The 129,067-nt window shown below is 42.4% G+C and overlaps 2 protein-coding genes and 2 pseudogenes across 5 annotated transcripts; 2 read left to right on the forward strand and 2 right to left on the reverse strand.

The window, feature by feature from the left end:
* Positions 1-243: 243 nt before the first annotated feature.
* On the reverse strand, positions 244-22,502 carry LOC114103260 (refilin-B pseudogene; annotated as a pseudogene).
* LOC114103249 (zinc finger protein 519-like) lies at positions 18,490-42,635 on the reverse strand. 3 transcript variants are annotated; one of them, XR_011704414.1, is made up of 4 exons: positions 42,537-42,635; positions 28,015-28,141; positions 22,482-24,525; positions 18,490-22,312 (listed from the first exon to the last, which is right to left on the reverse strand). XR_011704414.1 is itself a non-coding variant. In XM_027948879.2 (3 exons), the coding sequence occupies exons 1-3, from the start codon at positions 42,537-42,539 to the stop codon at positions 22,904-22,906; spliced, it is 1,752 nt and encodes a 583-aa protein (XP_027804680.1). In that variant the 5' UTR covers positions 42,540-42,635; the 3' UTR covers positions 18,490-22,903. The 3 variants fall into 3 exon arrangements, 1 of the variants encoding a protein (XP_027804680.1); XR_011704413.1 differs by having other exon boundaries at positions 18,490-22,363; XM_027948879.2 differs by having other exon boundaries at positions 18,490-24,525.
* Positions 42,636-57,589: 14,954 nt separating this feature from the next.
* Positions 57,590-96,236, forward strand: LOC114103259 (zinc finger protein 678-like). Of its 2 annotated transcripts, XM_071601807.1 has the most exons (4): positions 57,590-57,678; positions 60,681-60,740; positions 86,796-86,922; positions 92,986-96,236. In XM_071601807.1, the coding sequence occupies exons 1-4, from the start codon at positions 57,676-57,678 to the stop codon at positions 95,280-95,282; spliced, it is 2,487 nt and encodes an 828-aa protein (XP_071457908.1). In that variant the 5' UTR covers positions 57,590-57,675; the 3' UTR covers positions 95,283-96,236. The 2 variants fall into 2 exon arrangements, with proteins under 2 accessions (XP_071457908.1, XP_071457909.1); XM_071601808.1 differs by lacking the exons at positions 57,590-57,678; positions 86,796-86,922 and having other exon boundaries at positions 60,692-60,740.
* Positions 87,292-89,441, forward strand: LOC114103233 (ribosome maturation protein SBDS-like; annotated as a pseudogene).
* Positions 96,237-129,067: the final 32,831 nt, after the last annotated feature.

Raw genomic sequence — 129,067 nt, forward strand, 5'->3', positions numbered from 1 at the left:
AAACTCTGGAAGTGTATTCCTTTTAATGATAATTTGAAAATTAAAAAAACAAAACCAAGTATCTCAGTAATCGCAAGATGCAGTAATTCTTTTTTCTTCTTCCCCAGGCTGAGCTTAGAGGTATCTCCAGGTCAGACTCTGGGCTGGAATGAAGCCAAGGGCAACATGGCCCAACTTGCCCAGGGAGGTCTGGGGACCAGCACAGTGGAAGAGCTGGCTCAACCCCAAGCCATCACGTTCCAGTCAGCATTCATCCAAGAGGCTGTCACTGCCCGGGAACTCTGGCCTCAGTGCCACACTGGACAATAAACTCCTCAGGTTCTTGTGGCACTTGTAATCCAGAGTGGTGGTGTGGATGGTCTTGGGGTCCTTGGGGTAGAGGATGGTGGTGCTGAAGAAGGGTGTGGGCTTGTGGCAGGGCTCAACGTGCACCTTAGTTGTGCCATGTTCAGTTGGGGCTGCCGGTGATTATCTGGCTACAAGAGGCCATGGCCAGGCCCAGTGGCAGCTGACGTCATCAATGAAGTGTCCCTAACAGTTATACTTGATGGAAGAAGTGTCCCTTACTTCCATTGGTAAGGGGTCAAATTCCACTTCTTCACCAAAGAACAGTGGGCACAGCCTTGGTGAGCAGCTGACAGCAAGGTGTTGGGAAAGGTGTTGGGTTCAGGGCCACTGGGGTCATCATGCATCCAGCTCCAGCATTCCAGAGGCTACTCAGTCCCACTCCTGTGCCACCCCCAGCCTCTATCAGCCCCCAGCCACTGGGGCTGGGGTTGGGGGCAGCTCCAAGACTGGGCTGTCCAGGACGCCATCACCCTTCTTCTTTGTGTCCTTCAGGCTCAGCTACCCACCATGACTGTGTGTACGGTGGGCCCGGGAGCACCCAGTGCAGGGGTCACTGATGAGAGAGGGCCGAGGGGAGCCCAGGCCAGCAGGGGCAACTGCCCTCACGGCTGTCTTCCCTACATGGCTGTCCGCATGCTGTCCAGGTGTTTACTTTTATCTCTTCTTCCACTCAATTTAGTCCACTATCATCGATAGTTAATATTTCATTCTACCCTGTTATTAGGGTTTGGATGTGGTGTCCCCTAAGAGCTGTGTGTAAGGCCATGCAGGAACATTCAGAGGTGAAATGGTTAGATTATGAGAGGTACGACCTGATCAGAGATTTAATCCAGTGGTGCAGATTCACTTGGCAGGAACTACAGGCAGGTGGGCTGGGACTGAAAGAAGGAGCTGGCTGGGGGAGGCCTTTGGGGTTTATATTTTTTCCTGGGTGAGAAGATCTCTCTCTCTCTCTCTCTCTCTCCTTCCTGGTGGCCATGTCCTGAGCTGTTTTCCCTTGAGGTCCTTCTACCACAGTGCTCTGCCTCACCTCTGGCCCAGAGCTATGGAGGTGGCCAACTGTGGACCGAACCTCTGAAACAGTGAGCCAAGATAACCCTTTTCCTCTCTAACTTGTACTTGTCAGGTATATTGGTCACAGCAATGCAAAAGTTGGCTAAAATAGAAATCAGTTCCAAAAGTGGGGTCATTGCTGGGACTAACCTGACCATGTGTTTCAGAAGCCTTTGGACCTGGTTTTTTGGGGGGAGAAATTTTGAAACATTTAAAGACGCAAGCTGGAAAGCTTTAGAAAGCTGTGAGTAGAGCTTAGTGGGCAATTCCAGTGAGAGCTCAGAAGACCAGATGCCCATAGGATTGTGGACACTCAAGGCTGTATTCACCAGGTTTCAGAGGAGGACTCATGTTCTGGCAAAGAAGTTGTCTATATTTTGTCCATGCCTCGAGACTTTTTGTGAGGCTAAATTTAAAGGTGATATACCACCTAATCTAGGAGAGAAAATTTCAAGGTAGCACAACATTCAGCAGATTTCATGGTTATTGCTGGAGGCTTTTAGCCAAGATTACTATGAGGGTCAAAAAATCAGAGAAGAATGATTTGAAAGACTTACAAAATTGCAAGAAAACCTGAGACTAAAGAATGTTTGATTATTGAATATTAAACCCAGTAAAGAGATGCAAAGCACTTTGAAGGGACAATAGGAAAGATAGCTTAAGGATATCTCAGAAACTGTGAAGACAACATGCATCTCAAGCTCAAGAGCGTAAAGAAAAAAAATTCCTAATAAGTGGTCAGGGGCTGGGTGTGGTGTCACATGTCTGTAATCCCAGTGGCTCCCGAGGCTCAGGCAGTAGGATTGTGAGTTCAAAGCCAGCTTCAGCAAAAGTGAGGCCTAAGCAACTCAGTGGGATCCTGTCTCTAAACAAAATACAAAATAGGGCTGGGGATGGGGCTCAGTGGTCAAGTGCTCTGAGTTTAATCTCTGGTACCCATCCACCTCTCAAAAAAAGAGGTCTTGGGGGGCACCCTGCTTTCACAGGAGTTACTATAATTTTTTTTTAAAAAAATTTTATACCAATCAGCCACACAGTCACTCAGAGGTTGCTTCATTCATGATCCCAGGAGGCTTGGCTACCAGTCAAGATGGTGGGGACTTTGCTGGTTATGCAGGAATGCAGGATGCTAGGTTAGGGGGTCATTGAGTCTTCCACAGAGATTTCAAAGGAAGGCCTGGGAGGCCAGTATTGCAAAGCTGGAGTCCCTGAAGTCTTCCCCGAGAGGGTGATGTATGAAGAGGTGAAAAGAAAGCCCAAGCCATGGAGGAAACCCCTGGTACTTAAGATGCCAGTAAGTTTGGACGTCTTATGAAGAAAGCTGCAGGAGTCTAGAAAAACAAGGTGAGAGAGAGGTGTGTGGGCTCCAGCCAGCCAGGTCATGGGCGCAGAGCCCTACAAGCCCTTTGGAGCGATATCACCATGCCACGTGCCCAGGGGCCAGACATGGAGCTACAGAACTTGGTTTCCCAGCCCATGGATTTTGGCCTCACTTTGGTACTATTCCTTCTTTTCATGCCCTATTTCTCCCTCGTAAGGAGAAGTGGAGATGTTTACTCTGTGCCATTGTGTACTGAATGTATGTAATTTGTTTTTGACATTTACTGGGGAAAAGAGCTTAGAATTTGCCTTGAAACTCAGAAGAGATTTTGGACTCGGACTTTTGGGTAATACTGGGACTCTTAAGGCTGTGGGGACTCTTGGAAATGGACTAAATGTATTTTTCTTTGTCAGATGAACATAGCTTTGGGGGGCCAGAAGCAGAATATTATGGTTTGAATATATAGCATCCTCCAAAACTCATACATGTGACAATGCAAGAACATTCAGAAACAAAATAATTAGATTGTCAAAGGTGTAACATAATAATTGGATTAATGCACTCGAATAGTTTAACAGAGTGGCAACTCTAGGCAGACTGTAGCTGGAAAAAGTAGATCACCAGGGTTGTGCTTTTGAGGCTTATATTAACAAGACTCTTAACAAAAATCTGAGCAACTTAGTGAGACCCTGTCTTAAAATAAAAAAATAAAAATGGACTGGGGATGTGGCTCAGTGGTTAAGCACCTCTGGGTTTAGTCCTCAGTGCAAAAACAAAACAACCCCCCTGCCCAAAACTTTAATAGTTGTCTTTGGTGACTCCATTTTACAAATGAACAGACAAATATTAGGAAGCTGCTCAGCCTCGATGCCCAGCAACCTAGCATGTCTGCACAGGTGGAGCTTGGCCAGCCTGTCTCCCAGGCCTGGAGGAACCCAAGCGTCCTCTGCTGCAGGGATGCTGAACAGCCTGATGGCAGTTACCTCCCAGGCTTGTGTCCCCGCCCAGCATTCCTCTGCTCCTCTGCCTCTGTGGACAGCAGCCCTCTGCAGCTTTCCTTCCTCGGGACTGTGGTCTGCAGCACCGTGAGCCCGACCTGAGGCTTGGCTGCACTCGCAGGTTATCTCCTGCAGGCAGACTGACCGGCTGCTAGGCCATCTGTTGTCTGGTTCTCAGCTCACATCATTCTGCAGGACGAGGACGCCATGCTTAATGTTTGCTGCTGTGACCTGCACGGCCATTAATTCAGGTCCTAGACAAGGCAATGAGGGATGGAGAAAAGACAAACAGACTTACAAATAGAGAAAAGCTGGAGTCTCTGAAGTCTTCCCTGAGAGGGTAATGTATGAAGAGGTGGGGTTGTCCATCCCCTATGACAGATGGCCACCCACAGCCAGCTCAGCCTGTTCGATATTCAGGTTTTAACATCAAAGGGATTTGTTGTGAGGAAGTTTCTTCAAAGCAAGCAATCAAGGTCATGAGGAAGAGCAGCTCGATTATGATTATCAGCTGGTGAGACAGGGATCACCGCAGCATCTGGGCCATCTTAATCAGCACCTTTGCACTGCAAGTTCCTAGGAGGGACATCACCTCTGCTGCAGGACAGTGCACAGACCACATTTAGTCACTGCTCCAGAGAGCTCGCTCCTTTTGTGTCCCGTCTACTTGACAACCTGTCTGAATCCATTAGCTGGACAACTCCTCAGCCCACCTTGTGGAGTGCGACTGACCAGTGGCTGCTGCTAGGTGCTGCACATGACCCCACAGGCCACCAGACACCTGCTATGGGCACACTTAACAGGATATGTGGAGAGAAGTCTATGTTCACTGCTTCCTCCACTGGGGAAGCCAGGTCCTGTGGCAGGTGACCTGGCTCAAGTAGGACAAAGCAAGATCTGTCTGGCAGGTTATCTGGTAACACAGTAACTTAAAGTGAAGGCCATTCCAGAAAATAAGATGTTTGTTCTAGTGCTCGCTTTGACCCCTTCCAAAGGTCTGCCTCACCTTCACTACAACAGATTCTGAGCAAAGAACCCATAAGTGTCTTGCAGGCATGAAGACAGTGGTTCTGGGGGAACTTCTGGGTCATTCTCTCAGAGAAGCCACCCCAAGACCTCAGAAGCTCTGGAGAAGAACACCTGCTAATGTCTTTGCAAGTTTGGAAATCCAGCTGGTGGTCTTCAGACTGTACTGGAACACTGTCTCCAAGAGGGCCACCTGTTTTCAAGGCAGGAAACCTTCCTCCATGAGGGACACTGGAACTGTGGCAGCCCACTCTGCATTCCCCTGCCACCCTGACCCTGCAACACCTCCTCTGTCCTCAAGGTGACAAGCTGACTCCTTCTGGGAATGAGAGGCAGCAGACCCTGAGAAACCTTCACTTGCGTTTGTGGTGGAAGACATGCTCAGCAGTGGTGGGGTGTGCAGGGAGAGGTGTGCAGGGAGAGAGTGTGCAGGGTGGGGGGGTGAAGTAAGGGGTGTGCAGGGGGTGCAGGGAGGGGGTGTGCAGGGTGGCTGGGGTGCAGTGGAGGTGTGCAGGGAGGAGTCTCGCTCTCTTCCTTGTTTTGTGAGATGGGATCAGCACCGTGAAGCAGCTCCATGCTGATAAGAGGCTGCTCTGGTGACACAGGACCAGGCATGTCAATCTCCAGACCTGGGAAAAAATCCCAGAGCATGCCCAGTCCTCCACCTGAGGTTGGCCCAGCTCAACTGGGAGCCTTGCTCCTGCCCCGTGAGTGCCAGCTAGCTGTCAATGAGCAGGGATATGTCCAGAAGGGCACCTGTCAGCTTCACATGTGGTAGAATCCAGCCCCTGTCCAGGCAGGAGGGGTCTGGAAAACACGCACTCCCGTGCTTCCACCCTGAGGAACTCCCTCTGCCCTCCCAGCTTTAGTGGCAGCAGAGCCTTGTCAGGTGAGGGGTGTCCCTCCTAAGTGGTCTTGAGTCTGAGCAGGGAGCACCCGAGGCCAGGCCCCTCTCATCAAAGCAAAACCTGCCCTTCCGTTCTCATGCCATCTGGGTCAAATCGTGTGCCGAGCATGACTCCAGAAGCTTGAAAGGAAAGCGACCTCATGCTGGGCACCCTTCTGGATATCTGCACCTGCCTTTGGCTCACTCATTATGGTGAAGGTAAGGTCAAGGTCAGGATTCCTCCTTCTATAGTTGTGGCCTCTTGAATCAGGTTCTGGGTTTGAAACTGACTCTTAGGAACTGGGCAAGGACCAGGTTGGGGTATGGGGTGGGCACTTTCCCAGGGTGTGAGCCATGGATGGGATTCAACTCAGCACCTTACATCAGCAAGTGAAAGAGGATTCGGGGGCGTGGTCAAATCTTCTCAGCAAAAGAAACCATCTGTGAGGTGAAGAGAGAGCCTACATCTTGGGAGCAAATCTTTACCCCTCACACATCGGATAGAGCACTAATATCTAGGATATATAAAGAACTCAAAAAAGCTAAGCACCAAAAAAACAAATAATCCAATCAATAAATGAGCCAAGGACCCAAACAGACACTTCTCAGAAGATGATGTACAATCAGTCAACAAACACATGAAAAAATGTTCATCATCACTAGCAATCAGAGAAATGCAAATCAAAACCACTCTAAGATATCATCTCACTCCAGTCAGAATGGCAGCTATTATGAAGACAAACAACAGTAAGTGTTGGTGAGGATGTGGGGGGAAAGGTACACTCATACACTGCTGGTGGGACTGCAAATTGGTGCAGCCAATATGGAAAGCAGTATGGATATTTCTTGGAAAACTGGGAATGGAACCACCATTTGACCCAGCTATCCCTCTCCTCGGTCTATACCCAAAGGACTTTAAAACAGCATACTACAGGGACATGGCCACATCAATGTTTATAGCAGCACAATTCACAATAGCTAAACTGTGGAGCCAAACTAGGTGCCCTTCAGTGGAAGTATGGATAAAAAAATGTTTTATACACACACACACACACACACACACACACTGGAATATTACTCAGCGATAAAAGAGAATAAAATCATGGCATTTACAGGTAAATGAATGGAGTTAGAGAAGATAATGCTAAGTGAAGTTAGCCAATCCCCTAAAAACAAATGCCAAATGTTTTCTTTGATATAAGGAGGCTGATTCATAGTGGGATAGGGAGGGGGAGCACAGAAGAAATAGACGAACTCTAGATAGGGCAGAGGGGTAGGAGGAGAAGGGAGGGGACATGGGGTAATTAATGATGGAGGAATGTGATGATCATTATTATCCAAAGTACATGTATGAGGGAGGACATGAATTGGTGTGAGTACACTATGTATACAACCAGAGATATGAAAAGTTGAGCTCCACGTGTAATAAGAATGGTAATGCATTCCGCTGTCATGTATAAATAAAACAAGAAAGAAAGAAAGCCAGAGTTGCAGCAGAGACCCCCCCAAGATTTATGAGATGCTAGTAAAGTTGATCATCTGCTGAAGAAAGCTGCAAAATTAAGGCAAAAACCAGGCAAGAGAGAGGCCATGTGGCTTCAGCCAGCCAGGTCACAGGCCAGAGCCCTGAAGGCCCCTTAGAGAGAACTACCCAATGCCACGCTCCCAGGGCCAGACACAGAGCTACAGAACTTGGCTTCCCAGCTGGACTTTGGTCTTCCTTTGGTCCTTCTCCTTCTTTAATAAACTTTTCCTCCTCTGAGTTGTTCTTGTCAGGCATTTTGGTCACAGCAATGAAAATCTGACTAAAACACCTATGTTATTTCTCAACCACTTTCCTTCTTGGATAATAGAGCTGTAGAGATCATTAGCAATAACTTTTTTAGTATACATTGAGACATAGTTTGCTCCTAAATTACCACGGTTACTAGTTCTTACTCCCTCTTCTCAATGTGATACTTTGATTATGCTGATCCTGTATTGAAGCTAAGATACATCTCCAGCCCTGGGTTTGTTATAAAAACAAATAACAAATAACTAAAGGCCTTCACATATCCCCTTGTTTGGGGATCAGCACCATGAAGCAGCTCCGTGCTGTTAAGAGGCTGCTCTGGTGACACAGGACTAGGCCTGGCAATCTCCAGACCTGGGAACAAATCCCAGAGCAAGCCAGTCCTCTGCTGAGGTTGGCCCAGCTCACCTGGGAGCCTTGCTCCTGCCCCGTGAGTGCCAGCTGGCTGTCAATGAGCAGACATGTCCGTGACGGCTCCTGGCAGCCTCACTTCAGGTAGTGCCAGCCCCTGTCCAGGCAGGAGGGGTCTGGGGAACACACTCCCATGCCCCCACCCTGAGGAACTCCCTCTGCCCTCCCAGCTTTAGTGGCAGCAGAGCCTAGTCAGGTGAGGGACGTCCCTTCTGAGTGGTCTTGAGCCTGAGTAGGGAACATGCAGGGCCAGGCCCCTCTCCTCTCAGCAATGCCTGCCCTTCTGCCCTCATGCCATCTGGGCTAAGGGGGTGCAGAACATGGCTCAAGAAGCTTGGAAGGGCTGTGGCCTGGTGCTGGGCACCGTTCCTGGCATCTGCAGCTGCCTTTGACTCACTCATTATGGCAAAGGTAAGGGGACAACAATGCCACTTGCTTCAGACAGAAAAGGTCTGAGATGGACAGCACCAGAGCTAACATTTACAGGTCCTTAGTTCAATCAGGAAAGGTAGATGGGCTGGGTGTGGTGGCACGGGCCAGTCATCCCAGTGACTCTGGAGGCTGAAGCAGAAGGATCTCAAGTTTGAGGCCAGCCTCAGAAACTTAGCAAGGCCCAAAGCAACTTAGGGAGACCCTGTCTCCAGGGCTGGGAATGTAGCTCAGTGGTTAAGCTTCCCTGGGTTCAATCCATCCCCAGGACCACACACACACACACAAAGGTAAGTAGTTTAGATGTATTATTTAATCTTACATTTCAATTCACCTGGCGTCATCTTGTTTTTGAACGAATGCAGGTGAGGCCCGCGATGACAAGGATCCAGTCCCAGCTCACGGATTGCTATCCCAGGTGGGCAGGTGCAGCTTTTCCTTCAGAATGAGGGCTTCACAGTTCGGCAGCAAACAAGGATGAAGTTCAGGGAGTGGCCACTTGGGGGCAGTGGAGTCCCACAAAACAAAAAGCATCTCTCAGCATAGCCCAGCTTTGGAAGGCCCTTCAGGTCCGGTTCACCGTCTATTCTATGGATTTCCCAGGCGGCCATGGGAACTAGGTAAAAGCCTCTCTGGGACCAGGGGTCCGGTTCTGAAGTCATCTCTCTCATTCTCTGGCTGTGAGATCTGAGGGAAGTGCGCACCACTCCTGCTCCCTCCATGACCTCTCCTCTCCTCTGTGAAGGGACGCAGCCAGGAGTGGGCCAGGGTCCTAAGTGGCCAAGGCTGTGACAGCACCTAACTGCAGAGCCAGGGGTGGGATGATCCCAGTGAGCGAGGCTGAGGAGCAGCTCGCAGGCCAGGAGGAAAGAGTGGTGGAGATGGCTGGTAGGACCTGGACTTCGAGGGGCGCACCAGCTGGTGGCCAGCAAGGGCCTGCAGGATCTGAACCAGCCAAAGGGCCCTGGGCGGCTTTGGCCACGCCCACGCGAAGCCACGCCCCCTGCCCCTTGCCCCTTGCCCCAGCTGGTTGCGGAGATGCTGGAGATTGAACCCAGGGCTCGCACAAGCTGGGCTAGTGCGCCACCAACACCTCAGCTCAGTCCTTGCCCAGTTCCTAAGAGTCAGTTTCAAACCCAGAACCTGATTGAAGAGACCTCAACAGCAGAAGGAATCCTGACTGTGACCCCAGGGCTGCAGAAGCCCCAGGGTCTTGTGAGCTTGGAGGACTAGACGCAGAGGCTCTGGACTCTTTATTACTCAGCATTCCTCCACTGCGGTGAGCTTGGACAAAGTGCAGGGCCCCCAGCGCACTTGAGCGGGAACACTCAGAACAGGGTGTGTGCCCGCTGCACAGGGGCAGCTTTCCTGATGTTAGAGGAGGCCCCTTACTGCACAACCTAGGGCGCTACTTGATCCCCGCCCAGGCCTGGAGGCAAGGCAGTGGCCAGCTCCCCTCTCCTTGCCTCCTGGTTCTGTGCTTTGAGGTCCTCCTTATCTCGCCCCCAGGAACAGCGGTTTTCTAGGCGCTGACATGATCCCACACTAAGACCACCTGTGTCCCTCCCATCTCTCCCCAGGAAGCTCTGCTCACTCCCTTGGGTAACTGGGCTCTGAGAAAATGAAAATACCCAAATACATTGAGCCTGGGTGGACACCGACTCCTACTGACACTGATAACCTGAGACCAAAGATTCTCATTGTCCCTGCTTCTCTAGAGCATCCAGGAGCCCTGAAGAAAGAGACTGGGCTTGGGCTGGAGCAGGTCTGCTGAGCCTGGTGCCTACTCAGGGCCCTTCCCCAGTTCCCAGATGCACTTCAGAGTAGAGACCCTTGAAAGTGTTTTATTATAGCCATTTGAATCAGTATGTGGTGGTATCTCAAGGTGTTTTCAGTTTGCTTTTCCAAATTGACCAGTGAGGTGGATCCTCTTTCATATGCTTAATTGGCATTTATACATCTTCTTTAAAGCTGAAATGTCTATTTTGTCCATATAGTAAATGGGTCATTCTTGATTCTTGCCTTATGACTGAGTTGATTTTTTTTTCTTTTGCTAGTAGTCATTGTACCCAAGGATGCTCTACCACTGATCTACAGCCCCAGCTCTTTTCATTTTTTATTTTGGGACAGGGTCTCACTAAGTTGCAGAGGCTGGCTTTGAATTTGTGATTCTCCTGTCTCAGCCTCCCCAGTTTCTAGGACTACGGGTGTGTCCACTGTGCCCAGTGTGAATTTTTTAATGTATTTTGGATATGAGTACTTATTACACTGTGTTGCCCAAGCAATTTCTCCGCATCTGCGGCTTTTCACTTTTCTTAATCATATCTTTCATAGAAAAGAGATTTTTAATTTTGATGAAGTTCAATTTTTTATAATCTTTAATTTTTAAAATCATTCTTTTGGTATCCTAAGAATTCTTGCCTAATCCCAGGTCTTGAAAAGATTTTCTTTTATGTTTTCTTCTAAATATCTTATAGTTTGACTTTATACATTTGTAACTATAATCAAATTTGCTTTACCACTAAATTCTATTACATTATTCAAGAATTATGCAATTGTATTTTTAAATTGCATTTAAATTCATTCATCAGCTGGATGTGGTGGCTATGCCTGTAATTCCAGTGGATCAGGAGGCTGAGGCAGAAGGTTGCAAGTTCAAATCCAGCAGCATCAACTTTGGGAGGCCCTAAGCAACTTAGTAAGGCCCTGTATCAAAATGAAAAATAGAAAGTGCTGGGGATGTGGCTCAGTGGTTGAGCACCTCTGGTTTCAATCCCTGATACCAAAAAAAAAAAAAAAATCATGCAATGTACACTTAGCCATTTTGAAGTGAACTATTTTATTTTGTGGTGTTTGGTGCACTCACCTGTGTCCAGATGTTTTTGTCACTCTGTACCAGTCAAACTATGTCCCTCCTTCCCTGAGCCACGCCAGCCAGCAGCTTGGTTCGTGTGTGGATTTACCTTGCCAAATGCTGCACACCCACAGAATCATGCAGGCACACCCTGTGTCCCTCCACCCTGAGTGTGTCCCAGGATCTTACACACTGCAGCCTGCATCCAGATTTTCTTCCTTTTTAGGGCTGAGTGTCCCATTGTACATGGGATGTAGATAATTATAATTGCTTACCAATGCTTTGAACTTCAAGCCTGACTGCTTGAAGAAACTTTCTCACAGAAAACCCCTCTGATGATGAAACCTATATAACAAACATGCTGAGTTACTTCTGGGTCATGTCCTCCATCAAGGGATGCTGCCTCACAGGGTCCCAGCTTTCTCTCTATAAGTATTTGTTGTCTTTCTTAATGACCCATCCTCCCTCACTGATTTTCAAGGGTCAGCTGTGCAGGCTGTGGCAGCAAAATATAAGCAAATAAATAGATAAAACAAACATAAAAGGCCTGCTGCTGAAGCTCAGTGGTAGAAGGCTCGTCTGGCCTGGGTATGGCCCTGGCTGTGCCCCAGCCCCATACACAAGTATCTATCATGGGTGCAAATGCAGGTCACACATGTAAGCCACTGCCTGCCACAGCCTGTCCTACCCACTCAGAACACCCAACCTCACATAGCAGTGTTAAGTGTCTTCTGTTTCTGTGCTGGGGATGGAACCCAGAGCCTGGTGCATGCTAAGTGCACTGGACTACTGAGGGTCTCCCCAGCCCTCAAAGTGCTGAATATCTCATGCAGGGTGCTGAACCCTATCCTGAAAGCAAGCACTCCAGTGGTTGTGTGGGAACACTTTGCAAGGTCACAATCCCAGAAAACAAAAGTCAGGGACCAGCTGCCTGGTGACCTTTTTGAGAGTTTCGGGCTGTTGGGGATTAACCCAGGGGCTCTCAACACTGAGCACATGCTCTGCACACAGCCTGGGTTGAGGTCTTTCTAGGCCGGATGTTTCTGATGGTGCACAGAAGTCACTTCCTGACTTCAACACAGTGTGCCACCTAGAGACCGAGGGCTCCAAAGAGAGCTCTCCACATCAGGACATCCTGCCTCCCACCTTTTATACTAGGGCTTGAGTACAGAGGCATTTAACCACATCCCCATCCTTAAATTTTTTTTTTTTTAATTTAGAGACAGGGTCTTGCTAGGTTGCTTAGAGCCTCAGTAAGCTGCTGAGGCTGGTTTGAAGTCATGGTCTTCCTGCAGCAGCCTCCAGAGCCCCTGGGATCACAGGTGGGTGCACCACACCCAGCTCATGTAAAAACAAACAAAATAAAACAACAACAACAACAACAAAAAACCCAGAAAAAGTCCTCCCTTTAGTTCACCTTTATCCCCTTGTATGTTACTCCAAACAGCAGCAGGAACCTCAGACACCCCTTCCCTCTACCTGCCACTACCCACCCGCCCTCCTCCCTCCAGCCCCTAGCAGCCACTCCCCTGCTCTGGTCTCTACAGTTCTTTGTGTTGGGAGCTCTTTCTGTCAATGACATCGGGCCCTGGCTGTCTTCCTTACTGACTTCTTTCCCTTGGCAAAATGTGTTTGCAGTTCACCCTGCAGCAGTGCTGGATGTCCTTGCCCAATAATTCTCCATTGCAAGGACCTACAATGTCTCGTCTGCCCAGTCTTCTGCTGATGGGGACTTGACCTATGCTACTCTTTGTGGATTCCATGACTTCCAAGGACCAAAACTGGCCTCCCATTTTGGACTTCCACTTGGTCATAGTCCATTTCTGACTGTCCATCCCTAACATGGTGTGTCTCTGTGTGTGTAAGCTATAACCTCATGATGTACTTCTCAGCTCACCTTTTCCTGCATGCTGTGCTGTGAGATTCCTCTAAAATTCATGTTTTGAAATTTAATACCTTATGGTGGGATTGGAAGTGGGACCTCTGGGAAGTAGAGCAACATGAGTGGATTAGTGCCCTAATTCATTAGGAAATTAGGGAGGTGGCACAGACCCCTTCCCTGTGCCCTGTCACCCCTCTGACATGTGGGGATAGTATTCACATTCCCTGGGAGAATGTCCCTCAGAGGCAGAGAACAACCCTCAATAGATCCTGGCCGAGCCAGCACCTTGAACTTGGACGCTGCATCCTCCAGAACTGTGAGAAAAGCTATGCACTGCTGTTTTAAATTACCCAGTCTCCGGTGTTTTCTTCAAGCTGCACAAAAGAATCTAGTCAAGTCATCAGTGATGCTGGGCACAGTGAGCACATCTCTAATCCCAGCAGCTCATACAAACAAGGCAGGAAGATTCCAAGTTGAAGGGCAGCGTCAGCAACTTATCAGGACCCTAAGCAACTAAGCCAGCCCCTGTCTCAAAAAACAAAAAGAGCTGGAAATTTGGCTCAGTGGTTAAGTGCCCCTAGGTTCAAAAACAACAAAAAACAAAAAAGCAAAACAAACAAACCCCCAAAATGCCCAGCGAGAATGCCTCCCTCTTGCCACAGGTTTCCAAGTCACAACCCCTCTGTAAAGGCCACCAACCCTTCCCCTCCCCGAGCCTTGGCCAGACTCTTTCAGGTGACTTTGTGTAGCCACCTGGGCCTTCTGCCTCCTTCTGTTGGCACCTGTGAGGGCAATACGCATTTTAATTGCATATGCTTCTCCAAGTGTGATTTTGTTTTTTCACAATTTTCTTAGCACTGTACTTAATATTAAATTGTGATGAGACAGAAGTCTTGACTCTAGTGACTCCACTTTGTGAAATAGCCATGCCAACTAGAAAGGTTACAACTGGGGTAAGTTGTTTTCCCTTTGTTGTGGAGACCCTCAGGAACATGAGGTGTCTACCTGAACTGTTTTTGGAACTGGGCTTTTCTGATTGGCTAAGCTTCCCTTCACCTGACTGCAATCTCCTGCTTCTGTGACTTGGCTTGCTTGCATTGGCCAAACCCCCTAATGTCCCTTTTGTGGGGATTGCCACTCTGACCATCTTGCTTTTAGAGAGTAGAGTGTCAGCTGGTGGTCAGCAATGAAGGCTTAATTGGAATGGCAATGTGTGTTCTGAGAGTTATTTGAGAGTCGGTATAACATTAACATTAAGGAGCAAACTACATTTAAGGGAGAATAGCTCTGCATTTTAGGAATTATTTGAGAAGGATATGGTATGGATAAATGAAACAAGTCTCATAAGGAAGAAGCCAAGAAACCAGGGTGATCTTAAACATGTATTACTTCATATTAAATGATAACAGTGTTGTTCACATTATTCAGAAGGTTTTCCTTTTTTCCCATTTATTTATTTGGTACCAGGGATTGAACTCAGGGGCACTTGACCATTGAGCCACACCCCTAGCCCCATTTTGTATCTTACTCAGAGACAGGGTCTCACGGAGTTGCTTAGTGCCTTGCTTTTTCTTGAAGTGGCACCCCCTTCTCCACAGAAAAGTCTTAACTGGGCTTCTCCAGAAATCTTCACCATGGCTGATTTAAAGACTGTCAGCAAGAGTCTCTGCAAAAGAGTTCAATATAGATAATCTTTCTATTTTCGTGTTGCCCTGTTTTACTTGGCCACTGGCGGGGAAGATACCAGCACTCCAGGTGCTGGACACCCCCTTACTAGTTTTTCATAAACATGTATCCAGTATAGTAGTTTGTAGAAATGTGCAAACAAGGCCTCTGGCCTTGAGCTGGGCTTCACAGAGATGTCTACATTTTTAAGATAAATTACCAACTGGGCTCCATGGTAACAGCTGGCAGGGGGAGGAAAGAAAGGGGAGAAGAAGCTCTCCCCTTTTCAGGTGTTGTCCTTGAAGAGTTCACTTGCCCAGGACAGTGAAAGAAAAAGCTGCTTTATGTGTACTTCTGCAGACTGTGAACTTCTGAGCCTCTCCCCTTACATGCTGGGTATAAAACTCTGAAACTACCTGAACTTGGGGTTCAGGGGATTGATTGATTACAGCAAAAGCTGTGCCCTCTGAACCAGGCTGCAGCCAAATAAAACTGTTTCCTGCTATCTTTGGTGCCTTGCCTCATCTGTCCCTACAACAATCTGAGGCTGGCTTTGTACTCAAAATCCTCCTGCCTCAGCCTCCCCAAACCGCTGGGATTACAGGCATGCACCACCATGCCCAGTTTTTTTGTTTGTTCTTAATCAAAGTAACATATGCATATAATTTTTAAACTCTGAGGATGGCTAAAAGTGCATAATACAATCACTGATCTGCTTCTTTTCTTTCCTGTTTCCTCCCCTCCTCTACTCCCCAGAGGTAGTCACAAGAGTCATTTTATCTTAATTTACCTGCATCTCTGTGTTCTCAAATGCCCACATTCTGCCCCCTCCTCACAGCAGGTCTTATTGCTGTTCATTCATTAGTCACTGGCGCCCCATGGCAGGAGAGGGTCTGGCAATCTTCCTGCTGCCCCCTCCAGCGCAGTGACCCCGGGGCCTCATCTCTGAGGTGCTCCCCAGCCCTGTTTGGCTCCGAGAGCACCAGCTGGGTTGCAGGGCTGGCCTGACCCAGCTGCCCATGCCCGGGCCTCGGTGGAACCTCTTGAACCCACTGTCCCGCCCACGCCCACCCCTGCAGCGGGCCACCTTCTTGGTGAAATTCCCCCTCCGTCTCCGTGACCGTGCAGGGACACTGCTAGCCTGGGGCAGGTGGGCGTCTGGAAGGACACTTGCCCTGCTTCCCTGCTCTCCTGTCTTCCTTGGGGTCTCTGCCACGACACCCCGGGTCCAGAGCCGCACCAGCGCCCCTCCAGCTTTTCTGCAGCAGGAAGCCTCCTGCCCTGGCTCCCCATGACGTCACCGGCAGCTCCTGGGCCTGCCTTCCCAGTGGCTGGTCTCTGGCGGTAGCCCCGGTAGCTGGGAAAGGACAAGAACTCTTGTTTGCTGATTTCTTAGTCTTACTGTTCAAGTCCAAGTCCATATCCTGTTCCCTGTGGCTTCATGATGGCCCTGAGAGGTGAGGGACAAGCTCCTGATTGAACAGCAGGGTCCCTGGCTAGTGCAGCTCGCTGTGGGCGCCTGCCAAGCATAGCTGGGCGGGTCAGGCCCCCAGTGCATGGGCGGGGTCCTCACTCAGAAGTCGGCCAGCCATCTCCATTGCCCCCGCCCTTTCCCATTGCTGTCACTTTTCATTATTAAATATCACCCTAATCCAGCCTGGTAAGCACAGCACCTCATCTCTCTGCTCATATAAATTACAACTCCCCCGAGGATTTCTTCTGCTCCGCCACCCGGAATTTGGCCATCCTCTCTCCTGATTAAAATTACTGTTAAAGTGGTCTATGCTGCGGCTCTGCGGCCTCAGGGCACACAGTGGAGCCACTTGATGATCCTCAAATGAGCTGATGCGCAGGCTATGGAGGATATTTTCAGCAGCCGAGCGGCTACTTCCACTGAGACCCACCTCTGGGCCTCCCAGGAATTAATCAGGGATGGTCTTCCTTTATTCAGACTCCAAGTCACCTCACCCTTATGGGCTGCAGTTGTCTGCTCTGCACAGCAGAGATAAAACCTACTCACCTTCCCAGTCCCATACTGTGCTTGCTAGTTCCTGGGGAGTCCTGCCAGCCTCCCACAGAGGGATTACAGGTGACAGTGCCATGTCACAGACTTCCCCATGCAGAGAGGGTTAAGTTTGCTAATGGCCTCACTAAGTTGCTGAGGTTGGCTTTGAACCCATGACCCTCCCCTCTGCATGGGGAGGTCTGTGACATGGCACTGTCACCTGTAATCCCTCTGTGGGAGGCCTGGGAGGCTGGCATACATATGTGACTCTCTAACTAAAAACTTTTCAAAAAGTGATTTGCCTGCAGTCTTGCCCAGTTTAAGTAAGACACATCACGTTCCTCAGCTGCAACATGTTATCTCTGGAAGAAACGCAGGACCACAAGGCTCCTATCTGCCATAAGAACACAAGTGACCTGGGGATGGGAGTGACACTTTCACAGACCAGATTCCAGAACCTGAGGAGACAGGTTAATTCCCCCTAACTATAAGATCTATAAGAACAAGTTCCAGTTAGAACCAATCAGTGTGGGCCAAAATGACCTGGGATCACTTTGGGTCTTTAGTGCAACTATAAGAAAAAAAAAAAAAAATTCCATTGGAACTTGAAAGTGTGATGCAATCCCGATGTCAGTCAGAAATCAAGAGGTGGAGCTGGGTAGGACTCTATCACCTGAGTGCGAGGTAGATGAACTTGAAGAGATAAGTCTATGAAGTAGACATACTATGCTGTGTCCCCCCAAACATGCTTCCTTTAGAGATACCCAAGACACTCTGACACTGCTGTCTAAACTCATTAGGATGCTACATTCCTGCACAGTGGGCCTGTTATGTTATAGCAAGTCTCTCATGGCCAAGGAATGCACCTCCACAGACTTCTTACCATCAATAAGAACACTTTACCTTGAAAGGGGACTTTGCCACCTAGGTAATGACCAAAGAGTTGAAGATAAGTTAACAAGATAATTAAAAGAAAAGCCCACTGACCACAAAATCTGTCAAAACAATTAGTTGTAATTAGAACTGGTCTGCTCGGGCCAACATGACCAAGCATTGCATCAGATCTTTAGCAGATCATTTTAATTTTTTCATAAGTTTTTGTTACAGTAAAATCTGACTCCCCAGATGGATTTTGCCTGAGTACCTCTGGACAAGACCATGTGCAGAAGGAACTTGCAACCCTCATGTAATCCTACTGTAAGCTAAGACTTAGGCGGGACTGTGGGAATCCCCATGAGAACTCAGGAAGCCTGGGGGGCCAAGGCGGGTGAGAGTGATGTCTCCCTTCCCCTCCCCGCCTCCTGATACTGACTGGCTTTCTAATGAATTTTGCCACACTTCACCTACATTTTACAACTCATCTGAAATACTCTTCTTCAAGATTACAACAGCCTGCCACAACACAACCCCAAACCCCAGGACCACAACCAGCAACAATGCCAGCCCTGTTTTTAAATTTTGAGGTAGTGTCTTGCTAAGATGTTGAGACTGGCCTCAAGGGTTTCTTCTTAGTCAGCCTCCTACATACTTGGGCTTAGAGGCATGTGCCACCAAACCTGGTCCCTTGTCTTTTTAAAAATTTAATCCAAGTTGCTGGTTATCGACCCCCAGAATATAAAAAACACATAATTCCAGTGTAAAACATGAATCTTGCTAAATGAGGTAACATAATGGGATACTTGAGAAAGGGAGGGACGAAGAAAGACAGACTCTTGAGACCACTTCCTGGGACCCACATGTAGCACAGAGAAAGAAGCATCAATTCAGAAGACATGGGGACCTGGTATGCAAGGCAGAACAGAATTTGAGCACTTATCAATCAGAGACATGGGCAGATTTATTTAGGAATGTAGATACATAGTCACAGAATGCAGGACACCTCCAAGGGAGATACAGCAAACCACTGGGTAGTGTTATTTATAGAGGGACATTAGGTGAGGGCTGGACTAGAGGTGGAATCAGAATTGTGATTTCACACGTTTTTCTAGGCTTGCTCATTGTCCAGGTATCATGTTAGTATTTTGGGAGCACAGATAGTGGCATCAAAAGAATCCTGGTTTTCTTAGAAGTTGCTTGTTTTTAATGTCAAAACTTCATGGGCATTTCCTGTATTCTAGTGGTTTATGGACCTTGTACTTTTGAGACTTAGTTAATCTTCTTTGTGTCCCAAATTCCTATCTCAGCCAGACACAGCACACAGTTTCTCATGGGCCCCAAGAGTTGCTAGAATAATCATCAAATTATCACTTGGTTAGTAAAGCAGGCCAGGTGAGAACTAGGCTTCCATTTCCCATGGGTTTCCTGTGGACCGCAACTGCCAGCTGTCCCCGAGCTGATCACTGGCAGGCACTTGCAAACTTACCTTCCTATATCCTCCCTTGAGACCACTTCCTACAATACTCACCCAGCAGCCACCCCAGGCACATGGACTCTGAGGTCGGGTCCTACAGCCCCTGTGCCCACTTGTGTAAATGGATGCTCCCCCTCCCTAGCATAGGGGCAGACTCCAGGATTCAGGCCCTTCTGTGAGAGGTAGGTGGCGCTGCTGTTGGACTAGACCAGCCTCTGCTGCCCGTATGGGCATTAACCATACACATCCTGGGTTGCTCCCTTTGCTGCAGCCCAGCAGGGGCACAGGGATTGAAGTGATTCAGTGTCACCCAGAGTGGTGGCAGAGGTGAAGGGGGTCCTTTATATTTTTATTTTTTTCCTACATGCAAAGGCTGTTTCAAGCCATTTGTAGAAGCAGCTGCCCCAACCTTAGCACCTTCTTTCTGGCCTGTCCCCAGGGGTTATTAATCCCCCTGTTTCCACCTTCACTGAGAGAAAACATGGCTTTCAGAATGTGACTTCTTTATGGGGGCATAATTGCCTACTCCTCTGGCCCTAGATGTCCCATTGGATGGATAGCTGATAAGAACTCAGCCAAGGGGAAGGGGTGATGTTAGCATTGGTTAAATGGGCATCTGCAGACAGAAGTTATGTATGCTGAAGGGATTTTTGCAGCTGAGAAAACAGCAGTGGTTTTTACTTTTGCAATGTTGGCAGATGGGAGTGGCTGTCCCTGCAAACATTTGGCATGTGACCACCCTCGGCTGGCTTCCTACTTACTCAGGTGGAAGGCAAGCATCAGGGGTGGCTGTGCTGTAAGAAGAATACTTATGGCAACAGAGGGAGGCATTTTTGGAGGTTCCCTTCCATGACCCTAGTATGTTCTCCCTTGAGAGACCTCCAGGCAAGACGTGGCACTTACTAAAACAATAGCAAAGTTTATGAAAAGGGATAGAAAAATCAGGACCAGTGGCACACATTTTGATCCCAGTTGCTTGGGAGGATGAGGCAGAGGGATCACAAGTTCAAAGTGAGCCTCAGCAACACAGGAAGGCCTGAAGCAACTCAGCAAGACTTTGTCCCAAAACACAATATAAAATAGGGTGGGCCTGTAGCTCAGTGGGGAAGCACCATAGGGATCAATACCTAGAACCAAAATGAATAAATAAAGATATGAAAAAGGGCAAAGAGGACACTCTCAAGCAAGGTAGTAGGTCCTCTCAGGATCGTGCACCACACTGCCTTGTAGTTTAATTGTGAGTCCCAGTGAAATCTACGAAAAGTCCTATTTTTAACTGCTCATTTGGGGTTACTCATGAAAATCAACCTATCTAGAAAACCTAGTTACCATTTTAAGTCATCTTTTTCCTACCAAAGAAAAACTTTAAAAGTGATGGACACTGCTTTTAAAAACATCTGTGCATGGAAGTAAAATTCTTGCCTTCGTGTCAGGACCCCCACTATTTCCAGCACTTATGGCAGGGACCAGCCAATTGGGGGCTTTGCCCCAGCCCAGCACCACACCATAAGGTGTCCGTAGAGCAATGGCAGTGCAATGGTCTATGGGACTCAGCTGGACTGGTCAGTGAACCAAGCACTGGTGCCCAACAGGGCTTTTCCTTCCTTGAAGGACGATGGCTGTCTGCTCACATGTATCAGCAGGGTGTGCTGTTTGCTCAGGTGCACACTGCATCTGCCCTAGGATCTTTTGGTGCACACTGCACCTGCTCTAGGATCTTTTGGAGCACACTGCACCTGCCCTAGGATCTTTTGGTGCACACTGCACCTGCCCTAGGATCTTTTGGAGCTCATGGGATAAGGGACCAGTGCACAAAGCACTCCTTTGTCCCAAATATGCCCCCACTTTGGTGGGGTGAGTGTCTGAGTTACTTTCATCCAATTCATGCACCATGGGAACTGCTGCATGCAAAGAAGGCACCATTGCATTCACCCTACAGAGCAGTTATTTTCCAAGTGCCATCAGGCTTCTTTACCACCTGGGACTGTTATGCTACCAATCACTGTCTCAGGGAGGGACGGGAGTGATAAAGGATATATATACTCCTTCTCCCCTGGACTACATACTGTTAGCATCACTGCAGCCATCTTCCTTTTCCCCACCGCCACTTTATGAGTACTGTTCTTATTCCCAAGAAATAGAAAGTAGCCTGAGATAAAACCTACCAGCTTGGAGACATGCTGGTCTCTCCCTGAGGGATAGGAGACAACTTACCTGCCCCTCAGATAGGGACGTACCGGTTTCCCTGTTCTCTCCTTGAGAAGATAAAGGGACGTACCAGTTTCCCTGTTCCCGCTTTGCTATGTCAGTCAAGACTAAACTTGCCCCTAGCACATGGCCACGATTCTAGCCTATAAAAAGGTAGCATCCAAGGGGGAGTTGTGGCTGCTGTCCCTCTCTGTGGGACTTCTTATCTCATGTGTGTGTGTGATTGGTCCTGCACCACTTTTCTTTCTCAAACAACGAGGTGCACCCCAGGTTGCCATGGACTTAAAGCTCATGCTCCCAGGGAGTGATTTCTCTTTCCTCTTGAGTTCCTTCTGGGATCTGCTAAAGACCACATCTGCAAATCAGTGGGGACAGAAAGCTCCTCGGAGCCCTTTGCAGAAGGCTAAGGCTAAGAGTTGGGCCTGGTGGGGAATCTGTTTTAGTTCTACAGGTGAACCAAGAAAACACAGCCCTCTGTGTTCAGTTTTCATGTGTTTAGTTCAGTGCCAGCTTAGGTCTGACACTATGCCAAGTATTTTCTAGTCTCCTCCTCCTCCTCCTTTTTGTCCTTTGAGGCTAGAGAAAGGTGTTTAAATTTTTTGTTTTCTAATGCCAGACTTTAGAACCTGAGCTGCAGCCCAGCCCTCCTCATGTTTTTTTTTTCCCCTCCTGGCCTTGGAACTCACAATCCTCTTTACCTATGCCTTCCAAGTTGCTGGGATTACAGGCATGTGCCACCATGTCTGGCTTGTCATGTGCTTTTATTGGCTCAGAGAGAACCACTATCCACATTTCAATTATCCAGCTTCAATATTAGGCTTGGGAAGGTTCTATACCTACTGGAAATCTGACAGAGAATGGTAGTATCTTGTCCTAAAGGAAATTATTCTGCAGGGTTTAAGGCCAAAAGAATTCTTTTCTTTGGCAAATAACCAGCATCAGTAGTAGAAGTAAAAACTGTGAATGTAAGCTAAAACTGTTCTCTTCTTGGTGACTGTAGTGTCGTGTTCTTTTTTTCCTGTGTTGATGAAGATTTCCAAGTCTCAGCTGGGGTTGCATCGGGTCCCACAGTTCACAAGTTTTCCTGAACACAAGGAAGGCATAGCTGCAGAAAGTTCCTCAGGTAGAAAAGAAACTGCATAAAAATAAGAGTTTCCTTGTACTGTGGACAATTCCAGCTCTTGTTCTGTTTAATCCAGAGATGGTGAGACTGGGTCTGGCCACAAAAAAAAGTATAAACAGGAAATACTTACCAGACTCTTGAAGCCCGCCATTTTTCCTACTTCATTAGGGAAGCAGTAGATATAGGTGAACTCTCAACCTGGCGTATCAATTTGTTGTGGACGATAAATGAGCAGGGAGGTGACAGGAACACACTCTTCAAGGGCACACAGAATCATGCAGGATGGCTAGGGAGATGCATAATTTTCTGCCTTCATCAAAAGGACATAAATTTCCAAAGAAGAAAAATATACAGACACTGGAAAAGGGAAAGAGATGGAAAGGAGTTAAAAAGGTAAAAAAAGAGACTAAGAAAACCTGACAAAAAGAAAGTTAGATGGACAGGAAGAAAGAAATTTAAAAAAAGACAAAAAAAAAAAAATCTCTCCTCAGTTCCAGTCAGTATTCCTACAAAGCTGCACAACATTGGAAGGTGGTCGAGTGGGGTTAGCTGCTATGGAAGCGTATTGCAATCCAGTTCTCTAGGTCCTCGTAGCATGTTCAGGAAAGACAGCAGGTGTTCTGGGATGCTATCACTGGGACTTTCTTTCTCTCCAGAGTGAATTCTCTTGTGTCGAGTAAGGTGTGCCTTTCGAGTAAAACCTTTGCCACATTCTTCACATTTGTAGGGCTTCTCTCCTGTATGAATTCTCTGGTGTTCAGTAAGGTACCCTCTTTGGGTAAAATGTTTGCCACATTCGTGACATTTATACGGTTTCTCTCCAGTATGAAGCCTCAGGTGCTGAGTAAGGTGTGATCTTCGATTAAACCCTTTGCCACACTCTTCACATTTGTAGGGCTTTTCTCCAGTATGAATTCTCTGGTGTTTATTAAGATTTGAGCTTTGATTAAAATCTTTTCCACATTCTTCACATTTATAGGGCTTCTCTCCAGTATGAATTCTCTGGTGTTGAGTAAGGTATGCTTTTCGATTTAGACTTTTGCCACATTCTTCACATTTGTGGGACTTCTCTCCTGTATGAATTCTTTTGTGTTGTGTAAGGGTTGAAAAATTCTTAAAAACTTTGTCACATTCTTTACATTTGTAGGTTTCCTTACTGCTATGCAATCTCAGGTGTTTAGAAAAGTTTGAGCATTTTTTAAAGGATTTGCCACATTCTTCACATTTGTAGGGTTTCTCTCCACTATGAGTTCTGTGGTGCTTAACAGGGGGAGGTCCTCGATTAAAAGTTTTGCCACATTCTTTGAATTTGTAGTGTTGATCACTGCTATGGTACCTATGGTGTTTAGAAAGGGGTGAGCAACTCCATGCTTGGACACATTCCTTAAATTTAGGGGGCTCCCTTCCAGGATGAGCTCCACTGTATTGAGGAAGGCTAGCAGCTGGGTTAGAAGCTCTCTCACATTCCTCACATTTGCAAGGCGCCTCTTGGCCCTGAGTACTTGAATGGGTCATCAGCTTTGAGCACTGAGGAAAGACGTTCCCACATTCGTCATCTCTGTAAAGGTTCTGTGCACAATGAGCACACTGATGTTCTCTTATATTGCAACCAGAGCTAGAGTTCTCCTGTGTTTTGCTACATTCGTAATTGTTTTCTCCAACATAAGTATGCTGGTTGCTTAGGGTAGAGACCTGGCTGAAGGTGTTGCTTGTTTCATTACATGTGTTACACACTTTCCAGTAATCTATATTTGAATTTTCATTAAGCAGTATGGAGTACATAGGGGCTTTCCCACAATCATTAAAAGTGTATGTTTGGGAACAAGAAAGAATTCTTTGTTCATCACAGAATAATGGATAATTTGTAAAGAAACTTTCAAAATGATCACTTTTAGAAACTTGTCCTTCAGTTATGCATTGAATACTTTTCTGAGGCACTAAATGTTCTTCAGGTGTGTTGACAGTAAAATTTTCATTAGGTGCAGTCACTACAAATTGGTCTTGTCCATCATAATATGATTTCTGACCTTCACTCTCAACTGCAATGTCCTGTACTTTCTTTTGTTGTAAAAAGCCAAGGTCACAATTTCCATATATTCTGTTTATCACTTTTATAAATAAATGTTCTATGCCAGGCTCTGGTGAAATTTCCTGGGTATGATGAGAAGTCATGGCTGAAATAAATAAAATTTTTACATATTAGACTGAAAATATACTTTGCAAATATAACATAAAATTATTGCAGTCAGAATATCAGCAGGGTGGCAGAATAGTACATCAAAGACCATCATTACTCCATAAATATATGAGCTAAATAACAATGGACAGACGAAATTACTTTCTGAGAATTAGCCAAACCATCTGAGAGTTCACAATATTCAAGATGAGTACATCATTAGGAGAGTAATATACTCTACAAGTCATCCTCCTTGAGAATACACCGTTGTACAATTAGGAAAATCCACCCACTTAAACTATCTTCTATGTACCATGACAGAGACCTGGATGTAACAGATTTTGCATGACAATAACACAGATATTCAACATGCAGATTTAATATCCTCTGGATAACCATTTAAAGCTTGCATTTCTGGATCATGCATTGTATTTTTAATTTTTTTGTGTAATGCTTAAGATCAAACCCAAGGGTGTTGTACCACTGAGTTAAACACAAGCCACTTCAAAATTAAATTGTTTGAGATATCATGGGACATGCCTCAAACATAAAATCCTCTTGCACATCCTTCCTATTACCTGGGTTAAAAGTATGTAGCACTGTGCTTCCCTATTCTTCAATTCTTTACTAACTTCTATATTGTTTTCTAAAATTACTACTATTGGCTGGTTTTTAAATGGGTGAATAAAAAGTAATACAGTACAAAAAGAAAAACGGACACTTGGTTTAATAAAAGGAACAAAACACTAGAAAATTCACAATTAGGAAAATAAGAGTTACAAATTACCCAAAGAACCTAAAAAAACATTTGAAATAAGTTAACTAATCCAGAACACAGAAAATTGAATAAAATTCAGACAAAATCATTAGTTGAAACATACAAAAGTTGTGTAATTGAAGAATTTCTTCAAAAATACTGTCTGAGAGAGTCAGGGATGTTTGTGCACAGCTGTAATCTTAGTAATGTGGGAGGCTGAGTAAGGAGGATCACAGTTTGAAGCCGTGCAGCAATTTAGTAAGATACCATTAAAAAAAATAAATAAATAAAATAAAAGGCCTGAAGAAAAGGGCAGTGGAAAAGCAACTGAGTTTAATCTCTAGTATCAATAAAAATAATCTGATAATAGTATAAATAGGAGCAAAAACCCATATCTAAACAAGATCAAGAAGCTCAATTACCTTCTAAGTAGGAAAAACACTAAAGACTCGAAGCACATTTTACTCAATTTTTCAATATTCACAAAGAATCTTGACAGCATCAAGAGTAAAAGATGTGCCAATGAGAAAGGTACTTGAGTGTGATAATTAATCAATTTCTTAGTAGAAGCCTGAAATTCAGAAAGGAGCTAGGGAACACTGTGAAAGGGGTGAATGGACAGAATGATGGAAATAACTGTGCCATCAATAACCATTTTCAAAGGATATATAAATATGCTGAATTTTATTATGAAACTCAAGTTAATTTGTTGCCAGATTAAAATGTAGTGTAAGATTAAAATGATTCTTATAAAAATCCCAAAGTAAATGACAAAACAAATACACACAAAATAAAGGAAAGTGAAAGAGGAATCAAAGAATGTTACTATAGCAGTTAATGAATCACAAGTTAAAGCAATAGGAAAGAAAAAGAATAACAAGAAGCAAAGGAAACATAAAAAAATACAGTTTCATGTAGTCTACTGGAGACTCTAAATCTAAGGACGTAATGTGGAGGCAAAAGTATATAAGAATAGTACACACAAAACTGACTGGAACTGGTGTGGCAATAACCATCACATGGAAAACATACTTTAAGACAAAAACTTACGAGATATATTTTATATCAAATGTAATTTTATTGGCAATAGAAACAAAGACAAAAAATAAAATTGAGCCTGGGGTTGTAGCTCAGTGAACACTTGAGAATGCTTAGAGCGCTTGCCTATAATGCGAGAGCACTTGCCTAGAACGCGAGGCCCTGGGTTCAATCCTTAGCACCACTAAAGATAAATAAATGAAATAAAGGTATTGCATCCATCTATAAGTTCAAAAAAAGTATTAAAAAATAAAATTAAAGAAATATCAAATATAATTTTATTGGCAGTGGAAAAAAGGGTCAGGAGTGTCTTAATTTCATTTTACATTGTGCTAATTGTGAAATATTAGAAATTGCAATTGAATCATAAAATGTAGGAAAAAACAAAAACACCATTAACTCATGTGAGGAAATCTACACTACAACATTAAATCTACCCTATAAAATGAAACAGAGAAAAGGCAAATGAAAATGGAAATTTAAACAACAAAATTCTGAATAACCATGGATGTACTATTTTACAAATCCTTTTATATAACTGTAATGTTCACCTATGACCATATATACCCAAAATGAGCATTCACTGTGAATCACTGACATTCATATGATAGAAAAATTCCACAGAAAATCCAGTATTTTCTTCCTTCCTTCCCTCCTGCCCTCTCTTTGAACTTGGAGGCACTTTACCACTGAGCCACATCCCCAGTCCTATTATGTATTTTAATTAGAGTCAGAGTCTCACTGAGTTGCTTAGTTCCTCACCATGGCTGAGGCTGGCTTTGAACTCGCGATACACCTATCTCAGCCTCCTGAGTGTGTGCCACTGTACCCAGCAGAGAATTTCAATGAATAAACATATAAGTGACATTAGAGAAACTTCTTTATGATACTACAAAGACTTCACCCAGAGCTTTCCAGAAATGTGCATAGGTTTCCAAGAAATGCCCCAAATAATGGAAATGCTGTCAGATCACGATGACCCTCACAAGCAAAGGGGAGTGTTTGAGCTGTTAATCTTAAAACATTGTGACATCAGTACAGTAGAAGCAGGAGACTGAAGAGGTTGAAAGCATGCTAAACACAGGGCAGTACCTGTCCTTGTAGGATAGAAAGAGAACAAATCTAAGCTCCTGGAAAACCATTTCTGTGGCATGATAACCTCTCCATCAACATTTGGAAGTTTGGATTCCTCCTTGAGCTTTGGACCTCTCAACTGTGTCCTCTGCTTCATGAATTTCTACCTACCTGGGTACATGGCTCAGGACTCTTTCCTTTGCTTCAGAGGAAGGTGCCCAAACACAGCTTAGAGACCATGTGCTTATTGGAAAATGAAATGACTATTTCTTGAGGTTATCACTGTGACCACTGATACTTTTATTCTGGTACTATAAAGGAAAGAAATTGAACTTTGATGTGTAGGTCCTGTCATTCTGTATCACTGAATTACAGCACCATTAATCTAAAGTGAAGGGCATATATCACTTCAAGAAAGGGAAAGATTAAGAACTAAAAAAATGACAGTAACATTTTCTTCTCTTTAACAAAAACTGCCCATGACATTTTCTTGAAAGCAAAACATCTGAAACTCATTCATGCAGTGTAGAAATTCCCAAAAGAAATTCTGCACAGGAAGAAAATTATACTATTAGGAATTCTGATTAATTAGGAACTCTGAAGGGAAGCTCTGCTCACCCAAGAAGACCAGGTTTTTGTAGGTCTCTAGCATCACATCTCTGTATAAATTCCGCTGAGCAGGCTCCAGGCATTCCCATTCCTCTTCAGAGAAATCAATGGCCACATCCCTGAATGTCAACAGTTCCTGAAACAACAATAGGTAAATTAATAGCACATAGACCATTTGATCATCTACAGAGTGTTTCAGTTGACTGAAGTTGAAATGAGAGTTAGCAGACCTGGCTGTCAAATAGGGGACTGACTTTAATTATTTAGGAAAATACTTTTTAACATAGTGATATTTTCTATTATCTGACTCTGAGGAAAGTATCATGTCCAAAAAAAAGTATATAAACTCCACTTTTATGAAATGTGAAATTAAGGCATTAACACAAGAATATACATTTTAATCGCAATTTTATATTTTATAAGATAAATTGTCTACTTCTCAGATGAGGTATTTCTTATGGTAAGAAGGGTGATTCTTAAATTTTAAATGCAAAGCCATGAATTACAGATTTACTAAAATGCAGACTCTGATCCACTAGTTCTGAGATGGGTCCTGGTTTCTTCAATATGCAGGAGTGATTCCAATCTAGTAGTGCCAGGGCTCCAAGAGAAACTTCTGAAGAGCAATGAGGTAGACCACTGTAGGAAAAATCACTGCTACATCTGAGTTCAAATATTTTAATGAATTTATGTACTTTTATTAAAATAGCAACTATCAACAACAATCCTTTTCAACCACTTCAAATATATACTTTTCACTATGTAAGAGTTTTTCATGTCTTAACGCATAAAACTAAAAGAATGTGATAGCAATAACAGTGTTCATCTTTTAAGACATTTGGTGAAACAACTAGTAAATGTTAGAGCCTTATTTTCACCCAAGTTTATTTGACTTGTAATTCAGAAGAAAATGCAGTATTAAAGTCAATTTAAAGTGTGAATGTTAGAAGAATGTTTCCAGAGAAGGGCAGTGATTAAAAATGAGAAGACTAGGGGCTGCTGTTGTAGCTCAGTGGTAGAGCACTTGCCTAGCACGTGTGAGGCCCTGGGTTCGAACCCAGCACTACGTAAAACTAGATAAACAAAATAAAGATATTGTGTCCATTGGGGCTGGGGTTATGGCTCAGTGGTAGAGCGCTCACCTAGCATGTGCAAGGCCCTGGGTTCGATCCTCAATACCAAATAAAAATTTTAAAAAAAGGTATTGTGTCCAAATACAACATATATATATATATATATATATATATATATATATATATATATATATATATATTTTAAAGATATTGTGTCCATCTACAACTAAAAATATTTTTAAAAATGCAAAGAAACAAGATCAAATTGATTAAATGATATTTGTGTTTCACCTATACACACTATAAGTGTCAACTTTATATACTGAAACAACAATTTCTCATGCAAATGAAAATAAGTCCTATATTCCGTCTTATAAAATTTATAAATCAATTTGGGATGAATGCTACTTTAAAAGACACTGTTGTGATACACACACTTGAGTAGAGAGTAAGGGCTACAGTGACTGAGTCTTTGACACTCTTCACTTTTCCTGTTATTCCAAACTTATTTTGAGGTACACTATAAATTTTCAGACCTTTGGAAACATACGAGTTTTGTTTCTTTCATGGGAAATGCAAGGAGGTTATGAGGTTATGTCTGTGAGCTGCAGGTGGGATGAACTGAAACCTCCAGTTGGTCAGCTTCAGCAGCTCCAGGAATAAAGGAACGTCTGTGGCAGACCTAAGGCAGAGTTGCATTCCCCAAAGCGAGACACAAAGAAAAACACTAACATTAAATATGATGGTTTATGTAGATTATTTAGAAAAATTCTACCAAGATGCCTATAAGAGAAAGAGAAAAACTAACTTTATAGGGAAAACCTGGCAGGCAGCATTCCTACCAAGCCAATAAGGATAAAACAGCTGTAACAGAACAAATTGGTACAACATGTCAACTGACATAAAAAGACACATCACTGCTGTGGTATAAATCAAAACAACATAATATAATAGGTAACTTCAGAAGACTTTCCATGGCATTCTAGAGACTAATCATCATCTCTTCTAATCATTCTCTTCTTCTAGGACTTAATAAGTTCTTAGGGGCAACAAATGTACATTTTATTGACTCTTATGTATTTATCAATGTTGGACCATCCAGATGGAAAATAAAGAAAGCATGATTCACTTCTTCAGAAATATCTAATGACCCAAAAACATCCCCAGTGGAAATCTAGGATATCAAGACTTTCCGATGTTCATTTGTCAAAAAGAAAACCTTTTGAATTCTGTGTGTCATGTACGCCTGGCCTGGCTTAGGTGACGTGTGAGAATAGAAGGCCCCTGGTATAGGGGGTATATCTGGGCATACATATTTTATAGTTAAAGCTGACTATTCTGAGAGGAAAAGGAAGCAAAGTGGCAACCAATCACATCTTCCTCTTTCTTCTCTAGACTTCCTTCTCAGGAATGACTTCCTACAATTCAAACCCATATCTGGAAAATATGGGTCTCAAGAAACAAAACACATGGGTCCCAAAGACCTCAAGATTAAATTAACTAGAAGTCTCACTGAGCTCAGACCCCTCTGCTTCCCAATTTTATTCATTTAGTTTTAAATGAGAAAGGACCTACTATTTAATTGGTAAAATTACTCACATTCAGTGGGATTTTGTTATGTAGTAAGGATTGAATCCAGGGTGTATTTGCAGATTTACTACTAGCAACACCCATAGCCTTTTTCATTTTTTATTTTGGGACATTATCTCCCTAAGCTGCCAAGGCTGATCTCAAATGTACAATGCTCCTTCATTAGCCTCCTCAGTAGCTGGCATCCCAGGCATGCACCGCCCACTTGACTGGCCAAACTCAGTGTTTATGTCCACAGGAGGCAATAAATGTGCAAAACACTGACATACATACCTCAAGAGGAAAAGCAAGAGCATGTATCTTTTTCAGAGAATAAATGTACTATTTGGTTGCTATCTATGCAATAACAAATCATTTATTAAAACATAAATCATGTGAATGATTCTAGGATTTGTCTAACATTATCTCATATGATTTACTATTAAACTCCAATATCCAGGGGTGGGGCTGGGGCTCAGCGGTAGAGCGCTTACTTAGCACATGTGAGGCCCTGGATTTGATCCTCAGCATCACATAAAAATAAATAAATAAAATAAAGGTATTGTGTCCAACTACAACTAAAACATAAATATTTAAAAAATCCAATATCCAGATGATAAGATGTATGACTTATTGACTATCACAGGCCTTTAATGGGCGAGGAGCTGATGGATGACTTGGTAAATCTGAAATTTACCTATGCAGCTACCACTCAATTTTGAAAAACTGCACTCATTTTTCCTTAGCTGTAATGAAAGAGATTTTCCCTATTTATTATTTCTGGTAGAATTTCCAAAGCTAATCCCTGAAATTTCAATTGAAATCACTTCCTAAAATACAAAGCACCTGGTGGGGGATGTAGCCCAGTGGATAGAGGGTTTGCCTTGCAAGCACAAGGCTCTGGGTTCCATCCTCTCAAAAAAACAAAAACAAAAACAAACAAACAAACAATAACAACAACAACAACAAAACCATAGCACATGAGAAACTCACAAAGAACACTCTAGACAAAAAGATAGGCGAATAAAACATTTAAACAAAGTAATGTAAGGCTGACTTCCTTTTCTAAAATCCAACTCTGTCCTGTAGCTTCGGCTGAAGTTTCTTATGTTTGAAGCTCTACTAATAAAATACATTTTACAGTTAGGGAATAGTTGAAGCTGAAGTAAGTAAAGAAACGTTTTCGAGGTGATGAGCTCGGGAAGAACAGAGATGACTGAAAAACAGGTCAGACCCAAGGTTAAAGTCAAGACATCCTGACACCTTGGACCTTCTCCCACCCCTATTCTTCCTCGCTGAAGTACACAGGAGACTCTTGTACACCTGAGGGGTGTGGGTTTTCCTTGAACATTCGGATTCTCTCCTCGCATTTACTACTTGGAGTAAATGCAGAGAGAATGAATTCTGTACTCACCCCTCAACACCATGATCCAATTTGTAGGCCACAAAAATCTCCATGAAATGGAGGTTATGGGGAAATATTCACATCCCAATGGGTTACACTTGTAGATGTTATGGAGAAAAGGAGATGCCCCACAGCCCTAGGACAACCAGTCTTCCCCCAAGCCTCTACTCCAAGATGTCATTTTACTTATTTTTTTTAGTACCAGGGATTGAACTCATACACTCAGTTACTGAGTTGCATAGCACCTCACTTTTGCTGAGGCTGGCTTTGAACTCGTGATCTTCCTGCCTCGCTTCCTGAGCTGCTGGTACTTAAAAAAAAAAAAAGTAAAATGACATCAAAAAAGGAAGGGTAAATCTTCATAAGGAACAAACACACATGCATGAATGCCCAGGTGGCTGACACATCTCACTGACATTTACTAGTAAATCTGAATTTATGCTGTTTTTTTACTATTTTTTTTCCCAATGTGTAAAATATTCATGAAACATCAATGTCTGGAAACAAATAAAAATGACACTGTCAACATCATCAAAAGACAAACTTTAACAATTCTATTTCCATACAGCAGAACAATGAGTGAATCAATGCCCAGAGAGTGGCACGGCAGCATGTGCTCAGCACACAGAGGCAGAGAGACGGTTCAAAAAGAAAAGGAACCTTTAAAATCATCTTAATGGAATACTAATGATAAAAATAAGTTATGGAAAACTCAAAAGTCATACAACTAAGCAAAAAGATTTTTAAGAAATACATGGTAAAATTGTGAGCAGTAATAAGAGACAAGGACTGTCATCGTGCCTGTGGCATAAGGAGATCAGTGGGACACAATGGAACTGCCAGCACCCATGTTTACCTAATGGGGACCCACGGGTGTTTAGATTCTCATTATTTATAAACAGCATTGCTTTATGGAAAGAATTACCTTGGCTTCTTCAGAGAATTTCACCCCATTCCCTCATATTTTCAAAACATAATTAAAAATATTAAACTCAAATCATAAAATAAAAATTTTAAATACGAGGGCAAACTGGAATATATGGCCCCAAGGTTTTATGAAAGCGACAACAGAAAAAGAAGTCAGGTCAGCAACCTGTCGTCCTCGCAGTCCACATTAGAATAAAGGCACCCCACACCTGGGAGCACCCACTGTACAGCTGCACCCTGCAGGGGTCTTTCCTGAGGAGGGGTGAGGACATCCTGAGCAATTGAGGAGAAGTTCCTCTGAGGTCAAGGCCCCGCTAATGGCTCCCAGCACCAGGCCCCTTTCCACAGTGTGGAAATGCTCCGTCTCCCAGGGTCATGATTCTCACCAGTGAACAACACATAGCTAGCGTCAGGTTAAAGTCCTGACCTATGATGTTGGTTTTCTGCAACCACTTCTACCAAAAAGAGTGTGAATTCACAGAACATCAACAGATTTCCTAACAACTAGTTATCCAATAATTCAATTTGGACCCTTGTTGGTAGAGATACCACAACTTTGGGGCTCATACCTGCAGTATTTCACCTAACTGGGAACCCAGTTACAGCCCAAGATATCATCTATACCTCTTATCCACTGCCTATAAATTAGGGGACTGTACCACTACCTAACATGTTGAATAATTTGATATAATTATTCAGAATAAAGGAAAACACTTTACTTACTATATGTACCAACTTCAAATAACTCTGGAAGTTATCACAGAAAAGATACACAGAGCAGATGGAAAGTGGCAGAAGATGTGGCCGGTAGGTAATCCTAGGAAAGAGCCAATTGAAAATACTCTCCTATCCTTTGTGTTCTTCTACATCAGCTTACTAGAGAGTCACCCTTCCTGAGCCAGGAGGATCACAAATTCAAATCCAGGCTCACCAATTTAGAGAGGCTCCAAAGAGCTCAGTGAGACCGTTTCTAAATAAAACATAAAAAAGGACTGGGGATGTGTCTCAGTGATTAAGTGTTCCTGGGTTTAATCCCTGTTACCCAAAGGAAAACAAAAAGTTACACTTCCCATTATGACTTTGATGGTCTTCCCTATCTTAATTATAACAATCCAAATATTCATAATCAATTAACTGAAGAGTTTGCTTTTAGTTGCCAGAACAAAATATTTGTTACCTAAAATTGGCTTAAATTCCCCTCCTGCCTATAGCCCCATGGAGTCTGACATACCTCAACTTCATCCAACACACACTTTCCGTGTCCCCTCCTAAGTACATGCTGCCTTCATGGAACAAGATTCTTTGATCTTACCCTCCGAATTTTTTTTTTTATAGTACTGGGGACTGAATCTAGGGGTACTTCACAACTGAGTTACATCACTAGCCCTTTTTATTGTTTTGATCTTTAATGTTTTCACTAAGTTCCCCAGGCTATCCTTGAACTGTGACCTTCTTCCTCTATTTCTGAGTCCCTTACATTACTAGCATACATCACAATGCCCAGGTGAGTCTGAATTTTCTATTTATCATCAGCCCCACCCACTCTCACCTGCCAGGTGTTCTATTTGCTTCTCCCTAGGAATGCAACAGGGTCCACTCCATGCAGCAATCCCACCCCCAAGAAATCTTTAGTTCAAAAAGTATGTACAGCTGGCACATTGGTGCCCACCTCTAATCCCAATGGCTCAGGAGGCTAAAACAGGAGAGTCGCGAGTTCAAAAAGCCAGCCTCAGCAACAGTAAGGTGCTTAACAGCTCAGGGAGACCCTGTCTCTAAATAAAATACAAAATAGGGCTGGGGATGTGACTCAGTGGCCAAGTGCCCCTGAGTTCAATCCCTAGTACCATAAAAAAAAAAAAAAAAAAAGTACGTACAACAATCTGACAGAAACTGATGTGCAAAAGTATCCGTATCCTTATTCTACATCACCACCAAGGCTGGAACGGCCTCAGTCCTTTCTAGTAAAACTCCAAAAGAAAAAATTACAAAAACAGGCAACAACCTTTCATTCTAGGAGCCCCTTTATCACCCAGTTTGCGCAGGAAGCAGCTTAGAGATGTAGTCACCCATTTTTCCATAAAAATTGACTATGAGGAAAATGAACATAACTCTTGCTGCTCTACACACTGTGATTCATTTTAAAATTACTCTTTCCCCTGTCTTTTCTCCCTCTCCCCCTTCCTAACCACGGGAGGAGTGAGATTAACTTCTTCCTGCCTGTGGCTGATTGTCTCTCCTTCAGCTCCTGCACCACAGGATGAAAAAAACCAAGACTTCAAGCCCCACAGCAGCAGATCCAAGAAACGGCTCTCTCTCAAGGATCAATAATAACTCCTAACAGGGCATAGCCAGAGGGCAGCCTCACCACTAAGGTCCCACTGGTCCCCAGGGCAGTTAAAATCCCAGCCTCTGGGACAGGAGTCCCCTCTTCTCCTTCACCAGCACAGCAAGAAAACTTATTTTTTCCTTTTCTCAAATCCTTGTCTTCATTATTGAATGAGCAATGGGGACAAAACCAGAAAACAAGTGCTTCTCTACTTGACCTAGAGATGCTTGCTTTCCTAGGATGAAGATGCATCTTTAAAATAAACTTGTCGACCAAATCTGAGTTTGGCACGTATACAAACAGCCTCACTAAAAATTGTGCTCCCAGAAAGGTCACTAAATTTTCCATTTCATCAAAACTGCGAACACACCTGTCACTGAACCCCGTGTTCCATGCCGTGTAGCTCTCAGTGTAAAGGATGGGAGCGGAAGGACCTGACAGCAGCAGGGAAGGCCCCGTAGAAAGCACTGGCCCCGACAACACCACTTCATGGTCCCAAACACTGGCCTCACTTTGTAACTTTTTAAATTTTTTTATTTTAGCTGAAATCCAACTGTATCTTTCCTCTTAGGAAATATTTTTTATGTCTTTCAAATACCATTGATGAAATACATGGCTTAGATGGGCAAGGCGGGGCCTGCCTACAATCCCAGTGGCCCGGGAGGCGGAGGCAGGTGGATCTCAAGTTCCAGGCCAGCTTCCAACTTAGTGAGGCTCTAAGCCACCCAGCAAGACCCTGTCTCTAAATAAATACAGAAAATGGCTGGGGCTGGGGCTCAGGGGTTAATCGGTCCCAATCAAAACAAAACAAAACTAATAAAATCCCTCGTAGCTTATGAAAAACCGAACATGACGTTACTGAACTTCTTTTTTTTATCTTTCAAATTGACAAACTCAGGGAGGGGGCACTTTTCAGCTGAACACAAACATGCCTGACTCCGGGGTCAAGTCAGGTCATCTGCCCAGTGGGAAACTCTTCCACAATATCCTGCTCATTTAAGAACTGAAAGATCATCCCACCATGAGGCACTGTTGTGCCCTCTTATCTGCATGAAGGGAGCTTGGCCCTAGAAATACCTGTAGAATTTACTGAGATGATCTTCCTAGTTCTTTGGAATAGTCTAATCTCCTTTTACAACTCTGAGGACCCAAAGAACAAGGATCATCTTTGTCTTTTCTCTCACCGGCAGGAGCTAACCTGCTGAGCAAAAATGTGTCTGCAGGGAATTGAAGCAAGGGTTAGGGTTAGGGCCAAATCCATGACCCTCATAGATGAAACCTATGCCAGGATTCTCCTGCATTTTTTAGGGTATCCAACTGATCCCACAAGATCCTCCATCCCCCAAACCCAAGCTACTCTGCAGGAGAAGAGGAGAACACAGAGGCTGTTATTCCCTAGGAACTCTAAGAGAGAAAGCACCTATGGGTAACTGTGTCATGCAGATTCTAATTGCAAATGAGGAAAATATATTGCAGTGACTGAAGACATATCATCCTGTTAATTTTCCCAAGGGGAGACACAACAAAAAGACATTCTAATATGGCAACTGTGCCTACGGAGGATAAATGGAGAAAAGGTACAAAGATGTTTAACATCTAAGGGTGATTATTCTCTGCTGTCCTGTCTTATAAATGTTCATTTTAAAAATGCAAAGAATAACTCAGAAAAATAAATTACAATTCTTTGTTATTTGAAACGTAGCACGAATAAACATTTAATAAATAGTGAACTGGGAAAAGGAATACAGCATTTAGAAAAAAACATGCTTTCCACAGATTTGGAAAGCATGACCTCAGGGTACAAGAGTGATAAGGAATGCCCAAATTTGAATCCCTTTCATGGGTCAGGATTCCCCCTGCTGACCCTGCCTGCCTTCATCACCCACTCTGGGTCAGTGTGAGGTATGGGGAAGGAGCTGCACAGAGAGGACTCAGATTACTCAATGGTAACCAATAGGGCACAGGACAAAACCACCAGAGCCCTGGCTGCCAGGCCAGCCTCACTATGAGGAGTCAAAGGACAAAATACTAAGCTGTCCTAGCACTGAAATGGAATTCAGATTTAATCCTTGACCTCAGAAAAGCCCAGGTCCCCAGAGCCAGGTATGGCTGCTTCCAACCAACCCTAATCCCCTGTAGACTTAACCATTTCCTGGCTTCTAGTATTTCAAGGCAATCTCTCTACAAATCCTCCAGCACCTGAAGGTCAGAGTGACAAAGCCACCCACATATCAGAGAACATGAAGATGGACTCAGAGCTTGGCTGGAGCCAGAGACAAAACCTTCCACATGTGAAGTCCACCTCCTGTTACCTGTCTGTGCCTCTGATTGGTAACTGTCATCCCATCCACCCTGAGTGGTCAAAGCTTCAGACTTGGGGTCCTCTAGCCCTGAGTGGCAGGTGAAGAACAGTGGCTGCAGAACACAAGACTGACAGATTCCTGGCTACAACCCTTTTTAAACACAGCTTCTTACCTTGAAGAATAGCTGACCTTGTAAAAGGGACATTGAAGTTCACCTGGAATGTAAGGTGACATCAACTTACCAATACAATAATAATATCGATAATAATATATATTCACAAATGTAAAGAATGCAGTGAGAACTAATTTTAATTTTCACATTTTATAATCTTCATGTTCTAGTTCTGTGTGTGTGTGTGTGTGTGTGTGTGAGAGAGAGAGAGAGAGAGAGAGAGAAAGGATTATCTCTAAAAACTGGAACAAGCCAGGGATGCCTTCTTTTACCACTTCCATTGAACATAATTCTTGAAATCCTAGCCAGAAGCAATTAGACAAAAGAAAGAAAGTAAAAAGTATGAATATGAAAAGAAGAGCTCAAACTATCCCTATTGGCCAAAGACATAATTCTATACTTAGAAGCCCCAAAACACTCCAGAAAACTTCTAGAACTCAGAAATGAATTCAGCAAAGTAGACTGAAGGAGAAATTAGGACAACTATCCCATTCACAATAACCTCAAAAAAGATAAAATACTTGGGAATCAATCTAACAAAAGAGGTGAAAGACCTCTACCATAAAAGCTACAGAACCCTGAAGAAAGAAACTGAAGAAGATCTTAGAAGATGGAAAGATCTTCCATGTTCCTGGATAGGCAGAATTAATGTTGTCACTATGACCATAAAGTTGGGCTGGGGTTGTGGCTTAGTGGTAGAGTGCTTGCCTAGCCTATGTGAGGCACTGGGTTTAATTCTCAGCACCACATATAAATAAATGAATAAAGTAAAGGTCCATTAACATCTAAAATAATATTTTAAAAAATGACCATAAAGTGTTAAACAGATCTAATGCAATTTCTATTAAAATCCCAAGGACGTTTTTTATAGAACTAGAAAAAGTAATCATGAAATTCATTTGGAGGGCTGGAGTTTGTAGCTCAGTTTTAGAGCCCTTGCCTAGCACTTGTAAGGTACTGGGTTTGAACTTCAGCATCAAATAAATAAATGAAATAAAGATATTGTTTATCTAGAATTAAAAATATAAAATAAAATAAATTCATTTGGAGAAATAAAGAGACCCAGAATAGCCAAAGCAATCCTTAGCAAGAAGAGTGAAGCAGGAAGCATCACAATACCAGACCTTAAACTATACTACAGAGCCATAGTAACAAAAACGTCATGGTACTGGTACCAAAATAAACACTGTAGACCAATGCTACAGAATTAGACGACGCAGAGACAAACCCACACAAATATAGTTATCTCATACTAGACAAAGGTGCCAAAAGCATTCCTTCAGAAAAGATAGCCTCTCCAACAAATGGTGCTGGGGAAACTGGAAATCCATATATAGGAAAATGAAATTAAACCCCTATCTCTCAACCTGCACAAAACTCAACTCAAAGTAGATCAAGGACCTAGGAATTAGACAAGAGATAAGAGAAGAAAAAGTAGGTCCAAATCTTCATCATGCTGGCTTAGGACCTGATTTCATTAACAAGGCTCCTAAAGTGCAAGGCATAAAATCAAGAATCAATAAATGAGGGCTGAGGATATAGCTCATTGGCAGAGTGCTTGCCTCCCATGCACAAGGTTCAATCCGCAGCACCACACACACACAAGAATCAATAAATGGGATGGATTCAAACTAAAAAGCTTCTTCTCAGCAAAGGAAACAATCAATAACACAAAGAGAGAGCCTACAGATTGGAGAAAATCTTTACCACATGCACTTCAGATAGAGCACTAATCTCTAGAATATAGGAACTCAAAAAACTTAACACCAAAAAGCCAAATAACTCAATCAGTAAATGGGCTAAGGAACTGAATAGACAGTTTCCAGAAGAAATACAACCAATCAACAATTATATGGAAAAATGTTCAACATCTCTAGAAATTAGAGAAATGCAAATCAAAACTACTCTATGATATCACCTAACTTTAGTCAGAATGGCAATCATCAAGAATACAAGCAACAGTAAGTGTTGGTGGGGATGTGGGGGGAAAGGAATGCTCAGACATTGTTGGTGGGAATGCAAATTAGTGCAACACTATGGAAAGCAGTATGGAGATTCCTTAGAAAAGTTGGAATGGAACCATTGCTTGATCCAGCTATCCTACCCTTGGTTTAAAACAAAAGGACTTAAAATGAGGATATCACAGTGACATGACCATGTCAATGTTTATAGTAGCTCAAATCACAATAGCTAAACTACGGAACCAACCTAGATGCCCTTCAATAGATGAATGGATAAAGAAACTGTGCTATATACATATACAATGGAATATTACTCAGTCTTAAAGAAGAATAAAATTATGGCATTTGCAGGTAAATGGATGGAGCTAGAGAATATCATGCTAAGTGAAATAATCCAAACCCCAAAAACCAAAGGCCAAATGTTTTCTCTGATGTACAGATGCTGATCCATAATGGGGGTGGCGTACTATGGAAAGAAGAACTTGGGAGTGGGCAGGGGGAGTGAGAGGAGGGGATGGAGGTGGAGTGGGAAGGATTGTGGAGTTAGAGTGACATTATTACCCTATGTACATTATTACCCATGATGCAGGAATGGTGTAACTGTGCATCATGTACAACCAGAGAAATGAGACGTTGTACCCATTTGTGTACAATGAGTTGAAATGCATTCTGCTGTCATGTATAAATATTTAGAACAAATAAAAAAATTCCTCCTAAATTAGAAAAAGAGAAGTAGCTATCATTACCTGACACTAATGTATAAAACTAATATTGCATTAATAATAAGAATTCATAACACAAACAAAATACATAGCTAAATTCATGTGTATGTAAATTTTCTATTGCCAAGAGCAACAGAAAGGCAATATGAATCCAAACATGAAGAATTACATTAGATTTCAATGCATGGTCAGCCCAATCTAAAGGTAGGTGCAGGAACTGGCAGCATAGTTCACTGGTAGAGTGTGCATGCAGAATGTGTAAGGTCTGGGTTCAAACTCTAGCACCACAATAAAAGGCAGGTATTAATGGAGGATAATGTTGGAAAGTCAGCAGAATAGGAGGCTCCTGACTCTCCCTCCATCTATGGATACACTGAATAAATATCTACTCATGTTTCAAGTCCTTAGACAAAGTCATGTCATAAGTAAATTGAGAGACCTAGGAGAGGAAGATTGGGACTCTACATATCCTACCTCTAAAGTTTTCTGTGGTTTGCATCCTAATTTGTCTAGGGCTGAGAGAGGAGGGGACTACAAACACACAAGTATCAAGACCACAGGAAAAAGTGATTTTTTATGGACATGCAAGTACTTCCATGGGCTTCATCACCTGGGACCAGGGAAGACAATGGGTTACATCTCAAAGGTGTCAGTTTATCCCTAGAAGGGCTCTGGGTCTACCAGTTCACTCTGCCAACTGCTGCTGCAGATGACTGAGCTCCTATCTAGCCAGAATCAACTTCAACACCTTTTCTTCCTGGGTCTCCATCCCAACCACCTGAGTTCTACAAACAAAGGTAACTGAGCATGTGCAAATCTCCACAGATCACAAACAAGTGGTTTTACACTGGTGGGCAAGTACTTCCTTGGGCACAATCCCCACCAGGAGTGAAGAAAAGAGGATAAAAAGCACACACATACACACAAAGTCACAACACACTCTTCCAGTGGCAATTTGACAGGCTGGATTCTAACTTTCATCAGGGACTTAATGCACAAATAGTAGACTTCCTGCAGCCTGAACAGTGCAATTAAAGTGGCCACTGTCAAAACTTGCCAAATAATTCTAGGTACATATCTAAAGGGATTGGAATAAGTATGTCAAAAAAATGACTGTGCTCTTCTTTTCATTATAGTGCTATTCACAGTAGCTAATAAAAGAAACAACTGAAATGCCTTTTAGGTGGAGGGCGGGGATCTGGCAGAACATTCAGCTACTCCCCTAAGAGGCTTCACCCTCGCACCTCCAACTACTCTCTGGGAGCACAAGACACTCCAAGAGGATTTAGACATGGAGTTGTGACAACCTGTGTCAGGCAGTTCTGAAACCCAGGGCCAGGAAAAGATGGGGGGGGGGGGTCGGGTGAGTACATCTCAAACACTGACATCTGCAGAGGGGAATCCCAACTCAAAAATCGTGATAAGTTTTTGTGCCAAGGAAATATAAAGGGAAAAGCACACACAATTTTCTCCCCAATGGTCAAAAAATTCTCTGCTTTCCTCTCATGAAAAATGCTCAAAACGAAAAACCAGATCTTTAAAAAGTACCATTCAGTACTTGGAAAAAAATTAGACAAATACTGTGTCCATGAAGCATGAGAAACAAATAGTTCACAACCTGGATAAATCTATAAACGTAGACATGTATAAAGAGCCAGGCTGCAGGACAGGCTCCTCTGGGTTGGACGTGCTGCTTCCCGCACATTCTGGAGGCCCAAGAGGAGACCCCAGCCATCCTCCCGCAGGAACACCACGCACAGAGGTGGATCCTTCCTGAGGATGGTCCCTAGTCTCACAGCACAGCTGGGGCGAGGCCGGGCTGCTGGCAGGCTGCTGCCCAGACAGGGCGGAGGCGACCACGCAGTGACCCGAAAGGGGGCTGGGTCCCCGCCGCGGCGGACCTGCGCTCCGCTAGGACGGCCAGGGCGGCTGAGGGCGGCGCTGCCCCAGGAGGACTCGGGGCTGCAGACTGGAGAGGATCGGGTGTCCCACCCACCGTTTCAGGTTCCCGCAGCGCCAGTCCTGTCAGTTCCACGCAGCTGGCCCGGGCTCCAGACGCCCCCGCTCACTCACCATTTTCCGGCGGTCGGGAGCGCAGCGCTCTCCGGTGGGTCCCCAGCGCCTCCGTGGTAGAGCGACGTGGACGGCAGGACACAGGACAGTGAAGCTGCAGGTGGATCGGAAGAATGGCGGACTCCAAAGACCAGAGCAGCTCAGGAGGCAGACGCCCGCCCCCTCTTCACAGGCTCTGCGCTGGATTGGACAGATTTCATTCACGTGCCCCTGATTGGACAGGACTTCAGGGCCCGCCCTCTGGAACGGAGCCCATTGAGCTAATGCACTGAATGACAGTAGATTGCACCCAACCAAGGAATGAATGAGAACAGAAAGACAGGTTGTTGGGTACCGTTTTGTTTTCTTTTGTCTTTCTCCTTCAGTGCTAAGGATTTAACCCAAGGTCACTGAGAACATCCCCAGTTAATTTTTTTTATTTTAATTTAGAGACAGGTCTTTCTCAATTGCTCAGGCTGGCCTCTAACTGTTATGGTCTGAATTGATCAATATAATTAATAAATTATAGATTAAAAATATAGATTAATAAAATAGTAAGTATAGCCATAGTGACTCCATCTTTATGGCTCCCATGTGAAACTGTTATATAGCTTGTTTTTAAAAAGTATTTAAAAAATTGTTTTTCTGTGCTTCATACATCTGCAAATGTGCTTGAACCCAGGATGTACAACCACAACTGTGCGCGACCCCAAGACGTGGTTGTCTGACTCTGCTCTGCTCACTGCTTTTTTCAGCCCTTGGACCCTGTGCTTGCAATTTGCAGATTCCATAGGATATGGTTTTCTTCCTTAAATACTGGAACCACAGACAGCCTGGCGCGCTTCTATCAAAATGCCGTTTGGACATGACAGAAGCGTCCCTGACCAGGAAAACATAAATAAAATAAAATTCTTTGATTTGTTTCAAATTCGGACTTAGTGTGTTTTCTGAGTGGTCACCCCAGAACTCAACTTGAAATCATGGGGATTTCAGTTATGCCCCACCATGCTTCTTTTCTTTTTTTAATGGTTCTGGACATTGAACCCAGAACTTCAGACTTGAACTACTTTAAGGCATGACCCATGCTAAGTTGTGGAATCTAGCCTATCCAGGAAGATATTTGCATTTAACCTTGTCTCCTATTCACCTTGATCATATCAATTTATTAATTGTATGTGCCTGATTATTCATGAAGGTAAATGATATAATATCAATTACTTTAAAATTTTATTTAATTTTTCTGCTCTCTGGTCTTATCAAGAGGAATCTTGAGCTTTGAACTGTGAAACAATACCGAAAGCAGCAAGGTCCAACCCAAACAAAATGTGAGTCACAATTGTAATGGAAGATTTTTCTAACATTCAAATTAAAAATTAAAAGCTGGGTGCAGTTCACACCTGTAATCCCAGTGACTTTGGAGGCTGAATCAGGAAGATCACAGGTTCAAAACCAGCCTAAACAACAGAGTGAGGCTTAAGCAATATATGCAGAATAATATCATTTGTGACCAATATAAAATTATTAATGAAGTGTATACATTTTTGAAGATATATCTTCAAAACTCACTCTGTTTTAAGCCCCCAACAGATCTCAATTCACAGTAGTCAAATTCCAGCTTGCAGAGGTCTGGCTCCCCTGACTTCAGAGAGTAGACCCTGACCTCCTCCTTTTCATGCCACAGGGAAAGAATTCACTCCCTCAGTAATACCTCTCCTCAGAAACAAAGCCCAGGAGAGACACTATCTTCAAAAAGAGTAAGGCATTCTGACAAGAAGTATCCAGAGTAAGCCATTATTTCTCCCACTACTTTTCACCTGATGCAAGGGCAAAAAGGCATTTCCCTTTCAGATACCACACAGCAAAAAAAAGGAAGATGGGTGTCCTAGCAGGTGGGGGTCACATGCATTTAGATCTCTGAACAGTTAGGCTCTATTTCGAGATTAAAGAAAATCTTATTTTGCAAATTGGACTTCATGGCCAGGCTGTGGTGTCAGTGTCCTCCTGTGGTATGGGCACTGTGGGAGCTATTACAAGAAGGAATAAACCTCAAACCATAATAATTTCTATGAAATCCTGCTGATATTTAATTTTTTCCAGTGGTTGATGGACCTTTATTTATTTATATGTGGTACTGAGAATTGAACCCAGTGCCTCACACATGCCAGGTAAGCGCTGTACCACTGAGCTTCAACCCCAGCCCCTGCTGACATTTTTTGTAAAAATCTTGTTGACAAGGAGAGAACCTATTACGATTTTGATTGGGGGATTTTTTTTTTGGGGGGGGGGGCTATATCATATCCCTATTCTCATTAAATTTTAAGAATTTGTTTTTTGTACTAGAGATTGAACCCAGAGGCGCTTAACTACAGAGCCACATCCCCAGCACTAAGATATTTTATGTTTAGTCAGAGTCTTGCTAAATTGCTTAGGGCCTCACTAAATCGCTGAGGCTGACTTTGAACTTATGATCCTCCTGGCTCAGCCTCCCCAGCTTCTGGGATGACAAGAGTGTTTCAGCAGGCTCCGCGATGCTAAGAACTTTTAAAATTTCTTCCCTGTTTTCCTCTCTTACCCGTTAACCCTTTAAAGTGCTCTGTTCAATCTCCACTCTTAACATAGTGTCTGTGGCTGGGCGCCCACAGATCGCCACAGGGCTGGATTTTAAATCTGAAGCTGCTGGTATTTGACACGAGCACCCTCACCCCCAGGCACTCCTCCAAGCAGGGGCTGCGGGACCTGACCAAGTCCCCTGAAGCCCCCTCTATTCTCTGACGCGTCCGGGTGGCGAACCCCAAGGCCTCCTGGGAGCGGCCGGGCGCAGCGGCGGTGCTCAGCGGCAGTGGCGCAGGCCGGTGGCATCATCAGGGGGTGCAGGTCTGCCAGCACCTGGCGGGTGGTGATGGCACCTCTTAAACTCCTCCCGTGGGAGCGGCTGCGGGGATCCGCGTCCACTGCGGACCGCGCTTTGGTGCTGGGCTCGCGTCAATTGCAAGGCGAGAGCCCGTTGCGTCCTGCGCAGGTTGGAGAAGGTCAGGAACACTCCGGACCACCCTGCTCTCCGTGACCTCTTGCCCTTAGCAGGCTGTGCTGGGTTGAGCTTGGTCACTGACCCCAGAGCTGCTGCACTTGCACTCCTGTGTGGTGGAGCGGGCTGGGACTTCACGTTCCCAGCCCCAGTGGGGCCTGAGAGGGACAGCCTGGATCTTCCCGGGGTGAGGGGCGCTGGGAACAGCGGTTTGTGCAGTTTGGAGATATTCCTTCCCGGGTGCATTTGGGAACGCATAGGGTGATCACTCAGTCGCAGCTGGTTTGGCTGTTCTCTTTCTCCGTCTGCGTTTCTCCTCTGACACCCCGCCCCCCCCGTCCCCTCCCAAGGCACCGCCTCCCCCACCCCCGCACCTCGCCTCCCCCCCCCCAGTCCCCCCCAGCACCGCGTCCCCGCCCCCGTAGCTTCCTGTGAGCCCTGGAGCAACACTGAACCACTGGCCTCCTCAGAAATCCGATTCCAAAGTTCTGCCGATTGCACAAAGTCCAAGTGATCAATGAGGCTGTGAAGGTACTTTTGGCAGAGATGGGTTGGGCTTCTGTGTAGTCAGTGAAGGAACCGTCCTTGTCCAGAGAGGCTGGGTGATGGACTCATTTGTCTGTTTTTCTTTTTCTTTTTTTACTTTCGAGACCATTTTGAGGACAGGGTTGTGATAGAGATGGGGATTCCTTTAAGTGGAGTGGCACGTTGCAGCTCTTAATGGGGGACCTAGCAGCTGACCACCAATTTCTTTCTGAGTTCTTTTCTGATGAATTTGAAGAATGATGAAATCCATGGATAACAATGGAAGGCAAGTGTGAAAGGAGTAAGTGAGAAGAAAAGAGAGAGAAGTCTTGCAAGGCAAAAGGGAACCTGGTAGTAGTTTTTTACTTACATGTACTAGTCTAGGGGTTATGTCTCTTCTGGGTAGGGACAGTGATCAGAAACTGTGCTAAACAGGTATTGTAAAATTACCAAGGCAGTTGGTTAAAATCTGTGTGAAATAATCATTGGAAAATTATTGAGGCTATTAGCTGTGCCTTTTTAGCCCTTGAGTTTGAACTTACCTGTAACCTCCATTTGAGTCAGCCCCTACTTCCATTTTCCCATGCTCTGGGATAGAGGCTTGGCTGGAATGTTTGTAATGTTTCTACAGGCTGACTTCATGGAGTAGCCTTTGCATTAGGAAGAAAGAAAGAAAGAAAAAAAAAAACCCTTAAATTTGGGCTCATTATCCTGACAGCCTGACCATTTTACTCTCTATCTAATTCCATGGAGCCCGAGAGAATAGATTTTGGGGCCCATTGCTACAGAAGAGGAATCAGGTGGCTGATGATATGTATAAAGCCTGGGAGGAAGGCTAAGGATTGCTCTGAAAGCCTCTTCTTGGGGCACTTGGTGAGAGGTGCCAGGAGAAGAGGCAGGGCTCCTGACCTGCCAGATTGTGACCCATCATTGTTCAGCAACTGTTTTCCCACATAGTTTATTGAGGCAGAATTGATATATAATAAATTGCACACCTTTAGGTTGTGCCCTAAGGCACCTTCAGTACAACGAGGATAATAAATGTATGCATTCTCCTCAGCAGTTTCCTGCTCTCTCTTTTTTACCTTCTTGCTTACAAGGAACTACTGCTTTTCTCACTATAAATAAATTTTAACATATTACATAATCATACACTCTCTATGTTCTCATCCATCTTCTAGCAGTTTTTTTTTGCAGTGTCACCCTTTGTGTATATCAGTTCCTTTTCAGTGATGAGTATTTCTTTGCATTTATTAAAGTTGTCTACCCATTCACTTGGTCCCACTTGATGTACATGCAGAATTCAGCTCTCATCAGCACAGTAGCTGCCAACGTTTCCCCATAGTCTTTGTGTAGAACTGTACTTGCATTTCTCTTCCTGATGCCAGGAGTGGAATGTGTGGACCATGAGGTGGCGGTGCACTTAAAGAACCTGCCAAGCTGTTTGCCAAAGTGGAACCCTTTACATTCCTGCCACAGTGTAGACCGTCCCTGCTGCTCCACATCTGCTTTCAGAGCAATCCTTAGCCTTCCTCCCAGGCTTTATACATATCATCAGCCACCTGATTCCTCTTCTGTAGCAATGGGCCCCAAAATCTATTCTCTCGGGCTCCATGGAATTAGATAGAGAGTAAAATGGTCAGGCTGTCAGGATAATGAGCCCAAATTTAAGGTTTGTAAGTGTCTTTTCCTTGTATTGGGACGTGAGCCCAGGGCCTCATGCATGTTGGGACATGCTGTGCCACTGTACCACATCCAACCCCCTTTTTCTTGAGCCCAGTGGGGAAATATGTTAAAATCACCATCTCTGTGGTTCCTGGGCTGGATTTCAAGCTTGTAGTACATGGTGGTAGGACCAGGACCCTCTGCCAGAGGATACTGGGTGTGGGTAAGGCTGCCTTCCTCTAGGACCTTCACCTTGGCTCTTGAATCTCTCACATGGTCCCTCTAGATACCAGTGGATGCTACCCACCCAGACTTCAGTGCAGAACAAGCCCTTGCAGAGGTTGTGACTAGCCACCATTCTCTTACTCATATGTCAAACTCTATTTTTTTTTTTTTTGTACCAGAGATTGAACACAGGGGCACTTTACCACTGAGTCACATCCCAGCCCTTTTTAAAAATTTGTTTAGAGCTGAGTTGCTTAGGAACTGGCTAGGTTGCTGAAGGTGGCTTTGAACATGTGATCCTCCTGCCTTAGCCTCCCGAGCCCTTGGGATTGCAGGTATGCACCACCACACCCAGCGCAGGCTGCACTGTTCATGAGCCGAGGCCTCTGGATCTCTTCCTACCGATGCTGGCCTTCTGGGTTCTCAGTAAGCAGCAGGGGGCGTGGCTGCCATGCTCTAGGCAGTGAGCAGAGCTGTCGCACTTCCACCTGCACTGAGCGTCCCCACACTGTGTGCTGCCGACCCATGTCACCTCCACAAGGAAGACACGGGCACAGATAGCAGGGGACACAGTCTCGAGTAGGGCTTACTTCTAGCTCAGGGGAAGAGAGGCATCAAGCCTGGGTTTCAGAGGATGGCTTAAAGGAACAGGCAGGAGGAGACTCAAGGGAAGGGAATATGAGACAGCACCCCTGCTCGTGAGGGCCAAGTGGACTGGGTCTGCAGTATGGCTGTGGAGGGAACGGCAGGGTGGGGCAGCAAGAGCCCTGGATGGCTCTCCCCCACACCCCGCAACATCAGGTTCCACTTACTTCTCATAAAAGTAAGCAGGCCTCCTTCTCCTCCAGAGGGCCAGATGGAATCCCCAGTCAATAGCCCAGCAGGCTGCCAGGGTCAAGGGGACCGATACATCCAAGTTGAGGTTCTGCTAGTCACTTGTACTTGGTGCTGGAAGGGCCCAGGCAACCTAGGAGAGGCAGACCACAGTTAGTTATAGCCCAGCCCAACTCCTCACATCAAGGCAATGTGATGTGAGGAGTTGGGCTGGGCTATAACTAACTGTGGCTTTACCATTTGCTTTTGTTTTTCTAACTATAAAATAAAGTCATGTTGCCATTTAAAAGACATAAAAATGCAGAAGGTTACAAAGAACACAAAAGTTCTTCCATCCTACCAAAGTATTTCTTTGTACATTCTTTCACTTTTTCTAGACATACAAACTCATAGATGTTGTTAATCCTTAAAGATACATTCACACTAAGTGATTTAATACAAATACATCATACCAGATGTAGATCTTTATAGGGTCCAGTTGTGCACTATCCTGTGGACTTAACAAGACTTCTCCACCTCAGCACTGTGAACCTTGGGATAGGCCATTCCTGCCATGGGGGGCGTTCTGTACACTGCAAGATCGTTAGCAGCTCTGAGGCCTCTATCCACTTAAGGCTGAGAGCAAACCTCCTGCAACTGTTTTGACACTCAAAAATGTCTCCAGAAATTGTGAAATGTTCCCACAAAGGGCAAAATCACCCCTATTAGGAATTACAGCTCTAGAGATATGAGAGGAAAACAAGTTCACTGATCTTAGGTGTCTTGCATCTAACCATCAGTTTCCAGGAGTGGCTGGAGGGACTTACATCCATTTTATAGATGATAAATTGGGGCTAAGTTCACGATGCCAACAAATAGAATAGGTCCTGAACTCAGCCTCCCTGCAGGGACACAATTCACAAACACACCAAGGGAAGGGGTCCCTGCAGGTGTGCAAAGGTCTGAGCCTGCTCTCTGTGCAGTCTCTTGGGCTTCAGACTCAGCACTCATCTCGTTCTTCTCCTCTGTGCCAACCCAATCACTTTTGCTCTTACTCCTTTTGTAGGCTGAGGGAGCCAGTTATGCCTACAAAAATAAACACATAAGCAAATAAATAAATAAATAAATAAATAAATAAATAAATAAATAAAATTCTTCCTTCTCCCAGAAAGTCTCCCTAAAGTCATGGGAGAGACAACAATCACACTGAGACAGAAGAAAGGCTTAGGGTTCTGTTGGTGGTAGGGGACTGAGAAGGCAGGAGAAGTCATGTGTGGCAGGCTGTGACAGGCAAGCAAGGAAACTAAGAGAGGAAATCCAGGCTCTGTTAGCAGAAAGACTTCCACTGTTCAGCATAGTGATTTCCAACCATGCTTTAGAATTCTCCCAGATAGAAAAATTTCAACAAAACTTCTTGGAAATGAACATAAGGTTGCTATTGCCTTCATTTCCCAAGAAAGCATTTTTTAAAAAATGCCCCATACATAATCATTATTATCTTATGAAAGAGGCTTTTCAAATTGGAATAGAAATCCAATGTTTAAAAATGAAGTAGGCAGTGAACAAATGTGCAATTACATTTCACCATACAATCGCACAAGCTGGCATATAAGGAACGCAACTGTAAAACTCTCACAAGTTCGCACAGACTGCCCTGGGAAGAAAACTGCAATCGGGGCCTGGTGCCACCTAGTGGTCAGAAGCGGTTTTGCTTTCATACAGTCCACAGAGCCTGGGAAATACTTGGCTGTTCCACCCGACTCTTTGATTTATTTAACACTCACAAACACTATGGGCATGAGTGAATAATCACTTGTCATGGTTTGTAATTATACTCTTTTACATACATAGGTAAGTACTACCATTTTGAATGGGTAACAAGTTACAATTTATAAACTGTTAAAATCATAATTTACACTAGTGAGTTTTTGGTATGCATTTATCACTAAACAGAATTTTGGATTTGTAACAAGTCCACTTCATGGTGTGAACATAACCCTTTATGCTCTGCCACTGTGGCTTATTTTAAATCTGACGTGGTTTGTTCCCTTTTCTCTTCTTTCCTGCCCATCACTAACCTTCGGGAAGGCAAGGTCAGCCTTCTTCCCATCCTAGGCAGTTCTCTCTCCTTGAGCTCATACTCAACAGGAATCTAGAAATTCAGACTTCAGGAACAGCACCAAAAGACCTAAGAAACAGCTATCTCGAAATTTATAAGTGAATTATAACCCCTGATAAGGCACCCTGCAATGGAGCCTTTGTAAAGCCCTCTGTTCCCTCCAATGGGCAGAATCACAGTCTCTGGGACAGGAATCCCCTGAGTTTCTCCTTTGCTAACAGGTCAATAAAACTTTTTCCCTTTTTTCAAAATCATGTCCTCATTATTCGATTGGCTTTGGGGGCAAGGACTGAGCTTGGATCACAGATCCCTCTGCAGGGCTGCACCACGTGCAACATGACAGCCTTCCTCAAGGGAGAGCAATGGTGTGTAAAGGAAAGAGGTTCTACAGGAGGTAACGAAGACCACTGGTCACAGGACTACAGGGGTAATCATAAAATCACTGTTTCTTATTCTTAAAATTATTTTAACAATAATGCAACAATAGTGTAAATAATGGCATCATTAGGAATTTCTGGAAATGAAAGATACAAGTGGCCGCACAACATTGTAAGTGAACCTAATGTCATAGAATTATGCACTTGAGAGTTATAATGGCAAATTTTATGTTATACTGTGTGTTAATAGAAACACACAGTATGGAGCAGATGTGGAGCAGCAGGGACAGTCTACATTGTGGCAGGAATGTAAAGGGTTCCACTTTGGCAAACAGCTTGGCAGGTTCTTTAAGTGCACCCCCACCTCATGGTCCACACATTCCATTCCTGGGCAATAGGAAGAGAAATGCAAGTACAGTTCTACACAAAGACTATGGGGAAACGTTGGCAGCTGCTGTGCTGATGAGAGCTGAATTCTGCATGTACATCCAAAGGGAACAAGTGAATGGGTAAACAACTTTAATATATACAAAAAATTTTCAGCACTAAAAAGAGAAGAACTGAGACACATAAAGTATACAATTTCAAAAAATTCTAGAAGATGGACAAGAACATATAGAATGTATAATTATGTCATGTATTATAAATTTATTTATAGTGAGAAAAGCAGTAGTTTCTTTTTTTGTTTGTTTTTGTTGTAGATGAACACAATACCTTTATTTTATTTTTTTATTTTTATGTGGTGCTGAGGATTGAACCCAATGTCTCACACGTGCAGGCAAGTGCTCTAACACTGAGCTACAACCTCAGCCCAAGCAGTAGTTTCTTGCATACAAGAAAGTAATAAAGGAGTGGAAGAAAACTACTGTTGAGAATGGATACACTTATTATCCTGGTTTTTCTGAAGGTTCCATTGGGTGCAACCTAAATGTGTGCAATATATTATAAATCAATTATACCTCAACAAATTATGTGGGAATAACCCTGATAAATTATATAATACAAGTTCAAACAAACAAAACAAAACAAAACAAGAAACCAAGGAACTAAAATAAGATTTGAGTAGAAAGATATCAAGGACAAAATAAATATTTCTTTTTTTAAAAAATATTTGTTTTTAGTTGTAAATGAACACAATATCTTTATTTTATTTGTTTATTTTTAGGTGGTGCTGGGGATCGAACCCAGGGCCTTACACATGCTAGGCAAGAATTCTACTGCTGAGCCACAACTGCAATCCAAAATAAATATTTCTAAACAGAGAAAGATATTTATGTACAAACAAGCCACTGTGAGTACCAGAACATGGTAAAATGTAATGAACACAGAAGCTGGGGCAACAGAGTTTCCGCTAGGGGTCAAGGCTATTTTATTGTAATAGCAAAATACTTCTGCCCTTTTCATTCTAATTCTCTCAAAAGTATACAGTTGACTTTGCCCCAGGCTACAGGAAACAAGGTGAACATACAATGTAGAAAGGGGAATCTAGGTGCCTTCTAATTAGCCAAACAGCAAGATTTGCAGAACTGTAAAATAATGCCAGTCTTTCCATTGGTATTTTTTGTTATCAAAACATATTTTACTAAAAATACTATGTGGGGTAACCTGTAACAGTTTAAAATATTTTAGGTATATCTAGTATTTTTTAAGTTCTCAGTTTTAATTCTAAACAGGGAAAATATTGAAAGATACCACAATATAAAGTAAAGCTCTGATATGTTTTATCACTATTTTTTTATTCTAAAATTTTTTAGAGTTTCTTCTCTGTTTTCTTCTACTATCCATGCATCACCAAAACTGTATTGTTCAATTCTATTCAATATTAAGATTGTACCTCATGATCAAGTTGGTTTCAATCCAGAGATGCAAAGATGGTTTAATGTACACAAACCAATAAATGCAATTCACCACATTAAGAGCAAAAAACAGGGGCTGGGGCTGGGGTTCAGCGGTAGAGCGCTCGCCTAGCACATGCGAGGCCCTGGGCTCGATCCTCAGCACCACATAAAAATAAATAAATAAAATAAAGATATTGTGTCCAACTACAGCCAAAAAATAAATATTAAAAAAAAGAACAAAAAGCACATAGTCATCTCAATAGATGTAGAAAAAGCATCCGGCTAAGTGCAGTGCCTGTTCATGTTTAAAATACTAGAGGAAAATAAGGATGGAAGGAACTTATGTCCACATGATAAAGGCTATCTATGAAAATCCCAAGGCCATCATTATACTGAACAGGGAAAAACAGGAAAAAAGGAAGCATTTTCTTTAAAATCTGCAACATGACAAGTTCATTCATTCTTAGCACTCCTATTTAATATAGCATTAGAAATTCTAGCCAGAGCAGTTAGACAAGAGAAGAAAATAAAAAGGATAAAAATAGGAATGGAAGAGGTCAAATTATCACTTGTTCATGATATGATTGCATACTTAGAAGGTTCAAAAGGCTCCAGCAGAGCACTGCTAAGCTAACAAGTTCAGCAACGTTGCAGGTTGCAAAAAAAAAAAAAAAAAAAAAAATATATATATATATATATATATATATATATATATATATATATATATCATTGGTTTTCCAGAAGGGGCACAGAGTCTCAAGCACCAGTTCTTTGGGGGATAAATCTTGGCTTTGGAAGTAAATAGATGGCACCCAGTTTTCATCTCTACCACTGACCATCATGGCGATTGGAATGAACTGACTCACTCTGATGTGCGGACAAACAAGGCAAGGCACCAAAGGTAGCAGGAAACAGTTTTATTTGGCTGCAGCTAGGTTCAGAGGGCACAGCTTTTGCTGTAATCAATCAATCCCCTGAACCCCGAGTTCAGAGAGTTTCAGAGTTTTATACCCAGCATATAAAGGGAGGGGCTCAGAAGTTCACATAAAAGCAGCTTTTTCTTTCACTGTTCTGGGCATGTTAACCCTTCAAGGACAACACCTGAGAAGGGGAGAGCTTCTTCTCCCCTTTCTTTCCTCCCCCTGCCAGCTGTTACCATGGAGCCCATTTGTAACTTATCTTAAAAATGTAGACATCTTTGTGAAGCCCCAGTTCAAGGCCAGAGGCCTTATTTGCACATTTCTTCAAAATACTATACTGGATATGTTTGTGAAAAACTAGTAAGGGGTGTCCAGCACCTGGAGTGCTGGTATCTTCTCGGCCAGTGGCCAAGTAAACAGGGCGATGCGAAAATAGAAGTTTATCTACATTGAACTCTTTTGCAAGGACTCTTTTGCTGACAGTCCTAAAATTAATCTGGGTGAAGATCTGGAAAGGCCCAGTTAAGACTTTTTGGTGGAGAAAAGGTTGCCACTTCAATTCCTATGTTACTTCATGCCTCATGGTTATGAATTGTTTTTTTTTCTATTAAAATACCCTTGTCATTTTTTAACCTTTCTCTATCTGTAATTCATGCATACTACTAGCTTCTGTCAGCATTTATTTTATTCAAATTTATACATGTATATGTGTGTGTTACCATTATTTTTTATTCTTTTTGATGTTTTCATTATAGCTCATATTTGGAGATAATTCCCTACAAGTGTATTTAGATTAATTCCTTGCACTTCAGTCTGAGAGTGTGTTCCATCAATGCATTGTGGCCACCTTACTGCAATCTCCTCCTAGAGGAGAGTATTACAAACCCACTGAGCTGAAGCAAGCTGCATTGGCCTTCATGCCTCTTTGTAGATATGTTCCATGGTAATATTTTCACAAGGGAGATTTAAATGAATCCTTTGATCTATGATTTAAAAATACTGTCTTACTCTTTGACATCCTATACTTTCTTATTTAATGATTCAAATTGTCCATTTTTAGCATTGTAGTTATACATTGTAGTCCTCTCCAGTTTCCATATCACGCTTTCTATCACCATGCCTGTGGGTGCATTGTACCTGTTTTCAAATTTCTCTTTTCATGAGGAAATAAAATATATTGTTGTTTCTTGGTTTTCTTAATTCAATCCTTAGTCATTTCCCAAAGATTTTCCAGGAACTTCCCACAAGCTCCAGAGGCATACACTTGAGGTTATTAGTCCCACTGGAGAAGAGCACTAGGTGCTGATCTAGTGCTGATGTTCTGAGTTAAGACTTAAGATGCTTAAAAAAGCATGGGTCATATGGTTTAGTGGAGGCATTTTGACTTTGAAATCAGACAAAGTGGATTTCAAATGCCAGCCCAAATTGCTCAATAGTTATGAAGCTTTGGACATGTTCCTTTATATTAAACAGTTATATGAACCTCATTTGTAAGATAATGCAGAATGATACTGAGGGTCAAAATGTAGGCAATTCTTCAGCCTTAATGTATCCACAACCTTGAAGATTTTTTTACTCCTATTCTTGTCAAAGCACAGAATCTCTTTCCCAAACGTTGAATCTGGGGCTTTCCTCATTTTATTATGGCCCATATAAAGATGTGATCATGAAAGTGTATTAGTTGGGTACCTAGGATCAAATTTCCTTGAATGCTTTTTTTTGATTTATAAACCTGTAATGTCTATGAGACAAAGCCATATTAGCCTTAGAGGATGTGATATCATGAGGAGGAGGATCAAGGTGCTCCAGGGACAGCCAGCTCTCCCTCTGAAATTCAGTAACCTTATTAACAATCAACCATCCATAGGCAGCATTCAGACCCCAGCTGAGCCCAACCTAGATGGATGATCAGCCCAATCATGAGTGAAAGCATTTTAGAGTATTTTTATTCATGATTACTAACTAATACATTCATTCACTATAGACAGGCTGCCAAGATTCAATCACATGTGTCTTAGCAGTTATGCAGCAAACAAGAGGTGCCCTACTGGTGCTGATTTTCTTCTTTCCTAATTTAAAAGTTGAATTTCTTGGTAGATGGTATTGAAGTTTACAGAAATATAGCAGATATATATGCATGTGATTGGTGCTAAAACTCTCACGGTTCCCGTACCACAGGAGGAAACAGCCTGGCCATTAGGTCCAATTTGCAAAATAAGATTTCCTTTAATCTTCTTGAAATAAAGCCTAACTGTTGAGGATGACACCCATCTTCCTTTGTTTGCTGTGTGATATCTGAAAGGGAAATGGCTTTGTGCCCAGCATCACGTGAGAAATAGTGGGAGAAAGGGTGGTTTACTTTGGACACTGACCACTAACTCCTAGTCAGAGCTTCTTGCTCTTTCTGAAGGTAGTGTCTTGCCTGGGCTTTGGCCTCAAGCAGGAATATTGGTAAGGAAGTGTATTCTTTTCCTTTGGCATAAAAAGGAGGCTGTCAACACCTTCTTCTCCCTGAAGTCAAGGGAACTATAAATCTGCAAGTTGGAGTGTGTTTGCTGTGAGTTGAGATGTGTTGGGGACTTAATATACAGTGAATTTTGAAGGTATAGCTCCACATATGTATGCCACTTTGTTAAAAAATTTATATTGGTCACATATTCTTCATATATTGTTTAGGCCCTTACTTAGTTCCTGAGGCTGGCTTTGAACCTGTGATACTTCTGCGTGAGCCTCCCAAGACGCTGGGATTAAACCACCACAAACATGTTTTTTCAATTTTTAATTTGAATGTAAGAAAATCTTCAATAACACTGTGATTCACAATTTGTTTGTGTTGGACATTGCTGCCTTAGGGTATTGTTTCCCAGTTCAAAGCTCAAGCTACCTCCTGATAAGACTAGAGAGCAGAAAAGTTAAATAAAATTTTAAAGTAATTGATACAATATTATTTACATTCATAAATAATACATATAAGTAATTAATAAATTGATAGGATCAAGGTTGATATCGGACAAGTTAAAATGCAAATTTCTTCCCGAATAGTCCCAATCCCGCTACTCAACAGAAGCCATGCCTTAAAATAGCTGCAGGTTGAAGGTCTGGGTTCAATGTCCATAACCTCTAAATAAAAAGAAAATAGGCATGTGGGGCATGACTGAAATTCCCAGGATTCCAAGTTAGGGGCCAGCCTGGAAACTTAGAAAGTCCTTGTATCAAAGAAAAAGAAAAAAAAAAAAGATAAAAGGATTGAGGACTTTACCCATTAACAGACTGTCCTTGGGATAAATCCCTAGAACTGGAGGCAAAAGACAAGAAAACCAAAGGGTCCCCAAGAACTTGCCATTCTGTTCTCATTCATCCTTGGTTGGGTGCAATCTACTGTCACTCAGAGCGTTGGCTCAATGGGCTCCGTTCTAGGGGGCGGGCCTTGAAGGCCTGCCCAATCAGGGGCACATGGGTGAGATCTGTCCAATCCAGCGCAGAGCCCGTGAGGAGGGGGCGGGCTTTTGATATCCGGGGCCTGTGGTCCCCGCAGCGCGCAGCTGTCCTGACGTGTGTTCACGTTCACTCCGCTGTGCTTCTGCTATCCGCGTCGCTCTATCAAGAGGCGCTAGGGACCCACCGGAGAGCGCTGCGCTCCCGACCGCCGGGAAATGGTGAGTGAGCGGGGGCGTCTGGAGCCCGGGCGCTGCGTGGAACTGGCAGGACTGGCGCGGCGGTAACCTGAAACGGTGGGTGGGACACCCCGTCCTCTCCAGTCTGCAGCCCCGAGTCCTCCTCAGGGCAGCGCCGCCCTCAGCCACCCTGGCCGTCCTAGCGGAGCGCAGGTCCGCCGCGGCGGGGACCCAGCCCCCTCTCGGGTCCCTGCGTGGTCGCATCGGCCCTGACTGAAGCCCTGTCTGGGCAGCAGCCTGCCAGCAGCCCGACCTCGACCCAGCTGTGCGGTGAGACCAGGGACCATCCTCCGGAAGGGTCCACCTCTGTGCGTGGTGTTCCTGCGTGAGGATGGCTGGGGTCTCCTTCTGAGCCTCCAGAATGTGCGGGAAGCAGCACGTCCAACCCAGAGGAGCCTGTCCTGCAGCCTGGCTCTTTATAAATGCCTAAGTTATAGATAAACTCCTAGGTTTCCAGCTCCCTGTCCTCATTGCAATGCTGAATTCTCGTCTCCAGGTTGTGAACTATTTGTCTCCCATGCTACATTTCAAATGGACACATCATTTTTCCTAATTATCCTCCAAGTGCTGAATGGCACTTTTTAAAGATTTTGTTTTCTGTTTTGAGCATTTTTCATGAGAGGAAAGTAGAGAATTTCTTGACCATTTGGGGAAAGAAATGTGTGTGCTTTACGCTGTGTGTTTCCTCTACAAAAACTTACCACAATTTTTTGAGTTGAGATTTCTTTTTGCAGACATCAGTGTGTGATATGTCCTCACCCCACCCTCCCATCTTTTCCTGGCCTTGGGTTTCAGAACTGCCTGACACAAGGTGTCAGAATTCCATGTCTAAATCCTCTTGGAGTGTCTAGTGTACACCATTCCCTGGGTCTTGTGCTCCCAGAGAGGAGTTGGAGGTTGGAGGGTGGAGCCTCTCAGGGGAGTAGCTGAATGTTCTGTTTCCCATTTTTTTTTTCTTTTTAAATCTAAAAGGCATTTCAGTGTTTCTTTTATTAGTTACTGTGAGTGTTGTAGGGACAGAGGAGGCAAGGCACCGAAGATAGCCAGAAACACTTTTGTTTGGTTGCAGCCAGGTTCAGAGGGCACAGCTTTTGCTATAATCAATGAGTCCCCTGAACCCTGGGTTCAGGTAGTTTCAGAATTTTATACCCATCATGTAAGTGGAGGGGCTCAGAAGTTCACAGTCTGCAGAAGTTCACATAAAAGCAGCTTTTCCTTTCACTGTTCTGGGCAAGTTAACCCTTCAAGGACAACACCTGAGAAGGGGAGAGCTTCTCCCCTTTCTTTTCTCTCCCTGCCAGCTGTTACATGGAGCCCAATTGGTAACTTCTCTTATCTTAGAAATGTAGATATCTCTGTGAAGCCCCAGCTCAAGGCCAGAGGCCTTGTTTACACATTTATACAAACTACTATACTGGATACATGTTTTTGAAAAACTAATAAGGGATGTCTAGCACCTGGAGTGCTGATTTCTTCCCAGCCAGTGGCCGAGTAAGACTGGGCAATAGGAGAATAGGAAGTTTATCTACATTGGACTCTTTTGTAGAGACTCTTTTGCTGACAGTCCTAAATTCACCCATGGTGAAGATTTCTGGAGAAGCCCAGTTAAGAATTTTCTGTGGAGAAAGGGGTTCCACTACAATTCCCCCCTTTAATGATGCTCCCCATAATTTAATCCTTTAAATTTAAGAACATCATTACCATTATCTTGGCTTAAAGCCTTATATAATGCCAAAACCTTAGTTGTTGTCATCCTTTCAACAGCAACTTCTGCAGTGGACCCAATAGTTTTAATGCACAGTGGAGCCAAACATGGGAGCAATAAACAGGTTAACAGCTGAATACCCACTATACCAGTTAAGGTTTTAAAATCTACCAAGAGTTGAAAACCATCTCCCAACAGCGTGTTTGGGACCCAAACTTTAATACCCTTATAGGTATGAACTTGCATGTGTTCTAGTTTTCTTGTGTTGTTGGCTTTATCCTTAATTGCTTATCTGTTGTCATCCACATGGATGCGACAATCTGAGCTATTGAACTCTCCACATATTTCTCTTTCCTCAGCCAGTAGGTAATCTAATGCCAAGTGGTTTTGATAGTTAGCTACTCGCATCTGGGTCTGTTGTGTGGCTAGGAGGTCAAAAGCTGTGGCAGTCTGATTAATAATGACTTCTAGCACAGCTTGTAAGTGAATAATTCTGTGTAGCATGTAAATAGGAGTTCTATTGCCTCAACTGCCATTTTGTGCCCAGGTAGGGGGATGAGAAGTGGCAGTAGTGCTCTGGGGTGGCCAGTTACCTTCATCCCAAGATTGGTGACCTCCTAAATCAAGTTCCTTCCCAAAGAACCTCTTTTTCTTTCCAGTTATTCATCTATAGCATTCCTCTGGTGAGACAGGTCCTAAATATATGTTTTACCACCTCTTGGTTACAGTAGATTGGCTTGACACATGGTTTACATGATCTCCACTGTTAGAATAGGAGTAGGGCAGAATCCCTTAAGGTTATCAAAGAAAACCAAGCTAAATGATAGAGAAACATTTTGGGTAGCATAGGTTAAACAGAATAAATTAACAAAGCCAAACTAATAACACCAGACAATCCCTAGAAAACTTATATAAGCAAGATAAAAAAAAAGTATAAGTGAAATTTTGTTACCCAGAGTCCAGTCAGTAGGAGTTACTGTTATCAAACCAGTAGTAAAAACCAAACAGAGAACTATGTATATATCTAGAAGCAAGGAGTGGCAATGCATTACAGTATAAGAACTATCTTAGAGGTTGAAAGAGTTCATTAGTCCTGGTGGGAAGTTTATCTTTCACCATGCATTCATCAGCCAGTCCCTCCTGTGTGGCTGAAACGGCTGTAATCTCCTCAAGCGTCAGCCGTGATTAGACCAGTCAGCTTCCAGAGCGACTGGAGCAGGGCTGTTGTCCTTCTGATCCTCAAGCTTCTCCAGTGCTCATTTTTTTTTTTTTTTTTCAGATGGTCAGCTTCAAAGGCATAGCAGCATCTGGAGAGTACTCCCAGTCTACAGCTGCAGGGGTGAGTCTGGTGTAATGAATCCAGGGACCTGTCTCTGTAAACTTTACTTTACTGCAGTTGGGTGGATAAAATAACAGTGAAAGGGCCCTTCCAAAGAAGTTTAGGGGTTGAATATTCCATTCTTTGACCCAGACTCAATCTCAGGCCTGAAGGAGTGTGCATCTGTGGTCAATCTTACTAGCAGTCTTTCTCTAACACATTGGTTGAGAACCTGTAAAGTTTTCACTGATGCCTAAAGCTGTAGTCTCAGGGTTAATTCTCCTTTCTTTCTTAAGTCTCCCAATAGTCCCCTAATAAGAGGGGGGGGGGGCTCATGTTCATTATCTTGTAAGGAGAGAATCCAGTCCTCCTAGTGGGAGTGGATCTAATCCTCAGCAGTATAATAGGGAGAAGTTCATCACAATGTAAGTGAATCTCCTGACACAGCTTACCCAATTGAGCCTTAAAGTCCTGTTCATCCTTTGAACTTTACCAGAAGTCTGTGGCCTATAGGCAGTATGTAACTTCCATCTGATGTTTAAACTTTTGGTCAGTAATTGTATCACCTCTGCCCAAAAGCTGGCCCATTGCCTGAGCCAATAGTTGTGGGACACCAAATCTGGGAATAATTTCCCAGAGAAGCATCCTAGTATCTCCCTAGCCTTTTCAGTGCTGGTGGGAAAGGCTTCCACCTAGTCAGAGTAGGAACACACAAAACCCAAAAGTTATTTATAGCTCCATGAGCATGGTAGTTCAGTGAAGTCTACTTCTAAGTCTTCAAAAGGTGCTCCTCCTATAGTTTGGATTCCTGGTGGAAGCTCGCCCCCTGACATGGATTGTTGTAAGCACATTATTTACAGATCATCTGGGATGATGTTTGTGAGCCAGGGGACATAGAAATTTTGACTCAGAACTGTCTCAAATGCTGTATGTCCAATGTGTTCTCCTGTGGAACTGTCTGATAAAGGCTGGGGCTAGAATCTCTGGGATGGCTATGCTGGCCATCAGAAAATCTCCACCATCCACCTGGGAGAAAATTTTCTTTTTCAGCCTTAAACCACTTACTTTCATGTTGGGAATATGTTGGCCCTCATTCTGTTAGATGATCAGTCAGGCAGAGTGGAGCATTTAAACCTGGGACTGGATTTTCTTCTTGTTTCTTGCAGACAGCTAACCTGGCTTCACTGTCAGCTCTCTGGTTGCCCTGAGCAACCACAGTGTTTCCCTTTTGATGACCTTGGCAATATATAATCACAACTTTCCTGAGAGCCCACAGTGCATCCAAAAGTTGAAGAATTTCTTGCCCATATATTATACTTTTTTTTTTTTTTTAAATCCTGAGTTAATTAGCCCCTTTTCCTTACATAAGACCCTATGAACATGAAGGGCAGCGAACACATATTTTGAATCTGTGTATCTATCCACACAGACTCCTGCTGTCAACTGAGGTGCTTGAGTTAAGTTTTGCTTTTTGTGCTGAAGTTCCCTGAGGCAGAGGTTATGCCTCAACAGTGGAGTCCAGAGTGACCATTGCATATCAAGCAAAATATACCCCATATTTTATAAAACTGCTTCCATCTGTGAAGTACTCCACATCAGGGTCCCTGAGGGCTGGTCTGCCAGGTCTGGTCTGCTGGAAAACATTTCATCCATGACTTCAATATAGTTGTGATCAGGTTGTTGTGGTCTGAGGAGCAGCAAAGTTGCTGGGTTTAAAGTCTGGATGACTTTAACATGGACACATTTACTAATGAGGGAATGGTCAATACCAGGATATGTTATGTAAAAACATATCCTGGTATTGACCATTCCCTCATTAGTAAATCAGTGTTGTCCTTTGTACTCTAACAATGTCAAAAGTGAATGAGGAACCCTGAAAACCAAAATTTTTGTCCCATATTCAGTTTATCAGCTTCCAACACCAGAAGATCTGTGGCTGCAAGGGCCCATAAACAAGGTGGCCAGCCTTGGGCTACAGAGTCCAGCTGTTTGGATAGATGTCCATGTCCCCAGCTCCTGAGTCAAGACTCCTATAGCCACTCCAGACTGTTCATGGACATAAAGAAAGTAAAGCTTTGTGAGGTCAGAGAGCCCTAGTCCAGATGCACTGGGAGTGTTTGTTTAATGTTCTCAAAGGCCTTTTGCTTAGTTGGCCCTCATATTAGAAGATTCCATCCTCCCCCCTTTGTGGCTTCGTAGAGGGGTTTTGCCATAACTGAAAGTTGGGGATCTGTATATGGCTTAATGCAGCAGCCCCCAAGAATTCTCAAGTCTGATGGCAGGTTGAAGGGACTGGAATTGAGCAGATCTCCTGTTTCTTTAGAGGCCCAGTTGCTGTTGTCTGTTCTGTTGCTCAGTCAGATGGTAACCAAGGTATTTGACTTTTTCTTGATAGCTGTGGGCTTTTAAGTCAGAGTTCAGTGCTGTCCCAAAGATGGTGTACTCAAGCCCCTGGGAGGAACTGTCATTTAGGGAAGGGAGGTGTACACAGAGCCTCTGGTGCAGGATTTTTTTGTTATCTCCCAGTGCAGGATATTGGCTGCTGGGATTCTCCAACTCTTAAATCTAATGCAAATCGTAGCAGAGATTGATGACCTGGGATATCATTTGTATAAAAGGCACTGATGTAAATCTCTCCATGGGCCGTTTGCCGAGGTTAGAGGGCAGGTTCCATGCAGGTCCTGGTGTGGCAGCCACATGGTGCCAACTTAGGTGTTGCTCTTTGACTGTGGGGCTTTCTCCTCTTGCCAGGTAGGAGCCTGCTCTAATTGTATATAGCGGCTGCCCCACTTATGTTTTTGTTCAGTATGCCTGGGTGCATGGGGCTCTGTGGCCCTTCCTGCTGGTAGCTCATAGCACGTGGCTTGGAGCCAGGGTGGAATGTCCTTTTGTAGTGAGTGCCCTATGGCCCACTATTAGCTGTTAACATGAATTTATTCCCAGTGTATTCTTGGGCTTGCACTGGCTGAGCCCTTGAGAGGCCCAGGGTCCCATGCATCCGATATATCTTTGTGTGTCTGCCATTTTCATCAATCATCAACTTCCAAGCAAGCGGGGAGAAACTGAAAGAGGAGGCTGGGGCCAAAGGCAGGGGGAAACATTTGCTCCCTCTCTGTTTAAGGCTTAGCTTTTGAGCATGGCAGTGGGTGCTTGCCTGCTGGGGCCACTTGAAGGCTTTGCTCTTTTTCTGGCCATGCCCCCCACCCCCCCTAAACATTTGGACCATTGGCTTTGTTCTAGTGAGACCCCCCCCTTTGAGTTACCTCTGGGTTTGTGGTGAGAGAAGCTATAAGGAGATTTATCCTCCTTTTTATCTTTTTGGTCTGCCTGTCTTTGAGCCTCTGGGTCTCAATGGATGAAAACCGTGGTGGCCACCTTAATCAGTTCATTGGCACACTTCTCAGTAAAACCCTCTAGTTTTTGTAATTTTTGGCAAATGCCACTTTGAGCCTGCCCCACAAAAGCTGCATCGACCACCTGTTGTTTGAGCCTCTCCATCTCTTCATGGACACACTTGTGCAATGGCTGCTACTCTTGCATAGTGCCCTTCTTCCTCTGGATACCTCTGGGTGGGGAGAGAGGTGGCAGCGGCAGTGGCCCAGACACTCAGCTCTGAGTCAGTTGGGCACATCTCTTTTGATCATTGCTGCCAGTTTCATAGGGCAGAGGAGCCTTAGGCAGATGTGGGGCTGAAAGAAATGTTCAGGGCTACCAAGGGTGCTAGAGTGAGATGCTGGAGCAGTGGGAGGCTTAGCTCAGCTCTGTTTGTCTGCAGATGACCTCCGGTTTAGGCTGGGGCTAGGGCTGGCTCTGATTCCTTCTAACTCTTGGGCACAGTTTGTTTTGTTCTCTTTTTCCCTTCTCTTAGACTTCCTATGAGGGCTTTTTGATATCTCTTTATCTTTAGACCTTCTTTTTTGTTGGGGCCCCGTCCTAGGTCTGGATAATAGGCTGACATTAGATCAGGCATGGCCCAGGCTTTCTCTATGTAGAGGGAGGATGATTTTTCCAGCTTATGAGCTCAATGGTGGTGAAAGGCTGGCATACAAAACTGCCTTGTCTTCCTCAGACATTTCCCTTCTGGTCAACATGGGCAGGTCCTTTATGCCCTTGTAGGGACATCTGGAGAGTTCTCATCTGGGTTGTGGCTCTGATCTTGGGACAAATCTCCCACCTTAATCTTGGGAGGTGAAAGAGTCTTTGGTTTTAGGAAGCCTTTGGCTCTGAGGGCATCACAGAGGAAGGAATAGCCAGTATTGGGGACCATCATTTGTTGCCTCTGAGGACGAGGGGGCTGAGGGGACAGTCTGCTGACCCAGTGGCCTTGGCAAAGTTGGGTAGAATGGCACATAAGGTGGTGGGTCCTCTTCTGGCTCACAGGAAAAATGTTTTCTTTCCTATTTTTTCCCTCTGTCAGGTTCTCTGTCTAGCTGCTTTCCACTAGGTCTTAGAGACCACTATGCTCCCCACTAACATCAGCTTGGACTGTCCATCTATACAGGCTCTCAACCAAGGGGACTGTTTCTGTACTATCTCTTGCCAGCAATCAATATAAGAGAATTGGTTTAGGGGTTCCAACCACAATCAAAAGGACCTCAGCAATGACTCTCTCATCTAAAGATCCTTCTGGTGGCCACCCCACACCTTATATGGGCCATTCTAATTCACAGAGATTATGCAACCTTTGTGGAGTGAGTTTCACACCACAGTTACCAGGAAAACCTTCCTAAAGGTTTCTAACACACATGTCAAAGGCTCAGTTTCCTTTGTGTGCCTCTTATTTTCCACATGTTGCACATTTAGGACAAGAGTCACTTCGTCCATCTCGGCCTTTCCCTTCACGGGGACTTAGGGCCCTCTAAGCCTTGCAGGTCGGTATCAACCCCCAACCTGGAGCTTTCACCTAGACGTTGGTTGGTGAAATTCTGCCATAGACTGTCTGAGGGGCCACGGAACCACGGATCAGGACTCTGTTTGCTTCGGCCCTCGGGTTGGGTCGGAACCCGTCCCTTTGTCCGTCTTATTCACATACTTTCACACACTTTCACACAGACATGGCCAGGACAGAATTTCTATACCGCCCAAATTCCAATAATTCCAAACCAAACAAAAAGGGAGTCCCGGTTTCCCCTCTGCTCGCTGACCCCGAACAGAAACTAAATTGGGCGACTCCCCGGGTTTGACTCCCCAGGTTTGTTTGAGCTTCAACCACTTTGGAGGGTACTTAGGACCCAACAGAGGTTGATCAAGCCTCTTTTCAACCTTCTTAGGCCTCTAAGGGGAATCAGGTGGGCTGCAAAAACAAATGGACCCTGGTCCTACCTGTTCAGCTGGGTGGTGCTCCAAAACCCTAATCTGGTTCCTGCTGCCTGTGGGCTCCGTTGTGCTCCGGGGTGGCAGCTCCAGGGCACCAGGTGAGTGGATCCTTCTTCAGGCCAAGATTTGCCTGTGTGCACTAAGGGGAAACACTGACCACTACCACCCTGGGGAAGCCAGTCCCTGGAGATAAGAGAGGCAGAACAGACATCCCTACCTCCTCTGTCCCATCTGGGTTGCCAAAAAAGTTGTATGGACAGATGAGGCAAGGCACCAAAGATAGCAGGAAACAGTTTTATTTGGCTGCAGCCAGGTTCAGAGGGCACAGCTTTTGCTGTAATCAATCCCCTAAACCCCAAGTTCATGTAGTTTCAGAATTTTATACCCAGCATTTAAGTGGAGGGGCTCAGAAGTTCACAGTCTGCAGAAGTTCACATAAAAGCAGTTTTTTCTTTCACTGTTCTGGTCAAGTTAACCCTTCAAGGACAACACCTGAGAAGGGGAGAGCTTCTTCTCCCCTTTCTTTTCTCCCCCTGCTATCTGTTACCATGGAGCCCAGTTGGTAACTTATCTTAAAAATGTAGACATCTCTGTGAAGCCCAGATCAAGGCCAGAGGCCTTGTTTACACATTTTCTTCAAACTACTATACTGGATAGTAGTTTGTGAAAAACGAGTAAGGGGTGTCCAGCACCTGGAGTGCTGATTTCTTCCCAGCCAGTGGCCAAGTAAGACTGGGCAACAGGAAAATAGGAAGTTTATCTACATTGAACTCTTTTGTAGAGACTCTTTTGCTGACAGTCCTAAAATCAGCCATGGTGAAGATTTTTGGAGAAGCCCAGTTAAGACTTTTCTGTGGAGAAAGGGGGTGCCATTACATAAATAGCACTAAAATGAAAATGAGAGCACAGTCATTTCTTTGACATACTGATTCCAATCCCTTTAGATATGTACCTAGAATTATTGTTAGTGGATCACATGGTAGTTCTACTTTTAGTTTTTTGAAGAACCTGTATGCTGTTATTTTTAAAATGATCATATAAAGTTTATATTCTAACCAATATTCTAGTCTCCCTTTTTCCCACAGGTGTGTACTCTGGAGCACTTGTTATCTTGCAACTTTTGACAGTGGCCATTTTAACAGCACTGCTCATTCTGCAGGAGGTCTGCTATTTGACCGGTGCATTAAGTCCTTGATGCACGTTAGAATCCACCCTGTCAAGTTGCCACTAGAAGAGTGCATTGTGACTTTTTCCGAAATCTGTGCTTTTTATAACCTCTTCGTCACTAATGGTGGGGATTGTGCCCGAAGAAGTACTTGCCCTTCAATGTAAAACCACTTGTTTTTGATCTGTGGAGATTTTCTCATGGTCACTTACCTTTGCTCACAGAACTCAGGAGGCTGGGATGGAGACCCAGGAAGAAAAGGTGTTGAACTTGAGGCTCTAAGTGCATGGGCAGACTCCTTGTAGGAAGAATTGGAGTTATTACTGGGGTGAAGTGGGGGAGAGAGCTCAGGAAGCGCCAAACTCCCACTCAGGCTGCCAGTGGTGGCCTTTATTTTCCTCTTTAAATTCATGATTCTGGCTAGATAGGAGCTCAGTCATCTGCAGCAGCAGTTGGCAGAGTGAGCTGGCAGACCCAGAGCCCTTCAGGGGATAAACTGACACCTTTGAGATTTAACCCATTGTCTTCCCTGGTCCCAGGTGATGAAGCCCATGGAAGTGTTTGCATGTCTGTAAATTATCACTTTTTCCTTGGTCTTGATACTTGTGTGTTTGTAGTCCCTTCCTCTCTCAGCATTAGATAAATTAAGATGCAAACCACAGAAGACTTTAGAGTTAGGATATGTAGAGTCCCAATCTTCCTCTCCTAGGTCTCTCAATTTACTTGTGACATGACTTTGTCTAAGAACTTGAAACATGAGTTGATATTTATTCAGTATATCCATAGATGGAGGGAGAGGCAGGAGTCTCATTTTGCTGAATTTCCAGTCTTATTTCCCCTTAACATCTGCCTTTTATTGTGGTGCTGGGGTTGAACCATACCTTGCATATCCTGCATGCACACTCTACCAGTGAGCTGTAACCCCACCTTCAGCACTTGTCTGCAAATTGGGCTGATCATCCTTTCAAATATAATGTAATTCTTGATAAATGTTTGGATTCATATTAGCCTTTGTATGGCTCTTGACAATAGAAAAGTTATGTGTGGATTCAGTGTGGATTTTGTTTGTATTTTGAATTCTTAGTCATTATTAATGCAGTATTACAGTTTCATAATATACATTAGTGAATTCCTTTACCACTGTGTGTCGTAGTTTAGACCTGATTAAAAACAGCTGAAATGGGGCCTTGTAGCACACACCTGTAATCCCAGCAACTAGGGGGACTGAAGCAGGAGGACCACAAGTTCAAGGCCAGCCTCAGCAGCTTAGCAAGGCCCTAGGACACTTAGTGAGGCCCTGTCTCAAAATGAAAATAAAAAGGGCTGCGTATGTAGCTTAGCAGTTAATCACCTCTGGGTTCAGTCCTTACTAGCTACACACAAACAGAAAGAAAAAAACAGCTGGGGCACGAACTATTTATTTCTATTCATTTATTTATTATTTTACTCTTATATAATCATACAGATGTTATTGAATCTATGCCTTATTCTAGGCTTTGTGGAACTGGATAAAGGAATCCATGCTGCCAGACATTGGGAGATGTAATTCCTTGGCCATTTGAACCATCATGTTTCTGTGATTTGAAACACCAAGTGTCATTGTAAAATAGAAACCAGAATTGAGGCTAAAGAAGGTGAGGTCAGATTTTTCTGTTGAGAATCTAGGGCTGATTTATAATCAAGAGGTCAATGAAATCATGTTTACTAATTTCATATACTTACCGTGCATTGGAGACAATCATTCTGGCAAAGTTGCCGATATTGGATTTTAGGAGAGCAGAATGGGAAATAAAATGAGCAAGTATGCAGTTTATGCACACTGGATCGCTGTTGTTAGCACGTTTATGTGACACTTGTAGTCAGTGCGTAAATAACCCACCCTTGGTCTTATTTTACGTGGGTTCTTGGTTCTCAGGGTTTGTCCGTCTCATGTTGAGTGGTGTGTGGCTCCCTTCTCATCTGACTATCCTCTGCTCAGTTGCTTCTCTATGAAAACTCGGCTGTGAGAAGAAGGTAGATCCTTGTTATTCCCACACAGTCCTGTGTGCCCATGCAGCCCCAGGCCCTGTGCCCTGGTGCAGATAGGAGAGCCGAGGCAGGAGCCAGCAGGCCGAGGGGGCCAGGGAACTGAGTGACTGGTGAGGTGCAGGGAGGCCAAGGGCAGACTCCAGATGAAGTGCAGAGGCAGCATGAGGGTGCACTGTGGGAAGCAGTGCTCGGTGTGATTGACCATGGGAGTTCTCAGCCTATGTGAAGGAAATGGTCACAGTTGTAATAATAACAACAACAGAAGGTTACTTAAGATTTGAGAAAAGGTTGTCTTAACAATAATAAATCATATAGGACAGTAAATATGAGAAAGATTGACATGAGGTGATCTTCCAATAAATAAATAATAAGTTTAGAAATGTACATTTGTGCTGGGGATGTGAGTTGCCATGCATGTGCAAAAACCCAGGTTTAATTCCCATCACTACAGAAAAGAAAGAAAGGAATAGCATATTTTGAATTTTTATATTTTAGAGCATTATACTTTTTGTTCTGCTGGTGACCAAACACAGGATTTTGTACATGCTAAACAAGTACTGCTCTGCTTATCTATAATAACTCCAGAATATATGTTTTAACTTGCCTGTAAGTAAAACAACAAAATTTACAGAATATTCTATATTTAGGCATAAATGATATATAATCATATTATACATCATTACATAATTAATGTCTTATGTATTTCATTATATATTATATATAATTTATTCATTTATGTCTCATGTGAAGTTTTATTTACAGTATATGCTTAAACTATGTAATTCTGTAGTCGTTTATATATCTATATATCTAAATCTATCTATATCTGTATAGGTATAGCTAAACAGATGTAGATACAGATACATAAACCATAGGTCCATTTATCTATTATGATTCAAGGTGTTCATAATTCATTTAAAAGACTATATTTCTATGAAAGTTTTGCTGTCTCTTATGAATGAACAGTGATGTTTGTTTTAGTTCATTTCTAGGTTTTCAGTTCTGGTCCACTGATTTGTGTGTATAGTCCTTGCCATGTATCTCACTGTGTTGATGCCTGTAACTTCATAGTGAACCTGAAAGCCAGATGTGTGAGTGCTGTATGTTCTTCTACAGTATTGTCAACCATTCAGCATGCCTCGCTTTTCCATATAGACTTTAGAATCAGTTTATTTGGTATTTGTGCAATAGCTCACTAGGATTTTAATATACTTGTGCTCAACTCATTTATTATAATTGGAGATAACTGATTTTCATACTATTGAATCTTCTTATCTTTGATCATGGGTTATCTTACCATTTATTTACATCTTCAATCATTTTTCCAGGAATATAGACATTTTGTTATATGAATTTGTTAGATTCATAGTTTTGTCTTTTTTTGTATGTGTGTGATCTGAAAGTGGTATTGTGTTTTTTACTTTAAATCCTAGTGTTTACAGTTACACGGAAAAACAATTGACTTGTATGTTAATCTTTTATTCTATAAATTTGATATGATCTTTTCAGGACCTTTTTGTTCATTCTTCTTCATGTTCTACATAAACAATTATTCCATTTGTGAAGAAAAGTGTTTTACCTATTCTTTCTCAAACTCAGTGCCTTTTTATCCCTTTCCTTTCCTTAGTATTTTCTGTAACTGTTGATACGAACAGTTTTTTGTTCTTACTAGTTTGATGGATTATGTTGATATATGAATTTTGAATCAGCCTCCCTTGTGTGATATAATGCCTATTTGGTTCTAGTGTAAAAGTTTGGAAATGCAGTGTGCAACACAAACCCAGTGTATCTTGTGCTAGAAGATATTAAAATTCTTTAAAAATAAATTAAAAGTTTGGAACATATCAAAAAAGCCTCCCAGTGACCCAAGATTTAAAAATGTGGGACACAAGAATAAATATTGACAGCATTGGTTTACTGTCATCCGAATAAAGCAAATATCAATGAGTTAACATTCATACAAAATGATTATATAAGGAAGGTAGGAAGAAAACAAAGTGGGGACAAATCATTCTTAGAAAATATTTCTAAATAATAAACTCAGGGGGATTATACACAATAGACAATCACTGGTAAAACACTGCAGTAATAGCTCCTGCAGGCTGTCTTCACTGATGTATATGATACTTGTGATTGAAACAAGTCATGATATTATATTGTTTGGCTTAAGGTGAATCGTCTTAAACAATCATGGAAACATTTTTTTCTCTTAATTTCTTTGAAACCTATGATGATTTAGAGCAAAAATTATAACACTGTATCATGGAATTTATACTGTGCAAATACAATACTTATTATTCTAGTGGAAAAAGATAGAAAACAGCCTAAGGTTTACATGTATTTTAATTATTGAATTCATACCATAATAACTACGCAAATTATAATATGTTAGGATACATATTGCAATCCTTAGAGCAACTAGTAACATCAAAAACTATGTCATTTAAATACTGATAAGAAATTAAACTGAATAGAACATGGATTTGTTTAAGAATGTGCTTAGGACCTGTAGTTCTTTTTCTTTCTTTTTTTTGAGGGGGGTGGTACTGGGGATTGAACTAAGGGGAACTTGACCATTGAACCACATCCTTGCCCTATTTTGTATTGTATTCAGAGACGGGGCTCACTGAGTTGCTAAATAAATATACCTTTATTTTATTTTATTTATTTATTTTTATGTGGTGCTGAGGATGGAACCCAACACTCTACTGCTCACTTTTGCTAAGACTGGCTTTGAATCTTGAGATCCTCCTGCCTCAGTCTCCTGAGCCACTGGGATTCCAGGTATATGCCACTGCACCTGGAAGGGCCCTGTAGTTCTATTGATGCAAAGCGGGAACTAACCCAGATGTCTTTCAATGCTGAAGTAAATAAACACAGTGTCATACATGCACACAATTTAACACTGCTCAGAAATACACAGGAGCATGTTATAGAAGCACATACCCTGGTTGAATCTCACAAACATTGTGTGCTGAGACAGCTAGACCCAAAATTATGCTTATTGTGTGATTTCAGGCACAGTGAACCTGTCGTTCAAAAATCATAACAGTAACTGGCATCTGGAGGAGGAAAATATGACTGGGGAGCTCTGGAGATACTTTTCTTGGGTTATGATGAATATTATTTGCTTAAACACAGTAAGGCTTGATAGGTATATTCGTCAAAACAGCACAGTTAATATTTGTTACATTCAATATGTGTACATTGACTCCCCCGAAAGTAAATAAATGGGGCTTGGTTGGGGAGTGGGTGGGCACACAGGGGAAGGAAAAATGGCATATAATTAGCAGATATTGAATCTGGGTGGCAGGTACATTGTACTATTCACTTTATTTCATATATTTTTAAAATTCATGTAATAAGCCATTTGTACGAACATCAATATTTGATCTACAATGTTAATTTTAAGATCTTGGTTGCCTCTGTTTATCGTGGATGAAAAAATATATTATTTGTGAACCCTAGACAAGTTCGATTCTACTCCTTTGTTTTACAGATGTGTTTGCTTTGTGAAGATTCGTGAAGTTTCACATGAATGCTTTGTGTTATGTTTTAATATGCACATCATATATCAATGTAAATGTTAAATATGGCTGATTTGCACAAACTCAGTATCTTAGAATAACAGCAGCATTTTGTGTTTTGTTTTAGAGTAGGTCATGTTTACTCATCCTATGGATTTTAATATTCTGAAGAATCTTATCTTTGTCCTATGTCCTTAGGTGGCCCCCTGTCTTTTCATTTTGGCCCCATTGTGGTTAGTGGCCTTGTTTTTATTTTTATTTTTTTCAGTACAAGAGTGCTTTACTACTGAGCTGCACTTCCAGCTCTTTTAATTTTTTTTCTGCTGAGATTGGTGTCTGATACCCATTCGTCCTACTCAGTCTTTTGAGGGCCTGGGATTGCACTATACCCAGCTTAACTTTTCTTTTCTTTTTTTTTAAATTTTTTTTAAAAAATATACCTTTATTTTATTTATTTATTTTTATGTGGTGCTGAGGATGGAACCCAACACTCTACTGCTGAGCCATAACCCCAGCCCCTTAACTTTTCTTTTGCTTGAAATTTTTCCCAGTAAAATTCTTTCACAAAATGATGCTCATCATGAGAAGGGTACAAGCCCTGTGCCCTGGACGTAGTATAATCTCAATAAATATTAACTGAGTTCAAGGAGAGAAAAATGACTATCAAAGATGAGTTTGTGCAAAGGATAGGAATGAGGTAATGCAGGTGCTGTGGTTGGATAACTGTTCACCAAAGTCCATGCATTAAAGGCTTGGTTCCAAGGGTGCTGGTGTTGGGAGGTGGCCAAGCTTTATGAGGTGAGGCCAAGTGGGAGGTCATTGAATCCTAAGGGGAGAGCATGGAACAAAAGGGGATTGTGGACTCCTGGGTTTTCTTTGCTCTTTTACTTCCTGGACATGAGGTGATCGGTTTTGCTTTGTCATGTGCTTCTGCCATGATGTGTTCCCTTCCCACCAGCCCAAAGCTACAAGGATTATCAGTTATCAATTGGAAACTCCAGAACTGTGATTCAAGAAAGTCTTTTCTCTCTATCAGTTGGTTACTGTAGGTATTTTTTATAGTGATGGAGAACTAAAAGCAAAAGCTCAAATCCTGAGCAAATGACTTACATATATTTGCAATTAGTTCACAAAAAAAGGTTCATTTGAAACAGCAATTTTGAAGTTTAGCTGCATATGATAATTTCATTAAAGTCTTTAAGAAGTTGGTGCTGCATGCTGTAATCCCAGTGGTTTAGGAGGATGAGTCAGGAGGATTGCAAATATAAAGCCAGCCTCAGCAATTTAGCAAGGCTCTAAGTAACTCAGCAAGACCCTCCAAATAAAACAAAAAAAGTGTTGGGGATGTGAGTCAGTGGTTAAGCACCCCTGGGTTAAATCTTCAGTACCAGAAAGAAACAAAGAAAATCTTTAATAGACACTGATGTCCCAATCCTAATCTAGGGATTTAGATTTCACTTATTTATTTTAAGTTGTGTTTGGGAATTTTAAGAGCACACTAGGTGACTGTACTTTTCATCCAGGGCCAGGAACCACTGATTTAGGGATATGAAGGCATTAACTGTGTGGATTTGCCCTTTGCAGAAGCTCATCTTGGGAAGGTCTATGGAAATTAAAATTAAAGGTTTATGGTCCATTAAAATCAAGGTATAACTCCAAGACAGGCTCAGGTGTTTGATTAAATAGTAGCTGGAGGAAATGTCTTCTCAGCAGGTCTATCTCAGGCCGCTTCCTTCGCCTTAAGAGGTTGCTTCAGGCACAGTATTGTTAATTAGTTCAAGTTTAAAAGTATAAAGTCTACCAGATGCCAAAAAGAAATTTTAAAAAATGCAAATATGTGAAGTGTAGTGAACACATTTTAAAAATTGATCCCATGATAAGAAATTTTAAAACATCATTGACCTTTCCTTTCCTAAACAAAGCTGTAAGCTATTTATCCATATTATTTCAGGTTTTGCAAAACAATTAAGTAAGAAGTACTAGAGTGATATGAACCTAAAGAAGTCCTGCATTTGTTGCAGAAATTTTCCTGTATTTCCTTGACATTCTGGAGAATCTTCATCATTAGTATGGTCTGCAAAGAATTTTGAATTTTTTAGTTAGGCCATAGTTATTCTGAGTTTTGGCCCAGACTCTCTTTTTAGTTACTAAATTTTTAGTTATAAAAATTTGTAAAGTTTTTATAATCTGGAAAGTCATAGGCTTCATATAAAAAAAGGCAAAAGGAGCTCCAGTTCTTCATGCTTCCCAGTATCCATGCCTTGGGTATTGTTCTAGTTGCAGGTGTGCCCATTGAGAGGCGAACTCTCCTTCTGAGCTTGATTCTAGGATGGCTCACGTACTTTGCCAGTACAGTGCAGTGGGTATGGCAGTGTGCCAGTTTTATTCCTAAGTGTAAAGTGTCTGGAATATTTTTGCCTTTCCTTTCCAAACCCCACCTACTCCATTAGACTTATGAAGGATAAGATGCCATGAGGAGGAGAATGAAAGTGCCTCAGGGGACAGCCAACTGTCCCCCAGAAGCAGATCCCCAAGTCAAAGAGCAGAACACAGGACTGAGGGAGCCCAGCTGAGTCTAGAAGAGCAGCCCCTGTAAACCCAGCCTAAGCTGAACTTCATCGTGATGTGACAGTTTCAATCATAAACTGTTAAGCTTGGGGTGGCTTCTTGTGCCTGACGCTATTCAGCAGCACCCATCACAGACAGAGTACCAGGAATGATGATTGCTGACTTCAGGTGCACTGAGGGGCAGCAGGCAAGCAGCAGGTACTGAGCTGGTGTTTGCTGTCTCCTTAGATGATTTTACTCCATAGGAATCCATGTGATATGGAAACTTGTCAACAGTGCTGAACTCACACAGTACTCCACACCCAAGGACGAAACAGAAACCATAACTGAAGATTAGGGTCAGGGCTAAAGTGCAAAATAAGAAGTGTGTCTCTAGTCTGTTCCCTTCACATCTGAACCCTGGTGTTCAAGGGGGGGACAGAGCTGAGGTCTACAGGGGATTCATTCCTTCTGGGTCCACATCATCCTTTATTCATTGCCTGATGTTTACAAGGGGGATGTGACACTCTGGGGATTTTCTTCTCTCAGGGCACCATCTCTTCCCCCCTTGGCCAAAGAATTGATATTGAGAGGGAAATCATGTCTCCTCACCTCTGACGGAAATGGGGGTTTCAGGTCATTCACTTCCCTTGGGTCTGGTCAGAGACCTCAGATCTGCACTTGCAATGTGGCAGCAGTTTGTCACCTGGGGATATGGCACCTGAATAGAGCTGGTTTTTGTTGAGAAGTCCTAGAAACTTAAAACAGAGCAAGATGTAAAGGTTTAGTGTCAAATATAGGTATAATTAATTGATAATTTTACCTTGACCACATTACAATGAAAATGTTTTGGATATGTTGGGTTAAAGAAATTATTACATACTATTTACTTCTATCTTTTCAATTAATATGTGACCACTAAAATTTCACAGTTATACATGTGGCTCGTATTTCTGTTTCATGGACAGTGCTGCTCTAGAAGGCTGCCTCCTTCTGCAGAGGTCAGACTGCCTCTTCAAATCATGAGAGGATGAGCAGGGTGTGGTGGCTCATGCCTGTAATCCCAGTTGCTTGGGTACAGCAGGAGGATCACAAGTTTGAGGTCAGCCTCAACAAGTTAGTGAGACCCTGTCTGAAAATAAATTTTAATAATAACTGGGAATACAGCTTAGTGACAAAGCGCCTCTGGCTTCAAACACACACACACACACACACACACACACACACACACAACCAAAACATGAAGTTAATAAAAATCTGCAAATTAAAACTAATTCTCACTATATTATTTACATCTGCAAATATACATTATTGATACTTTTATGTTATTGATATTTTTATTGATAAAACCTTGATGAACTTCACATGCCCTGTGCAAGATCAGCTATTCTTCAAGGTAGTTAGCACTGTGTAAAAAGGATTGTAGCCAAGAACCTGTCAATCTCCGTCTGCAGCCAGACTGACTGAATTTCTTCACCTGCCACTCAGGGCTAGAGGAATCTGGGTCTGGAGCTCTGTCTACACAGTGTTGATGGGATGAGAATTACAAATCAGATGCACAGACAGGTAACGGGGTGGATTCATAATGTGTAAGATTCTGTCTCTGGCCCAACCCAAGCTCTGAATCCATCTTCAGGTTCTCTGATATGTGGGTGGCTTTGTCACTCTGACCTTCAGGTGCTGGATGTTGCCTGGACACAGCAGAAGCCAGAAAATGGTGTACAGGGGGTTAGAGTTGGTTGGAAGCAGACAGAATTGGCTCTGGGTACCTGGGCTTTTCTAAGGCCAGGTATTAAGTGTGAATTCTATTTCAAAGCTGGGACATCTTAATATTGTGTTCTTTGTGACCTCATGGTAAGGCTGGACTGGCAGTCAGGTCCCTGGTGGTTTTGTCCTGTGCCTGATGTGAGATTATTATTATTTTTTTAACATGCACAACCACACCTAATTCATATGGAGATTTTTTTAGTGGCCTCCTTCTGCACAAACCAGCAGGGCCAAGAAGCATGTGCCTGCATGGAAGGGGGACTCCAGGGGGCCACTGTACCTGCTGATCTCTGTGTGCAAGGAAGGACTCCATTTAGAGCCATGTGCTTTTAGGCAAAACTCAGAGGTTTAGGTTGTACAAGGTGGGGGAGCTTGTGCTGGAGGCCTTGCCTCCTCTTCTCAGCTCCCCTGGCCTTGGGTGAAAGGGCCATGGGGGTCTGACCAGGGCTCTGAGGCCAGTCAGGTGGCTCCTGTTTATCTCTACATGGACATGAGCCCTGCTGCTGTTGGTGCAGCTGTAGTACAGTTTGGGTGGCCTATCACAAGGCAGCCAGCTCCTTGTCAGGGTAATTTTTCCTATTCAGGAGGGGATGAGCAACTTTTGAAAATAAAGTCTGAAATTATTAGTGAAGAAATAAAAGACAAAGTCAGAAAAATAATTTTAAGGACAGAGTGCCTGATAGGTCCAGCCTACACAGGAACTGGAGATGAACTATTAGAAAATGGCTGTGGTGATTTATTTAAGGGGGTATATCAAAGGCAGGGATATGGTTTCAGAGGTGGAGTCTTGCTTCATGATGTCTTGTGGTCAACAGGTTGATTGGCATTTTGGCAGGCTACACCCACCTCAGAGAGGCTGTGTGGCTACATAGGTCACCCCATTTCTGGTGCTTGTGGGACCTGGCAGAACTAATAGGACTCACATGTATCTGGGCAATCTTACCAGTGAGATTTCCACTGGAAGTTCCCAAATACCAGATTTTCCTATTTAATGGGCTTCCTTGCTGATTTGGTCACATAAAGTTCACGGATGGCGCTCATGGGTATCCCAGTTACCCTTTGTAGTCAGAATTTAGCTACTGGTTTTGTCCAGAGCCTGTGAAGCTGCAGCTTTCTCTCTTCTCTGGCCACCTGCTGTTATCCACAGCTGTGTTTTGCCTGACCGAAGTTGTTTATCCTGTTCTTCCTGTACATTTAGGGTTAGGGATACTGGCATAGGAAAAACTGCTCTGCACTGTGCTGAGTGTCCCCAGAGTACATGGGCTGTCCTCTCAATCTTAAACAGGAGACCATCCTTGTCCCCAAGTCACTTTCTAGTGGTTCTAAGACCCACTTCCATGTCCTTTTGGTTCTTTCCCTAGCCTGGGCAAAGGAGGTGGACATCATGACCTCTTCACTTTTCTAAACCTCAGCACATTTTCTGGGATTGTTATTTTGACAGAGGGTTGATTTTCCTGATCCACAGTGGCATGATCTGCAGTTGTCTGCAACTGGGCTAAGAAACAGTACTGGGCAAAGTTTTGTTTTCCAGTTTCTTGTTATCCCTGCCCACCAGAGACAGTGTCTTTTTACACCATCTGCTTAGTCTCAGGCCAGTCAGATGCCTCATGCGACTGCATGATTACCTGCACATGTAGAATTTCTTCCATTTACCTACCTCTGACAGACCGATTCCTATAGGAATATTGTGAAATAATTCAGAAATTCATTCAGTGGCCTGATTGTTACAGTAAAACATTTTTTTTTTTAGACAGATGTATACCTTTCTTGTGGCCTTCTCAGCCCAGATTATTCCCAAGAGTCTCTAGTTGGGATCAATGAAGCATTGCCTATGTCTTAGAGGGCCAGCAACATTCACTCAGAAACACAGAGACAACCAGAGTGGATGCCCCCAGTCAGGACCAACAGAAGGGAACCTTTAAAATAGGTCAGGTAGGGGGAAGTCTCTCAAGTCACCTGCTCCCATTTAACCAAATGTCTGACAGCATTGATGCCATAGATGTCCACAGAAAGAAGAACCAGGTGTTTCCCTGTAAGGGACTGGAGTGTGGAATCCAGGGTGTTCGTGTGCACACTGGAGGATCGTCACTGCATTCAGTTTCCTTTTCCCAGAGTAGGCCCATGGTGGAGTCCCACACCATTCAGGGAGAGCAAGAGGCCCCTGAAGCCAAGGGGCCTTGGCAGCTGCTGGGTAGGCCCCTCAGACTCTCCCTATACTTACTGGAACAGCTCCTCCAGGACAACCTGAGGCAATTCACCTGTCTCCTAATTCTCCAGGCTCAGCTGTCAGTGAGCTCATCAGCCAGCTTCCAACTCCTCAGTGTGGAAGTAGGGTTGCTCAGAGTGCCAGACCTGCCCAGGAGGGCTAGAGGAGGGCACTCTCGGTTTTCCTTATGGAGACTAAGTTTGATAGTGAAACCTTAGTCCTTTCCCCATTTCTGATCCAATAATGATTATAAGGTTTTGAGAAAAAGGAAAATAAAGTGTTATTGCTTTGCTACCAAAAGAGAGACACAGGGGACTCTTTTCCCAGAGACTGTGATTCCAATTGCCAGGTAAACAGAGGACCTTTAATGCAGTGGATCATAGACTACCCTCTAGCTGTGCCCTGCCAGGAGTCACAATTCCCTTGTAGCCTTGAGAAAGTTATTTCTTAGAACTTATTGTGCCAGCCTTGAAGTCTGGATTTCTCAGTTCCTGTGGTGCATGAGCTGAAGGACATTCACCTGGCTTAAGTCCTGACTTAAGACAAAAGTTTAATCTAAATTTTCCCATAATTTGGGAGGCAGAGAGGGAGAAGAGAAAGGAGAAAATAAGTGAGTTTTAAAATAAGCCACCATCATAGAGCAGCAACAATTATGTTTAAAGCATAGAGTGAACTCTCTTACATTCCCAGAGAGAAGCAAATCAAACACCTGGCAGGAGGGAGAGGTGGGGTTGATGAAGAATAGAAAACTCAGTTCCAGCTGGGTATTCTGGTGGATGCCAGCCAGCCAGGGACTCACTGAGGCAAAGTGGTTACAAGTGGAGGGTCAGCCCAGGGAACTTAGTGAAATCATGAAAGATCAAAATTATAGGAGGATTGCAGATGTGGCTCAGTTGTGTAGTACCCCTGGGTTAAGTCTTTAATACCACATAAAAAATTCAAATGTCATGGGGCTGGAGTTGTGGCTCAGTGATAGAGCACTCACCTAGCATGGGTGGGGCATTGGGTTTTCTCCTCAGCACCACATAAAGATAAATAAGTAAAGGTATTGTGTCCATCTACAACTAAAAAAAAAAATAAAAATAAAAAAATTCAAATGTCAGATCAAAGAATCCTTTAACATGAAGCCAGCATGTACTTAAGAGGGTTCATGGAAAAGAGTGTGTTGCCTGAGGCTGAGGTGAGTCAGACTCCCTGGGGCTGTAGGAGGAGGGACTCTTAAGCCAATTTCAGTTAACAAATATTTCTTACCACTAACAGTGAACTGGTCAGTTAATTATGAATGTTGGGGTTGTTAAGACAGGACCATTAAACTCATAATGAGGATAATATTTATTTTCCAATTGGATGCCAGGGATTGAACCCAGGGGCTCTTAACCACTGAGACACTTCTCCTGTGCTTTTTAATATTTTACTTAGAGAGAAGGTCTCATACACTTGCTTAGGGCCTCTCTAAGTTGCTGAGCCTGGATTTGAATTCATAATCCTCCTTCCTCAGCCTCTGAAGCCACCAACTCTTGGCTCAGGAAGGGAGACTCTCTAGTAAGCTGTTGTAGAAGAAGGATGGGAGAATATTTTTACTCATCTCTTAGGATTACCTACCTGCCACATCTTCTTCTGGCTCTTTCTATGCTCTGTGCATCTTTTCTATTGCTTAACTTCCTGAGTTACGAGAAGCTGGTACACATAGTCAAGTGTTTTCCTTTATTCTGAGTAGTTATTTCAAATTATTGAACATGTTAGATAGTTGTAGTTTCCCTCATTTTATAGGATGTTGACAAGAGGTGTAGTAGATGATATCCTGAAGCTTGTAACTGGATTCCCAGTTAGATGAAATTCTTCAGGTTTGAGCCCCAAACTTATGATATTTCCACCAAAGAGTGTGAAATTGAATTATGGGATAATGCATTGTTAGGACATTGGTTGATGTTCTGCAAATTCATACCTTTGTTAAAAGTGGATGCACAAAAAAGACATCATTGGTCAGGACGGTAAGCTGACTCTAGCTATGTGGTCAGTGATGAGAAATGTGACCCTGGAAGAGGGAGCATTTGCACACTGTGAAATAGGGACATACAGTACACTTACACCTGTGACTCCGTGTCCAGAAAGAAGACACAGGGGTGGGGGGTTGGGCTTTGCCAGCTTTTGAAGGCCAGAGTGAAGCTGTGCCAAATTGCAGAGGTCCCCTGTGAGCAGCAAACTGGCTGAGAAGGCTGCAGCCAAGATTCTGTCATTCTGACGCCACTCAGCCAGGGTTTGGATGCCCCTTCTGGCACTCTGTGCCTCTGTGGGCCTGATACTCTTCCCAATCGTGGACTCTGGGTGGGATCTGCTCAATCAGGCCTGCAGTCAGAAAGGAGGCGCTGTCCTTAGACAGGTGTATCTGTCCTGCCTCCAGAGCTCTTGTGAGGCCCAAGAGGCTTTCCTGGGGCCTGTATCACCCTTTGAACTGAAAGTCATGCAAGAATTCTAGGAAGGTGCTAGGATTCCTAGAATGCCAGAAAATGTAGAATCTTCTCAACTTGGTACTGTTGGAGGGACTGTGTCCTGCCTAAAATTAGCTCCCGATGCAGGTGATTTAAGCACTGCTGTGGCATTGTGGACCTTTGACTCCTCTGGACCATGGAATGAAAGACTAGCCAGCAGCTGGAACCTCTGGGCATTGTGTCCCCACAAGAGCCACCGTTGGGCATCTCTAGGTCTCCCCAGTTTGTGCAGAGTACACAAGCGTCGTCCTGGGAGAAGCCTCCTTGGTGGATGTGGTTCCTGTGTGGGAGGCACTGTCTTAACTGCAGACATCAGCTCTTCCTTTCTCCCCAGAGTTGTTCATTTTTTCTGATTCTTCCACAATGTGAGAGGCAGGACCTCAAAACTTAGACCTGGTTCTCTCTATAGCTGCTCTCAGGGCTGATAACAAATCCTTCATTTTTTAGTTTCTTTCACAGGTTCCAAAATATCAATTTTTCCTTTGCAGTTTGCAGTTATTAACAGTTTTTACCCATGCAGTATTTGAAGATGATCCAGTATTCTAATTGCCATATACTCCTAGCTAATGGATGATACCTTTGAAAATGTTTGTTTCCAGGAGGTTAATTTTTAACATGAGAGGACAGCAGAGAATAATCACCAGACTCTGCTTGACAGAATTTTTGTGCTGTAATGCGTTCTGTTGTCATATATAAAAAATTAATTTTTAAAAAAGTTTTGTGCCTTCCTCTTTTCTTAGGCACAGTCATATTTCCCCCATATCTTTGACAAGTATTCTGGTTTATAACAGGGTTGTCTCCAAAATCTCACCTGTTGAAACATGGTCCCCAAATGCAGAAAGGTGGAGAGATGGGCTTTTATGCTATGACTATATCATGGAGGCTCTGACTTCTTCTGTGGACCAGTCCACTAACAACTGATTGGACTACTGGGAAGAGAACTAGTTGGAGGACATAGATCACTGGGGTAGTTCTGAACAGAATCATCTTCTCCCAGCACCTTCCTCCTTCTCTGCTGCCTGGCTGCCATGAGCCGAACAGCTTTTCGCCATGTTCTTCTTCCCTGATGTTTTTGTCTTGGAGTGAGACTACCATGGCCTGAGTGCTGTGAAACTGTGAGCTGAAATAAATGTTTCCACTCCTAAGTTGTTATTTTAGCTATTTAGGTCACCAAAATGAAAAGCTCACTATAATGGAAATGTTAATAGGTGGCATGTCCTTATCCAGCGTCCTATTTTTTCACTAGTGCTGGATTTCAGAATTGCCTGGGGATGGCACTTGGTACCCAGGGGGTATTAGATTGTCTATAGATCTCTTAGATCATCTATAAAGCATCACCTCCTGGCCATCTCTTCCTAGATGACAGACTGAGGATTGTGGTGCAGCCTTGAGGGAAAAACTGGTTGTCCTAGAATAAATGAGAGAGGCGTCTCCTTTGTCCATTTTATCTACACCTGTAACTCCTTGGAACATGAGTATTTTCCCCATAACCTCCACTTTATGGAGATTTTTGGTGGCCTACAGATTGGATCATGGTGTTGAAGGGGAAATACAGAATTCATTCTCCTCTGTGTTTTCTCTGAATTATGAGTGTAAGGAAAACACCCCAAAGTTAAAGGAAAACCCTCACTCTTCAGGTGTACAGGAATCTATAATGTACCTTGTGAGTAAAAATAGGGATGAGAGAAGGTCCAAGCTGACATAAAAACTTGGGTCTGACTTGTCTGTTTTACAGTCAGCTCTGCTCTTCCCGGGCTTGTCATTTTGAAAAGCTGTCTTTACTTACTTCAGCTTCAACTTTTTTCCCTATCTGTAAAATGTGTTTATTTGTAGAGCTTCAAACATAAGCAAACATATGAAAAGTTACAGGATAGAGTTGGATTTTAAGAAAAGGAAGTCAGCATTATGTTACTTTGTTTAAATGTTTTATTGTCTTCTTTTCTGGAGTATCCTTTATACGTTTCTCATGTGCTCTGTGTTTTGGGAAGTGCTTTCAAATAGCATTAGTTTTGGAAATTTTACCAGAAATAATAAATAGGGAAAATCTCTCTTTCATTATGACTAAGAAAAAATAACTGCAGTTTTTCAAAATTGAGTGTTAGGTGCATAGATGAATTTCAGATTCACCAAGTCATTAGTTCCTTGTCCATGGAGGCCTGTGACAGTCAAAATGTCATAGATCTTGGGGCTGGGGCTGTAGCTCAGTGGCAGAGTGTTTGCCCAGCATATGTGAGGCACTGGTTTGATCCTCAGCCCATATAAAAATAAATTAATAAGCAAAGATATTGTGTCCCTCTACAATTTAAAAATATTTTTTAAAAACCATAGACCTTATTATCTGGATGTTCGAGTTTAATACAAAGTCATGTGAGATGAGGTTTGTCAAATCCTAGAATTATACACAGGATTTATGTTTTAGTAAATGATTTGTTATCATGGAGATAGCAACCAAATATCACATTTATTTTTTTGAAAAAAGATGGATGGTCTTGGTTTTCCTATTGTGACATGAATGTAAGTGCTTTACATATTTGTTGCCTCCTGTGGACATAACACTGAGTTTGGATGGGCATGGTGGGTGGTTTATGCCTGGGAAGGCAGCTACTCAGGAGGCTAATTGCACATTTGAGATCAGCCTTGGCAGATAAGAGAGACCATGTCTCAAAATAAAAAATAAAAAAATGTTATGATTGTTGGTTGTGGTAAATCTGTAATTAGTCTCTGGATTCAATCCTAACTACAAGACAAAATCCCACTGAGTATTAATACTTTTACCCATTAAGTTGTGAATATTCAACTTTAACTCCTTAAAATATATAAGCTCATATATGCCTCCTATGTTGGGGGCTTTGTTCTTACACTTTCTTCTGAGCCACGCTATGTATGCATGACCTGCAGACTTCAAAAGGTTTTCTTTTTGACAGATAAACAGTGGAAAATCTTGGTCTCCTAGATTTGTTGATGGTTTTGGATCATTAGATTTGTTAAAAAGTGAGCCATGCTTTGTTTCCTTCCCATCTGAATGCTCTATCATCTACAAATGCACAAGTGTTAATAAAACATGCATTCGTTGCCCCTAATATCTTAGTAAGTCCTAAAAAAACCCAGAATGATTACAAGAAACTGTAACTCTAGAATTCCAAAAAAAAATCTACTGAAGTACACTATTATGACATTTTGTTTGATTTGCCCACTGAGGTCACAGCAGTGATGTGTCCTTTTATGTTTATTGACACTTCATATAAATATGTTCCATTACAGCTGTTTTAACCTTATTTGCTGGTATTAATACTGTCTGCCTAATTTTCCCTCTAAAGTAAATTTTTTCTCTTTGTCTTTAGGTATCTTGGTAGAATATTTCTAAATAATCTACATAAACCATCATATTTGAAACAGAAAATTCTTCTTTCTTAATATTTTTTTCACCTTACTTTGGGGAAAGCAGCCTCAGCCTTGTCACCAGAGACACTGGCTCTATTGTGGAGCTCCTGGAGAGACCACCACCCTGGTGGCTTTCATCTCATCCCCCTGCAGCTCACAGCTGTATACCTCATAACTTCCTTGAATTCTCAGTGAAAGGAACAAGATCTCATCTTTCCAGAGTCTGAAAATTATAAAGTGTACCTCAAAATAAAATTTCAATGACAGGGAAAATGTTACATACACAGGACTCAGTAACTATGGCTCTTATTTTATCACCTACCCTTAAGTGTGTAAATCTCAACAATGTCTTCTAAGATAATATGCATCCAAGTTGAAGTGTACGTTTTACAAAGTGGAATGACTTGTCTTTATTTCCATGAAAGTCTTCCTGGGTGAGCAGAGTTCCCCTCCAGAGTCCCCAGCTAATCAGAGTTCCTAACTGTGTAATTCCCTTGCCTTACAGAGTATCTTTTGGGAGCTTCTTTTCTTAGTGAATGAGTTTCAGATCCTTACTTTGAAGAAAAAGTTGACATTCCTGTGTGCATACATGGATCATAAATATCATTGATCAACCCGATCTTGTTTCTTCCTAATATGTTTCTATTAGTCTTCTCATTTACAATAAATGTTGTGTTCTTAAAATTTTTCTAGTGTTCACATGTTATCTTGACTTTAATTTTTCCTCTCTTTTTGTATTAGAGGTCAAATAAAAGTGGGTAAAAATTAGGCTATACTATTTTTGGGTGTTTGACAAAATGTCATAAATATTGAACACCATTACTGCTATCATATTCTTTTGGTTTTCTCCATTAAGACATGAAAAACTCTTACAGTGAGAAGTATATATTTGAAACGGTCAAGAAGGATTGTTGTTGATCATTGGTATTTTAATAAAAATACATAAGTCACTTAGAATACTTGAACTTAAATTCATCAATGATGTTTTCCCTAGAGTTGTCTACCTCATTGCTATTCAAGAATTCTCTTGGCGTGCTGGGATTGTGGCTCAGTGGTAGAGTGCTCACCTCACATTCATGAGGCACTGGGTTTGATCCTCAGTACCACATAAAAATAAAATAAAGATATTGTGTCCCCACAACTAAAAAATATATACTAAAAAAAAAAAAGAAGAAGAATTATCTTGGCCCACTGGCCCTAGTATCAGTAGATTGGGATTATTGCTATATAGTCAGAAAACCAGTTCCATCCCAGAACTACTGAACCTGAGTCTGAATCTCTGATTCATGGTTGTGCATTACAAATTTGAGAATCACTCTTTTTACTTACCATGATTTTCTTATCTGAGAAATATACAATTTATCTTATGGTATATAAAATTGCATTTAAAATGTATATTCTTGTGTTGATGACATAATCTTACCTTTTATTTCACAAAAGTGGAGTATATACACTTTTTTTGACTTATGATACTCTTTCCTCAGAGTTAGAGAATATCACTGTGTTACCAAGTATTTTCTTGAATAATTAAAGTCACTTACCAACTTGAGAACCAGTTCTACTAACTCTCATTTTATTTTCAGTCAACTTACAAGCTATGTGAATGATCAAATGGTCAACGTGCTGTTAATTTATCTATTCTTATTTCAGGAACTGTTGACATTCAGGGATGTGGCCATTGATTTCTCTGAAGAGGAATGGGAATGCCTAGAATCTGCTCAGAGGACTTTATACAGAGATGTGATGCTAGAGACCTACAGAAACCTGGTCTTCCTGGGTGAGCAGAGCTTCCCTTCAGAATTCCTAATTATATAGTTTTCTTCCTTTGCAGAATATCTTTTGGGAGCTTCTGTTCTTAATGAATAAGTTTCAGATTCTGTCATTCAAGAAAAAGGCTCAGGCTGTTTTCGTTACAGAGAAGAAAATATTAATGCCATTGTTTTTAGTCCTTATTCTTGCCTTTTCTTGAGGTGATATATACCCTTCAGGTTTACAGTAATTCAGTGATATGGAATGATGTGAGCTACACATCAAAGTCCAATTTCTCCCCTTTATGGTACCAAAATAGAATATCTGTTTTCACAGGGAGAATCCCAACAAATAGACATTACATTTTCCAATGAACACATTTCATTGTATCTAAGCCATGTTTGGGCACCTTCCTATGGAGCAGAGGTGGGTAAAAATTCATGAAGCAGAGGACACAGTTGAGAGGTCCAAAGGTCATGGAGGTAGCCAAACTTCCAAATGTTGGGGGAGAAGTCATGCCACATAAATGGTTTTCCAGAAGCTTAGGTTTGTTTCTCTTGCTATCCTACAAGGACAGGTTCTGCCCTATGTTTAGCATGCTTTCGACTTCTTTAGTCTCTTCCTCCTGTGGGGATGCCCCAATATATTGAAATAAGCAGCCCAAACACTCCCCTTTGCTTGTGAGGGTCAGCGTGATCCGACAGCATTTTCTTTATTTGGGGCATCTCTCAGAAATCTGGATACCTCTAGGTGAGGCATTGTAATTTATTAGTTTCATAAAGCAGTTTCTCTAATATCACATATATATTTATTCATTGAAATTTTCCTATCAGATTTTATTATAAATACTTACAATGAATATTTTGTGGAATTTTTTTCTGACATAAAATGAATGTCAGTGATTCACAGTGGCTGCTCATTTTGGGTATATGGTCAAGGTGAATTTTGTAGTTATATAAAAGGTTTGTAAAATAATACAACCATGGTTATTCAGAATTTTGTTGGCTAAATTTTCCTTTTCTTTCTTATTTTCTGTGTTTCATTTTCCAGGGTAAGTTTCACATTGTAGTATAGCTTTTTCCTCACATCAGTTAATGATGTTTTTATTTTTTTAACCTACATTTTATGATTCAATGGCAATTTATAATATTTCACAAATTAGGGCAATGTAAGATGAAGTTAAGATAAGCCTTATCCTTGCTTCCATTGCCAATAAATTATATTTGCCTCTATATTTTTATTTTTTGCTTTTATTGTCAATAAAATCATATTTGAGATAAAATGTACCTCATAAATTTTTCTTTTAAAGCATGTTTGGCATATGAAAATTATTGCCACTCCAGTTTCTGGTCATTCTTACATATTTTTGTCTTCACCTTGCGTCCTTAGATTTTTAATCTCCTGTGGACTGCATATATTATTTTTTATTTTTGTAAGTTTCCTTTGCTTCTTTTCTGTTTCTTCCTTTTCTTCTGACTTTAACTTGTGGTTCACTCATTTTTATGGTGACATTCTTTTGATTCCTCTTTCACTTTCCTTCATTCTATGAACATTTTAAAATTTATTTTGGCATTTATAAAATCATTTTAAGCTTACATTACATTTTAAACTGGCAACAAGGTCGTTACTGTTGTGCGCTTGGGGTAGTTGGAGGTGGGGCCCTTGGCTGTGAGGCACAGAATCCTGGTTCCCAGGCCGCCACACCCACCATCTCCACGCCATCTGCCTGACCAGCCCAGCGGTGGTTTGCATGAAGTGCTTGGGCAAGTGCTTAGAGATTGCTTGCTACAAGAACAAGCTTGCTTGTGTGTTCACATGGTACTTTCTCACCTGCCCTCCTCAGGGAAACAGACCTAGATGATGTCCTGCAAACCCACCCTGTGTTTGTAATTGTTTGTTAAGGTCAGGTTGCAAAGGAGGAGGATCTCATCAGTCCACGTGGAACAGATGCCCAACCTGAAATCTGTAAGCAGATTTTGACTAAAGGAGAGGTTCAGGTATCAGATAAAGAAGGCACCATACAGCTGCAGCAGATGTTCAGGGATATTTCAACCATTGTGGCGGACAGGTGTGTCAACCCAGAAACAAAAGACCATACACCGTTGTCCTTGTTGGGAGAGCCATGAAGGACATCCACTATTCAGTCAAACCCAACAAGAGTACAACACATTGGGCTTTGGAAGGGATAAGGCAGCTGAAGGAGAAAACGAAGATGGAAGGTGGTCACATGAGGCCTGGGTTCTTTCCTCCAGTGAATGAAGGGAAGAAGCTGAAGGAGAGTGCAGGCCTTTGGTCAAGGTTATAGAAAGTGAAAACTACAGCCAGCAGCTAGAAATTGTGTGTAGGGCTGACCAAGGCTGCTTCCGAGAAATTGCTAATAAAAAAGGAAACAAAAGGCAAAGGTGCGTTGGAAGTACACAGTTTGAGAGAGGAGAAATTTGAATGACACTCATCAGTCTCTTTGGCTATTAAAAACAAACAAACAAACACAAAACCACTAAACCAAATGTTTTTCTTTCTGATGACACTGTTTAATTTCAGTGATTTGCCAAAAAAAAAAAAAAAAAAAAATAAAAATAAATAAATAAAAAAAAAGGCATAATTTGACATTTTCTGACTTATACATAGAAAGACTTCCTACATGAGTATAATGTGGGAATGATTTTGTTTTAATTTTAAATTGGTGTTCTAAACAAAAACAAAAACTCAAAAGAATGAAGTCCAGAGGGTCATTTTGCTGCTGTCTTATACCTTTATAACTTTCCAAAATGAAAGCTACTTGAGACAACTCTTCTGGCTAAAAAGTTAAGTTTTGTACATTGTATAGGTAAGATTATTTGGGGAATGTCATTATGAAAAAAAGGAGTGTTTACCTGTCTTGTTTCTCTGTGATTCAGTGTGTGGGGAACTATATTGTCAGTCAAGCTGGGATGATTTATTTCTAATTCTTAAAGTTACAATATATATCAGTATAGCTAAAATTATATGTAATCAATAAAACTACTATTTATATTAAAAAAAAAAGCAAACTGACAATAAATTTTCTTCAATTTCATAACAAAAGTCAGAATATTTATTTATCCTTTGAACATTATGTTATTAATGGCAGTTTTATTTATACTGCATACCCATTAAAAGGTTTATGATAACTTTTATGTTTTTCTCTTTCAAATTCTGTTGAAAAAAGTGAGTGCTTTATGCCCAATCATTCCAGTAAAATTGAATTCTATATTGCTATATGGGTTTTCCTTGCCAGGAGAACTTTAAAATTTCATAAAAGTTCTATTGCTGTGCACATATATTTCATTTTTCAATATTAGGGGTGCACTTTACTATATTTTGAAGGACAGGTCAGTAGCTATGAAGTTTGGATAAATTTATATATTTTTAAAGTCTTTGTTTTCTTATTTTTTGAAGGTTAGTATTTTGGGTTGCAGTGTTCTTATTTGGTAATTCTGTTTTTGATGTTTTGGACACTATTACCCAGTTCCTTTTTGAGTTGAAAGGCTTCAACTAAGAAATTGACTTATAATCATATTCAAGTGCCTTTCTCAGTGGCACATCTTTTTCTTTTGGTGTTCTCAAGATTCTCTCTTTGTGAATATTGAAAAATTGAGTAAAATGTGCTTTGAGTCTTTGTGTGTGTGTGTGTGTGTGTGTGTGTGTGTGTGTGTTTCCTACTTGGGAGATAATGAGCTTCTTGAATTTTGTTATCCTATTTATTGCTCATTTCACCACATCTCCGACTTTTTATCACCACTGGAGACTTTCTTTTCCCCTGCCCTTTTTCTTAGGCCTTTTTGCTTTTTGTTTTTCATATCTCCCTTAGTCGCTGGGGCTGGCCTCAAACTCGGGATCCTCCTGGCTCAGACTCCCAAGTGGCTAGGATTATAGCTTTGCACAACCACCCCTGACTGAACACTATTACTTAATACTTTCTGCAAGTACATAACTTTTGCTTATTTCTACTAATGATTTTGGTCTGTGTTTTATTCAACATTCTGTGTTCTGGTATAATTCACTAAATTTATTTCAAATGGTTATTTAGCTTCTTTGGGTAATTCACAACTCTTACTTTCCTGATGTTCAATGCCTAGTGTTTTATTTGATTCTTGGATTAAGTCAAGTGCCCCCTTTTCTTTGTGTACTTATTATATTTTATTCGTCCATTTAAAAAAGAGTCTCTAGTAGATTAATTTTCATTTTGTAAAACAATAGGAAATTAGTAAAGAATTGAGAAATAGGCAAGCACGGTTCTGCATTCTGGTAACTTCAGGTAATTTGGACAATGTTCAAGAGAATTTTATGTTTGAGATGTGTTACACCATGTCTCAAACCATTTTAAAAGGGCTTATTTTATAAATCAGTGGTATAACAACTTTGGGCTTAATCTTAAGCATCACACATAAAAAATTAAAAGTAGAATGACCCTGTGATCCAGAAATGCACATTTTAAAGAAGTATCCAAGGGATATTAAACAAGCACATGGAAGAGATATCTCCACTACCATTTCATTGGAAGCATTGTTCACAGTAGTCAAGACAAGGACTCAAAGTTTTTGCCTATCAGTGATCGAGTGAGTAAACGATATGATATTTCTAATCAACAAAGTAACAATAGAAAAGAGATATCCTGACACTTAAAGTGACATGAGATGAATATGTAGAACTGGGCATTATGTGAAATAGACACAGTAATTTGCAGCCTCATTTGACTCAATGTGAACTTAGAAGTGCAGAGAATAAAAGGTTTACCTGCTATTGTGCTTTGGGGAGTGTTGTTCAGTCTGCAAAATATTATTGTAATGGACATAAAGTTATGAGATCCATTGTTCTCATGGTGAGTGTAATGTATTATATCTTTGTTTTTGCAGAGGGGTACCCAGTATTGAAACTAGAAGCACTGAAAAACTGAAAAACATCCCCAGTTCTTTTTTTATTTTGAGACAGGGTCTTGCTAAGTTACTTATGGTCTCGCTAAGTTGCTGAGATGGTTTTGAATTTGGAATCCTCCTGTCTCAGCCTTCCAACGTGTGGGGATTCCAGGCTTGTCCCACTGCACTGGCTAATGTATTATATTCTTGGTGAATGCTAATAGAAATGAATGCAATGTTTTCTTAGCACTGATAATATAATGTGATAATTATATAAAATAATGCATTTATTAATTAGCTAGACTTAGTCATTTCTCCACTTATTTAAATTTTAAAATACCATGATATGGGCTGGGGATGTGGCTCAAGTGGTAGCGTGCTCGCCTGGCATGCGTGCGGTCCGGGTTCGATCCTCAGCACCACATACAAACAAAGATGTTGTGTCCACCGAAAACTAAAAAATAAATATTAAAAATTCTTTAAAAAAAATACCATGATATACTTAGTAAATACATACAATTGATTTTGCCAATTAAATGATTCAGTAAATAACCAAAATTATAAAAATGAAAGACAAGTCATTTGTATTGACTGCCATGTGTTTAACTTTGTTCTGGTAATACTGATATAGGCTGTGTGGGTGGGTGCATGCATGGATGTGTATATTTTTTCCATTAAAAAGATTTATCCATATTTCTCCATATGGACCCTATGCTCTTTAGCCCTATTGAATATCTGTGTTATTGTCATCCAAAGTCCATCTCTTATATCCGGGTCTTTGTCGTGGTAGACAGAAAATGATTTTCAGACAGTCTCTAAAAAAGCCAGAAATGTTCATGTTTCACATTTCCCTTTTTTTTATTGAGAAATGAAGGGAGTTGGTAGATTTTCCCCAATTGTACGATAATGTATTCTGGAGTAGGAAGGCCTGTAGTGGATAAAAGTAACATGCATTCCTTTTCTATGGTATATATATATGGTCCTTAATTATATGCTCATCTTGAATACTGTAAATTCTCAGATGTTTTTTTTAATTCTCACAAAGTAATTTTGTCTGTCCGTTATTCTTTCACTCACATATATTTGGAGTAAGGATGGCTTTCAGTGTACTCGTCTGCCACCCTGCTGATGTCCCAACTGCAATGACTTCATGTTATATTTACAAAGTTTATTCCCAATGCAATATGTAAAATAATTATCATTTTTATTTATTTCAGCCATGACCTCTCATCATACCCAGAAAATTTCACCAGAGCCTGGCATAGAAAATTTATTTAAAAAAGTGATACAGAGAAGATGTGGAAATTGTGACCTTGACTTTTTACAACAAAAGAAAGTATGGGACATTGCAGGTGAGAATGAAGGTCAGAAATCATACTATAAAGAACAAGACCAATTAGTAGTGACTGTCCATAATGAAAATTCTACTGTCAACAGAACTCAAGAACATTTAATAGCTCAAGAAAGTATTCAATTTATAACTAAAGGCCAAGTTTCTAAAAGTGATCACTTAGAAAATTTCATTGGAAACCATCCATTACTCTGCAATGAACAAAGAATGTCTTCTTGTGCCCAGACATACATCTATAAGGATTGTGGAGAGGCCCCTGTTTACTCATTACTGCTTAATCTAAATTCAGATATAAATTTCAGGAAAGTGTGCAACACACATAATGAAACAAACAACACCTTTAGTCAGGTCTCTACTGTAAGCAATTACCAATGTGCTTCTGTTAAAGAAAACAATTGTGAATGTAGCAAAACACAGAAGAACTCTGGCTCTGGTTGCAATATGAGAGAACATCAGCTTGGTCATTGTGCACAGAACCCTTACAGAGATGATGAATGTGGGAATGTCTTTCCTCAGTGCTCAAAGCTGATGAGCCATCCAAGTACTCAGGGCCAAGAGGCGCCTTGCAAATGTGAGGAATGTGAGAGAGCTTCTAACCCAGCTGCTAGCCTTCCTCAATACAGTGGAGCACATCCTGGAAGGGAGCCCCCCAAATTTAAGGAGTGTGTCCAAGCAAGGAGTTGCTCACCCCTTTCTAAACACCACAGGTACCATAGCAGTGACCAACACTACAAATTTAAAGAATGTGGCACAACTTTTAGTCAAGAACCATCCCCTGGTAAGCACCATAGAATTCATACTGGAGAGAAACCCTACAAATGTGAAGAATGTGGCAAATCCTTTAAAAATTGTTCAAACTTTTCTAAACACCTCAGATGCCATAGCAATGAGGAAACCTACAAATGTAAAGAATGTGGAAAAGTTTTTAAGAAGTTTTCAACTCTTACTCAACACAAAAGAATTCATACAGGAGAGAAGCCCCACAAGTGTGAAGAATGTGGCAAAGTTCTTACTCGAAGAGCATACCTTACACAACACCAGAGAATTCACACAGGAGAGAAGCCCTACAAGTGTGAAACATGTGGCAAAGCTTTTAATCAAAGATCACACCTTACTCAACACCAGAGACTTCATACTGGAAAGCATCCCTACAAATGTGAAGAATGTGGGAAAGGTTTTAATCAAACCTCAGATCTTACTGAACACCAGAGGATTCATACAGGAGAGAAGCCCTACAAATGTGAAGAATGTGGGAAATGTTTTACTCGAAGAGGTTACCTTCCTCAGCACCAGAGATTTCATAGTAAAGAGAAGCCCTACAAATGTGAAAAATGTGGCAAAGGTTTTAGTCAAAGAGCTTGCCTTACTCAACACCAGAGAATTCATACAGGAGAGAAGCCCTACAAATGTGAAGAATGTGGGAAAGGTTTTAATCAAAGCTCAAACCTTACAAAACACCAGAGAATTCATACAGGAGAGAAACCCTACAAATGTGAAGAATGTGGCAAAGGTTTTACTCGAAGAGCATGCCTTACTCAACACCAGAGAATTCATACCGGAAAGCATCCCTACAAATGTGAAGAATGTGGGAAAGGTTTTAATCTAACCTCAGAACTTACCCAACACCAGAGAATTCATACAGGGGAGAAGCCCTACAAATGTGAAGAATGTGGCAAATGTTTTACTCGAAGAGGTTACCTTCCTCAGCACCAGAGATTTCATACTAAAGAGAAGCCCTACAAATGTGAACAATGTGGGAAAGGCTTTAATCAAACCTCAGACCTTACTAAACACCAGAGAATTCATACAGGAGAGAAACCCTACAAATGTGAAGAATGTGGGAAGTGTTTTACTCAAACACAAAATCTTACTGAACACCAGAGAATTCATACAGGGGAGAAGCCCTACAAATGTGAACAGTGTTGGAAAGGTTTTACTCGAAGAACACATCTTACTCGACACCAGAGAATTCATAATGGAGAGAAGCCCTACAAATATAAGGAATCTAACAAAGCTTTTAAGGATCCTTTGTCCTTTACTAAACACCAGAGTGTTCATGCAGGAGAGAATGGAAGTCCCAACCATAGCACCCCAGAGCACCTGCTGGCTTTCCTGCACATGCTACAAGTGCCCAGAGCCCTGGATTGCCACGCATTTCAGTAGCAACTAACCCCACACCAGCCACCTTCCCATGTGGGCAGTTTTGCAGGGCTGCTGACCCACAGGGAGGGAAGATTTTTTTTTCCTTTCTTTCTTTCTTGGTGAGGACATTTGATTTTATTTCTTTCTGTCCATCTAAATTTCTTTCTGTCAGCATTGCTGCCTTCCTTTTTTTCCATGTTTCCCTCCCTCCCATCACTTTCCCTCTTCTACCGTCTTGTCTTTATATTTTTTCTTCTCTTAAATGTAAGTCCTCTGTGGATGAATGTAAAAATCATTCATCTCCCTAGCCGTCCTCCTGCAAGATTCCATATGCCCCTGATGAGTGTGTTCCTGTCACCTTCCTGCTCATTTATTATCTGCACTGAGTTTGTACACCAGGTTGAGAGTTTATCTCTATCTCCTGCTTCCCTCTTGAAGTAGGAAAAAAGGCTGACTTCAAGAGGCTGCTAAATATAATATTTCCTGTTTGTACTTTGTGTGTGTGTGTGTGTGTGTGTGTGTGTTTGTGTGTGTGTGGCCAGGCCCAATCTCACAATCTCTGAATTAAATAGGGTAAAAGGTAGAATTGCCCATGGCACAAAGATTCTTTTTTTTATTTTCTAGCACTTCTTTGCTGCCTGAGGGACTTTCTGCAGATATACCTTCCTTGTGTCCAGGAAAAGCTGAGCAACAGTGTAACCTGATACAACTCCCAGCTGAGCCTAGGAACCTTTCCTCAACACATGAGCCGAAACACATAAACTACAGTCACCAGAAAGAGAACAGTATTGCCTTATTTTCATGATTCCCAGTTTTACTAATAATGCTGATTAGTTGCCAAAGAAAATCATTCCTTAGGCCTTAAGCCTTGCAGAATAATTCCTTTAGGACAAGGTACTGCCACTCCCTGACAGACCTCCAATAGGATACAGAGCCATCCCAAACCCGACATTGAACTTGGATAATTGGAATGTGGACTGTGTTTCCCTCTGAGTCAATAAAACACATGAAGAGGGCTGGGGATGGAGCTCAGGGGCAGAGTGCCTGTGGGTTTAAGGCCTAGCATTATAAACAAGACCAGTCACCTTCCTTCATACTGGAAGGAAGAAAAGGAGAAGAGTGGAAAATACATTCTAGGACTTGACATAACACTCCCAGACATAAAATAGTGTGAGACCTAAGCTGGCACTGAATTAAACATTAAAAGCGACCTTGACTCTGTGTGTCTTGATGGCTCACCTGTAGAAATAAAACAAATTCCCAACCAGGTCTAACTCCCAGACCTTTACAAAGGGCGCAGAGGAGATTTCTGTCCCCACTGAATTTGCAGCCCCTGCAATGAGGCCTTTAGAAGAAGGAGCTCAGGAGGGGAGAGAAACACCCACTGGCAGCATGGGCTTTGCACCCTTGGAACTGGGGTGGACAGCAGTGTTTGCTCTCCAGAGGAGATGGAATGACTGGCCTTTGTCACTCCCACCCTCCCTGAGACAATGATTGCAGAACACTCACAGCTGGTGAAGAAACCCAGGGTGCCCTGGAGAATGGTGGTGTACTATGGAGAATTAGATAAAGTGTTGCCTTCTCTGCTTGTAGCACTTCTCACTGTGCAGGAATTGGACAGGCGTAGCCCAGACACCTCCCCAGCAATGTGGGGACATACTTCAGAAAAGGAGGGCTTTGCACACTAGTTTCTTATCCCATGTGCTCCAGGAAAATGTAAGGCTGGTGCAGTATGCACCTGAGGAGGCAGCAGGAACTTCTGATGAGCTGACAGAGCCATCATCCCTCATGGAAGGAGCAGCCCCAGTGGGTGACAGTTCTTGGTACACTGACTGGTTCAGCAGAGGCCGTGGGACCAGTGGACTCCCATTGCTACACAGCCCTCCATGGACACCTTAGGATGTGTTGGAGGCATAGGGCAGAGCAGCCAGTCGGCTGTTCCATGCCTTATGTGCTAGAAATAGTGGGGTCCTGGGTGCCCCAGGAGACCAAAAAAACATTCTAATCAAGTCTGTCACCAGGGCAAGAATTTTACTTCCATGCACATAATTTTTATTTTTATATGTCCATTCCTTTTAAGGTTTTTTTTTTTTTTTTTTTTTTTTTTTTGCGAGGGGCAGGAAAATGATGATTTAAAAGGTTAACAAGATTCGTTTGACTGGAACTGGACTGTTCCTGACTTAATTTCTGGGAGACCCAGAGGCAGGTCTCCTCTCCCTGGAGGCCTCAATGCTGAGTGACCTCCAGGGAGCCAGAAGGTGTCTCCCTGGCCTGCCCATCAGCTCATTTGAGGATCAGATGCTCCTTGGAGACTACAATGGACACTAGGCTTGATGGTCATCAAGTGGCGTCACTGTGGTGCCTTGAGGCCACATAGTCGCAGCATAGACCTCTTCAACAGTCATTTTAATCAGGAGGGAGGATGGCCAAATTCAGGGTGGCCAAGCAGAAGAGATCCTCGGGGAAGCTGTATATGCGCAGAGAGATGAGGCGCTGTGCTTACCAGGCTGGATTAGGGTGATATTTAATAATGAAAAGTGACAGCATTGGGAAGGGGAGGGGCAATGGAGATGGCTGGCTGAATTCTGTGTGAGGACCCCGCCTGTGCATTGGGGGCCTGACCTGCCCGCTAGGCTCGGCATGGGCCCACAGTGAGCTGCACCAGCCAGGGACCCTGCTGTTCAATCAGGAGCTCGTCCCTCACCTCTCGGCGCCATCATGAAGCCACAGGGAACTAGACACGGATTTGGACTTGAACAGTAAGAGTAGAAGCCGACCAAGAGATCAGCAAACAGAGTTCTTGTCCTTTCCCAGCTACCGGGGCCACCGCGAGAGACTGGCCACTCGCACGGCAGGCCCAGGAGCTGCGGGGCAACGTCGTGGGGAGCCAGGGCAGGAGGCTTCCTGATGCAGAAAAGCCTGCTCTGGACCCGGGGCATCGTGGCAGAGATCCCAGGAAGACAGGAGAGCGGGGAAGCAGGGCAAGTGCCCTTCCAGACGCCCACCTGCCCCTTGGGAGCAGTGTCTTTGCACTGTCACGGAGACAGAGGGAGGATTTCACCAAGAAGGTGACCCGCTGCAGGGTTGGGCGTGGATGGGACAGTGGGCTCTAGAGGTTCCACCGAGGCCTGGGCGGGGGCAGCGGGTCAGGCCAGCCCTGCAGCCCAGCCCATGCTCTCGGAGCCAAACACAGGGCTGGGGAGCAGCTCAGAGGTGAGGCCCCCGGGTCAACCCACGCCGGAGGGGGCGGCAGGAAGATTGCCAGACCCTCTCCTGCCATTGGGGCGGCAGTGACTAAAGAATGAACAGCAATAAGACCAGCTCTGAGGAGGGGGCAGAATGTGGGCGTTTGAAAACACAGAAATGCAGGTAAATTAAAAACTAAAACAACTCTCATGGCTGCCTCTGGGGAGTCGAGGAGGGGAGGAAACAGGAAAGAAGGGAAGCAGATCAATGATTTTTTTAATGCACTTTTAGCCATCATCGGAGTTTAAAAACTATATGCATATGTTACTTTGATTAAGAACAAATTTAAAATTTCTGAATAATGTGAATATCACTTTTAACATTTATATAAGATCATATCAAGAATACATGATTAAGACCACCTCGGTTTCTTGGCTAGTCCCTTGTGATATTTGTTTCATTTAACCATCTCATATCCTCATAAGCTCCTAAAATGCAGAGACTGTTCTACCTCGAATGTGGTTTATTACTAACATTATAACATGAAATATAATGTTAATACAATTTAAAAAATCACACTTGGAGAAGAACACACAGTAAAAGTGCTTGTTGCTCTCAGAGCGCCCAGCAGAAGGGGACAGTGTGCACAGATGCCCACACAAAGTCACTTGAAAGAGCCTGGCCAAGGCAGGGGGAAGGGCAGAACAAGGGCCAGTGGGCCTTCAGAGGGTTATGGGTGGGAAACTTGTGGCACCAGGGAGGCATTCTCACTGGGAAATGTTTTTTACATTTTTCTTTTTTTTTTGGTGCTATGGATTGAACCCAGGGGTTCATTACTACTGAGTCACATTCCCAGTTCTTATTTTTTGCTTTTAGACAGAGTTTCACTGAGTTTCTTAGGTCCCTGATACGTTGCTGAGGGTAGCCTTGAACTTGTAATTCTCTTGCCTCAGCCTCCCCCAGCCACTAACATTACAGCTGTGCATCATCTCTGGCCTCTGACATGTAAGTTGAATGTACTGGGTTAATAGATGTCTGGGTTCTTTTGTGTAGCTATATGAAAATACCTGAGACTAGGTAATTTATAACAACAGAAGTTAGTTTTCTCACAGTTCTGGAGGTTGGAGTGTCCAAGTTCAAGGTGTTGGCAGAGCTGGTATCTGTTGAGCATTGGTCTCTCCCTCTGAGAGGGTGCCTGTTGCTGTGTTCTCCATGGGGATGTGAACACTGTCCTCCCATGGCAGAGGGGTGGCAGGGCACAGGGAAGGGGCCTACACTGCTTTCTTAATTCCCTTATGGATTAGGGTGCTGATCCATTCATGAGGCTCCACATCCCAGAAGTCCCACTTTTAATACCACCTTGGGGCACTAAATTTCAAAACATGAATTTTAGATGAAGTTCACACCACAGATTGGGGAAAAAGGTTAAATGGGAGGGACATCATGAGGTCATAGTTAAACCACCCCCATGATAAGCACAAACACTCAGAAACAGACAATGGCCAAATGGAAGTCCATTATAGGCCAGCCTCAGGCTCTCAGTAGTCATGGAATCAATAAAGAGAAACGAAGTCAGGTTCCCATCAGCTGAAGAGTGGGCAGGTGAGATGTGGCAGGTCCTTGCAATGGAGTAGTACTGGGCAAGGACATCATGTACTGCTCCATGCTGCTACTGGAGGAACGGCATAGACATTATGCAAAGGGAAAAAAGTCCATGAAAGACTGTTGGTGTTGACATGCCATTTACAGGAAGAGTTCCCAGCAGGCAGATCTGTAGAGACGGAGCAGGGGTGTGGCTGCCAGGGCCTACAGGCAGGAGGGTGAATGGGGAGTGACAGGTAAAGGGAAGGGGTGCCTGTGGTTCCTGCTGCTGTTTGTAGTAGGAGAAAAAGTTGAATTGAAGGAAGGACTGGTTTCTTTATAGGAGCCAAGGGGCACACCTGTAATCCCAGAGACTCGGGAGGCTGGGGCAGGAGGATCACAGTTCAAAGACAAGCTCAGGAACTTAATGAGACCTAGTCTCAAAAAAAATTTTATTTTTTAAAAAAGCATGAGGATGTAGTTATTAAGTGCCTCTGGGTTAATCCCTGGTACCACAAGAGGGTGTGGTGGAAGCAGGTAGTCATGATCTAGAGAAATCTGTCTCCCTAGGAGGCACACTGCTGAAGTCAGGAAGTGACTTCTGGGAACCATCAGAAGCATCTGGTCTGTTAAGACCTCAGCCAGAGCTGGGTGCAGAGAATGTGCATTTGACCCCAGAACCCACCAAACCTCAGAAAGGTCACCAGATGCAGCTAGTTCCTGACTTCTGTTTTCCAGGCTTACAGTGGTACAAACTGTCCCCACACAACCACTGGTGCTTGCTTTTAGGTCAGTGTTTAGCACTGTGCATAATGTAGTCAGCACTTTGTGGGCTGGGGAGAGGCTCAGTGGTAGAGTTCACTTAGTGCTGCAGTCTGGCTGGGCACAAATCACGAGCCACTGAAGCAGGAACAAACTTTTATTTCTGAACTCTGACAGCACACTCCACACACGCTCCCCGGGAACTCCTCCCGAATGCCACACGGCTCCTGCAGGAACCAGCAGCCAGAAATATCCTCCGGAAATTCCTCCTCCTGCACTTCCCCAACCAATGGGAACTCTCCGGGAATTCCCGGGAATCCCCACGAGAACTCCAAAGTAGCGTGAGAACTGCAAACTAGCAGCTGAGACAGATACTAATGCCTCGCCTGTCAATCAATACTATTGGCAAAATGCCAGGGGCCATTCCAACTCAGCTGTGGCTTTCAGCATCTCCCCCCTTCTGTTTAATTAAACAACAAGCATTGTGGCTTAGGGACCATGCCTGTTAGGTTGTCCAATACAACATATGGTCCTTACCCGTCATCGGATGAGCTGACCTCTAGGTGTCAGCCTCCTGTCTTAGGTTGGTACCACTGCAATTGGATCATATCCGTCACTGACTAGCGGTCCAGCATATAGCCATACTTGTGGATAGGCCTTTGCACCAGTGTGGGGGGGGTGAGGTTCTTTGCCTCACCTCTGTTGGCCCCCAAATTTGGCCTTGGTGCCAGTGTGGGGGGGTGAGGTTCTTTGCCTCACCTCTGTTGGCCCCCAAGTTTCAGACCATCACTAGCAGAAGGGAGGAGGATACAGAAATGCCACGACACTAAGCCAATTGATGGCTCCTTTGAAAAATTGTACCACCGGTGACACCATCAGCAAAGATACTCCAGCAGTACCACAATTCGCTGCACCAACAGATAGTTCACAATGCATACAAGTGATACACAGTCCAGGCAATTTCTGCAAGCAGTTCAAAGCAGAGGAATCTATCAATATGTCCATTTCCTCCCAAAGTAAATCGACTCCTTGATTGAACATTACTTGTTGAGTTATTATTCATTGATGCATCAGTTTATACAGTTTACTGTGATAGCTATCAAAGAGGTTGTAGTTTGGTTTTATCTTTGTCTTCACCGGCACTAGGATGAAGATAGGAATTCTGGCAATGATGGCTAAAAAAAAATTATGTAACATTCTAACAGGCACTAAGAAAACAATTTTCTGAAAAATTTACATTATCCTGAACAGAATTATTAAATATAATGAAAAGGAAAGGTGAAAGTAAACAAACAGATCTGTAAACCTCCTTATTTGTTCACATATTAAAACAATCCTCAATAGCTGTTTACCCAATTTAAATTAAACCATTTAAATCATGTGAATAAAAAAATTTGGATCCATTTTTTCATGAGTATTCCTCATATATGATATATGGACATACGCACATACAGACATACAACACAAAACACAAGTGTGCACACAAACATACAACACATAAGACCATAGTAAAGGCCTTGTAGCTTTACACAGGTGAAATCTCTGTTGCAATGTTTAAAAACTCCACAGTCAAAAAATAAAACTGATCAGAAAAACATTAACCTAGGTCTGTATGAGCTCAAGAAATAAAATAGAACTTTATGATGTGGGAAAAGGCAATAATAAAATAGATATTAAAAAAAATCCTGGTTAATCACTGTCGCAGATGTAAGAATAGCCAAGCTGGAGCTCTGGATATCAGCTGTTATGGATTTGAGTCAAATCATCTTCTTTTTGGTCTATAGAAATCGCTTTGGTTAGTCTCTCTGGAATCCAAATCGGCTGCTGTTCTCCCTGTGGAAACACAAACAGAACCCTGACTCCAGACAATCACTGGTGAGGACCTTTCCATTGTCCTGTTAGAATATCCTTCCAAAGTACCTTAGGCTTATGTACATTTTTTGGACACATATGCCTTTCCGCAGCACTAAGCCCTGATGAATCCAAATTTAAAAAGTTTAGAGTAAAAAGGGTTATTTTAAGTTTATCTTTGGGGGATATATACCCCTTTCTAATTCCCTCTTTTTGCTTTAATAAGTACATTTTAATAGTTTGATGAGCTGTTTCAACTATGCCTTGTCCCTGTGGATTATATGGGATTCCTGTTATGTGAGTAATGCCAAATGATGAGCAAAATTGTTTAAAAGAGGTAGAGGTATAGCCAGGACCATTATCTGTTTTTAACTGTTTTGGAATGCCCACAGTGGCAAAATTTTGTAAGCAATGAGCTATAATATCTTTAGTTTTTTCTCCGGCATGAAGGGAGCCCATCAAAAATCCGGAAGAAGTATCAACTGTAACATGCAAATATTTTAATTTTCCAAATTCTGGCAAGTGTGTGACATCCATCTGCCAAATATAGTTAGGTATCAATCCTCTAGGATTGACTCCAAGATTAACTTGTGGTTAAAAAGGTCACACAATTTTGACATTGTTTTATTATTTGTCTAGCTTGTTCCTTAGTTATTTTAAAATGCTTTTGTAAAGTATTAGCATTGACATGGAACCTTTTATGAAAATTTGTTGCTTCTTCTAGTGTAGAGAAAATATGTATGTCATGTGTAGTTTTATCTGCTAAATTGTTGCCTAAACTAAGGGCTCCAGGCAATTCTGTATGTGCTCTGATATGTCCTATAAAGAATAGATCTTTTCTGTCCCAGATTAAACTCTGTATAGTGGAAAACAAAGAGAAAACAGTAGAGGAAGGGGAAATCCTAACAGCATCTTCAAGGGATACTATAGCATTAACTATATACCGACTATCAGAAAATAAATTAAATACAGAATCTTTAAACATCACAAAAGCTTGTAAAACTGCATTAAGCTCTACCTTTTGAGCTGATTGGGTACTAAAAATGTAAAAGTTTGAACAGGGGTAACTACTGCTGCTGTACCATTATTTGACCTATCAGTGAATACATTTTGAGCATTCATGATAGGGGTTTTTCTTGTCATTTTTGGAAAAACTACAGGATGCGAAGACCAAAAAGACAACAAAGGATTAGATGGTAAGTGATTATCAAATGAAACATTAGATTTAAACATGATTATTGCCCAAGTATTTAACTCATTAGCTAACTCATCAATTTGATCCATAGTATATGGAGTAATAATTTTATTGGGAGAAATTCCAAACACTCCCTTTGCTGCTTTTATTCCTTTGAGTATTAATTGTCCTACAGCCTCAGGATACCTAGTAAGAATAGTGTTAGGAGAATAAGATAAATGTATCCACAGTAATGGACCTTCTTGCCAAAATACTCCTGTAGGATTATTTTTTGTTGGTATTACAATAAATAATAAAGGCAAACTTATATCAATTCTATCCAAATGCATATTTTCCATATATGTTTCAATAATTTTTAATGCCTTTCTTGCTTCAGGCGTTAACATGCGGGGTGAATTTGGATCTGATGGACCTTTTAGGATATCAAATAAAGGTCCCAACTCTCCTGTTGGTATGCCTAGATAAGGCCTTATCCAATTTATGTCTCCTAATAACTTTTGAAAGTCGATAAGTGATTTGAGTTGATCCACTCGTATTTGAATTTGTGGTGGACGGACCAAGGCAAATTTTAAGCTCTTCCCTTATAAATATGAAAAGCAAAATACATATATTCAATATACAATAGCACAGAGTAAATATTTTCACTCCCATTTATGAGGGAGAAATAGGGGCATAGAAATAAGGAACAGAACCAAAAGAATATGAAAATTTAGCTAGAAAAACAAGTTCTGTAGCTCCATGTCTCGCAGCTGGGGAACATGGCATTGCGATGTTCTGTCCAAAGGGTTTGTGTAGCTCTGTGCCTATGACCTGGTTTGCTGAAGCCCACAAGGCCTTTCTTTTGACTTGCTTTGGCTTGATTCTTGCAGCTGTCTTCAGAATGTGTCCAAATTTACTGGCATCTCTTATATTTGGGGAGTCTCTGTTGCAGATTTGGCTTTATTTTCACAACTTCATGCATCACCTTCTCAGGGAAGACTTCAAGGACTCCAAAGTTGCTATACTTTGGCTGACCTCCCAGTTTTTCCTTTGAAATCTCAATGGAAGCCTCAATGACCCTCTGACCCTCGCATCCTGCATTCCTGAATAACTAGCACCGTGTGGCTGATGCCAAGGACTGCCAGCCTCCTGTGCAGTAGCCAGGCCTCCTGGTATTATGACTGTAGCAGCCTCTGAGTGTCTGTGTGGCTGAGCTTGGTGAAAAAATTTCTAGTTACTCCTGTGAAAGTAGGATGCCGTCATGATCTTTTTTTTATTAGCTACACATGACATTACAATGATCTTGGCAATTCATACATTTGAATCAAATGGGGTATAATTTCTCATTTTTCTGAGTGTACAGGTTGCAGAATCACATTGGTCATACAGTCACCTATATACATACAGCAATCATAATGTCTATTTTATTCTGCTGCCCTTCCTATCCTACCTTCCCTCCCCTCCCCTCCCATCCCTTCTCTCTATCCAATCTAATGTGACACACTTTTTTTTTTCTTTTTCTCCTCACAACATTGTACATGTATTCTGTATAATGATGAGGGTCTCCTTCCAACTTCTGTGCAATTCCCCTTCTCCCTCCTTTCCCCTCCCACTTCTCTTCCCTATTTAGTGGTAATCTTCTTCTCATGTTCTTCCTCCCTATCCCATTTTGAGTCACCCCCGTTATATCAGAGAAGACATTTAGCATTTGTTTTTTAGGGATTGGCTAACTTCACTTAGCATAATCTGCTCTAATGCCATCCATTTCCCTACAAATGCCATGATCTTGTTATTTTTTTAATGCTGAGTAATATTCCATTGTGTATAAATGCCACATTTTTTTAATCCATTCATCTATTAAAGGACATCTAGGTTGGTTCCACAGTCTAGCTATTGTGAATTGTGCTGCTATAAACTTTTGATGTGGCTGTGTCCTTGTAGTATGCTCTTTTTAGGTCTTTTGGGTATAGTCTGAGAAGGGGAATAGCTGGGTCAAATGGTGGTTCCATTCCCATATTTCCAAGGAATCTCCATACTGCTTTTCAAATTGGCCGCACCAATTTGCAGTCTCATCAGCAATGTATGAGTGTACCTCTTTCCCCGCATCCTCGCCAGCACTTATTGTTGTTTGATTTCATAATAGCTGGAGTGAGATGGTATCTTAGAATAGGTTTGATTTGCATTTCTCTAATTGCTAGATATTATGAACATTTTTTCATATATTTGAGCATTGGGCCCCCCTGTCCATTTTTTGGCAATGGAGCCCGATGCCTTTCTCCACGATATTGTGGATAAACACCTGGTCCTTGTTCGTTTTTTGATAATGGAGTACCCTGTATGGTGGTTTGAGAACGGCATTCATTAGCCCAATGTCTCCTTCTACGGCATCGTGGGCAAATACCTGGTATTCTACTCCTTTGATACCTAGTTTTGTTAAACCCTCCTCCAATGGGGCAATTCCTTTTAAAATGTCCTGTTTGTTCACAATTGTAGCATGTTCTTGGCCTGGCATCTAAAGCCTGTTTTACTGCAGCTGCCACAATTTGCCCTTGTTCATTAATGTCTCTGGCATCTAAAGCCTGTTTTACTGCAGCTGCCACGACTTGCTCTTGTTCATTAATGTCTCTACATAATTTAATATATGTGTTTAAATCTTCATGTTTCCATGGTCTAATGATATCTCTGCACCAACGATTCGCTTGCTCATAAGCCAGGTGTTTTAGTAATGGCATTGCTTGTTCTGTATTCCCAAAAACTCTGGTAGCTGTTTGAATAAGCCTATCTACAAATTCAGCATAAGGTTCATTAGCTCCTTGTATTACCTTAGATAATTGACCTTGTAAACCTCCATGTCCTTGTAAAGTCTTCCATGCCTTAATTGCATCTGCAGCAATTTGTGCGTATACGCCAGGATCATATGCAATTTGTTGCTGCTGATCCTCATAAGGTCCCTTTCCTAACAACATATCTAGATTTCTCTGAGGATAACCAGCTGCTGCATTTCACCTAGCCGTCTCCTTGCAAAATTCCTCATTGGCAACCTTCCATAACAGGTATTGTCCTCCATTTAGCACAGCTTTACACATATTAGCCCAATCTGCTGGCGTCATGTTCAAGTTGTTAATGGATTCGACCATGCTTACAGTGAAGGGTGCTTGAGGACCATAGGTTGTTACAGCCTCTTTTAGCTGCTTCACTGTTTTGAAATTTAAAACTTGGTAAAATCGCTGCCCTCCTGCCTCAAATACAGGGCATGTTAATATTTGAGATCTTGTCTCAGGATCCCAACTATCAACTGCGGGGGTTGGGGACCTCCCAGCATATGGAGGTGGCCTTGTTAGTTGGACACTTGCGTCCTCTGGTGATAGAAAGGTGTTAGTAGCAGTCTCCTGTTGTAACTTTCCCCCTGATGGCTTTTTCTGTTTTACACTTTCTTTCTCTGTCTGACTAGCTTGAGAGGCCTTCTCTTTTACTTGAATCTTTTCCTCTGTCTGACTAACTTGAGAGACCTTCTCTTTTACTTGAATCAATATGTCTTCTCCTTCCTCTACCATTGTCTGAACTGAAGGCTTTGGACTAAGCAAACAAGATATGAACGTCCACAATAGCAATGTGCCAACTGGCAGAGTCCCTGGGCTTTTCTTTTCTATTCTTTTTAAATCTTCACCATGATGGTTCCATTGTGATATATTTAACAACTCCTCCTTAAAAAGCCATGGGCTACATTTTTGTATTGTATCAACGTATGCCCTGATTGTTCTTGATTTTACTGAGATGCCTCCTTCCTCTAACAATTTACTTAACACTCTTTCAGTTTGTTTTTTACTAATTTCTGATCCCGTATTTCTACTATAATACAACCCAACAAGATAACGCCTAACAAAACTGAAACTGAGTGAAACAAAATTGGAACAACACAAAATCATTATAATAGCCTCCTGAAATGTCCATCCATCCTTTCTCCCTATCTGTTCCTCAGATGTGAGCGGTTTTTCTTCCATCTAACACATCTCCAGGGACAGGCAACTTAAAACAAAAGTGAAACAAAATAACAAAAGAAGAATCTTAAAATGGCTACCCATCCTCTCGCCCTGCCCTCAGGGGCGAGCAGTTCACTTACCCTCAGTCGCTCCCCGTGCGAGCCACCAAATGCCGCAGTCTGGCTGGGCACAATCAGGAGCCACTTGTCAAAAGAAACTAACTTTATTTTTAGAACCACACACGCCAAACAAAACAGCCTCTCAGGAGAAACCCTCAGAGCCTCAACTGCCACCACCGGCTTTCCACAAGCCTCTCTCTCCCCTACAAGCTTCTCTCCACCTCCCCCAATCCTCCTGCTCTTGAGGCCGATTGGCTGGGTCACGTGGGCGGAGCCAAAAAAGTCCCCCAATGAGCAGCTCCGTGGTCTGAAAGGGCAGGGAAACAGCCCAATGAGCATCACCGCAGAGGAGCCAATCAGCTAGATGTTGCTGGGGCCGCTGTGAGCCAATCAGCTAGATGTTGCTGGGGCCGCTGTGAGCCAATCATCAGCCGGCAGCTGGAAGTTTGCTGGCAGCTGGAAGTTTGCTGGGGCCCCTTCGGCTGTGGCTCTCAACATTTCTCCATTGCCTGCTTTTAACACCTTTGTCTAATATAAGGTAATTGTAATTTTGTGGATTTGTCTCTGTGTCCTCTATTCTGTACCATTGGTCTACCAGCCTGTTTTGGTGCCAGTACCATGCTGTTTTTATTACTATTGCTCTATAGTATAGTTTAAAATCTGGAATCACGATACCACCAATTTCACTCTTCCTGCTTAGAATTACTTTAGCTATTCTGGGTCTCTTATTTTTCCAGATTAATTTCATGATTGCTTTTTTTATTTCTGCAAGGAATGTCATTGGAATTTTGATGGGAATTGCATTGAATCTGTAAAGTGCTTTTGGTTATATGGCCATCTTAATAATATTAATTCTACCAATCCATGAGCAAGGTAAATCCTTCCATCTTCTAAGGTGTTCTTCTATTTCTTTCTTCAGGGTTCTGTAGTTTTCATTGTATAGATCTTTCATCTCTTTTGTTAAGTTGATTCTCAGGCATTTTATTTTATTTTTTTAGGATATTGTGAATGGAGTAGTTATCCTCATTTCCATTTCAGAGAATTTGTCACTGATATACAGGAATGCCTTTGATTTATTGGTATTGATTCTATATCCTGCCACTTTGCTGAATTCATTTACTACTTCTAGAAGTTTCTTGGTTGAACTTTTTGGGTTTGCTAGGTATAGGATCATGTCCTTGGCAACTAGTGCTAATTTAAGTTCTTCTTTTCCTATATTTATGCCTTTAATTTCTTTTGTCTGTCTAATTGCTCTTGCTAGTGTTTCAAGAACTATGTTGAATAGAAGTGGTGAGAGAGAGCATCCCTGTCTTGTTCCAGATTTTAAAGGGAATGCTTTCAATTTTTCTCCATTTAGAATGATGCTGGCCTGAGGCTTAGCATATATAGCTTTTACCATGTTGAGGTAATTTCCTGTTATCCCTAGTTTTTCTAGTGTTTTGAACATAAAGTGATGCTGTATTTTGTCGAATGCTTTTTCTGCATCTATTGAGATGATCATATGGTTCTTATTTGAGAAGGATCCATGTGCTTCTGAGAAAAAAGTGTATCCACTAGATGTTGGGTGGTATATTCTATATATGTCAATTAAGTCTAAGTTATTAATTGTATTATTGAGCTCTATAGTTTCTTTATTCAACTTTTGTTTGGAAGATCTGTCCAGTGGTGAGAGAGGTGTGTTAAAATCTCCCATGATTATTGTGTTGTGGTCTATTTGACTCTTGAACTTGAGAAGAGTTTGTTTGATGAATGTAGCTTCACCATTGTTTGGGGCATATATATTAATGATCGTTAAATCTTGTTGGTGTATGGTTCCCTTGAGCAGTATGTAGTGTCCTTGTTTATCCCTTTTGATTAACTTTGGCTTGAAGTCTATTTTATTTGATATGAGTATGGACACCCCTGCTAGCTTCTGAGGTCCATGTGAGTGGTATGATTTTTCCCAATCTTTCACCTTCAGTCTGTGTATGTCTTTTCCTATCAGATGAGTCTCCTGTAGGCAGCATATTGTTGGATCTTTTTTAAAAATCCAGTCTACTAGCCTATGTCTTTTCATTAGTGCATTTAAGCCATTAACATTTAGGGTTACTATTGAGATATGGTTTGTACTTCCAGCCATATTTGTTTATTTTTGTTACTAAATATTATTTGTTTTTTTTCTTGGATTAGTTTTTCCTTTACTGTAATACTCCCACTGTTGATTTTCATTGTTATTTTTCATTTCCTCTTCCTGTAATGTTTTGCCAAGGATGTTTTGAAGTGCTGGTTTTCTAGCTGCAAATTCTTTTCACTTTTGTTTATTGTGGAAGGTTTTTATTTCTTCTTCAGTCCTGAAGCTTAATTTCGCTGGATACACGATTCTTGGTTGGAACACATTTTCTTTTAGTGTTTGAAATATGTTGTTCCAGGATCTTCTAGCTTTCAGTCTGTGTTGAAAGATCAGCTGTTATCCTGATTTGTTTACCCCTAAATGTAATCTGCTTCCTTTCTCTTGTGGCTTTTAAGATTCTCTCCTTATTCTGTGTGTTGGGCATCTTCATTATAATGTGTCTTGGTGTGGATCTCTTATGATTTTGCACATTCGGTGTCCTGTAGGCTTCTAGGATTTGTATTTCTGTTTCATTCTTCAAGTCTGGGAAGTTTTCTAGTATTATTTCATTGAACAGTTGCTCATTCCTTTGGTTTGGACCTCGATACCCTCCTGTATCCCAATAACTCTTAAGTTTGGTCTCTTTATGTTATCCCATATTTCTTGGATGTTCAGCTCATGGTTTCTTAACAGTCTCGCTGAGCTGTCTATGTTCTTTTCAAGTTGAAATACTTTGTCTTAGTTGTCTGATGTTCTATCTTCTAAGTGTTCTACTCTTCTGGTAATAGTCTCATTTGAGTTTTTAATTTGGTTTATTGTTTCCTTCATTTCCAGGATTTCTGTTTGGTTTTTTTTTTTATAACCTCCATCTCCTTATAGAGTTGATCTTTTGCTTCTTGGATTTGTTTATGTAATTCGTTGTCAAAGTGATCTTTCATTGTCTGATTTTGCTGTCTAATGTCTTCCTTGAGACTCCAGATCATCTGAAGCATGTGTATCCTGAATTCTTTATCTGACATTCCATCTGCTGCAGATATTACCTCTTCTAATGTTGAATTGACCCGCATTGTTTGTGATCCTTTCTTTCCTTGTCTTTTCATACTGTTCATGTTTCTTTCCAGCTTTGTGAAACTGTTGTGTTAATGATTTTCCCCTTATATATTTATATTGCTCTTTATAACTCCAAAATCTCTCTTTTGTGGAGAAGGACAATGTTATCAGTTCCTAGTATCAATAGTACATCATCTAAGCACAAGTTTTCATTATTAATACATTTATAGTTAGACTCTAAGTCTACAGATATTGGCTTCAATTATTATTTAAAAATATAGTCATTAGTTTCATAAAAGGCATACCATTTCTGGTGGCATATAGAAAACTGAATTTCAGACGTAGAATGTTATGCTTAGGGGGAGAGGAGTGAGGGTATGAGGTTAATATAACTTAGCAATTTTGGAGAACTCTAACCAATAGATGTGTAATTTATGGAAGAATGTATACATTCAACCTCCTATCTGTATTTAGAAAGTTACCCTACGTATGGATAGTAAAATTTAGGGGATTGAAAGTGGGATAGAGGGAGTAAGAATGAAGAAAAAAATAACAAGGAAGAAAAGAGAAAAAACAGAGAGGGAAAAAGAAAATAAGAAAGAAAAAAGAAAAAGAAAGGAAAAAAAGGGGAGGTGGGGCATATGCAATTCCTCTACATTATATTATTCTGGTGATTCAGTTGTTAAAGTCCTATGTCATGCACATTTCTTGGTTTCGCATATGGAGGCTGTAAGAGAGAGAGAAGAAAAGAAAGCAAAAAAAAAAAAAGAAAAAAAAGAAAAGTCTCTCAGAACTCTGTTTTCCTTTCTTCCAGTAGGTGGCGTTGTCTATTCCTAGCTTGAGCCTCTGTGGTCAGGGTGGTGGATGTAGCCAGTGTGAAAGGACTTGAGCTTCCAACTGTAGCCTCCCTACTCTAGTCTCTGAGATGGAAACCAGGTGCCTGTACAGTTGTTGTTTTGTGTTGATAGCTACACTCCCCAAAAGCTTGTGGGAAAAATTTTGAGTTATCGTAGCTAAGGGTGGGGGAGTTGGAAACTGGGTACCTGGATCAGCCGCAGAACTGTGCTGGTAGCCACGCCACCAGTTGATGGGTTTTAAGGGTTGATGGGCTTCCTCCAGTCTGGCTCTGGCCGGGCTGTGCTTCCTCTTCTGGTCTCCCATGATCTTTTATTGCCGCAGTCCGGCTGGGCAAAGTAACCGGGAAGTGACAAGCAACTTTAAGGTTGAAGTGGGAACTGCTTTATTACGGAACAACAGTGGTATATATACCTAACTGATTACACACAGCTTGACTCAATTAGCATCATCCAGATACAGCAATCTGTCAATAGGGAATTCTCACCATCTTAATGGCTCGGTGGTGTTGCCTCACAAACCACTCCTCCTGGCAAACTGCCAGGTGCCATCTTGACTTGATCGCAGCCCTCAACATTTTATTAAGGATTTTTTTTTACACCCTTGAGCTAGAGATAGGTGTTGTCTCCCACAATTACTGAGATGCCCTCAAGCCTTTTTTCCTATTGTCTCTTTAAAGTGTTTTGCATGTCTTTAGTGCTTGTGATCTGCAACAATCACACCTTCCTTAGCCCCAGTTTTACTTCTACTTTTTTGGGGGCATACTACAAGTTTTTCAAAACTTTATGCTCTGCTTTCTTTTGATTCTCATAATAATCTTGGCAAAAAGCCTCCAGCAATATCTGTGACATTACCTGAATGCTGTGCTACCTTGAAATTTTACCCACCAGATTAATTAGTATATCACCTTTAAATTCAGCCTCACAAACTGTCTGAGGACATGGGCAAGATTTAGATAATTTCTTTCCCAGAATATGACAGGTATTGTAAGACTGGAAGATGCCGCACCACACGACACAGATCACCAAAGAGGTTCCACTTTATTACCAAAGGCTGTGTGTTTATATAGGTCTAAGGAGAGGTAGCAGGGCTGAGGTAGATAACAGGTCACCGGTTTATTGGCAAGCTCTTCCATATGTCAGTTCCGGAGCCCAAGAAGTTAATTCTTATTGGGGCTAAGGCTTCCCACCAGCAGGATTTGAACATTGGCACCGGCGGGAACGTTTCACGCCAGTGAAAGAAACAAAGAGGAGAAAGAGGGTCGTTAGACGCCATGTTGGGGTTTTTCTCTGGGGTGCTGCTGCTGTTATATGTCTTCCCAACAGGTATGGCATCTAGTCCAGTTTCCAATAGGGCCCTTCTCCTCTGAAACTTCATGGATCCAATCCTCACTGCTCACAATTTTATTGACATTCTGGCTTTCCTATCTCCCATTGGAGTTGCCCACTAAGCTGTGCTCATAGCATTCTAAAGCTTTCCAGATTGTATCTCTAAACTTTTCAAAATTTCTCCCCCTGCAAGCCAGGTCCAAAAGCTTTTGAACCACATGGGCACATTAGTCACAGCAATGACTCCATTCCTGGTACCAATTTTAATTTTAGCCAATTTTTGCATTGGTGTGACCGGTACACCTGACAAGTACAAATCAGAGGAGAAAAGTTTATTTTGGCTCATGGTTTCAGAGCTCTGTCCACAGTTGGCCACCACCATGGCTCTGGGCCAGAGGTGAGGCAGAACACTGTGGTGGAAGGGCATCAAGAGGAAATCAGCTCAGGACACTTCAGCCAGGAAGAGGGAGGAGAGAAGAGAAGTGCTCTCTTCTCCAGGGACAAAATGTAAGTCCCAAAGGCCTCCCCCAGTGAACTCCTTGTTTCAGCCACTGTCTACCTGCCTGTAATTGCTGTCAAGTTAATTTCTATCATTGAATTAAATCTCTAATTAGGGTCTATTTCTCATAATCTAATCACTTCACCTCTGAACATCCCTGCCTGTCTCACACTCAAGCTCTTGGGGACACCACATCAAAACCCTAATTATCGGATAGAATAAAAACATTGAGCATTGATGATAGTATATGAAATTGAATGAAAGAAGAGATAAAAGTAAAAAAAAAGAAAGAAAAAACAGGAAAGAAACGTGGGGGAAAGAATAAGATAAAACAAGTAGAGAAAAAATGAAGGAGAGAACAGGAACAAAGATGAGAAAGAAGAAAGAAGGCATCAGGGGAGGATCCAATTACTTGGCAAAATATAAAAAAATTAAAACTCTGAAAACACACAAATTTGGGGAATAATGTAGAAATCAGTTTATGTTGTGCAGCAAATTCAGTAGCAGTCATGAAAAGATTCCATTTTCTCCTTGCAGAGGTTTTGAAGATGGAGAAATTTCTTTCTGGGGTGTTGAGTTCAGACTTTCCTAGCTATGAGGGTGCTTGTGTGGCACAAATGTCACTGTGTTTGCTTGCTATCAGCTCTGACGCATACCATCCAGAGTTATTTTAAAGGAGTCTGTATGCTGATTTCTGTCCCCTGCTTGGAGGAGCACTGTCATCTCAGAGCATAATTTGCCCTCAAAGAGAATTTTTATGCTGACTGGGGACAGGAGTGTAACTCTCGAGGGCTACTTGCCAGCTCTCTCAAATGCAGCCTGAGGACCCAGCATATGGTGCTGCACCTTTGTTCCCAGAGCCTCAGTCCATGAGCTGGGTGGTGTGTGGAACACACCAGTCCATTTTCCGGGACCTTCTGTTCTCATGGCAGGACATTACAGACTCACTCCTTCCCATCCAACCTGATCCATCCAAGTTCCTCCCTGTCAGTCCTTCTCCTCATCACAGAGTTCAGGCCTCCAGCTTCAGATGAAAGCACCCTTCCTCCTTCTCTGCAGAGTTGTAGAGTGGCAGCCATGACACTCGTCACTACACAGAGCTTCTTTCAAGTCTGTGGACAGCCTCACTCCTGTGCCCAGATGGACTCATGACCTGGACATTCACCAATCCAGGGTAAATAAAGCCTAAGTACCTGTTGGGACTTGAGTACTCAAAAAGAAAGTACACGAAGAAGAAGAAAAATACAAACAATAAAAAAATGACAAAAAAGGGAAAAACAAATTAAACTTCAGGGATTTCTGGTCTCCCACTTAAGAAGTCCAGACAGAGTCTTTATAAGATGTTTCTACTTTTATGCTTAAAGTAACCCTGCTGGAAAGTGCCATCTCTCTTTTCCATGCTGGCTCACTGCATAGCATCTGAGCATAAAACTGTCCATCTCATTTCTATTAACACAGTAAACCAAACCAAACCAAACCAAAATTCACTGACCAGGCTGTAGTAGAAACAGTATTTCGATATGATATTCTAGTCTAGCACATTCTTTTTGCAACAAATATTGCCCTACCCTAATTAGTGAACTTTTTTTCCTTTTCATGCAAATATTCAGTTACTCTCCCCACCTCCCAAATCCTTCTTTTTAAACCCTTTTCTCCCCTTCTCCTATGGTTTTGTAAGGCCCAGGTTACAGTAGTAAATGGTACTTTCCATGACATGAGATATCAATGGGGCTGTCCTTAAGGCCAGTTGAGGAGAGTGAACCCTAAGAAGCCTCTCTCTCTTCACTATCAGTGAGGGCTTGGTATGTCCTCTCTCTAAGTGGCCCTGATGATGGACTCTTTGGTGCAGTCTCAGAAGGGCACAAAGGTTTTGGGTCTTTGCCAGTGTCTGAGGTCACCAGGAGAGCAATGCAGGGTCAGAACTGCTGGTGTGCCCTGGGTGCCCATAGGCAGTGAACTGTATCTAGAATGGTCTCCCCAGGGCAGCTAGCGTTTCCTGGGAAGGTGTCAGGGAGTAAATAGAGGGCTAGGAAGAAATAGACAGTGTGTCTTGCCCATTGTCCATCCTTGACCACAGGCAGCTCGTCCTCCAATTGCAGAGGGCAGAAGGCACATAGGCAGAGATTTCTCCATGGAGACCTGGTCAGTATGTTGAATGGCAGGTGTCAATCCTGGCAGCAGGAGAATTTTGGGGTGAAGCTCTAGTCTGGGCTGACTTGGGCTGGCAGGTTGTCAGAAGGAGCCTGCTTGACTTGGACACTATAGCCTGTGCTGAGAGCCACAGCCGAGTCTGTATGACCCCTGGCATTTTGCCAACAGTATTGATTGACAGGCGAGGCATTACTATCCGCCTCTGCCGCAGTACGGCTGCAGCAAAATAACCGGGGGGGGGGGGGGGTGTGGGGGGTGACGAATAACTTGTGTACGTTGATACAGCAGGAGTAGGAGCCGTGTATTGCAGGACAGGAGCAGTATTTATACATTCCACACAGCTTATCTAATTAGCATTAACTAGATACATCAGTCAACCAATAAGGAATCTCCACACTTAATGGCTTGCTTTTGTTACTTCTCAAACCACTCCCTCTGGCATTTTGCCAGGCACCATCCAGACTTGTTTACGAACTCTAACATTCCTCTGGCAAAATGCCAGGTGTTATTTTGACTTGTTTACAGACTCTAACAAGCCTGAAAGTGCTTTACCACTGGCCATCCAGTCCCCAGGGAGATGTCCATCAGAAGATGCTCTTGGCAATCTTGAGCTGTCTCTAATTCATGTGAGGGAGGGTTGAACTGGCTCTATGCGGGACCTTCATACACCCAGGTGAAGGTCCACTTCTTCAGGCAAAAATCACAGTTATCATGAGAGTTCATGGCATAGAACATGTTAGCATTTTCATGAGTCTTCTGCTTTGGACTGGGGCAGAAGGTGGTCAGTAGTGTTCACTGGGGACTCTGTAGGACAATCTATACCACAGCTGAGAACCTCCTGAAGAACAGGTTTGAGCCACAGACCTGAGATTTCCTCCAATCCAGCTCCAAGACCTGTTGGCTTGCTACCCACACTGACTCTTGCCTAAAGACAGACTGTGCTGAGACCCTGAACACACCTAATGCCTTTTCTTTCACAAGTGCCTTGGACTCCAGAGTGTCCCAACTTGGCCTGGAGCTGGTTATAGTTTGGAGTAGAAATGTGCCCCCAAAGTTTTATGTGTTAAAGTCTTGTTTCCCAATACAATAATGCTCAAATGTAGAAACTGATTGGATCATGAGGGCTCTGACCTCATCAGTGGACTCATCCACTGATAGCTGAAAGAACTACTGGGAGGGCTGGGGTTGTGGCTCAGAGTTAGAGCACTCACCTTGCATGTGTGAGACCCTGGGTTCGATCCTCAGCACCACATAAAAATAAATAAGTGAAATAAAGATATTGTGTCCAACTACAACTAAAAAAAAAAAAAAACTACTGGGAGGTGTGGAAACTGGAGGAAATTGGGGCATGGCTGGAGAAAGTATGTCACTGTGGGCATACTCCTGGGTACTATATCTTCTTCCTGGTCCTTTCCTCCCTGTCCACTTGTGTTGGATTGTGTCCTTTTTCCTGTTTCTACAGTATTGACTTAGCTACCTGTATTGAGATTTTTTCATGCCATGCACAGGTTTTAGCATGTGATAATTTGGTCCATAGCAGTGATGATTCCATCTGATGTACATTTTTCCATCTTAGGTGGAAATTATCTCTTCCAGTGAGTCACAGGGCCACCCTTCCCCTTGTAAAAGCCTTTTCTCTTTGCTCTTTTGTAATATTGGCTTTGGAAGCTTGCTTAGGGCCAGGCGAGAACACATGGTAGGGAGGTCTTGCAGCTGCTGGGCAGTGAGGAGACATCCTGAGCTGCTCAGGAAAGGCTGCTTTCTGTACATGGCTCACTGCACCCTTGGTGAATTTTTCTGGACCAAGGCTCTTGGACCTGACCTGAGACTAAGAGTGGTACTGACCCCAATATGCTACCACCTCCCCATTTGGCATAAATTTCTCCATGATGCTATTTCTCTGCTGAGACCTCCTGAAACTATCTGCTGTGTCTCATATTCCCCAAGTTCATCCTTGTACAGGTTGTGTTAGTCCATAATCTTGGATGATGGCTGAAGCATCAGGGCATGGGTCCTCCTGCAGTAGCCCAGAATCCTTCAGGAACCACCTTGGCTTTGAGCACAGGGGTCACAGCTGCTTTGTGGAGACCTCATCTCCTCTTGCTTCCTGAGGGTGACCCAAATGTTCCTAGCCTCATTTTCTTTCAAGAGCCCTCCTGCACCTTCCATCACCCCATGGGATCCACATGCCCCCAGAGATAACAGGACCTATCAGCCTGGGGACAGACACTCTAGTCTCAACCACCAAGAGAGGGGATGAAGGCTGGGAGCTCAGTTGCCTCCCATATGCTAAGGGAGCACTGGGATGCAGGCTGCTGTGGTGGCTGGCAGAGGCTGTACAACTAGAGACCTTCACAATAGCGGTCACAGCACAGGTGAGACTGGCACTCAGGGTCAAGAATGTGAGTGTTCAATGACATCTATGAAAGCTGGCCTCCAGAGGCTCAGTGGAGCCTGGGGTGTAGGGGTACACCTGAACCAGCTTTGGTTTGTGTTGAAATGGCCCATCTGCAGCTGGATTCCTGGAGGACAATTGTCTGTATTTCATGTCCATACATATTGTGAGCAAACTCTTTTGGTTCCCTGTTCAAATGCCATGCAGACTTTGACACTGCTGGCTTCCTTCATGGTCACCAGCCTGCTATGGCCTCCTCTCTAATGGCTGCAATAGCAGTCTCCTCCCTTCCTTCCCAGAAACAACCTATCTACCACAATGATGTCAAAAGTCATGGCTGCCTCCTCTGCTCCAGTCTCCAGTGGCTCTGTCTAACTCCTCAAGTAAGTCAAGGTCCATACAGTGCAGCCTGTGCCCTAAACACTTTCAAGGACTCATCTCCCCCAAAGCCTGCTCCTCATCTTGGGTTTTTTGCTGCAGTCCCCAACATAGAGCCACACTCCCTAGTGGGGGCCTGGCACTCTGATCCCCTCCTACTTTCAGTTTAGAACCTTAACACTGACTGGTGTCTCCTTTATTCCCATCCATCCTTCCCAATGCACTAGAAGGTCATCTCCAGGAGGGTAGGGATGGTGCACTGCATTCTGAATGTGTTAGCTGCTTGTAAAAGGGGGACCATCAAGGGGATATCCATGCCACCTAGCTCACCAGGATACTCTCTTACTTGTTGCTGCTATCCACACCCATCTGACAGGGATGATGTAGCAATTACCCACTTATAGAGTCATGATAGAAGTTGTAGGTGCAGAAACAAATCATGGAAACTGGGGGTATATGTTGTAGCCATAAATCTCATCCAGGCTGAAGATAGGGGGTATTTCTGGAGGTCAAGCTGATGTAAGTCATCCCTGGGTAGGCCAACTTCCAGAAATGTGGAACATGGCAACATCAGCAGAACCTGAGATTCCACCGGGCACTCCAGGCTGCCATACGACTCTAGAGGATTCTAGAAGGTATGTCCAGAACCAAGGTGTCTTGGTCCTTTGTGTGGATGTAAATTGGGGAGTGCTGGAAACCAGAAGGTAAAGTAAAAATTGTCATCAGTCATGGTATTTTCCTGGCCAGTGGAGGCCCTGAGATGAAGCTCCTGCAGTTAGCTTCACAATGGAGCTGCAGAAGCTGGCTGAGTGTGCTCTGAGCATGTTGATGATCTCCTGGCTGCTGGTACAAAATTTGCAGTTGTGTTGGTCACAGAATTTGCAGTGGGAGCTTCTGCCTCTGCTGCTGAGCTCTGTGGTGGGGACATGAAGAATGGATGAAGTAGCAGCTTACTTGAGCGACTCCATAAAGCCACCTTCCACCCTGCCCCTGACTGCAGTCTATGCTCAAGGCAGAATTATGAGTGATGAGTCAGTCTGAGGGTAGTCCTGACACTCTAAGGAATTGTTAAATTTAATTTATATCATGGAGGAGGAAACTGAAGCCCAGAGAGGTGAGGTGACTCACCCCAGCCATAGGCTGCCCAGCAGCAGGGTAGGTTCCAGTTCCAACCTGCCCACACTCAGCCTGAAGCTTCTCTGGCCCACCTGAATCCAGGTGCCTACTCCCTCCAGAAGTTGACCATGATACCCTCAGTCTTCTGAGTGTTGTAGCCTGTTTTGGATGCTTGCTCAACAGTGTAGTGATTGGTGGTTGTGAGGCTACTAGGAGATAGACTCAGGCTTCCCATGAGGGCCTGCCCAGAACCTGGAGCCTGGTGTTCCAGCCATCACCAGACAACAGGTTTGATGCTGAGAATGGGCTTGAAATGTTGGCACTCCTCAGCTGTTTCCAGGGATATCCTGCCCTCATTTTTCTGACAGCAGGATGATATCAGACTTTCATGTCTCCAGGCAATGACCACTGTAGGTCACTTTGGCACATGCTGACTGTATCTAATTGGAACATCTTATTACAGAAAATTATTCTTATGCCTGAGTTCTGGGATCTGATTTGTGTAAGTCTCACAAAAGGGCTCCCACTCCAGGGCAACTTGGGTTTCTCTTATTAGCATTATTTCAGGCTGAATTCTCCTGCAGATAACAGGTATTTTGCTGAGGAAAGTAACCTATACTGTCCACTTAAGCTGCGCAGGGCTGCAGATAAATAGTCTCTTGGAAAAGAAAGCCTATGGGGCTCAGAAAAGTCAGATCCTTTTTTAGAATTATTCCCTTAATTTTGTGTTCCTACAAATTGCATCTGACTGCCCATTATCATCCCCTCTCCCAAAGGTTTTGGTGCCTAAATTAATTTGGGGTATTGGGTATTGACTCATTCTGTCTGCTTTGTGCCTACAGAGGGCAAATTTGGGGGCCAGTGATGTAAAGTCCTTGTTCTCTGACTGGTGGGGCAGGGACAGTTATGGATATTTAGCATCAGGGAAGTCTAAAGGTCTATGGTAGCAGTTGCTGAGTGAATGGTCATGGTATACATAGGCAGAGATTATTCTAGGAAATCAGAAAAAGCAATCATGAAATTTATTTAAAAAAAACCCAGAGACCCAGAGTAGCTAAACCAATCCTTAGCAAGAAAAATGAAGTAGGAGGCATCACAATACCAGACCTTAAACTATTCTACAGAGCTATAGTAACAAAAACAGCATGGTGTTGGCATCAAAAGAGACTTGTAGACCAGTGGTACAGAATAGAGGACACAGAGACAAACCCACATTAATATGGTTATCTCATACGAGACAAGGGTGCCAAAAACATTTTACTGGAGAAAAGATAGCATTAGTACTGGGACTGAATTGTAGCAAATTATATTCCATGCTTATATTGCTTAGTGTGATGTATAATTATGTCGAAATGAATCCCAGTATTATGTATAACTGTAATGCACTAATAAAAAAGGCACTACTATCTCCCCAAATAAATTATATTAACAAAAAATAAATTATATTAACAAATCTTCAAGCCAACAAAACACAATATTTTGCTCCATATTTTCAAACAAGCAATTGCAAACTCAACTCAATAATTATTAGTTATTAGGCAAAAAAAGCAGCACATAACCTCTTACACATGCTATTTTTACAGACTGACTTTCTAGGTTTTGACTTCTTTAGGTGTACAATTAACAGTCTAAATAATGATATTTAAAATTCCTTAGAGCATTAAAATTCATTCTATTCCAAGGTGAAAAAAATGCCTCTGGTCATATGAAAATTTAAGCATAATTACAACAATAGGATGCATCTAAAAACATTTAGGCTTTAACTGCAAAGTTGAACTTCACCACTTTTGAAACTTACTTAACTCCCAGGGTCTCAGTTTTCTCATCTGTAAAACAAGAAGAGAAGTTGTACTGTCTCAGGGTTGCCATGAAGCCGAAACGAAGAAATTCAAGTGCCTGAAATTTAGCTACAAACAATACATCTCAGCAAGCACCACCAGCATCTGCTTTCTACCCGCTTTCCTTTTCCTCTACTGTACTGGGTTTACCTCTATTTACTTATAGTTGTTCTTCGTTATTGCTACATAGATATCGCTAAATTAAAGGGGAATCTCACTGTGCGGTGTTCACATATGTACACAGGGTAGCTTGGTCGTTTTCAGTTCACCATTCCTCCCATTTCTCATCCCATTTCTCGTCCCATTTTCCTTGCCCTGAGTCCTCTTCTTCTACTCACTTGATTGCTCCTCTAATCTCAGATGATACCTCCATTCCTCCCTCTTATTTTGGTCTAGTGACCACATATTAGAGAAAACATTCAACTCTTGACTTTCAGTGTCTAGCTTATATTGCTTAGCATGATGCTTTCCAGTTTTATCCATTTACCAGAAAAATGCCATAATCAAAAAATATTTTTTAGCTGATGGATCTTAATTTTACTTAATTATATGTGGTGTTGAGAATCAAACCCAGTACCTCACACATGCTAGGCAAGTGTTCTACACTGAGCTTCAAACCTGCTCCATAATTTCATTCTTAATGGAAAAACTACGTTGTGTTTATATATACCACGTTTTCTGTATCCATTCATCTCTTCCCAGGTTCTGGACTGATCCCATAACTTGGCTGTGTGAACTGCTCTGCTATAGCAACTTTGCTGTATCTGTACAGTATGCTTATTTCAGTTCTTTTGGGTAAACACAAAGGAGCAGGGCAGCTGGGGCATATGGTGGCTCCATTTCTAGTCTTTTGAAGAGACTTCATGGTGTTTTCCAAAGTGGTTGTATTTAATTAATTCATTAATATTAATACGCTAATACCTTTAAGATATTGTAATTTATTGAACAAAAATAAACCTGCCCTTCAATGCTGTACCTTTATTCTCATTCTTATATAGACAACTCCTTGTGAGTCTGGCAGGCCTAGGCCAGGGCTCTCATTGGGCTTTGTCTTAACCTCTCAGAGGCAGCTTAGCTTTCTGGTGTACAAATCACATGTTTGATTTCTGTTCCTTTTGGGCCTCAGATAGACATTTAGTTTTTAGTCTAAAATTAGGGACCCAAGTATGGCAGAACTGTGACATTCCCAGGAGCACATGAACTGTCTCTGGTCCCTGATTTCTTACTATAGGCTGTTTTCAACTTGATATTGAATTCGGGTTCATTGGCTAATCTGGAATTTCAGGTAGGTGACTTTTTTTTTTTTTTTAAAAAAAGATCCATTTTAGTGGATGCCTTATATCTGGTGGGGTGATTTTGTGTGAAGTAGTATTTGAAAGGCAGTATTCTTGGTTGGGGTTGGCTCTAAGTTCTGGTGGCACTTACAAGTGGAGTCATGGCTTGTTTGGGTGAGAAGGTCATCTAAGTACTTATTTTACACAGCAGATCTCATCCAGGAGCTGCATTGGGCAAGCTGGCATGTTCAAAACTCTGCCCTAGTCTTCATTTCTCTGGTTGCATTCTAGGGGCTGGAGCATAGGATGTGGTTGAGCCTGAATTGTCACTATTATCTTTATCACAATGTCATCAACTTTGGGTGAGGCCCCACTGTCAGTTGTACCCAGAGACTCCTGGTGGGGCTCTTCTCACTGTAGGTGTATTTTTAATGGAGGGAGGCCCTTCCATGCTTTACTCTAGGCTTCTTGAATGAACTCTTTTTGGTGGCTGCCAACACAGCATGAGCCTGCCTCAGTTGCCCAGGCTTTACTTTAAAGACAATGTCAACTAGCTGTGAGGGGTTCCTTTCAGTATGCTCCTGCCACACATCAACCTTCTTCTCTATGGCCAGGTTACTCTGCACAATGAAGATCACAAGGACAATACAGTTTTTTTTTTTTGTATCAGGAATTGAACCCAAGGTACCTTAACTACTGGACCACATTCCTAGCCCATTTTATGTTTTATTTTGCCACAGATTCCCCATAAGAGCCTCTCCAAGTTGATTAGGGCCTCACTAGGTTTCTGAGGCTAGCCTCAAACTGCAATTCTCTTTCTTCAACCTTTGCAGTTGCTGGTATTACAAGTGTGCACAAACAAATCTAGTCCATACAGAGATGTTTAGGGGACTTTTTCTGCAGAAACCAGCATGGCTATGAAAGAAGTGCCTATATACATGGGGACTCCTGGAGGCCATTGTACCTCCTGAACTCTGAGCAGAAGGCAGGACTCCATTGAGAGCCATGTGCTTTCAGGCAAAAGCTCAGAGATTCAGGACACATGGTGGGGAGCTTGCACTGCAGGTTTGGTCTCTCCTCAGCTACCCTGGCCTGAGCGACAGTCATGGTCTGGGTTTGGACCTTGGCTCTGAGGGTAGCCAAGTGGCTTATATTTATGTCTATGTGGCCATGACCCCTGCTGCTTGTGGTGCAGCTGCAGTACAGCCTGGGAGCCCAGGACATTCAGCCTTTTTAGTCAGAATTTAGCTGCTGCTCTGTCCAGATCCTAAGAGGTTGCAGTTTTCTCTCTTCTCAGGCCATCTGCTTTTATCCAAAGCTGGGTTGTTTCCCCTTTTGCAGTTCTCTGTCCTTACTCATCTCAGTGTGTGTCCATGAGACGTGGTATAAAATCTCAAACCATCTCCCATGCAGGCTTCCTGAACAGTGGTGGGAATCTCTAGTCCCCCAGGCTTCCTCCTGTTGCCATCCACCAGGATTGGAAGCAACCAAGAGAGCCCTTAGCAGAATTCACATGGTCTAGCTGCCATGCCATAGAATCTTCAAAACTGTGAGCAAAATAAACCCCTTCTCATTGTAAAGTTGACTTGCCTTGAGTATTTTATACAAGTGAAAGTGTTCTAACAGAGTAAGGTGTGCTTTTGTGAACAAAAGTGGACATATTTACCTCATTCCCTCCTTAATCTAAGATTTGAAAATTATTCATAAGTATTACATCAAGGATATGAATTTATTCACATAAATCCAAAAAGAATGTGTCTCTCCTCATAACAAGATACAATTTTGAAATCTTAGTTGTGTTATCAAGGTGTTCAATGATATGTCATATTTATTTGTTTATAATTTTCTTTAGACAAAGTTAAACCTGATCCTGTATGGCTATCTAGCCTCAAGAGGCCTTTAAAGGAATAATCTGAGATTATTATGTGATCAATCACTATTCTTCCAGCAACCTACACAAATAATAAAATTTTATAAAAACTAAATAGGGACAACTCAGGATAATAAAAGTCTCTCTGGAGGTGACTGGCTTACCACAGATGTAGGATATCTGGACCCCAATCTTGTAACATATGGTCCAGTGAAGTCAATAATGATAATCACAAGTTTTCTAGATCCTGTGAATGTGGCGGTACTTTATTTTCAATTCTGTGCAGAATCTCTCTTAAAAATATCAAGACAATATTATTTATTCTTTCATTACTAACACAGATTTGGATTGTTACCAGTTTGTACATAATTCTGCTGTGACATTCTTTCACATAGTGAACACAGGCAGGCATTTCCTTTAGGTATGTGCCTAAGAGGGGAATCATTGAGCAATAAACAGCAACAGTCTACTTCCATGTCTAAGAGATGCCACCAAAGAGATTTTGGAAGTGGTTGTGACCATTTATATACATGGCAGTGTGTGAGATTTTACTTGCTCAACATTCTTACAATTCTTATCAAGGGTATTAAGCCATTGCGTATTTGTGTCACATTGTGGTTTTTCTTTTCAATGTGTGTGGCACTAAGATTAAACCAGGGCTTACACATACCAAACAGGTGCTTTACCACCCAAGTTTAACCCCCAGCCCTGCATTGTGGTTTTAATTTGAATTTAATTATTAACGTGGAGAACCTTTTCATATATACAAGGTCAAGTTTGTATCTTTCTGTGAAAAGGCTAGTTAGATACTTGCCCATTCTTGCCCTACCGGTGGGTTGCCTAGGTTTTCCTTCCAAATCATCTCTTATTATTCACAGCAGGTGGAGTCTGGTTGTGGGGTAAATGCATGGAGATTGCGTTAAGAGTCAAGATCTGTGTCCATTTTGCATAGGTGTTTGGTGCTGTAAAATAGATCTGGCATTTCCATTGGGTATAGGCCAAAGAGTGGAATCATTGAGCAATAGCTGTAGTCTATTTCCATTTCTAAGAGATGTCACCAAAGATGCCACCGAGCCTCACATCCATCTGCAGAAGCCATGTCAGAAGGCCTGTAACCTGCATGTGCCAGCCTGGCCCACATTATCACCTCTTGCAGTATGTAGAGAGCCCACACCCATGTCCTCCTTCAGTACATACTTATGCTGGTTCACATCCAACACCTTATTGTATTATCAGGAATCTGAGGCCCAGACATTGAAAGGGACTGGTCCAGAGTACAGGTGAGCAGAGTACAGTAGGGATCTGCCCCCTCCCATATGTTTGATTTGAAAATATATTACCTATTATTCTGGAAACCCCTTTTCACATCCCTCTTTATATGAGCCATTTTCCTTTTCTTACCTACATATAGGCACATAAACATACACACATGTGCATGCACACATATATGCCTTCACACATACCCACATACATACACAAACAACTTTCAGGTTGGTTGGCCCCATGAAGTTGGGGTCAGAGAAGTAGAAGACAATAGAGTAGTAACTGTTGGAAAAAATCATAGTTGGAAGTAAGTCAGCCATGGGTTAGTGATATGTTTTATGTGTTTTATTAGCCTAAGGACGAGCAAATGGACAGGAGGACACAAAAGGTTTCCAAGGGTCTAGGAAAGACAGAAATAGGATTTTATATTCTATATATAAAACTGAGATGAGTCCATTAACCTTGTGTAAAAGAGGACAAGAAAAGATGGAGCTTCAGTTCCTTTCCATAGGAGCTGGGTGCTTTAATTGGATACTTCATGCTCAGGAAGTGCTGGCCTTGTTTCTCCATGGAGACCACACTGCACTCTGATTTTATGTGGAAAACAAGACTTTGAGTTCCCTAAAAGTCCTTCAGAGCAATGTGAGTCTCCAGAAAGAGAGATATTGCTGAACCCCTTCCATGCTCCAGAAGTGTTAAAAATAAATTGATGTTTTCTTAGGCTATCTAGTCTGGGGGCTTTGTTTGAACCAACTGTATCTTCTGATAGAGAAACAGCATCCCCTCAATTTTTTGGCACACTATAGTTGACATTTGAGAAACTAACTGCTTAATATTAGGATGTATTGAGTGGCTGTGACACACATCCAATTGTGAAAATAGCAGGATATTGGTTGGGTTATTTGTTTTTTTGGTGCTTAGCTTTTTGAGTTCTTCATATACCCTAGAGATTAGTGCTCTATCTGATGTGTGAGGGGTAAAGGTTTTCTCCCAGGATGTAGGCTCTCTGTTCACCTCACAGATTGTTTCTTTTGCTGAGAAGAAACTTTTTAGTTTGAATCCATTCCATTTATTGATTCTTGGTTTTAATTCTTGTGCTAAGAAGTCTTATTAAGGAAGTTGGGGCCTAATCCCACGTGATGAAGTTTAGGGCCTACTTTTTCTTAGATGCAGAGTATGTGGTTTAATTCCTAGGTCCTTGATCCACTTTGAGTTGAGTTTTGTGCATGGTGAGAGATAGGGGTTTAATTTAATTTTGTTGCATATGGATTTTCAGTTTCCTTAGCACCATTTGTTGAAGAGGCTATCTTTTCTCCAATGCATGTTTTTGGCACCTTTGTCTAACATAAGATAATTGTAATTTTGCGGGTTAGTCTTTTTGTCCTCTATTCTGTACCATTGGTCTACCAGTCTATTTTGGTGCCAATATCATGTTGTTTTGTTTCTATTGCTCTGTAGTATAGTTTAAGTTCTGGTATAGTGATGCTATCTGCTTCACTCTTCCTGCTAAAGATTGCTTTAGCTATTCTGGGTCTCTTATGAGCCAAGGACCTGAACAGACACTTCTCAGAAGAGGATATACAATCAATCAATAAATGTATGAAAAATATTCATCATTTCTAGCAATTAGAGAAATGCAAATCAAAACTACTCTAGAATATCATCTCACTCCAGTCATAATGGTAGCTATTATGAAGACAAACAATAAGTGTTGGCAAGGATGTGGGGAAAAATGTACACTCACACATTGCTAGTGGGACTGCAAATTGGTGCAGCCAATATGGAAAGCAGTATGGAGATTCCTTGGAAAACTTGGAATGGAATCAACATTTGACCCAGCTATCCATCTCCTTGGTCTATACCCAAAGAACTTAAAAACAGCATACTAAAGGGACACAGCCACATCAATGTTTATAGCAGCACAATTCACAAAAGCTAAACTGTGGAACCAACTTAGATACCCTTCAATGGATGAATGGATAAAAAAAGTGTGGCATATATACACAATGCAATATTACTCAGCAATAAAAGAGAATAAAATCATGGCATTTTCAGGTAAATGGATGGCATTGGAGAAGATAATGCTAATGAAGTTAGCCAATCCCCTAAAACCAAATGCCAAATGTTTTCTCTGATATAAGGAGGCTGACTCATAGTGGGGTAGGGAGAGGGAACATGGGAAGAATAGACAAACTCTAGATACGGCAGAGGGGTGGGAGGGGAAGGGAGGGGGCAGGGGTTAAGTAAGGATGGTGGAATGTGATGGACATCATTATCCAAAGTACATGTATGAAGACACAAATTGGTGTCAACATAATTTATATACAAACAGAGATATGAAAAACTGTGCTGTATATGTGTAATAAGAATTGTAATGCATTTTGCTATCATTTATTTTAAAAAATCAATTAAAAATTTAAAAAAAGAAAATAGAAGGATAACATTGCACGGCTTATTGTCAGAGGATCACCATATCTAAGGTTCATTTGATTTCAGTAAGCATCTTCTTGATGCAGAATTGAAAATTAGTCCCAGAGGAGAAGTGATTTGCCCAAGATCATATTGCTGGGTCTCAGGCCTGCTAGAGGTTATTTCATGGTGTTTCTCACCCATTGTAATTCTCACCTCTCCATGTTTTGGAGTTTTCTCTGCCGGATAGCAAAACGTGAATTGCATGGGTTTCTTCTTACACTTATGATCTCCTCAGGAGTAGATGCCAATGATTTCCCCATTGTCTGTGTTGGGAAAGTTGGAAAGGCACAATAAATCTCTAGCATCACAGTAATGGTAAGAAAATAGAATTTCTGAACCCAAATCTTACTCCTTAAACCAAAGTCCTTGGGGTTGGGGTTGTGGCTCAGTGGTAGAGCACTTGCCTCACATGTGTGGAACACTGGGTTCGATCCTCAGCACCACATAAACAAATAAAATAAAGGTATTGTGTCAATCTACAACTAAAAAATAAAAAACCTAAGGTCTTTGGCTGCACTGATGACTTCCCAAGGGGTTGCAAAGCCATTGTATTTGCATAATTTTATTTAGTTAAG

Source organism: Marmota flaviventris, chromosome 14 (genome assembly GCF_047511675.1).
Source record: "Marmota flaviventris isolate mMarFla1 chromosome 14, mMarFla1.hap1, whole genome shotgun sequence".
NCBI classification, from domain to species: Eukaryota; Metazoa; Chordata; class Mammalia; order Rodentia; family Sciuridae; genus Marmota; species Marmota flaviventris.

Excerpts from the sequence above, each read along its gene's own strand:
- LOC114103249 (XM_027948879.2), bottom strand. Across the intron at positions 24,526-28,014 it reads CAAAAACCTGGTCTTCTTGG|CCATGACTTCTCATCATACC; the intron begins GTGAGCAGAGCT and ends TATTTATTTCAG.
- LOC114103259 (XM_071601807.1), top strand. Across the intron at positions 60,741-86,795 it reads CCCAGTCTACAGCTGCAGGG|GAACTGTTGACATTCAGGGA; the intron begins GTGAGTCTGGTG and ends TTCTTATTTCAG. Across the intron at positions 86,923-92,985 it reads CAGAAACCTGGTCTTCCTGG|CCATGACCTCTCATCATACC; the intron begins GTGAGCAGAGCT and ends TATTTATTTCAG.